Here is a 126,237-nt window from a genome sequence, read left to right as displayed (position 1 = left end):
ATAACTTTCCAGCATTCCTTCTATGAGAAGCTAGAAACATTTCAAACTCCCCTCATATAGTTTTTTCTTTATAATTTATAATTTATTTGTTAATATTTATTATGTCACGCATTCACAAACCATATGGCTGCTTTAATAAATAAAAAGAAAACTGTGACCAATTTCAAAAAAACTAAGTTTCTTGGAACCATATCTGATGTCATCTCTATGCAAGATGGCCATTATCTGGCTCTATTCATCGCAGAGATTTCAGAGTACAAAAGCTTGCTTCAGAACTTCCTGGATCTACAGGATTGCTGGTCCAGGTGTATCTGCTATAGGATTCATGGGTTTTTACAGACAAAGGAAATGCACCTGTTTATAGTTCCTTTCACCTCATATACAAAATATCTCGTATGAACTGGTAGTGACAGCATGTCAAATGGACAAAAAAATTCTTTCCCAATTTTACCTTAAATTTTTTTTTAATGATTAGCTTCAAGTTCTCTTCTACTTTCAATTAGCACAAAATAATTTGGCTCCCCATTAGTTTGATAACTGATTGCTTGTAAACTTGTGGCATCTCCTTTCCTAAAGTGGAAGAGAAATTATTGAAGTTAAACATAAGAAAGGCACCTGGGGTTGATGGGATTTATCCAGTTATATTAAAGGTGGCGGCAAAGGAAGTAAGCAAACCCTTAGCCATAATTATGAGAGCATCCTTGGACTCGGACTGGAGATGTGCAAATGTATCTCCAATTCACAATGGGGGGATCAGAGGGTGATACGAGTAAATAGACTTGTTAGTCTGACTTCTGTTCCAGGGAAAATAATGGATTCACTGGTTAAAGAAGCATTGCAGGTTCATCTGGAGAAGACAGTAGTAATAATTCAGACACAGCATGGGTTTGTTAAGGGGAAGTCTTTTCTGACCAATTTGATTGGATACTATGATGTGGTCACAAAGGAACTGGATGCAAAAAATAATTTTGATATCATATACTTGGATTTCAGGAAAGCTTTTGATACTGTTGCACATGGAAGACTACTGTACAAATTGGAGCAGTATAATTTTGGTTGAGTGGAAGAAGACAGAGAGTCGTAATCAACGGGTACTGCTCTATGTGGACCAATGTTATTAGTGGTGTCCCTCAGGGTTCGGTATTGGGCACATTGTTGTTTTGTATATTTATCAATGATATTGATGAAGGTATATCAAGCTTAATGTCAAAGTTTGCAGGGTTGTTAATACCAGTAATGACAGTATGCTGCTGCAACAGGATCTAGAAAAGTTGGATAGATGGGCTGAGAAGTGGCAATTAAAGGGTAGTGGAGAATGAAAGAGACCTGGGGGTAATTGTGCAGTCAGATATGAAGTTCTCTGAGCAGTGCAGACAGGTGGCCAGAGTAGGTCATGGGTCTTGCCAATAATATCCAGGAATTGTGCAAGCAGGGATAAGGAGGCGATCATCCCCTTGTATAAGGAAAATGTCAGGCCACACTTTGAATACATACTGCGTACAAATCTGGAAGCCTCATTTTAGGAAGGATGTAGAGTTGCTAAAACGAGTACAGAGAAGGGCAACAAGACTGGTGAACAAAGGGGTGCTCTTATGAAGAAAGACTTACATTCTTCAAATTGTAGCTTTTGGAGACTAGGTACCTGCGAGGTGATCTGATTGAGGTGTATAAGGGCTTGAATGGATTGAGTAGGCTCAATGCTGATGGGATTCTTCCTCTTGCTCAAATTACAAACCTGAGGGGGTATAGATTCAAACTGGATGAGGAAAAACAGGGTAGAATAGATGTGCAGAAGTTTGCCTTTAGCCAGCGGGTAGTTGATTGCTGGAACAAACTTCCATCTGTTGTTGTGGAAGTTGATAGCTTAAATAAATTCAAGGCAGAACTAGATAAACATTTGGAATGAACGGATCAGTGAAACTGGATTTTTTTTTTTTTTTTTTTTTTTTTGGCTGATGTATAAGTTTGCTTTCTTGCATCATATGCCTCTACTAATGCTAATGCCTCATGAAAACTTTCAACTCTAGTTATGTGAAACTACAGCTTTGGTTTTAGAATGGTATCTTATCATAGTTTATAGTTTTTTTTTTTTTGTTAGCTGTTAGTGTTGTTTCACTACATTTGCAACATATATGTGATCAAGTTACTGATAAAATCTCTTCACATAAGTATTGTGTCAATGAATAATTAATCTTTCACACAAGTTCCAAGATACTGTTGTTGATGGGGGTTTTAAGTGCAAGGGTTACTTAGGCCATATTGCACTTATGGAAGTGGTGAATACTGCCGGCTTTTGTTGATTTAGAAGCAGTTAAAAACGGCTATACAATCCTATTCATTTTAGGAAGGAGAAGAATTCTGTGTGATTTGATTTTTCGCCTATGATATGGCTAAGTGACAAAGGTTCCTTTAAATTTGAGAGAGAACTGAATGACACTAGTCAAGCATTATTATATAGAGGACATTCCGGAAGTATGTGTTTGACTGAGTGGTGTATGACAATGAATGCACTGAGGAGGGTCATTCCCTGACAAAAGGAACAGATGGGTTAAATGAGTATGGTTGATTCTGGCTCTGGCTAGAATTACTTCTTCTTGTTTGTTTGCAATGAGGCTGGAAGCCCATAATTTTGGTACAGGTTTAATTTGAAGTAGTTTATTATGGATCTGCACTTGCCATTGAAGAGTCAATTGTCCTTTATATATACTTTGTATATTCATTTTACAATCAGTGAACGGTACTAGGGAATTCAATGGGGCTGAGCTACAGGGATTTTTGGCCGCATCATCTGCAAATTACATTTCCTGGTATTCCGGTATGGCCTGGGATCCAGCAGAAGATAACCTTTTGCTGGTGCTTTCTGAGGCGTATCAACTGTGTTCTGTTGAGCTTTAATAACAAGTGAATAGGTTGGGAATTGTTTTGCAATGATAATACGGAACTTTGCGAGTCTGTGTATATTATGCTCTTTTGAACTGACATATGGAAAATATTTTCTAATGCAAGCTTTATGGCATATAATTCAGTCGCGTAACTACTACTCTGTTGGAAGAGTTAGTGAAATGTTGTTGTTACTTTGGTTTTTAGGAGCATTAACAACTAAGGCCATATTGCTCTGGGGTAACATGGTGGTCATTCCCCAACCTTTCCACATCCTCCATATTTGGTGGTCATGGGCTCAAATCCCAGTCTAATCAAGAAGTGTGTGCTACGCACTGCTGCTCCTGCCCACCTGGCTACGGAGGCGCCAGTTAGTGAAATGGTAGTATCAGGGAGTACCACTGCTACACCCGATCCACTCTCAGACTTCGATCCACCCGTATATATTTTAGCAAAGTCGGGATAATGTTGGGTATTCTCAATGTGTAGCTGTTGGATGTTAAAGTCTGATAGAGAGAGTTTTTCCCACTGGTGGAAATAATTGTCACAAGATGGCATGATGACAGACCATGGAGGGTTGGGGTCTATAGGATCTTGCAAGATTTTATTGAAGTGTATATCCCAATCTTCTGATAGTTGCTTTAGTCTAATACCAGCAGGCTGAACTGTCTGTGGTTTGTTATTATAAAAGGTCATATACTGCAGATCATAAAACATTGACCAATTAGGATGGGTCACCTGGCTTTGGATCTTGATTGCATAGTTCAACAGCAACATCTTTCTCCTGATATTTAGAGGAGGTTCATGGGCTTCGACATATAAACTTTGCACTGGAGATGTTCTGAACGCACCAAGTGCTGTTCTAAGAGCTGAATGTTGAATAGGGTTGAGGCGAGATAAAACTCTCCCCCTAGCAGAATCAAAAACAGGCGCGCCGTACTCCAGGCGTAATCTAATTATGGTTCTGTATAAGTGAACCAGACTGTAACGATCTGCTCCCCATGTTGTCGCTGATAACACTCTGAGTATGTTCAGTTTTTTTTGACAATTAGTCCGGAGATATTCAATGCGCTTTTGGAAGTTTAACTTACGGTCAATAAATAATCCTAGTAGACGAATACTAATAGCTATGGGAAGAGGATAGTTATTCAAGTGGAGTTCGGGTTCAAGATGCATATTACGTCTTGTACAGAAGTGAATGGCAGTAGATTTCTGGCTGGATAGTCTATAACCATTTTGTGTCATTCATGTCAGGATGCGATTAATTGATATTTGTAGTTGGCATTCAATGTAATGCATGTTTTGAGAATGACAGGATATTGAGAAATCGTCCGCGAAAAGGTACTCAACCCTCATCCACAGTTTTCGGAATGAGTTCAATTATATGGTTCATTCTCATTGCAAACAAAGCGGCACTGAGAACAGACCCTTGCAGAATTCCTTCTTCTTGACGGACCAATATGGCCTTAGTTGTTAATGCTCCTAAAAACCAAATAACAACAACAACAACAACCTTCTTCTTGGGTAAAAATTTTAGAGGGTTCCCAATAACAGACTTGAAAGGATCTCTGTTGAAGAAAATTTTGGATAAAGTATGGTAAATTATCTCTCAGGCCAAGAGAATGTAGATCTTTTAAGATGCCAAAACGCCATGTAGTGTCAAAGGTTTCTCAACGTCAAGACAGACCATGACGCGATGTTTCTTCTTGATGAAAGCATTTCTAATGCTTGTCTCTGTTTTGATCATGAGATCCAATGAAGATCGGTTTCTCCGGAATCCAAACTGGTTGTTAATCAAGTTTTGGGACTCCAGGAACCAACTGGGACGGCGATGTAACATTTTCTCGAGGGTTTTGCTGAGACAGCTGGTAAGGGATATTGGCCTGTAATTTTGTGTAATTTTGTGTGTACAGTAATACCCCGACTTACACGAACTCGGAATTAAGCGGTTCTTGAATTTTTCGTTTGGCAACACTGCCGCCCACTATCTTCGAGGTCGTTTTTAGTATGCTATCGATATACGGTGCATCGGCGGAGAGTGAGAGTGAAAGATGAACAAAATTCAACTTTGCTGCCGCATGAGCTGCACACATACACAAGAATTTGCATTCCAACTGTCATATTTATATGTGTGCGTTCGAATTCGTGCTCAACTTTTGTCAGAAATTACATCGCTTTCACGAAGAGAAAAACTTTCCAGGCTTTAAGGTTTCCAAAGACTGATTGACAGTGATGGTTGGCGGGAATGCAGCTGGTGACAGCAAGTTAAAACCTCTCTTAATTCATCACTCTGAAAACCCAAGCATTTTAAAAAATATATCTAAAATTAGCTTACCAGTGATTTGGAAGTCAAATCATAAAGCTTGGGTGACAGCTTCCGTTTTTGAGGACTGGTTTGGTCACCACTTCATACCCGAAGTTGAACGTTATTGCAAGTCTAAACAGATTCCATTTAAAGTGATGCTTCTTATTGACAATGCACCCGGTCACCCTCCTGCCATCCTAATTAATTTCGACACACATGTGAAAGTTGTGTTTTTGCCTCCAAACCAACCAGCTTGCTTCAACCGATGGACCAGGGAGTCATCAAAACATTCAAGGCCTACTACAAGAGGCGTTCATTTGCACGTCTGAATGAAGCTATGAGATATCTGTTAGACTTTTGGAAACAATTCAATGTTTTAGATGCCGTAAGAATCATTGAAGAATCTTGGGATGAAATTCACAAAAAAAAAAAAAAAAAACATTGAGTGGTGTCTGGAAGAAACTTTATCCATTTTTTTTTTCAAAAACGCCAGAAACTGATCATGTTGCTCATGTGATAGAAGTTGTTAATCTTGCCAGGCAATTAGATTTGGAAGTCAATGGTGATGATGTCAACGAGCTGTAGCTGTTGGATTCACGTAGTCAGAAGCTGACAATGAATGAGCTCATAGAGATGCGTGAGCAAAACGTCACCGAAGTATCCGACACTTCAGACCCAGTTCCACCAGAAAAGAATGACAATTGCAAACTTGACAGGTCTCAGCTCAATTGAAAAGGGCTTAAAAATTTTAGAAAACAGACTCCAACGAAGAACGCGTTATAGCTACAAAGCAAGGAATAAAAAAATTAGCTTGCTACGAAGAAATTCTGCGTGAAAAAAAGAACGCGCTGTGTTGTCAGACGAATTTGTTAGATTTTATGAAGCCATCGACATCAAAATAACTTTTTTATGTAACTCATTTATTTTTTTAATACATATTTTGTATTAATATCTATAAAGAATTACAATTTTATTAAATATTTTTCTTCTAAACTAGTGTTTTTGTTAGTCCTTGGTCCCAATTAAACAAAATTTATAGTATTTATGTGCAAAGTTGTACCCCGACTTACGCGAATTCGACTTAAGCGATTTTCGTCGGACCCACCTATCACGTAACTTCGGGGTATTACTGTACATAAGAACGACGGCAGGAACTTCGGAAAAAATTCAGTTGAAAAATATGAGCAGCAAGATCCAATTTTTGGAGCATTACATAGTATATCACATCAGGGCCAGCAGCACTGTTTCTTGAGTTAAGGGATTGCTGCAGTTCAAGCATGGTAAATGGTTTATTATAAGGTAAAGTGGAATTGTCATTGAAATTTAGTCTGGATTTCACTGCAACTCTTTTAAGTTTCTGAAATGTTTGATCATAGGCGATAGAAGAGACAACTGGAAAAATACGATCCCCAGTGCATTTGATATTTCTGAAGGAGTAGAAAGCTCCTGCCCATTCCAGTTCAGTAGTGGGGGTGGATAAAGAAGGAAATTTACTGTTTAAACATTTTATTTTTCTACAGATTAATCTGATATCGGTATTTTTATTTACTGATGAGATGAATTTAATCTAATTTTCTTTTTTTGCTTTACGTCTGATGTAACGAGCTTTTGCTCTAAGACATTTATAATTAAGATTGGAGGTGGTTGGATGTTTGGGGAAAAGCTTCCACACTTTGTTTTTCTTTTTTTGCATGTTGCAGTCTTCATTCCACCAGTTAATTTATTTTTCATCCATTTCTTACTTGATATTGAGGAATGGCAGTGGATGCAGCTGTCAGAATTTGATTAATGATGTGCTCAGAGACGCTGTTGATGGAACAAGACTGAATGATATAGTTGTCAAATGATATGTGCAATCTGTATTTTGTCCAGTCAGCTCTTGAAAATTTCCATTTAATTGGATAATGATCGATGCTATAAGGATCACTCAGAGATACCCAATCTATACTTGGAAAGAGGATTGGGGAACAAATGGAAAGGTCTATTGCAGATGTTGAACTTGTAGGGAGATGTACACAGGAGTGCCAGTATTTAGTTAAATTCTGCTTGTCGATCAACATTTCAATAAGCTTCCCTCATCTGTCTGAAATAGGGGAACCCCATAGTGAGTGGTGCGCATTAAAGTCTCCTAGTAAACAAAATGGAGATGGTAACTGGAAAACAAGATCTTTGATTTCTTGAATACTATGTTCACGATTTGGCGGCAGATAGATTGAAACCAGTGTCAGAGTTTTTTTTTTTTTTTGGTAGTTGTTAGCGCATAGGCTTCTGTGGCCATAATGCACCTCCCAAGGTTTTTGCAGTACTTTGATCCAAGCCCGAGGCGGAAATCGAACCCGCGACCATTGGGTTGCCAGGCAGGCACTTTACCCACCCGGCTAGCCCGGTCGACAATGTCAGAGTAATACTATTTACAACATGAGTGGCAACAGCTTCTAAGGTGGTTTGTAAAGGGATGTGTCTGGAGGGGAGGGGATGCCTGAATCCACGAGTATTGCTACTTCTCCATGGGTGCTGTTAATGCCAGCTGTCTTGTCTGAACGTAGTATAATTTTTTATTGTAATTGAGATCTGAGGTGTCAAATTCATTTCCTGCAAGCACATTGCAAGAGGTGTGGTGGTGAATTAATTCATGGATATCGTCGATGTTACTGCGATGGCCTCTACAGTTTCACTGAATGATATGTTCCATTATTTGGCTTTGTAAGAGGGAGATGAATCTAGCTGCTTTTTTTATAAGTGGTTTGCTTGTGATGATCTAGTTTAGATTTTACTTTTCTGGGGAAGTTTGGGCGTGTTGAATCATTATCTTCCATTTCACCAGCTGCATGTAATTCGAGAAGATCTTGGGTGATCATATCATCAGTATCCATCCTTGTTGAGGGGGGTTGATTAACCTCAACAGGATCTGATTTTTGCAGTTTTTGTTACTTTACTGTGGGTTATGTTTTGGGTTGGAACTGTGAGAGGTGTATTGTTACTTTGATCTACTGTCTTTGGCTGGGTCGATAGAACTGATCAAGCCCAGTCTGCTATTGATTTATCTGGAGTGATACTTCTGTTTGACATGCTACTGATTGGTGAGAGTGGATAGTAGAGGCATAAGAGCTTTTTGGCATGATTAGTTTAATTTGTTTCCTAGCTTCTTGATGAGACTTTATTTTCAGTCATATTTTTGTATTTTTTTGCCTATCTTCTAGAGATCACATTTTTTGAGTATGCTGGATGGTTGCCCCTGCAATTAGGACACTGCAGAGTTTGTGCCTTGCATTCTGACTGGGTATGAGTTGTAGAGCCACAGTTTGTACATGCTGAAACGCCACGGCATGCTGTCTGGGAGTGACCAAATTTCTGGCATTTGTAGCATCTTAGGAGATTTGGATAAAGGGTTGAACATGGCACTGCTTTGACTGAAGCTGGTAGATTCAGTGTACTGAAGGTTAGAATTATGTTACATGTTAGGACTAAGGTGCCATCTTTTTGTATCATGATTCTTTTTTGCTTGAGTTACATTTTCTTCCTTTAGTTCCTGTACTATTTCTTCTTAAGAAACGTTCAACAGATCCCACTCAGTGATCATTCCCTTGGATGAATTCAGGGTGTTATGTGAAGTGACTTGTATTGGAATTCCGCTTAAAGTAATGAGTTTTAATAATTGTTCAGTGTCTTGGGAGAAAAGTCTCTATTAGCAAGTCCCCAGATTGGAGACGTTTCACCATTTTTGGTGATGCTGTTGCATGTTCCAGGCATCGTTGTATGATGAAAGTTTGCTAACAGGCTGTGCCGACAGAGAATGGATAATCAGGAAGGCTGGTGATTCCCGTCTGCCTGTATCTTTTTTAATTCTCTTTGAGGTAGAGACGTCATGGTCCGTTTCATGGTTTTCATATTGAGCACTCTACTTTATGCTAATTGTAATTGTTAAAGAAATCATATGTATGAATTACTGATTGTAAAAGTAATTGATTTACATTAAATGCAATAGTTCAATTTTACCCTGCACCTGCATACACATGCTTGTGAATTTGTTAAATTAATTCAGCATTTATTTCTCTTATTGTTGACTTGTAATTCTTCTCTCTCATGAAACAGCACACTAGCTTATATAGGGAAAGAGAAACCAAAAGAACAAAGCAATTACAATGCTACATATGTATTAAAAAGAAAGAGTAAAATTCAAAAAAAGTGCAGCATTCAAAAGGTTATTTTTTCTCTCCCCATTGCTAAAGAACAATTGTTTCACGAGATTTTGCTTTAAGTTCTGAAAGATCATAACAAATATAAATTAGCATGGGTTTGGAAGATGAACTTACTTCCTGACCACTTACACTAAAACCATAACTTTGGATAATTTGTATTTAATTAAGATTAGCTTTAGCCAAAAGAGTAATAAGGTTGTCATTTGAAACTATTTGAAGTTTTACTTTGATAAGAACACATTGGAAAGTGTTCTTGTTATAGTTGCAGCTTGTAGCACCTACTGCTTATCAACTTTTTGCACATTCAAGGTTTTAGAATATACTGAAGCTGAAAAGTTTTGAAGCCTTTAGTTAATTCTGCATGTAGGAAGGCGAGAACTGTTAATGCATGTTCATTCTTAGTATTTACAAAGTGTTTGATAGTTTGAAGAATTAAAAAAAAAAAAAAAAGTGCTAGATGCTATTGATAGAAAGAAAACCTGCTGATGTTTGTATGATTGTAAAACTTGTCTAACTCCTTGTTATGAAGATGCATTGTGTATATCAATTTGAATGAGATTCAATCATACTAGCATTTAATGATTTCTTGATGTGCATCATTCATTCTGTTTGTTCTATTCAAAAATAAACTGTTGTGTGTGCAAGGATAACAATCTGAAGTGATACAAACTGAAACTTCAGGGAAAATAGCAGATTATAATTAAGAGAATAAGATATATATTTGTAACAGTTACATTGTTTATATATAAGTTAATGCTCTGTGAAATTATACTCAGCAAAAAAAGGACACAGATTGGTAATCGCTAAAACAAAATACAGACAGCACATAATTATTCTTAGCTTGCAATAAGGGTGATCAGCAGCATTGCTTTAAGTTCTGAAAGATTATAACAAATATAAATTAGCATGGTTTTGGAAGATGAAACTTACTTACTTCCTGACCACTTCTTAAAAGCATGAAGAGTGAGGAATTAAAATTAAGTCACATGGAAGAAATTAAAAACACTAAAACCATAACTTTGCATAATTCCCCATGTTGCATAATGAGTGCAGGTGTCAGAAATTTAATGTGATTTGACTGACATATGTTTGTGAGAAGTTGGCAGGTAATTAAGAACATTAGGAATTTTTAACCACAAGTTCTGCCAAAACCATTCAACTGCTATAGCTTCATATGTAAATAACTTGTGATTAGAATTCAATTTTACTAAAATGCTGGTAAAATAAATCAAAGGTCAGTGAGAAAAGTAACGTACATGTTGGCAAAATTCAGCAGAGCAATATATTAAGGGATATATGTATTAAGCACGGCCTCTGTAGCCAAGTGGTCAGGGGTGGGAGTGCAATAGCACATGCTCTTTGAGTAGAGAGGGGCTCAATCCCCTGACTGCTAAATATGGTTGATATACCAACATGCACTGGACCAGCACAGCAGATTATGGTTCATTCTCTCAACATGACTTGTTGAGGACTCCATCCTGCAGTGGAATGACAATGGCTACAGATTTATTTATTTTTGTTATTAAGCAGTTTCATAGTTTCCATGATGCATATTAAATGTGCGTGTTAAAAAATTTAACAAGTGCATTTAATGTGATTTTACTGCCGTATTTGTGCGAGATTGGTAGGTATAAAATTACCTTAAGAATGTATAAAATTAAATGCAAATTCTGCCAAAACGCTAAGCTACTATGGCTTCATATGTAAATAATTTGTAACTAGGATTCAGCTTTACTAAGTTGCTGTCAGAATCAATTCAAGGCTGATGAGAACAGGAATATGCATGTCAATTAAGTTTCATCTTCAAAAGCCATGGCAATTTATATATTTAGATTACAAAAATAACAACCAATACCATTTTTAAGATTTAATATGAGCTATCAAAGGGTACTATGGAAAGTGCACTAAAAACTACTGTTTTGAAAAATACAGTGGATTCCGGTTATTTGGGGCAAACCTTAAAAAAAAACAACAAAACCCAATCGAGAAAATAGCCAGGGTTTACTTCACTTAATTGGGACATGCCGCTTAATCAGGGCAGGAGACCGCAGCACTGGATATTACCCTATGATTGTCTCCGACCGTACCACGTGGTTTGGTTGGATTTCTGGCGGTCACAACCATAAAACAAAAAGAATTAGCAGTCACCTGTTTATTGGGCTTTTCTGTTAGTGCAATCTATCATAAACGGATAGTAAACTCGATCTTAAAGTATTATGCCTTGTGCATTTATTTATTTTAAATATTGACATCTACACCTATTGGCATCTCTCATATTGTGTGATTAACTTCACAACTGGGTCGTCATGTCTGCAATACCAGGGTACCTGCCCACCCACTGATGATTGGCCAATAGCCATGAAACAGTGCTGTCTGGGTGGTGGTACTCAACTGAGAATAAGTAACAATAGTCTTCTCTATCAGTGAAGCGTTACTTATTCGAGGTAGTGCAATATCATGGCAACTCGTCGTGAAGGCAGAGCACAATATGAGAAAGAGCAAATGATGCCACCAACAACTACTTTATAGTTTCTTAAGAGTTATCTATGGTGTATCTAAACACCGATATCATATATAGATACCAAACTCTTAAAGTATTATGCCTTGTGCATTTATTTATTTTAAAGTACAAATCTAAGTATGAAACATGAATGTAAAGAATTTCCATAGCATATCTATATGTTCATATTTCTACAGAACAAAATGCAAAATTGATAAATGTGAAATTCAAATCAGAATTTTACCCATTATGGCTTCATGAATATAATATCAACTTCCTAGACATAAGTTTAAAAAATTCTTGGGGAAAAAACTTGACACAGGTGGTTTTTCATCCAACTGAATTATAATACCACTTAATTTGAAGACCCCCCCACCTCCCAGAATTCTGGATAAAAAAAATCTGAGTTTTTCTTCAAGAAACTTGCATTGACAGCAACTAACTAGGGCACAGTGAGAAGTCCATAAGTCACTAACTACCCCAAGGATCATCATTAATTTGTTGCAAGACAATTCACTGTATGTGAGAGATTAGTGTACGAGACATTTTGCAGTAAGTGACAATTTAGTGAAAGACAATTGGTGGCTACGACAATTTGGCATAGCACACAGAGATGGGTAATTAACAAAATGAATGAAGTAAAAGGTTTAGGAAAAGAGAAGTTTCGGGTACTTTAAAAGGATTCACACTGATCCTTCTCATAGGCAGGTTGGAAACTGGCTGCATGACTATTTCAGCTTTTTTTGTAACACCTTTAATACAGATAAGATTATTTATTATTTTTTAACATGCCTACTCAGGTGAGTCTGCCAAGGGCCCTGATGAAGACACCTCATTGGGGCTGAGTGCTTTTCAATGTAGGGGACTCGGACTCCAATTTTGACCACTACACGATCTCCAGGGAAGTTTATCCGCCTACCCTTAACCCATCCACGATACTAGCCTACTACTAACTTCTTTCAATAAAAAATATAGCATGGATTGCAAACCAAACATCAGAAGATGCACTTTACCCAGCTGGCATACATTAATGATCTCTATTTTTGGTCTCTGGAAAAACTACCCCCCCATATGTATTTCCTAAAAAATGATGCAACTTACAGAAGTGAAAGTAAAGTGTGAACAAGGTTCTCTTGTGTCCCAATCTTCTGACCTGTCTGGCACATTTTTTAATAGGATCTACTAAAAAAAAGAGAGTAAAATGTGCATCAAAAAACAAGATGGATAGTATGCACCATAAAAAATATAAAATATCAAGAATGGGTATCATGATCACTAAATTCACCATTAACAACATGGCATGTTAAAAGTTTGCATTTTCCGTCTTGCTTTGCCATACACTGAATTCTCTTGAATACTTTACTGGTCATACTCACCGAATTGTTGAAGCCACCAACAGTCTTCCGCCAAATTGTTACATACAGTGAAATGTCATTCGCCAAACTGTCTCGTACACTGAACTGTCATGCACTGAATTATCAAATACAGTGAGCTGCTGTACAACAAATTGTCCTGCAACACACTGATGTGATCCCCTACCCCAACCTAGATGAAGGACAGAGACAGTAATCAGGTGAAAGTGCTAATAAGCCAAAACTCTGAAATAAAAAACTATAATGGTGAGTGTTAATAAATTCCTATTTTAATTAAAACATGATTTGATATGTAGTTTGCTTTATTGTGTGTAGATCTCTCCATTTTTCTCTCTCATGGTGGAGGGGGGGAGAAGAGAGAGAGATGAAACTAAAAAGCTTTAATTAGCATTAATAATATCTTTAATGGGATCAATATTAATTTTAAGAATCCAAAGAGTAGTACATTATCTAACAAGAAATGAAATTAACTTCAAATATCATTCACCAAACTAAACAAAAACACATATTACAATTGCTGAAACGGTGGATGATCCTAGAATTTCATTCGAATTAACAAATCTAAAATTATAAAAAGAAAATCCATTGAATATTTCTGGGTGTTTTGTTTACTGATATGGAGACTGTGGTAGGGTATGGAAACGATTACCAAACAAATTACAATTGGCTACTTTTATTAATTAACTGATTTTTTTCCCCCACGAAGAAACAGAATCTGAAATAAAAACTTTGCCGAGAAGACAATAACCTAGAAACAGAACACTGCTGTTGTGCAAAAGACATTTATAAAATTCTCTCATATTCTTTATTGCCTTTCTATGTTGCATAACATTTAACAAAAAATGCCATTTTATAGATTATGAACTGCATTTAATAATCATGATGCCTTCCAGCAGACAGCTACATGATTTGCAATCTATTTTCTCTTACTTCCTTCATTTTTTGCAATTCATCAACACAGTAATAACTAAAGAGCGGCAATTATTGATCACCACGGTGTTTTTCTGTATCTCCAGTTTCTTTATCACGATCTTTATCCTTTTTCCCCGAGCTCTTGGAGTCATAAAACGATGCAGCATCAGCTGGAGTTAAGTTATTCTGAGAATAGAATTAAAAAGTAAAATAAACAAATTTCAATCAAGAACAAAAGGATAAGTGTAACTTTTAAGTACGTATATTCATATTTTTGTAAGACTGACACCAATACAGAGTGGCATCAACTGCTTATATCTGCATATTTCAAAAATATTTGCATACTGCACTGAGGGATGTATGCAAGATAACTGGAAGCAATAATCCATTGCACAGCAAATGCATATGTTATCAGTGATTTTGCTTGTCTTTCCAAGTTCTGTAGGTAGCATGGGTCAAAATTATATTGTAAGGTTACATTATTGGTGTTGGTTTTATGGCACATTGGTACCTTAGGTCATAGTGCACCGCCATATTAAGGTGGTGCACTCAATCTGTATATTGCGAAGACTGCAAGAAGGGAAAACAAAAAAAACCTAGACTAACTCACAGGGAAAACCTACTGTCTTTACCTGGGATTGGCTAATTATAGTCTCAAATGAAGAAGCATTTAAAAGTTTTTTATTTTCTGAAAAGATTTCAACCAGACCTCTCCAATAAGTGCAACTACTATAATCTTTATTTCTTGATGTTGCAAGAATTTTTACTAGTTATAAGTAATGTGTCAGAGTATTTACAGACATACAGATTTCATGGATAATAATTGGGTGCATTGTATGCATTGTAACACATGAGAGAGAGAGAGAGGGGGGGGGGAGGTTAATTCTTTCCGAAAGTGCCAACAGAATTATTTTGAAAGCAACTGCATGTTTATAGCAAACACCGGTGAGATATACACTCTCAGAGGAAAGTGTTACTCTTTATTTTACATTGTCCTTGAGATTTTGCAACAGGAAGTTCTGAAATCAACAGACATATAAGCTTTTGCTATTTTAAATTGACTTATGGCCATGGTAAGTCTTCTGTTTACTCTAAGTTGTTTCATATGAAAAATTCATGGCATTCTGACAATTTTATTGTAATGCTATAAGGTGTAGAGAGTTTCAGTCCCATGGTCATTAGGCTTATATAACATTAAAATACATTGCAAGAAATGGCCAAAATATTATTACAGCAACTTTCAACAATCTGCATTTGATAGAAGCAAAGTGCAGTGGGATCAAGGAGTCAATAAAAAAAAAATAAATAAATAATCACCACATATGCAGCTATTTGGGATGTTTCAAGCACTTCCACACAGCCTTAAAATTTTAAAATTTGGAGTTTTATAGTCCAAAAGTCCTCTGTGACAGCTGTCAGCATCATCTACCACAAAGTTACCACTCATTTGGAGAAGTCTGGATTCAATTCCCATAGCTTATTTCAGGCAGAGATTGTTGTTATTGTGTGTTATTTGGTTTTTTTTAGGAGCATTAGCAACTAAGGCCATATTGCTCCGGGGATATGCGGTGGTCATTCCCTGACCTTTCTGTATTCTCCGCATTTGGTGGTCACGGGTTCGAACCCCGGTCTGCTACGCACTGCTGCTCCTGCCCACCTGGCTACGGAGGCACCTACAGGAGAGAGAGAGAGAGAGAGAGAGAGAGAGAGAGAGAGAGAGAGAGAGAGAGAGAGAGAGAGAGAGAGCAGGGTTACCTCCCATGATTTATTCTGGGAGGTAACCCCACAATTATTTTATTCATGCTCCCCCTTCCCTAGCATGACAAGCAAATTATGCTCCTGAACACAATTGGAGACTGTTAATAATAATAAAAATATTCCAAAGAGTGATGCTAAGGGAAGGGGGAGCATGAATAAAATAATTGTATATGTATGGATTCCATCAGTGTCGATCCACTGGTGATATTCTGGCTTATGTTACCCATTTATGGACTAATTCGATGGAGAGGTTCAGTGAAACACAAGTAGTTGCTCTTCTAAACAAGTAATTAGTTATCCAGTTTTCTCTCTGATCGCTCACTGAGGGTGATGGTAGATGGCTCTCTGTCTTCTAACTTCTCCACTAATGCCGGTGTCCCCCAAGGTTCAGTTCTTTCCCCCACTCTTTTCCTCTTCTATATTAATGACCTTCTTCCATTGACTGGAAATCCCATCCATAGTTTTGCCGATGACAGCACATTGCATTCCACTTTCCATTTTGAGAAACCTTGCCCTGCTTAATCAGCTTCAACTTCTCGTAAGTTGAAGCTGATTTTTGCCCCACTGGTAATTCTCCAGTGGGGCAAAAACAACTTAGTTGATTTCAACCCTTCTAAAACTCAGTCTTATCTTATATCTCGCAAAAAGGATTCTTCTGCTCCTATGCTTATCTTTAGTGACACTCCTATTTCTAGGCAAAATGATATATCTCTTTTGGGGATTACCCTGACTTCTAATCTCTCTTGGCACAAGCAATTACAAATATTGCTTCCTCTGCATCTAAAAAACTTGGTTCTCTCTTTCGCTCTCAGCATTACTTTTCTTCCAAACAGCTGCTCACTCTGTATAAATCGCAAATCCACCCTGCCATGGAATATTGTTCCCACATCTGGGGTGGTGCCCCCAAAACCTCTCTCAGGCTTCTTGATTCCATTCAGAACAGGGCAGTTAGGTTAATTAATGATTCATCTCTAACAGAGTCTCTCCACTCGCTTTCTCATAGACATACTGTTTCTGCTGCATGCCTCTTCTACAGTTACTTCCATGGGTACGTTTCTTTTGAATTGGCTTCTATAATTCCCGCTCTCTCTCTTTCAAAACAGTCCGAACACGTGCCGCCACCAGCCAACATCCATTTACTGTCCAACTTCAAACCCACAGAACCAACTTTTCATCTTCCTCATTTATTCATTCAACTGCCGTTTTCTGGAACAACCTTCCTTCATACGTATTTCCTGAAAATTAATTTACAGAAATTCAAGTCCAATGTGAACAAATATCTTCTTTCATCTTCTCAACTGCCAACCCAAGCACAGTACTATAGGTTCTAATACCTCTTGTGTTTGGGGTTTACATAAAAAAAAAATATATATATATGATTTTCTATATACGATTTTTTTATATTTTAATTACAAAACTGACCCTTCACTCTTATTATACCACTTGGATTATAAAATTACAGTGTTTCTATTCTGCTTACCCGTAGAAAATACAATAAATTGGAACTTTTGCACCACGTAAGTTCACAAATCAGAACTTTTGACACTACAGATTTGAATTAAACTCAAAGCCAATCTTAAAAAACTTTTGCTTAACAGCAGCAACCTCCACAATTATTTTTTGAAAGCAAAATGAATGGGTCCTTCCCACACAACCTCAAAATTTTACCATTTAACTATTTTTCAAACCTAATACTGTATGGTTCAGCTGGTAGTTAAATATGAAGTACAGTTCAATTAATTATGGCAATAGAAAGACTGTATAAAGTTCCAATGCAGAAAATTACCAATATTATTCTCTCTCATTCTGGGAACTTTCCTGAGCATCACATTCTAAACCTTAGTTAAAAGATATAAAAATAAAAGAAATAAATAATAATTAAACAAAAACTGTTGAACTGGCAGTTATATTAATGTGATTAATTGTAATAATAAGAATTAATATGTTTTACAAGTATGAAACTCTGCTATAGCTTCTCAAAACAGTATGTTCACATGGTGTCAATAAAATTTATGCTGTGATATGATGGGATAGTTTCCTAAAAACCAGAAGACTCATTTTAGTGAGATATAAGAAAGGGCTGAGTTTTAGAAGGTTCGAAATCAATCAAGTTTATCTTTGTCCCACTGGAGAATTAACCTCAGATTAGCAGTTAGGGAATTGGTAGTGGACGCTCAAGAAGTTCAGGCTATTTGTGCAAGGCACAAATAGGTTTCTCAAACTGGAAGGTGAAATACAATGTGCTATCATCAGCAAAACAATGAATAGGAGAAAGTCATTACCATACAAGGGCAAAAGAGTGGGAGAATGAACCAAACCTTGGTGAAAACCAGCATTAGTGGATAAATTAGAAGACAGAGAGCCGTCTACCATCTCCTACAGTGAGTGGTCAGAAAGAAAACTGGATACCCAATTACAAATGGAAGCTTATTTAAAAGACTTTATGCCAAACATGATCAAAAGTCTTTCAAATGTCAAGAGAAACTACTTGAGTTTCACCAAGCTTTTCCACTGAATTTGTTCACAGATGGGTAACATAAGCCAGTATATTTTCAGTGAACTGACACTGATGTAATCCATATTGATCAGATGGAAAGTTTCTAGATGGTTTAGGAGTTGGCAGTTAATAGATTTCTTCAGTACTTTTGAAAGAGTAGAAATAAGTGCAATGGGATAACCGGATGAGAGATTTGTCACCTTTTTAGGAACTGCCTTTAATATGAGCCAATTTCCAGGCAGAAGGAAAAACACCAGAAGGAATAAGAAAGTAAAAAAAGATGACACGAAATAGGGGCAAGTTCAGGAGCACAGCTTTTGAGAACAGTGAAGAAATATCATCAGGAAATAGCACTTTCCTGGCATCAAGACTGTTCAAAATCCTTCTATCTTTTGATTGAAGGACACACAGGATGGAGTGTATTGCAAATGGATGGAGGTGATTTACCACCTCCAACCATTCTAAGTTCATCAATACAGGAGTTAGAAAAAAGGAATATTATAGCAGATCAACTTTATCTTTAGTTGAGGTGGCAACAGAATCATTGGGTATTAACAGTGTTGGGAGAACAGATGAGCAAATGTTGCAACCAATAGCTTTGGCTAGAGACCAGAATGCTTTACTACCATTTGGGCAACAAGTAAGTTTTCTATTCTTAAATTGCTCAAAATCTAGTTTGGACTGTTTAATAGTTGCTTTACAATTGTATCAAACTTTGGTGTAGGCAGAAAATGAACCTGGAGATTTGGATGCAAGCCAATTTTAGATAAGCAATATTTTTTATCTTGATCAACCTTAACACATTTATTGAAAAACTAAAGCTTAGATAAAGGGCAAGATTTTAAGGCGGAGTGTGGAATAAAGGATTTCATTCCTACAAAACAATTTCAGGAATGAGCTGAGTAAACATTGACGTCAAAATATTAAAAACAGTAATCCAACCAAGGAAAAGAGGAATACAAATCTTGCAGATCATACCATTTTGTCTTCTTGTAATGCCAAACACGAGTTTGAGAATGGACACGAGAGAAGAGCTCCATTGGAAGACATCATCACTGAGGTGCCTAGAAGGCCACTCACCTCGAACATGTATTTGGACGGGTTATTTGTGAGAAAAAGATCAAACATGTTGGCTGCGTGCTTAGGATTGTCTGTTATTTTGGTAGGTAAATGAACAATCTGCAAAGAGGTCATTAGTAATTGCAAAAGCCTCAGCATCTCAATGAACTGGATCAAAGTGACTAGAAAAAGGAAGCAAGCTGGAGTTGGGAACATTAAAATTGCTAAGGAAAATGACCTCACTGTTAGTAAAGTTGGACTGGAGAAAATCTAGTTTCAAAGAAAGGAAGTCAAAGTGATTAGTGGAGTTTGGAGAATGATAGAGGTAACATATGAATTTGACAGAATGGGGTAGAGAGATTTTAAGCCAGAAGATTTAACAAGAAGAGATTCCAAATTATTAAGTCTCTGACAGGGAATATCAAATAGGACACATGCACAGATACCACCTTTGAAGCAACAGGAGTTGTACAGTAAATAATTAGGACAACTGAGATGAGCAGTGGTTGAATCAACATATACATGGGATTCTCTCACAGAAATTATATGGGGCTTGGCAGATTGTAAATGAAAATGGACATCATTGAGACTGGAACTGAGACCACATATATTTGTGAAATGAATGAGGAAGTGTTTCCTGTACCCCGCCGGGAGCTAGAGTGCAGAGCAAATGAAGTTCTAGAGGACTTGGATATCTGGCGTGAAACACATAAACTTCAAATCTCAACTAATAAAACAAAACAAATGTTGTTAAAAGGCTCTCTTGATGTGAATAGACCACCTGTTATTAAGTTGAATGGAGAAATGATTAGGAGTACTCGGCAGCATAAATACTTAGGAATTTATTTTGATGACCGTCTTAATTTTAATTACCATGCAAAATATATACTTCAGAAAATAAAAGCTTTGACCTATAAAATTATTAAGATTACCAGGAGTAATTTTGGTGTAAAGAAATCTTCCATTAAATTATACTACTCTTGTATATTTATACCAATTGTGTGTTATGCGGCTGGGGCCTGGGGATACAGAATCGGTAACTCCCTTGTTCAAAAATATCTTACCCAAGCACAAAGATTCTTTCTTCTCGCTGTAAGTAGAGCTTGTCGAACTGTCTCTACAGCTGCTCTCCAGGTCCTCAGTCATCAACTGCCAATCCAATATGAAGTAATGTTACACTATCTTTTATATTGTAGAAGAAAAAATGTTCCTGCGATTGTAAATGGTATAACATATAATACTGACTTGCAAGAAAATGTAGACATTAAAAGAATGAGAAATGAATGTTGTAGAGGTTGGCAAAATACCTGGTCTACCTCTACTTTGGGTAGGGAGACCTTTAAGTTTTTTCCCGAGGTTGATGATTACGACAAGAAAATAGACTGGTTCAATCCTGGTTTATATGTTACGTTTTTATTAGCATTAGTAGAGGCATTTGATGCAAGAAAGCAAGCTTATGCAGCATCAGCCAAAAAAAAAAAAAAAACCCACTTCCACTTCACCCCTCTGTTCGTTCAAAATACCTGTCCAGCTGAGCCTTAAACTTATTTAGGCTATCAACCTCCACCACAAGGGATGGAAGTCTGTTCCACCAACCAACCACCCGCTGGCTAAAGGCAAATTTCCGCACGTACCGGTCATGGAAGTCTTAACTTTAAATTGTTCTCACTAGGATTAAGTAACACTCCTCTCTGTAGTTGTGGTGCTCAAGAAACTGTTGAGCACCTCATCTTTCATTGTCCTCTGTACGATGAATTAAGACTGGACTTTCAACTTCTCACAAATGTATTTGACTGCTCCAAATTGCCAAGATTGGTTAACTGTTCTGAATATTATACTGCCTTCTCCACCTATGCAGAGAAATTGTTTAAACGGAGGAAAGAATTCTTACTCCTGAGGTTCAGTAAAATGCTAGACTGTTTATTTGGATTACTCTTACCTGATGTATTGATCAGCTTGCTGGACTCTGAAGTCCAGTATTTATTTATTTATCATCATTGTATATAGTCTTTTTATGTACCATCATTGTAAATAGTCTTTTATGTATAATCAATCATTGTACTTTTATGTACAATTAATCATTATAAATTGTACACGATGTATAGATTACTTTCAGCGGCGAATAAGGGAAACCCTGGAGCCCGCCAAAAAATAATAAAATACTTTGACTTGACTTTGTACCAAAGGCAAGAAATATGCTAAATTTCCAAGTCCACATTCAAAAATGAATACACAACAAAATTCAACTGATTTCTGGTATTACACTAAAGAAACAATAGGTAAACAATTGTACTTTCTAAGTACAGCTGGAACAACAGTAGCTACATATCAATTAGGAGCAACTTAAATGCCACATGACTATGCCTCAGACAGCTATTTGCAGAAAGCTGTGAGTGTCAAGGATTAGCATTGGCATATGATGCAAGAAAGCAAACTTATACAGCATCAGCAAAAAAAAAAAAAAAAAACAAAAAAAAACCACCTTTCCCATTTGTTCCTAAAGTTTGTCTAGTTCTTAGTTCTTCCCTGAACTGTTTAAGCTATCAAATTCCATAATGATCGATGGAAGTTTGTTCTAGCAATCAACCACGCTCAAGCTAAAGGCCAATTTCTGTAAATCTACCATACAACTGTCTCAATTTGAATTTAGGACCCCTCAGGTGCATAACCTGAGTGAGAGGAAGAATCCCATCAGCACTGAGGCTGCTCAAATCATTCAAAGCCTCACACACACCTTAATCAGGTTACCACGCAGGTGCCTAGCCTCCAGATGCTGCAATTTGCAGAATTTAAGCCTTTCTTAGAAAGAGCAATCTTTTGTTCCCCTCACCATTCTCATTGACCTTCACCACACTCATTCCAGCAGCTCTACATCCTTCCTAAAACAAGGCTTCCAGACCTGTATGCAGTACTCAAGGTGTGGCCAGACTATTGCCTTATACAAAGGAATAATCACTTTCTCCCCAATAGCAAAATTCCTGGATAACGTTGATAAGACCCCATGACCTGCTCTGGCACCTGTCTGCACTGTACAATTATCCCCCAGGTCTTTTTTATTTTCCAATACCATGGGTGTAGTAATGCATAGTTGGTATGTCACACTGGGATTGCTGCTACCCATATGCAATACTTTGTTTGTCAATGTTAAACTACACTGATATTTTATTGATTGATATTTATTAGTTAAAGCAATGTTAAACTACAGTTGCCATCATGTGTAACTGGCCCAACTTTTCTAGATTCTGTTGTAGTAGTGTACTGTCATTAACGTTATTAACAACCCTGCCAAACTCTATATCGTCTGCAAACTTGGACATTAAGCCTCATAAACTTTCATCAATATCATTCATAAATATAGAAAACAACAAACCCTGGAGGACTCCACTAATAACTTTGTTCCATGAAGGGCAGTGTCCATTGATTACCACTCTTCTCCCACTCAACCATCCCTATATCTATTGTAGCAATGTGCCCTTAATGCCATACTGCTCCAATTTGTACAGTAGTCTTCCATGTGCAACAGAATCAAATGTTTCCCTGAAATCCAAGTATATGATATCAAAATTATTTTTTGAATCCAGTTCCATTGTGACTGTATCAGTATCCAATAAAATCGGTCAGACAAGGCTTCCCCTTAACAAACCCATGCTTGTGTCTTAACTATAATTGCAGTCTTGTCTAAATGATCCCACAATGCTTCTTTAACCAGTGACTCCATTAATTTCCCCGGAACATAAGTTAAACTAACAGATCTGTAATTACTCGTGTCACCCTTTGATCCCCTTTTGTGAATTGGGAACACATTTGCATATCTCCAGTCTCCCCTGGAAGGTCCTCATGGAAGTCCAAGGAAGCTTTCATAATTATGGCTAAGGGTTTGCTTACTTTCTTTGCTGCTTCCTTTAATATAACTGGATAGATTCCATCCACCCCAGGTGCCTTTCTTATGTTTTACTTCAACAATTTCTCCTCCATTTTGCTCTCAGTTATTACAAAATCATTTTGCTCCCTGCCAGAGTTTGATAAACTCCTGGCTTCCCCTTCCCTACAAACTTCCTCATGTGTGAATGTAGAAATTACTCATTCAGTTTGTCAGCTACCTAAGCAGGTTCATCAGCAATCGAACCGTCAATGTCAAGTGGACCAATCTGATTCATCTCATTCCTTCTAGAATTTACATAAATAAAGAACTCTTTGCTGTTTTTCTTTGTATTCTTTGCCAAAGATTTTTTGTAATCTGTCTTTGCCTGCCTAACCTCTTTTGTAAGTTGATTACAGACTAGTTTATATCAGCGCCTCAGTAGCCAGGTGGGAAGGAGCAGCAGTGCGTAGCACACGCTTCTTGATTAGATCGGGGTTCGAGCCTGTCCCCACCAAATACAGAGGATGCGGAAAGGTCAGGGAATGACCACCGCATATCCCGGAGCAATATGGCCTTCGTTGCTAATGCTCCTAAAAACCAAATAACAAACAAACAAACTAGTTTACATCTGCCATAGGCTTCTGTGTTGCCTGATAATTTATATGCATCCCATAAATTTTTCTTTTCTTCCACGAGCCTAATTAATTCATCCGACATCAATTTAGGCCTGAACCATGAATAGTATTTTTAGTTGGTATGAAAAGCCTAGTAGCCTCCAAGATTAAGTCCCTGAAGGCTTCCCATTTAGAATTCACTGTTGGTGACGTCATCAGTTAATCCCACTGTATAGAATTTAAAAACTGTCAGACCACTGTAGCCACCTTTACGAAAACAAAAACCCTTTCCTTTACCCTCGATGGTAGTTACATCTAAGTAAATCTCACATCAGTACACTGTGATCACTGTCACCTAGTGGTTCCTTTATCTGCAAATTCTTAATGCATAAATAATCACTGCTGATAACCAGATCAAGAGTATTACTTGATTTGGCCTATAACACACTTCTAGCCTCATTTTTGCTTTCCCAGTTCTTATGTCACACCAAACTGACTGAACATTGCAATGTCCACCAATGTAAAAAGGATGCACTGCCTTAGATTTATGTGTTTCTGAACTATCAGCATAACACCTCCTCCCTTCCTATCCTTTCTGTACATATTGTACTCCCCAAATTCAATTCTGCACTCGTTATATCTGTGTGACACCACGTCTCTGATATCCCAACAAGATCTGCCTTTGATGTCTTGATCAGCACTTCAAATTCATCAAATTTATTTACTATATTCCTAGCATTGGGGTACATGCCAGTATACACACATCTATTCTAATTCTTAGTTACCCAAAAACAGCCCATGTATTTACTTGTTCCATGACACACTTCCAGCAGTTCTTGAAATCTCCAGCAACTTGCTTTCCAGGCTGCTGCTCATTCCAATTGAAGCAGTGCACGAATCACTTTCACCTCTACCCGTGGCTACAGTTAATCTATTAGTCTGTGAATCCCTCCCCAAGCTAGCAGTTTTCCGACCCACCTAACACTGCCTCGATAGCATCAGCAAATATTCTTGCACCCTTTCTATTTAAGTGTATGATATCCCTGTAGAAGCAGTCTCTCCCGTTAACAAGCACAGAGTTTGATTTACATCATGAAATACACACTACCTTAAGAAGTTAAGGTAACATGTCTTCAGATCACATAATTTACAATAATAGAACAACAGTACTCGATCAAACAAAATACTCCAGTAATTCATTCCAGGGGCTCACACTCATGAGTACGGGCTCGGCACGAAGAGGGTCCTGAGGTGGATATAATCATTATTCTCTTTCTTGGTGATTCCCTTCTACTGACACTCTCTCTCTCTCTCTCTCTCTCAGGGTAACTTGGAAATTTTTTTTTGGGTGGTGCAGCAAAAGCCTTATGCTTGCTTTCACCATATAGCTAATAATAGAAACAGTATTTGACATATATATAGTGAGTGCAAGGAAGCCACTGGCTTTTTTTGCACTGGCAAAAAAAAAAACCAAACAAGTAGATAAGAAAACACAAATTATATGCATATAAGTAATTTCTAGAATAGTATTTTCCTTTTAATAAAAATTTCATTAAGTGTTAGATTGTTATGGTTTCACTGTAATTATCATACAGTTACAGTACATCATTACTTAAAACCTGAAAATTTCAGAAAAGAATACAATACCAACTGAAATCTGATAACTTCAGTTCACACTACCACTGCTGGATTACCTAATTGTTATATGTATCCCCTTGTTTGGAAGTTAGCGGGCAATAGCATACTGGCTTGGGTGACTTCCAGATTTCTTTCTTGTCATGATCTTTGAAAAAGTTAAAATGAAATGCATATTTGTCATCAACAGTTGTCTCTTGTAGCACTAACCTCTCAACCCTTCATGAATAAAATGATTAACCTGTCTGAATCCCAAAGATGCCAAGTCGTTGGTGCATGTTTGGGGGATGGATAGATTAAATAAAACTGCTGATTTGTTTATTGTATCCAGAGCAACTGTATCGAAAGTGATGTCTACATTCAGCAAATATGGAAAAACAAAATCTGATATGACGAACTGTGGCAAAAAATAGAAGCTGATTGAAAGAGAACACTGGACACTGAAAAGGACTGTAGCCCAAAAACATAAAACAACTGCCTCAAAAATAACTGCAGAACTTAGTGTGATCTCAACAATCCAGTTTTTAGCAAACGGTTCGGCAAGGACTTCATAAAGCTGAAATTTATGGCAGAGCCACTATTGCCGAACCACTCGTTACTGATGGTAATGCCAGAAAGTGGATGCATTGGCACAAGGAGCACAAAATCTGGGCACTTGATAAATCAGGAAACATGCCATATTTTCAGAGGAACCTTTAATCACACTTTTTCCAACACCAGAAAGAGTTTATGTTGGTGAATACCAAAGGAAGTGCATGTGTCAACCATCAAACAAGGAGGAGGATCAACAATGGTTTGGGCAAAAATGATTACCTGGATATACTGAGTGATCAGGTTCATCCCATGATGCAAACACTGTTGCCCAAAAATGATGTCACGTTTCAAATCTTGGTTTGGGGAGCATGAAACCGAGGCAAAGCATCTCCCATGGCTTGCACCATGGGAGATGCTTTGCCATCACCAGACTTAAATGTTATTTAAGCTACTGTGGGTATATTTGAAGACGAGAGTGAGGAGCAGATTTTCGCCAAAGAATGTTCAATTTCTTCTTAAGATAGGTCAAGATTTATTCAAATATATTTCACATAGAATACAAGCTGTTTTAAGGGCAAAAGTTGACCCGACCCTATATTAGTTGCATACGTTTTAATAAAAGTTATAACTCTTATCATAAGTGTTTCCATTATTTTAACTTTTATTAAAAATGAAATTTATGGCAGAGCCACTATTGCTGAATGCTCTATCACAGTGTCGTGTGTGCAAAAGCACAAATATCACAGACACTGCTGCCCACCTAGACTGTTCATATACACACAACAATTGTCTAGTGTTCCAAGAATGGTCCAACAACCAAAAAATATCCTGTGGTGCCCAGAGATAGCTTATTGCAGTGAAAGGCAAAAACAAAAGAGTGAGAGGAATCTTGTGGTCTAATAGATGGGCTACAATTGGCATCACTGATTCTCCCCCCCCCCCCCAAAGCCTCCAAATAAAAGACGAATTCTTGTAAGACTTGGATGTACTATAATAACAATGTAAAGTCTGATCCAAAGAAAATATCCCTGCATGCACCTGTACAAAGGATACTAGGAAAGTTTTGCAATATGATGCAACAATGAATCACAGGAAGCTGCTTGTTGCTGCATTTGAGACATGTTCATACGTGCATAGTAGCTGCCGCGGCAAGTCGATGGGCTCAGTTATTCATTAGTAGTGAGAGAGTAAAGTGCTTGCGACGGCATCGTGGTCACCAAAATGAGATAAGGACAGTTTTGCGGTATAATTTTGTGCGTGGTTTAACCATAGACCAGTGCTTAGAAGAAATGACTCTTGCACTAGATGATGATTGTCCACATCGTACAACGATATTCAGGTGGTATAGAGAATTCCAAAGGGGAAATTTCACTCTGGAGGATTCTGAGAGGCCGGGAAGATCACGAACGTAACAATGAATCACAGGAAGCTGCTTGTTGCTGCATTTGAGACATGTTCATACGTGCATAGTAGCTGCCGCACCAAGTCGATGGGCTCAGTTATTCATTAGTAGTGAGAGTGTAAAGTGCTTGCGACGGCATCGTGGTCACCAAATGAGATAAGGACAGTTCTGCGGTATAATTTTGTGCGTGGTTTAACCATAGACCAGTGCTTAGAAGAAATGACTCTTGCACTAGATGATGATTGTCCACATCGTACAACGATATTCAGGTGGTACAGAGAATTCCAAAGGGGAAATTTCACTCTGGAGGATTCTGAGAGGCCGGGAAGGTCACGAACGTCAGTTACGGAGGAAAACGTTACTGCTGTGAGGAAAATGCCTGACGAAAACAGGCGAGTGACCTACCAACAGATAGAGGATACTTTGGGCCTAAATGCACCAGCAATTCGTTCGATTCTGCAAGATAATTTGCACGTGAAGAAACTTTGTTCTCTCTGGGTGCCGCATCAACTGACTGAAGAGCAGATGACACGACGTGTGACTTGGTGCCGGGAGATGTTAAAAAAGTTTGATAAGGGACAATCTCGGTATGTGAACAACATCGTGACAGGTGACGAGACTTGGCTGTACTATTACGATCTGCCGACCAAGGCTCAAAACAAAGTTTGGGTCTTTGATGATGACGACACACCCGTAATTGTCAGAAAATCCCGATCTGTAAAGAGGAAAATGATAGCTGTGTTGTTCAAATCGAGTGGAATTGTGGAACGTGTCGTTTTGGACATGCAGAAGACAGTCACAGCTAAGTGGTATACTGAACAATGCCTGCCTAAAGTCATTGGATCTATGAAGAACCTGCGGCCAAAGTCAAGAATGGACACCTGGTACCTCCATCACGATAATGCTGCAGCTCACCGCGCCAAAGCCTGCACCGAATATTTGACCACGACAGGACTGAAACTTCTCGAGCACCCTCCATACAGTCCAGACCTTGCTCCCTGCGACTTTGCACTGTTCCCGCATGTGAAAATGAAGCTAAAAGGGAGGCGGTTTCCCAGTGATGAGGACCTTCTACGGGCTTGAGACAATGAGTGTGCTTTACTCCCTAGTGAAACTTGGCAGAACTGGTTTAAAGATTGGTTTCGGAGGATGGAGAGGTGTATTGAATGTAGAGGAAATTACTTTGAAAAAATTAAATAAACAAAGCTGTATTGCAAAACTTTCCTAGTACCCTTTGTATATCCTCGATAGACTATAAGACATGATAATTTTAGGCAAAATTTTTCAGGGAAAAAAGTGACATCTTATGGTCTGGAGATGGGTAAAGCTTTTTAATCTTTTATTTTAAATGATATTTTTTAACTGTCATCTAATTACAGTTTACATTAAGAAAAAATTAATATAATTATTAAATAAAATCAATTAATATATTAGGAAAAAATTCCAATTAAACAGTGTAAAGAAACAGAGAATAAAGTGGTATTAATCTCTGGTTTTTACCTGCTTTTTTCTTTCTTTTAAGTCACAGTTTCCTGGATGCTTCTAGAACAGAACAGAAGACTAGAATAAAACTATTATTAACAAGTAAAGTGCAATTTAAATAGATGAAAACCAGAGATTAACACTCTGATGTTTAATAAAAAAAATATATATATATACACTAATTGAGTAGTAATGGCAATTCCACTAGCACAGGAGTATGGTAACCTTTCAGGAGCAGCATGCTTGATTTATTTTAGGGTGGGTCTTTGGTACCATGCCAAGCAGTTGAGCTATGTGGATTAGTAGTCTGGAAAATATGGTGTCTTCTGGATTCAAATTTCATTTCAGCACGTTTGAATAAATTTGGCATGGGATCCTGGGTACAAAACTGATTGGTGAATCTATACGTAAGAAAATTAACTGCTGCTATTTTGGTAAAATCCAATAGATTTAAAATGTAGAGGGCTACAACACATTGAAAATTAAACTGAAAGATGAACCCACACATTCTTTTAGAGAGTTGTCTGTTAATATCTTGTTGGAATTATCAAATGAAATTGTTTTGTGGTACCACTTGGGGGAATAATCTTGGAATCTGCCTTTTGCATCAGTCACATAGGCTGCCAACTCCTGCACTAATATCTACTACTTATATGTATATTTAGTATTTAAAGTGAGAATGGTCCATAAAAAAGAATGAAAAAACAAAAAAAAAATGTATCACTGTTATTAATAAAGATGTAAATATTCATTAATTGAATGTGTGGCATGAAACTACAGGATTCTATTTTAAGTACCTCATATGAATCCATTTTTGTTTATTATGTGCAGTATGTTAAAGAAAGAAATGGAATTGAAGTGCAGATGTGCAATCAGTTCAATTCGACAATGGAAAAGCTAGGATGAACTGCTAAATTTATGGTTGCACATCCAAGATATCCAGTGTATGTGTAAAAATAATACTTTATCTAAGCTATGCATCATTTTGCGAAATGACATCTATGAATTTGTAATTTAATTCTTTTTTTATAAACCTTCCTGCATAAACTAACCATTAACATAAATGTATAAATAAAAAGATCGGTAACATCCGGCAGGAAATATTGAAATAAGAATAATACACAAAATAAATAGTGTGGGTATTCAATGGAATAAGAAAAACAGTTAACGACACTGTCATTCAAATTAAACACGTGAATTTTTAATTTATTTCCTTTTTTATGGACCTTCCTGCATAAACTAAGCATTAAAGTAAATGCATAAATCAAAACAAAAAGTAACATCAAGTAGAAAAATTAAAGTAATGAAAATACAAAAAAATTAAATTCTGTACCAGGTACATAATGTATCCTTGCCGCTGGCATATTTAATGTGTTTTACATTTAAGAGTCATTGGCAGGCATTAAAAATGTCTTAATTTTCAGATATTAATAAAATTAATGGATAATAAAATAACAATTTTTTATTTTATTAATAATAATTACATATCGTTACTGAAAGTATTGGTCTGTGATGACTAAAGTAGGATATATAATTTTTACATTGAAGAGATTTTAATTTTAGTTCACGACTAAAATTCCATTCCATTACATGTAGTATTTATCAAAAGATCTGATAACATGTCCAAGTTGAAGAATGTTTTCATAAATGTGCAGAACTCTTTTCCAGCCTCAGAGTTTAATTGTAAAGAAAAAAATTACATTCAATCTGGAAAACACCAGGTGACTTGAAACCAGATGCATTTTCGAATTAATGCATTTCCCAGTTTCCAAAATTTTTTTTGTATCTTAAAACCTTAATATTTCTGTTTCTAAATTCCTTAATCACATGTTCATATTTTCCACTATCCTGAAAAAAAAAAAACTACTGCAATTTTCACAGGTTTGAAAGATTTCCCTCTAGTATAGAGCTAAGATGAAGCTCTGTAAAATTTCATTAAATTTGGTCCGGTAGAAAATAAATTAAACCGGAATAAATTTTCATAACGCTTCTTGCATTACCGTTTTTCGTTACAAAATTTTTGGAATAATGCCAGTAAAAACGTTTTTAACGTTAAAAAAACTCGAGGCAGGTACTCATTGGAATAAGAAAGGTAAACACTCTCATTAAAATTAAACTATTCATTGCAAAATAGTTTAAAACTTAAAATTAAACTATTTTTCTGTCATCAGAGAATTCACAGTTCCAATCTGAAGTTTTCAAGAATTTAATTACAGTCGAACTTGGTTATAATGAGCACGAAAATAGCGAGATCATGGCTGTAATGAGCAAAGAGCCATAATGATTTTAATTTACGTGTATTCCCATACAATCGCTCAATGTTATAACGAGCGTACTACATGGATATATTGAACAAATTTTGGTAACCATGCAAACACTTAATTGCTCGGATAGTCGGAAAAACCCAATTCTTGGAATAGACGAAAATGAAAAGGGCGACTTAGCTTTATGACCACCTGCATCAGATTACTGGCCAGTTTATGACCTTGTCCTCCAGGGACGGGGCTATACAATAGTGCATTGGCGTTCTGCTTGTTGCATTAAACTATTTACAGATTGTCTTGTATTCACTGAACCATAAATTTATTTCAGGACTTCTAGAAACGTTGTATGCATTTCGAGACTTCTAAGAACTTTGTATCCATTTTGGGCTTCTAAGAACTTTGTATCCATTTTGGGCTTCTAAAAATTTTGTATGCAGATCACTTTATCATAGGCCGTGCAAAAAAATGTTGAAATTTGTAAAAAGTTTTCTTTGTCCTCTTCAAGTGTAACGACAGGTCAATGCTGCGAGTTAGGGTTAAATTTGAAATTGGGATATAAGAAACGATAGGAGGGATTATATGATGAGCACCTTGTCAATCAATTCAGTCCTGGAGAGATTGTGCAAGGCTCATGAGGAGAATTTTTTTCAGTGCATGGTCTGTGCTTGCTAACAGGAGAGCCTGCTTCTAGAGAGATGGGATACACTTAAATAGAAAGAGTGCAAGAATATTTTCTGATGCTGTTGAGGTAGTGTTTGGTGGGTCAGAAAACTTCTAGATTGGGGAGATTCACAGACTAAAAGATTAATAATGGGTAGCCGCAGGCAGAGGCAAAAGTGATTCTTGCACTGCTTATTGGAGAATATTATGTTGTAGATTATTTCAAACTAATTGAATTTCAATACAAAAGAAGTCTACATGCAGATATATTATTATGGGTAAACAATTCACCTAATTGTTTAACCATAATATGCGAGATATAATACACAGTATTTACGTTGCAATGGTATAAAAGTGTATAGTACAAGAGACAGATATAGTGCGAGTTCGGTGAATCTAAAGTTAATAAACTTGTGCATTCTTGGTTTTTAGCTAATAAAATTACTAAGAACATCAGCTGGAAGCTTCATGCGACAGGTTGTCGACTCCCACATTTTTATGGACTTCCAAGATCCATAAACCTAATATTCCTTTTCGGCCCATTTTTTCTTATTGTCATACACCTACATATGAATGTTATTAGCACCCATTGTTGGGAAAACTGCTTACACTGTTTCCAGTAGTATGCATTTTCTGCGTATTATTAAAGATTTTACTATTTCTGAGAGCAAGGCTATAGTCTCCTTTGTTCTGTTCACTTCTGTTCCTGTACAACAGGCAATTGCCTGTGTGAGACGTCTTTTGAGCAGGGATGTCACATTGGGAGACAGAACCTTACTCTCTACAGAACCTATTCCTATCACTCTCTGGTGTCGTTACATTGATGATATCTTTGCAATTGTCCTCCGGGGATCGGAATCTCGACTGCTGCAATATCTCAATTCCCTGTCACCCATCATTCAATTTATGACTTAACTAGAGGTTGATAATATTCTTCCTTTTTTGGATGTGTTAGTTCAACGCATGGATTCACATTTAGTGACAGGTGACAGGCAACTGGAGATTTCTAAAATTAGGGCAGAGCTTTCCAATTGCAGCTATCCACCTCATGTTCTAGTTATATGTGAGCTTCAGGCTCACGAATTTGTTATGCAATCTAACCCTCCTCGCGTCAATGAATTTATCTAGGCCTACATCCCCTATTATCTGGACACATCAGAACATCTTGTTAGGATTTTGCGTCTCCACCGTATACAATGTGTGCAACTTTCGGGGAGGAAATTACAGTCTATTATTTTTAACTGTTATGTTGTTATTTGGAGCATTAGCAACTAAGGCCATATTGCTCCGAGGATATGCGATGGTCATTCCCTGACCTTTCCGCATCCTCTGTATTGGTGGGCATGGGCTCGAACCCGGTCTAATCAAGAAGCGTGTGCTACGCATTGCTGCTCCTGTCCACCTGGCTACGGAGGCGCCCTATTATTTCTAAGGTGAAAACACTTGTGCCTCCTTTCCTACGGAGTAGTTCCATATACTGCATTACGTATCTAGATTGTGGGGAGTGTTATGTAGGCGAGTCTGGTAGAAGATTGAAAGACTGGGTTTCTGAACATGAGGTGGCTCTGCAAACCACTAATTTTGAACGCTCCGCAGTCGCCGAGAATTATTGGGTTGAGCACCACAATCTTGATCCCTGATGGGATATTGAAATCGTCAACTATTCATGTGATTATCGCCAGCACTCATGGCTTGAAGCACTGCACATAGCTACCAATAATAGTACTATGAATCACACGAGGGGAGTGCACTTACACCCTATTATAGAATGTACTGTATTGTACTGTGATGAGCTCTGGCAGTTATCGCGTGTACGTAATTCTGTTCTACCGACACCAGACTCGTGATACATGATCACGCCCAGCTGACGTTTGCTATTTTAACCATCAATACATACTGAAGTACATCATTCACCGACTAGCTGATGAAGAGGCACTTCATCTTGAAGGCTTTATGTATTCTACCGCTTTTAACTTATTTTATCTCTGTTTTATCTTATGTATATATCATTTATTTATTTTAACCAGTTAGTCGGTCATCACAAGAAACTTGAATGATAAAATTATTACAAATATAAAAAAGAAATTAGTGAGATCTGCAAGGATCTCACCAAGCTAAGGGACAATAATATTATTGTCATTTTCTATTATAAATAAAGACTGTAGTTAATAAACCCCTTTTTTATTATTAAAATTCCTTATATTATAAAAAATAAATAAATAATACACGTTATAAATAAAAAGTGCAGTTGATACAGAGGTGAATGAAATTCAGAAGGGGCCACAAGAAAAATAAGATTGAGAACCACTGCATCAGAGTATACAGTAGAACCCGTTTTAAGACATGGTTAAGTTCCAGCAAAATTAAAATGAAAAGTCATAAAACAAGACCAAATTATAATGTAATTGAATGAGATAGGTTCCAAAATTCCCAAACCTTTCCAAGTATGCACTAATATTTCTATTCTTTATAAATAATTAAATATTTTAAACATGTAATGCACGTTTTATTTATACTTATACAGTCAGTCCCCGTAAAACACGTGTTTTACATTACACGAATTCGATCATACACGATTTATAAATAGGGGAACGATATCGTATATAACACGAACTGAATTTGCTTATGCACGATTCGCCTTTGTGTTTACAAGAAATGGCAGTCGAACGTGGAATCACCCCAACTGAACGCAACACGATAGGAATGAAGAGAAGATTCTGAAAATGTATTGTTTTTTATATCAGTGAAGGGGGGGGGAAACACATTTCACCATAATAATGTAAAAACCCACACAATTCTAGCTATTGATATTATCACAAATGCAATTAGATCGAGTTTACTACCAGTTTATAACAGATTCCCCTAGCAGAAACACAACTGGAAATTGTTTTTGTTTTATGGTAGTGTAACCCCCAGAAATATGCTTTAGTAAAATGTGAGCTAGTGAGGTGTTCATAGTGTGTCTCTGCCTTTACGGTGTTTTTTATTCAGTTGCTACACGTGCGCAGCTTTGTTTATGTGTATCAAAACATGCCTCCTCATTTTGTAATTGTGCTTTATTCCCTAAAAATGAGTAAAATACAGATTCAGAGAGAAAAAGAAAAGCAATATCGATAAACAGAGTCGGACTGGGTGAAAAATTCTTACCCGGGTAAATTTGTAGTGGCCTCATACTAGCGTTTATGGCCAAAATCACACCGGCCTCCAGTAAGGCTTATGGCCAGTCTGCCTCTGTCGATAGAGGAAAAAAATATGAAATTGTGAAACGCTTTGAGCGAAATGAAAAACCATGTGATATTGCACGTGCCACAGGCCTAAATGAGGCAACGCCGAGAATTACAAAGAATGCAGAGAAAATAAAAACAACTTTCATAGCAGGAACAACTCAAAGTGTAATTAAAATCCATTAGATTAAGACACAAAGAATTGGAAGAGATGGAACGGCTGTCATCTGTTTGGATAGAAAATCAAACAAAAAACAAGTTTGCTTACGATAGAAGCAAAGGCAGTAGCAATATTTTATTACGATTATTTATTGTGTTTGGTAATGTTTTGGTTACAAATGTGTGTTCAATCTTGGGTGGTCGGCCCCTAACCCTATTTTTCCTATAGGGCCTATTGTTTATATTGCACGAGGGTTTGCAGGAACACAACTATCGTGCTATACGAGGACTGACTGAATATAAAATAATTAATAAAATAAAATTTTACTTTGGTCCTTTGGAGTCATCACTTGAATACGTATTTACTCAAGTGATAACTCCACTACCCATTTCGTCCACATCAAAAACTAAATCAGGGTGGTAGATGCCTTCATTTATTAAGTGTTTAAATTCGAAAGGATACTCTACCACCACTGCAAAGTCAGCACTAGCAGCCTCACCACACTTTCACATTGTGAATTTTATGACAGTTTTTACACTGATGAAACCACCCTTTGCTGGCCATAAATGTTTCAGTGCTACCAGACTCCACATATTTCGTCAAATAATGACTTTGCCTTGTCCAGAATTACCACCTGTGTAACAGGAATGTTATTTTGGTTCATATCATCAACCCACAACACTAACAATTTCTCCATTTTTTCCATTGTCTCACTGCATGAATAAGTTGTTCTGGAGGATGACACACTTGTGTGTGTGTGTGTGCTTTATTTTATCAACATTGTTCATAATCATTGATACAGTAGAAGGTGCTAAACTTAACGCCTTACACACATCCGACCGATGCTCACCAGACTCCATGTGACGATCACATCCTATTTCTCCTCAATTGTCAGTGTTTTACACTTTTTGTCCCCCCCCAATGGTTCAGAGCTCATGGTTACACAAAAATTATTATTAATGAGAAATAACACTGTGTAACCCGTTAACAATTGAGGGAAAATTCACAATGAAACGAAGATGACACACTGAATGTAAACAAAGAACCCTGGGGTCATGAGCTAGATATCATCATTCTTCTCTTTCTTGGTGATTCCCTTCTACTTTTGACTCTCTCTCTCAGGGTAACTTGGGAATTTTTTTTTTTCTCTGGTGCAGCATAAGCCTCAGGCTTCCTTGCACCATATGGCTATTAATAATAACTCTCGGCATTATTATGGTGCATTGTGGGTAGCTATCATTCCACCCACAATGCACCACGAAAAACAAAAGAAACGCCTAGTGCGTGTTTGGACTTGCAGGTGTTGCTGCAACATGTTACTGAGTTGTGATTTTTTTGTTATTTTCAATCTTTTCAGGTAATATTTTGAAACAGTTGTTAATGTGAAAAGTCGTAAAATGGACAATAGTAAAACGGGACCTACATGTATATTGAGTATGAAGATGAAACCGTCAAATGAGCGTGGATGAAATTTCCCAAGAAAAACAAACCACCTTCAATCGTGACATAAATGAAAGACATCTATATTTCATGGTGCGTGCCTATTGTTAAACAGTCAATAATGATTCTGTTTAATAATGGACGACTGACGAGCAGATGCACTCAATTTCCTTTGGTGCCTGTGCTTTAACTACGCATAACCTCAAGGGGGAACCTTTGATGAAGTGGTATAAAATTATGAGAAAGATCACCAACAGTAACTTGTATATGTAGCGTGTAACTTCATTGGAGGGTTTATATATAACCAATCCATGTAATGATTTCGCATTCTACAGAAAGGGAACAAGTAATGTCAAACTCTCCATGGAAATAGATTGTTTAAAAAAGAATAAGCTAATGTTTCTACAAAGTGAATTACAAGATTTCTTTCATAACAGAAATTTCTAGATAACATAAATGAATGTACAAAGTTTATGTAGTCATGCACGAGTCACCGAAACTGACTCCACCCTACAACAGAGCAAAATATTAGTTTTGAGTGAAACTTGGGTCGATAATGAAAATCGTGTGCCATTACTGTCATTTTATCGTGTGACTCAATACAAAAGACCCAATATTTGTAGTGGTGTAGCTACATACCAACACGAAGATGACTATTATCAGCACATCACATGTCTTCGCACATGACAGTTAAAATCGACAAAATTTGTGGATTGGTGTGTAATTTCAATAATGAATCCATCTTCATGATTGCAATCTACATCACTCCCAGAACAGCAGTAACCAATCTCTGTAAATTCGTATATATAAAAATTTAATGCCTCATTCAATCGAAGGAGTGAAATTAATTGAACCACTAGATTGTTTGTTTACCTATTATACTTGCTAGTGATTTCAATATACAATTGAATTCCGAGACTGGAAAAGAATTTTGTTTGTAAGTTTATGAAAAAAAATCTTCAATTTCGATTTACTGTTGGTTATGTCAACAAATACTACATGTAATTGATCCATTATTGACAGTGTATTCAATTGTTAACTCAAATCTATTGAATCAAAATATTATTTATCTTATTTTAGTTATCACAGACCAATAATTTCTGTAGCTGTAATACAGTCTAATGAATAAACAATTGTTTCAAAAAAAAAAAATAAATAAATAAATATTTTGGCTACGATCCCGTCTTGATAACTAACATATTTTCTGTAAATTGTAACATCAGATTTAATGATATTGATCTGAGGTTAGAAAACATTTCCACCATATTTTCTCTTATCAATATAGTGAAAAGGATGGTGAAAGAAACAAAGGTTATGTAAATTTTACTACCAGAAAATTCAAGCCACTGAGAATCTGGTGTTGCTTTTAAATAACAAGACTGTTGCAACAAAATACATATAATGAAGTATTTCATCCCTTAAAAGTTATCTCCAAAATAATTTTGTGTGTGCAAGCCCAAGGCTTGCACACACTGTTCTGTACATTTCTTCCAAGCATAGAAACATTTCTGGAGGTCATCTTCTGTAAGCCCCTTTAACACTTCATTCATTTTTTCCTGAATGTTTCAATGGACTGAAAATGGGTTCCTGTTCCCTTAAGTAAATTTTCTGTTACGCACCAGGTGTATGCTGTTGTTGTTGTTATTTGGTTTTTTTAGGAGCATTAGCAATTAAAGCCATATTGCTCCGGGGATATGTGGTGGTCATTCCCTGACCTTTCCACATCCTCTGTATTTGGTGGTCACAGGCTCAAACCCCTCAAACCCCTCAAACCCTAATCAAGAAGCGTGTGCTGCGCACTGCTGCTCCTGCCCACCTGGCTACAGAGGTGCCCAGGTGTATGCATGTGTGTATTCATTGTTTTGCCAAAATAAACATAGATGTGGTTTTCTCAAACTTACTCTTAGATTATAATTCAGAACAACAAATGTGCATACTTTGTGAAACCCATTGGTTTTTTTCCCATTATTCAGGTTCTGGGTTATGTAAATAAACACACTTCTGAAAGACCATTCCATCAAAAGAATACAGAACAATTAATCCTAAAATGAGGAACTTTTCACAGATGACTTTAATATTTTATTTAGATTTTTATCTATTCATGTCAGGACAGTTAAAATAACATTATCACAGAAAGAACTTCTTAAAATTTGAAAAGGTTTACATTACAAATCAGCATAACCAACAGCTGGCCACTAAAGTATATAGGGGTTCAACAAGGATTAGTTCTCCAAGCAAAGAATTAGCAAAATTGCAGGAATTTTTAACAGTTATTGGTAAGAATTAAGGATTCTTCCACAGGCTGACCTAAGTCAGGTGCAACTCCCTTTTCTACCTTTATCTGAGCATTGAAGAACTCTTCTGTAGAACAGCAAAACATCAGAAAAATTTACATACTTTCTTTTTTTTTCTTCAATTTTTTGTCTTTTAAAACAAACTAAGTATGCTAAAAATGTTATAGATCAATACTTTATTGAATGCTAATAACACATCAGCCAAGTAATCATTACAATTCTCCCCTCCCCACTGTATTTTATAATTTCCTTACCAACTTGGCCAGATTTGCAAATTTTAAAATATGCAGGATGAGCACCCTGAAAGTGAAGGCACTGTGGTAAAAACTGCAGTATATTCAGATTGAGACTGGTCCTTAGAGCCGCAAAGCATGCTGTTTGAAAGCAATCATACTTCCGGCATTTAAATCATCCAATTGGATTTGCAATATATATGGTTGTATCTTACATGAGAGGTAGCCTGCTTTAACCAAGGTTGAGGGAATGGGAATACTAAATGCCAGACTGAAGTTTCTATTGCTGCCAACTTTTGACCCTCAAAAAACTGGCGATCACACGATTGTATGTAGGCAGTAACAAGATTTTCAAGCCAAACAGGCAAAAAAACTATATTAAAATACAGAAACAGGACTGTTTATATTATGCTTTCAAATATGAGCTTAACTAGAATTTTACTGTATGCAGATTTCTATCAGCCATCAACTGATTTTGACTGCTTCAAGAAAAATATTGTTGCAGATGTTGCCCTCTTCAGAAATGATGTCAAAATTTTGTTCATAACAACATACCTGCTGTCTAGACATGGCCATAAAGAGAATTTCCAAAGATTCACCAGGATCTGGAAATGCTGAATTCACATTTCTCACCTGGTTGGATATACTTTTATCCAACCAGGTGAGAAATGTGACCACTTTTGCAATGACCACTGCTATTTAAAATGCCAAGCCTAACTAATGATAAAATGTTATATTTCAAGCTTCTTTGTGCACTTGTCAATTTCCAAAACAAGGACCACACCATCAATTCTTTCTTCTTTTATAATATCACCTGGCAGGCACTGAAACTGAGAACTGATACTGCAAAAAAACATTTACTGCTTCGTTATTTCTTTACCATTTAATGATGCCAAAGGCAAATCTGGCTACTTACACATTACAGAACTAGTCACAAACAAGTCATGAATAGGCTGTTTGGAGAGTTTTGATGGAGCAGCAGCAGCTTAGGCCCTACTGCATCTAACAAATGTTATTGAAAATATCATAATTTCATTAGGTTTTTAGCAATGACTATTTTCTATTAAACTGACCTATTATTTTTAGAAACATGAACACTGTCAGAGCTGCATCTTCTCCTATTAGGCGTATTAAAGACTGTCAGGCAATTTGATAAAAGGAAAATCCCATAAGAAAGTGTCTGACATTAAGTTGGGTGTGGACAGTAGGGACACAAAGGAGGTTTGTATTTTGTACATGCATATGTGTTAAATGAATGTGTTCAATACATATTTTTCTAAGGACAACTTCCTTATGTCTGTTATGGTTACATAACAGACATAAGGAAGTCTTATGTCTACATGCTATTTACATGCTCATTTTATGGCAGATTTGTAGTCAAAATATGGGACCTGGCAGGACGAGGTATTCATGTTTGTTGAGTTTTTCACCACTCAATCAGTGCATTCTCATTGCCAGGGACGCTCATATGGCTTGGAATTCAGCAAAGACTGTTCCATGTGCTTTTCTTCTGAATTATTTTCAGCTGGTTTGAATTCTGTGTAGGAATGGGTGGCTAAGATTACATTTATTTATTTTACCTATGTGATTCAATGCAATCATTGTATCTTTTCCAAATACAATGCTGTATTTGGAAAAGATACTGAAGTGCCTATACGAATATCCATTTTAGAACCAACTGTGTGTATATCCATTCATACTGTGAATAGTGTACAGAGTGAGCCATGTGTATCTATATTACAGGTAAATAGGCAAGGACTTGTTACCATATGCTCACTAAAAAATTTAATTGAGTTCAGTTCCCAACATTATATTATATCCTGCATCATATGCCAGCTGGTTTATCCTAGGTTTGTTTTTGCATAGACAATCCCACTGTACATGGAAAAGATATTTCCAGACTAGATGATTTTAATGGCTTTGGATTTTTGCAGCATAGTTCACCAACAATATTTGTCTACAGAGATGAAGTGGAGGTTCATGAGCCAGCTGGTTGGGCAATGCTCTGTAAGCTCCCAAAGCAATAAGTAAAGCATTATGATGAACTGGATCGAGCCACTTCAGAGCACTTGGTCTCCCCAAGCCATATACCAGTTTAGGTCTAATCAGGGTTTGGTACAAATGTAGTACGTTATGACAGTCAGCACATTACTGCAGACAGCATTTTAAGCTAGTCCATAATAAAGATATTTATTATGGATTAGAAATCTAAGTTTCTTATCGAGAGTTAGTCCAAGATGGCAGATACTGGCTATAAGAAGTATCAGCATGAACAGGCAAAATTTAGCCCAGGAGGTCTTTGTGCCAATAAATCTCTAACACAACAACAACACATTACAAATTGGGTTAAATGAATATAATAATACGGTAAGATGAAACTTAGGTTTCATCTCACCATATTATATATACATTTAACCCAATTTGTAATATTACAGTTTATACCTAAGTAAGAAAGGAATATGAATTACATAATGAATTAAACGGATAAACTATTCTTACACATACTTCTTCTTCTTTTGATGCTGTCTCCTTATTGCAGGTTGACAATCACCACACTGAACTTCTGTCTTGGGCAAGATGAAAAAGATCCTCAGCTGATCTTCCAGTCCACTGGTGCTTTCCAGCCATGAAAGTTTCCTTCTCCCCACTCCTCTCTTTCCCTCTATTATTACTTGGAGCAATTTATATATTTCTCATTTCCAAGTATGTGTCTCAGGTAGGCAGTTTTCCTTCTCTTCACCAAACTCAACAATTCATGTTTCCTTCCTGCTCTTTTCAAGACTTCAATGTTAGTGATTTTGTCTAACCAAGATATTTTTTTAGCTTGCATCTGTAGATCAACATTTTGAAGGCCTCTATTTTGTTCCTGCTAGATGTTTTCCGAGTCCAAGTTTTAACTCCATATAATAGTATGGCCCACACATAGCACCTAATGAATTTCAGTCTGATTGACAGATCTAGAGCTTTGTTACACAACATTGTTCTGTATTTTGTAAAGGCATTTCTCACAACTTCTATTCTTGCCTTTATTTCTGCTTCTGGATAGATCAGCATTTACCCAACTACCAAGGTATTTAAAATGAGCCACTATCTATTGGAGCTTCTATCAATAATAGCTGGACTTGACTTACTGGAGTTTTACTCACGATCATGTATTTTGTCTTGTTGACATTGATTCTTAGATCCATATCATTACATTTGTTGCTAATACAGTCCAAAAGCAACTGAAGGTCTTCTATATTTTCTGTGAAAAAAGCAGTATCTTCAGTATATTGTATGTTCTTTAACAGCTGACCATTTATTTTTACTCCTTCTTTCCTTTCCCACAATGCATTTTGGAAAATAACTTCAGAATAGATGTTAAATAGTATGGGCGAGAGTATGCAACCCAGTGGCTGTTTGATTCCAGTAAATTTCTTTGATAAGTCTGATGTCCCATCCACCAAGATCTAGCTTTTTAAGTGCTCCTATAAGCTTTGCATGCTCTACCTGATTGAAAGCCTTTTCAGTGCCTATGAAGCAGATGAACACTGTCTTCTGGTGTTCTCTGCATTTTTGTAACAGCACATTCATACCTAGGAGAGCTTCTCTTGTGCCTAGTCCACTTCGGAATCCAAATTGGGTGTCAGAGATTACTGATTCACATTTTTTGTAAATTCTGTTTTGGATTATCCATAGCAACAGCTTCAACACATGGCTCATCAGACTAATAAGATGGAAATTGTTGCATGAGGCGATGATGTTGTTCTTCTTTGGAAGAGGGATAAATGTAGACCTCAACCAATTGTTAGGTAGTGTCCCATTTAGGTATATTTTATTGAACATTTTGGTTAGATCTTTCAGATTTTCTTCATCTACAAGTTTCACTATTTCAACTGGGATTTGATCCAGGCCGACTACCCTGCCAGTCTTTAACACTCCCAGAGCATATTTTACTTCAGCCTGCAAATTTCAAGGTCTTCCCCCACAGGTATTTCTACACTAATGTCCTGTCTGGCATCATCAAAAAAGTGTCTTGATGTAAGTTTCTCACATCTTCTTTCTGTCATCACCTCTTAAAATTAATTGATTCTGGGCATTCTTTATTGTGTATGGCATCCTTCTGTTTGTATTTCCTGTTTATTCTTTTAGCTTCTTGTGTAAATGGAAATTATCATGCCTTTGTTCTAATTCTTCTATCTCTGTTACTTTTTATACCAACTACTCTTCTTTTGCTTCCTTAATTTTCCTGTTTATTACTTTCTTGATCTGCTGGTATTTAGCTGGAGCACAATTTTTGAACTTCCTTCTCTCTATTAGGTTCAGGATCTCTTCTGTCATCCATTTCTTTTTTGCAGGTTGTTTGTTTTTCATCACTTAGAATTTCTTTTCCAGTACTGATAACGATTTTACCAAACTCCTTCCATTTGTAATTTACGTCTTCAGCTCTCTCACTGTTATTTAATTTTATGTTCAGCTCTTTCTTCATTTTTTCTTTCACAGTTGAGATGTTGAGTTTTTCGTAATTTAATCTGTTTGTCTTATTTCCTTTCCTAATGGTTTTCAGCCGTGTTTTATTGTACATATTAAGTGGCAAATTGCAAATACTAACTGGGATCAGTGCAAGAGGAAAAACAGTAAGAAGACCTCACTCACAGGACTCTATTGCTAAATGTTCAAAGTATATATAAAGTGATGAAAAACAAATGGATGCTTAATGGTAAAGGCATCAGTCTGAAGGTAAGAGGAGGGATTAGTGCTCAACTAAAAGAGAGCAGGATAAGTAAAACAGTGCATGTTTTAAGGAATCTAATGCAAAGGTATATCAGGCTAGGTAAAGGGGAGGAGGTTAGAATGTATTTGTCCAACACAGAGCAGGAAGAAGTGAAATATTGGCTCAGGAAAATGAGAACAATAACAAATTTAATTTTAGCAAGGAAGAAATATATGAAAAAAAAAAAAAAAACATGGGTATCCGAAATATGTATGGAAAAAATCTCACTCACTCACTCGCACGCACTTGCTTGCTTGCATTTAATGTGGAATGGATTCAAACAAATCTGGAACTGTCAAGAGGAATATTGGATTATTCTTCATAGAGGAATGTTTCAAGCTATTTGAATGATGAAGGTGAAGGAAATCTGATTCTCCAAATATGCTCACAATGGCTCAATAACATTTAAGTCTGGTGATGCAAGCCATGGAAGATGCTTAGCATTAGTTTCATGCTTCTCACACCAAGACTGGACACATCTGGCCGTGTGTATTGAAGCATTATCTTGAAATATGGCATCATTTGTAGGAAACTGTTTGCACCATAGGATAAACCTGGTCACTTGGAATATCAATGTAATCAGTAGCAGTAATTCATCTATTCAGGGTGATGATAGGACCTAAAAATTACCAAGACACTGCTGTCCAAACCACTGTTAATCTTCCTCCATGTTTGACAGCTGGCACAAGACAGGATGAAGCACTTCCGTTGGAGTTTTACAAATATAAACTCTCCCTGATGCTGGAAAAAGTGTGAATAATAATTTTTAAAAAAATATGACAAATTTCCCATCATCAAGCATACAGTCTTTGTGCTCCTTGCACCACAGCATCAACAACGAGTAGCTTAGCAACTCTGCAATAAATTTCAGCTTCATGAACTGCTTTGCTTAAAACTGGGTTGCTGAGACACATTAAGTTCTGCATTTAATTTTGATGCAGTAGTTTTATGTTTTCAGGGTACAATTCTTTTCACTGTCCAGTGGTCTCTTTCAGTCAGCTTAGATTTTCTACCATAATTCATCCTAACGGATTTTGTTTTCCCATACTTGGTGAACGAAGACATCAGCAGGTGGTAGATGACTCTCATCAACCGGTGCAATACCACCACTTTGCTTATTGGAGGCTTGAAGTGGAGAAACCCATGTTTAGTCTCTAGAGCAAAGTTTCCGACCCCCCCCATACTTCTCTTTCAACCCATGCACGGTACTAAGCACTATAGGTTTTGATACCTTTCGTGTTTGGGGTTTTCATAAAAAAAAAAAAAATTACGATACAGTTGTTCTTGATGCAGTAAACAAATTAGCACTTTTAGAAAATGACTTAGACAGGTCAGTTATTTTATTTTTGTACCCTTTTATTGTCGTCCCTTCATAGTGCGACCTACAAGAAACAAAAAAAAAAAAAAAATCACCACTGCATGTTCATAAAATATGTTATAGAGCCATTACAATAACTACTACTTTCATAGCAGGTGTTTCCAATATTTTATCTATCCATCCCCTGTATGTATGTTGAGTGTGTGTGTAATAAACAAGAAAGATTTAAGATAAATAAATGGATGGGGATAAATTGAAAAGATGCTCTTAAAAGTAATAAAAATACTGGAAAAACTGCACATCAAAATTCATTCTCTGCTTTCTATCGATAGTGAGGTTGCCAAAGAGTTTGATGAAGAATGCTTTGTTGAAGGATCTCTTCTTGTAATTCTGGTCAGTTGCAAATACATGTTTCTTTGAAATCCCATTGGTCCCCCACACTGAAATGAATGGAAGACTACATAAGATTTGTCAGATCTCTAAAACTTGAACATTCTTAATATGCTCATTCAGTCTCCATTGAAGCTTCCTGTATGAGTCACTGATTTAAATGCCCTATATAGGGCCTGTGGAATTTCTGTGAGGTTGATGTGGCCATTGTGTGAGCAATTTCAGCCAAAGATTTTGACAAATCCAAGAGCCAGAAGAACCCATCCAACACTTGGATTCCTTATGCCTTAGGCATCACAAATGACACTAGAAAACAAGGAGTGGCAATGTTTTTACAGTTCCTCCTCTCTCAAACAAAAACTTGGGAAGTCGGAAAAATTTTTTACAGCCTTTTATGCATTCTAGTACAGCAGGCCCCCGTTATAACGCCGTTCGCTTTACCATGATTCGCTATAACGCTGTTCTTATATTATAACGCTGTCACAGATCACTATAATGCTCTTTTACAGATTGCATTTTTGGCATATTTTTGGCCATCAAATGAAACGAAATCGTTTCATTTGATGGAGTCAATAGCTTGAAAATGAATAGCAAAACGGCATTAAAACATTTCCCATGCCGACTTGAGAAATTTTCCCATGCTCAATGAAATTTTCTCGCACGCTAATTTAATTGCAGTACAGTGACTTGTTACATAGTTCCGAGATCAACATTTTAAAAAATTATCAAGTATATTGCTTGTAATTGCGTTATATGCATTTATCCGAAGTATAGTCATCACTCAGTACCGTATTAGACATCGTGCAAACCGGACAGTTTACTTGAACTTTGTATCATAATTAATGTAACAAACGCAGTTACATTTTCGAAGAGTTAATAATGGCCGATAAGAATGAAAAAGCAACAACGTCTGAGTGCAGTACAAAGACTATAAATGTAAGAAAAAGACTGAATTTGAAAATCAAATTAGACGTTTTGAAGTGAATCGATTCCGGTCAAAGACAAGCGGATGTGTGCCATAATTTAGGACTTGCAAGTTTAACTGTAAGAACAATTATAAAAAAAAATAAATAAAGAATTAATTTTAGCAGGGGCAAAGATAGCTGTTCCACTGCAAGCAATTAGGGCTAGGCCAGCTATTAGGATTGAAATGGAAAGACTTTAACTAATTTTATTGAAGATAATATCCAATGCAGAATTCAGTTAAGTTAAATATTATTAAAGAGAGAGAGATTAGCTAATATTATGATCTGAAGAAAACTCACCTAAAAATAAAAAATAAAAAATGTGGAACCCTTTAAAACTAGTAAGGGCTGGTTGAATAGATTTAAAACCCAGGGAGAAGCCGCAAGTGCAGAAGGAGCTGAAACTTTCAAAAAAAGAACTTGTTAAAATTATTGAAGAGGGATATTATGCGTTATACTACTCAACAAGTTTTTAACATAGATGAAGCAGGACTTTTGTGGAAACGAATGCCTAAAAAAAAGTTTCATATTGAAAGAAGAAAAAAAAAAACACGCCATGTTTCAAAGCGGCGAAGGATCGATTGACTTTATTGTTGGGTGGTAACGCTGTAGGGATTAATACCCCTTTTATTTTATTTGGAAGAGGGCCAAAGTTCAACCCAAAATCGACACATTTTTCATGATTAAATTCATCAATTAAATTAAATCAATTTAGTTCATGATTTTAATTGGCATTTTAAGTTTAATTTTGATACGTAAGTAGTTACCACATAATTATATACGTATGTAATGCAGAATATTTTATATGTACAAATATTTGAATATTAAATATTTTGACTGACATTTGTGCATCTTTTCACTACTGTTTATTATTGATTAGTAAATATCCTATGGCACTGACCGCAACCGTATTGCACTAATGGACCAGTGTGGAAAAATTACAGTTTAAGGAAAGTGAACAGTATTTGACTGAAAAATATAAAGCTGGTGCTCGGGAGTGCGATTTCCATCCATGCTAGTAACGGTCCTGGACATATATATAAGAGAATTAACACAAAGGAAATAATGACTGGATGTGAACTTCACATGATATGATGCGACTGGACCAATACGACGCGATTAAACCGAATATGCCTGGTGTAAGCCAGAAAGTAAACAGATACTCGTGTATGATAGTGACCTCAGTGCCCAAAAATTGGGAAAAAATAATCTAGACAGGTGCCAAGTAAGTGCCGGCACTGTATTAGGTAAAATATCGCATTGAAAAGATGTTATACCTAAAAGATAGGGATAAAAAATAATAATAAGGTGAATCACAAAAGAAAATGAAAAATAAATAAATAATAAATAGTGGCCACCCAGTAGATAAAGTTAATGTTTTATACACATACAGACATCCTGTGAAAGTGATCACAGTTGGTGTTTTCCACTGTAAAAAACAGCAGCAACTAGGTATCAACATGCACACATATACATACCCAAACAAAAGGGAAACTGATGTGTTTTGATTAAGACTAAGCTGATTTGCAAATAGTTTTTTATGGTTGATAATACTGATGGCTTTATTAAAATGAAAGTGCAGGTAAGTTAGAGGAAATAGATTTTCAATCAATTTGCGATAGAATTTTCTGAAGTTGTTGTAGCTATTGCAAATGGTGGCAATTCAAAGATACCAAGAGAAAATAATGCTGGAGTGGACATTTTTTAGATATATTAGATTGCCAGTGGGTAAAATTAATGCCATTGAAGTTAAATGCATCCTGTTTATTATAAATGTCAATAGTAGTAGACTCATTATTCATATTTATATCAATGTCCCGTTGGCTGCAAAGTCAATTGAATTGGTTTTTTCTAACAACAGTTTTTGTTGGTAACGGCAACTACATTCATTGGGAAAATTAGGATCTGGATATGTATCTGGAAAATGTGATATCATTCAGAAAGGAATATTCATACCAACAGAGGTAAAGATTGGCTATAATAGAGGATGCAGGACTGCCCGTAGAAGTACCTTGGATTTGGTGATATACAGTATTTCCACATAAAAGACAAAGTTGTTAAAGATACATAATTTGATTATTCCAGTAGGAGGTATTACATTCCAACATATGTTTGTAATCTTGATAATGTTTTGAAGAACCTTATAATATGATAGGGTAATATGACAGCTTTTCAAGTTTTCTAATCTGAATCTAAGCAGGGAAGTTGAAATTATTGATATTTAATTTCAGACCTTTATTTAAAGCCAATATTTTTTTTTGGTAACTATATTTTGTGAATAAGCAATAGATTTATAGGTATCATTGGATTGCAGTTTTTTTTTTTTTTTTTTTTTTTAAATAGAGGCATAGAAAGCTTTACATATGAAGGCATAATTGTTGGATGCTTTATCTACTGTGGTGATAACAAAATACTTATGTAGATCTATCAATTGTTTTTTGATGTTGGCAAAGTTGTAAAATTTGAAGGATTTCTTGGTCCAAGGTTTGGAGTATCTATTAATCACATCATCGAAAACAGCACTGATCCACATTTGGTATGTTTCAATAGGGTTATTGTGTTTTGTTTGGAAGCTGAGCACATGTAGTAGTCTAAAAGGTCCTAATAGAGCTGTTTTTTGAAGGATGTATAGTTGACTTTAGGGTTAAATCTGAATTTAAAACCGTCTTTAAGATCAGAATGAGTAACAATACCTAAATCTCCAGTAATTATATGACCAAAGTTGTTATTTATGTAAAGTAATTGTTATGTTTGCTAATACAGTTATCTAGGTCATAGGTGTCCTCACATATTCCCCCTCCCCACAACCAATCAATATAAAAGGACTGAACATCAGTATTCACCACCACAACAAACAAAACTCAAACTGAGGTCCAGCAGCCAAGAAATAGTCATTATAATACTTAAAATGGTGAGAGCCATGAATATGCTGCCTACAACATATATACAAGGTATGAACAGAAAGTTCTAGGAATAGCCACAGTAAGATGTTGCTTTTATGACCAATGACAAAGTCACTAGTGAATGCTGCATTATGTTTCTTCATCTATCTTCACAGAATCTTAAGATTAATCTTCACTGCCACTCAGATACTAGTGGTGGTGGTCAGGAGAGAGAGTAAACACCATACATTGAACATCTGCAACCCATTTGGTTCAATTTAGCATTCTATTCCCATGTATTAAAAGTTCATTTTTAACTTAAAGTTGTTTCTGGAACTTTTTAGTTACCTTGTATGTAGGGATGTCATTCAAATCATTAATGAAAAGCATATATGATTTATAACGTGATAAATACAGATGCAATAAATATACATAATGCTGTAATAAATATATAGTATATGGTATAATGAAGCATAGATATACTGAGTACTATAAAAGAAATTTGGAAAGTAATGTAATGCATCACTTGCTGGAGTTAAAATCTGATGGATGGATGATATGAGGGGTTTCCGAAAAGTAAGGTAACACACCTTTTCTCTCAATAATGTTTAATAATACGAAGTTGAAATTATAACCAAGAAATAAGTGAACATGCACTACTTCTTCGCAAAGTCTCCAGTTTTATTGATGCACTTGTCCCAACGATGGATCAGTTTATCAATACCAGTACTGAAGAAGTCTGTGCCCACACGCAGTAACCAACATCGCACTGCCTGATGGACTTCCTCATCTGTGGTGAAATGCTTTCCTGAAAGGTGTATTTTCAGAGGGCCAAACAAATGTAAGTCTGAACTATAGGGGGGATGTGACAGAGTTTCTCAATGATTACGGTGCAACCATTCACGAGTGTTGTGGGCAGTGTGTGGAGTTGCATTGTCGTGCAACAAAATCGCACTGCTTGTCAGTTTTTTCAGTTTTCAGTTTTTCCAATGCTGCACAGTAAAGCTGTGCATTGATTGTTCCTCCCTTCGGCAAGAAATCCACGAACAGAATGCCTTGGTGATCCCAGAACACTGTGGCCATGACTTTTCGGACACTGGGAATAATTTTGAATTTTTTGTGCACAGGAGATTGTGGATATTTCAAGGTCATGGAGTCTTGTTTGCTCTCCAGGGAAAAGTGATGAACCCATGTTTCGTATGCTATGACTATGTGAGCAAGAAAATCCTCTCCTTCATTGCTGTATCGCAACAGGTTCTCATGTGTTTTGCTTTGTCCTCCTCTGAAAATTGTCGGGGCACCCAGCAGCAGCACACCTTTTGAAAGCCAAGGACATCATGAACGATTTTGTGAACAGTCGACGTACGTTCACCATTTGTGGAATTTCACTCGCCTGTTTTCAAGAATGATGCCCTTAATGTGCAAAATGTTGATCTTCAATGTCAACATGGCCACCTTTAAATTCATTGCACCAAAAACACACCTGCTTCTTTGTCATCATCTTTTTGACATACAGAGCAACCAGTTCATGGTGAATGTCACTTGGTAAAAACCCTTTTGCTTGCAAAAAGCGAATAACTTCAAGAACACCTGTTTTGGACCACACTTGCATGGTAGCCGCCATTTTGCAAATGGAATCTGCTGTGAGGAGACAGTACCGCAACACTGCACTGGCGGTCTTTTTGAATGTTATTAACGGATCTATCTGTCCACCACGTTTCATCTCATTCCCTTTCACCATCATTAAGAAAATAAATGTGTTACCTTACTTTTCGAAAACCCCTCGTACCAATGTATGTGTAAGGGTCTAGCCTTAGGTCTCATGCTCACAAACACTCACATGCAACTTGCTGGACAAAAATCTTACCATGAAATAACAAAGGCCAGGCATACGTGTGCGTGTTAATGGATTTAAAATTCAGTAATATATCTCAATGGTGCATTCAATTCTTACCTGTGTATGTTTCAAGTAACAAATAGCCAAATAAATCTTTGTGGTAAGAAATAAACCAACTTAGCTAGCTTCTTAGTGATAAAATAGAAATATAGTCTTGATATAATATTATCAAATGTTAACTAAGAATAATATGTATATTTACCTGGACTGCAAAACTAACAAGATCTCTTTTCATTGCAAATGCATCTTCTCCATCTGCATAATACTTAGGTTCAACTTCACTTATACTGTGAAAATAAGTATTCCATTAGGCAAATTAAAAGCTAACTAATTGAAGACAATTAAGTTAAATGTACACTGCCCATCATTAATACCCCTGGACACCTCCATATCTGCAAATAGCCTTTATTTACAGGAAAACTAATTGTGTGTGTGCGTGTGTGTGTGTGTGTGTGTGTGTGTGTGTGTTGAAACCTTTATGACAACCTCTAGTCTCAGTCGAGCAATCTCCACTAGTCTTTTGTCTATGTTCTCTGATAATTTTCTGTCATTCAGCCTTCAAAGTGGTGAACAGTTCAGCTTTTTTTCAATGCAAACAGTATGACTTGGAGCACTGTGTTAATACAGATATAGGCCTTTTCTGACATGCCACTATAATGTAGTGAGTGCATTATTGTCCAGAACATGTAGACAGACCTCATCATTCATGTTTCTGTCCGAAAACAACCAATGGTCCCAGGTAAAACCATGAAAACAGCCACACATCATCAAGCTGCCTCTGTCATACTTCACTATTGGGACAATACAGCCTTGCAGGTAGCTTTCTCCAGGTATCCACCACACCCTTAGACTGGTAGACTATGTACTGTGACTTGTAACTTCAAAGGACAACTTTCCATTGGTCTACAGTCCAAAAATGGTTGGTATTACACCAAACTATCTAGTTTGGTGTAATACCAGCATTTAGTCAGGGTGATTAGTGGCTTGTGGACAGCTGCACGACTGTGGTAACCCATATCATGCAATGTCCTGCACACTGCAGAAAAATTACAGATGCTGCTGAAATGTATCCCAATCGTCTCGCTGAGGGAGTGTGTGACCTGCAATGACTTGTGTTCCGAAGCAGATAATTCTTTGCAAGGCTCTTTTATCATATTCCATTAGCTTTGGTAATTTTCTGGGTCATTTTTTGACAGTTTCAGCACCAGTCGGCTTCCATCTGTGGATCACATCACCAATCATTGATCTAGGGCCCTTCAGTGCCACTGAAATGTCATGTACAGACTGACTGCTTATGTGGCACCCTATTTTCATTCCACACTGGAGGTCTTAACTTCATCTATTAAGATATCTTATATTCACAATCATACTACACTCTCTTCAAAGGATTACAAGCACATTTATAGTTGTCTGTGCTTGAGTGGGATGTGACCAGTTATTAATGGAGTGGGCTGTGCAGATATTAAAGGTAGAGCAGGGTGTATGACAATTGTCTTAAATCTTACATGTATTTTAATACATTCAAAGCTAGGCCTTTAGGAACATTTGGTGGTCCTGTGCTACCTTGCCTGTGTCCAAATATGGACACTGCCCATGTGAATCTGTTATTGTCTCTTAAACTTATGGCTTAGGAAATTTTCATGTATGTGAATACAACAAAGAAGAAAGCAAATTAGATTGGTGCTTTGTGCACTGGGTGTGGGGAAGTCTTAGACAACCCAGCTGATCTTGTGGATGAATTGAACAGGCACTTTGCACATGTCTTTACTGCCGAAAGACCTTTCATGCTGAGAAGAGGCTGTGCAAGTGAAGCTGAGCCATATGAAATTAATGATGTTGTAATACAGATGATTGTTTATTAGAAAAACTTTTTAGCATACAGGAGTGTACTGAACTATTGAGGTTAATTATGAAGGGCATCTTTGGGCTCAGGAGAGATTCCTCTGGATTGGAGAAGTGCCAATGTATCACCAACACATAAAAGAGGTTCTAAGGGTGAAGTTGGCAACTACAGACCAGTTAGTCTGACATCAGTGGTAGGAAAAAAATTTTAGAGGTAGCGATTAACAGTGCAATCCAGGGCCATTTAGATAGATATGGCATTCTGAAGGACACACAACATGGCTTTGTTAAGGATAAGTCATGCTTAACTAAATTAATAGGCTATTTTGACAGAGTTACTCATGTGCTAGATTTAGGGAATAATTTCGACATAGTTTATTTGGCTGTGTTTTCTTATCTATTTGTTTCCTTTTTTTTTTTTTTTTTTTTTTTTTCCGGTGCACCAAAAACCCCTGGCTTCCTTGCACTATATGGCAAATAATTACATATATCTGCACTAAGTAGTTTCATGTCTTTGGCACACTAAAATGTTATCCTTGAAACAACTACTGTGATTGTATGCTCCTCTGAACCATGCAATTGTCCTGGAACATAAGTAGAAAATTCATTTATGAGATTAAAAAGCTAACATGCCTTATAAATCCAAAGGTGAAACAAAAAAAGACTGTTTCAGCAGTCTCAAGTAGTAGTAGTAGTAGTAATCGTGGCATGTGATGCAAGAAAGCAAGCATATGAGTTCATGTAGCATCAGCCAAAAAAAAAAAAAATTCCCACAACCATTTCCTCTAAATGTTTGTACAGTTCCTCAAATTTATTTAACCTATCAACTTCCACAATGACAGATGAAATTTTGTTCCAGCAATTAACCACCCACTGGCTAAAGGCAAATTTCCACACATCTATTCTACAGCTGTTTTTCCTCAATTTGAATTTATGCCCCCTTAGGTTCGTAATCTGAACAAGTGGAAGAATTCCAACAGAATTCAGCATGCACAACCCATTCAAGGCATTATACATGTCAATCAGATCAACTCGCAGGTGCCTAGTCTCCAGCTGATGCAACTTGCAGAATACAAGTGCTTTTTTCGTAAGCGCACCCCTTCATTCCCCTCATCAATCTTGTTGGCCTTCTCTGTACATATTCAAGCATATCTACATCCTTCCTAAAATTAGGCCTCCAGACCTGTACACAGTACTCAAGGCATGGTCTGACTATTGCCTCATACAGAGTGACAATCACCTCCTTTTCCCAGCTAGCAAAATTCCTGTATATCATTGACAAAACCCCATGATCTGCTCTGGCAGCCTGTCTTTGGCACACTAAAATGTTTGACACACTAGCATTGCTCAGAAAACTTCATATCTGACTGCGCGATTACTCCCAGGTACTGCTGTTGTGGTTACTTATTCAGAGTTTTCATATTTTTGATCTAACAGAAACTTACAAGTTTTTTTTTTTACCACGTTGAAACAAGAAAAATTGAGGGTGTTCCTAGAATGGTGGGCCAAAAAATAAATGACATGTAATTACTTTTGAAGAGAAAATGTAAATAACAAGAAGAATTGAAAGTAGGGAGGATGGCATACCATCTATTGGCCATGAGTTAGGGTTAGCTCACTCAATACTAATGACAGTGAAGGGTAAAGAGTGAATTATGAAATATGAGAAGAGGATTTTGAGCAGTCAGTGCTTCTGTTTGTATAGTAGCATAATTAAATAAATGAAAATACACGAAAATATGGATTAACGAAAAATGTATCTTAGCTACTTATGTCAGTTTATATTGGAAATTAATATTTGGTTATAGTAGTAGCAGTGGCAAATGAAGCAAGAAAGCAGGCTTATATAGCATCAGCAAAAAAAAACCAAAAAAAAAAAAAAAAAAACCACACACATCATCCATCCTTACCCTCCAAGAATTTGTCTAGTTCTTCCTTGAATTTATTCAAACTACCCACTTCCACAACAACAGATGAAAGCTTGTTCCAACAATCAACCACATGCTGGCTGAAAGCAAGCTTCCGCATCTCTATCCTGCAACCATCTTTCCTCAGCTTGAATTTGTGTTCCCCCTATGTGTGTGTGTGTGTGTGTAGTCTCAAAAAGAGGAAAAATGCCATCAACACTTAGCTTAGTCAATCCATTCAAGGTTTAACACCCCAATAAGATCTCCCTGCAGGTGCTAGTCTCCAGATGCTGCAATTTGCAGACCTGAAGCCTTTCCCCTTTGGTAAGAGCACCCTTTTGTTATCCTATATTTGGTTAACATGTTTTTCCAAGAAAGCACCACATATGCTAACTGGGTGCCAGGTGTTTGTTTGTTTGTTTGTTTGTTATTTGGAGCATTAGCAACTAAGGCCATATTGCTCCGGGATATGCGGTGGTCATTCCCTAACCTTTCCGCACCCTCCGTAGTATTAATTTATATCTTTCTAACCTTAAGCACATGCCTTTAATTCAAGCTCAAGATTTTACACTTGGCATACATGCTAGAATATAGGGTAAAGCATTTTTTGGAGACATATGATTATTTATTTATTTAAATTTTTTTTTTTTTTAAATTCCATTATAGCAGAAAAGCTTGTCTCACATAAATACGGCTGATGGGAATGGGAAGTGTTCTGTGAAGACCATGTCACTTACTTGTTTATATTCATCCATTATTTTCTGCAAGAACAGAAACATTGCAAAGTCCCATGCCTTGTATCTTCAGCATTAGATGAAAGCTCAATAAGTTCATCCTTCATTTCTTTTGAAATTGCTGCTTGTCTGATTTGCAGTTTCAACCAAAAAAAATCTTATTACTAATTAAAGAAAATTTTCATTTTAAGTGTGTTAATATTAACGATATGGTACATGGAAGCCCTTGCTTTTGCCGCACAGCAGCAGCAGCAAAAAATCCTATCTATGAGATTCCCTCTTTGCGTACATACATATCTAGCTAACCTCTGAATTTCTGCAAGCTATGAGCCTCACAACTACCCATGAAATGAACACATTCCTGTAATTAACAATTATATTGCAATAACAGTGCAAATTTTTGCCCTCATTCATTTTACTTTCTACTATAAGAGCCTCTTGCACCTCAATTAGGTACCCTAAGTTACCAAGCGCAGTAGCCCACCTATACAAAATCTTTCCTCATATACCCTTTTCCCAAATGCAACAGATATGCTGATTGTCTCTTGACCCTTTAAAAAAGCTCAATGTCTTTTTTTTAGGTGCAGTTTCTATACAAGGACAAGGTATTCCAAGTGCTGCCTTACAAATGCATTACAGTACAGAGGGATTATGACCTCTTATGTCCACAAGCAAATGTTCAATACATCACTGATAAGGTGCTATGGGGACCCCCCTCATTCTATCTGTCTGCACTGCACAGAGAATTTCATGTTCACCTGCATTGTATATTTATTTTTGTAAATTCAACTAGTGAATCATAATTTCATAATCGATTATATGCAAATTATGTGATAAGAAGAAAAGAGAAGGGCACAACAGCAAAGGGATTTAATCAAATGTTATCAATATTAAAGTGCTGCTACCACTTGGCTAACAGTTATATTCTATCCAAAATTATATACATATAGTTTCAGGCTTAGTTCTGTTCAGTCACTATTGTTGCCAATTTCATAAGTAATTTGCATATAATTGAATAAGAAAATGCCAAAATCTATTATTGTAGATTTCACAATTGGCTAATTTGCATAAACTTGATTATTTCAATTACTGAACTAATTGATTATTAATCATATGATTATTCCCATCACTAAATTCAACCCCACCAAGTGTATAATTTACCCTGGGATTACTATTCCCCAAGAGAAAAACCTTGTATTTTGCTGTGTTAAAATATAACTGTCACCTTTTTTACAATCCCTCAAACCTATTTAAGTTACCCTGAAGAAGTGCTGTTTGGGAGTGTTGATTAACTGCAATTTTGACATTTTGCCCTGTATCTCTTCATTGATGTTATTTAAGAAAATCAGAAATAATAGTTTGGAGAGTAACTATTAATCACGATCCTCTGCCTTACAGCTACACTATAATACATCTTAGAATCTTACTCATAATCCCAACATGTTCCAGGTGCTGCAGTAGAATCTCGTTGATACAAAGTTCAAGGGACCTAAATTTTCACGTTTTGTAATAACGAGGTCCCCCAAAAGTGTCAAAATTTTACCTTTATTATTATTATTATTATTATTATTATTTTTTTTTTTTTGGCTTATACTATAATAGCTAAGAATAATAATAAAATAAAAAAATAATAAAAAAAAAGCCTTGTCTAACAATACAGTAGGATTAACACACTTTTTAAAGATTTTATTTTATTTGTAAGATAAACTAAGAGAAAAGCAATTAACAGAAATGAAAATATTGTACACTATATACAGTCGATTCCGGTTATTTGGGATACATCGGGACTAGTGAATTTTGGCCCAATTCAGCGGTTGCCCCAATTATCCGAAGTTTCACATAAATAGTTTAAAATACTATGGACTCCGCTTTACAACTGGTTCACTGTACAATCAAACCACGTTACGATGAACCCACCAGAGTAAAGTACTGTTCACTATACGATGTATAGTAAGGACCGGTCATTGTGATCACATTTGTGAATTGAATTTTAATTCTATTAAACAGCGATTCTAATTAGCAAAAACAGAAGGAATATTATCCGCAGGCTATAAAAGTAAAGATATATTAAGCACAAATTTACCCTTTATTACCTTACCAATTAAAAAATTAAATCATACGTGAAAATCGGAAGAATATGTGATAATCGGAATAATTAATACGTACTGTAATATGTACATACTAACTAGTTGACATTTGTGGGTGGGAGTTAAAATTTAAACCAGTAAAAAGATAAGCAATCAATAACAAAGAACACGGCACACATAAATTGCAAGTAACATGATACACGCAAGTGAGAATGGAGTAACAAATTATGAAGCTTTAAAAATAGGAATGAAGAGAAGATTCTGAAAATTAATTTTTTTTTATGATTGAAGATTGCATGGAAGTGTAAACACATTTCACTATAATAACCCACAGAATTCCAGCTGTCGGTATTATTGCAAATTCAATAACATCGAGTTTACTATCTGTTTATGATAGATTACACTAACAGAAAAGCCCAATAAACAGGTGACTGCTAATTGTTTTTATTGTGATCTCCAGAAATCTGACTGTACCACGTGGTTCGGTCGGAGACGATCGTAGGGTAATCTCCAGTGCTACAGTCTCCTGCACCGATTAAGCCCTATGTTGTCCCAATTAAGCGAAGCAAACCCTGGCTATTTTCTCGACTGGGTTCTGTTTTTTAAGATTTGCCCCAAATAAACAGCTGCACTGATTAACCGGAATCCACTGTATTTTGATATATTATTATTAGCTATATGAGAGAGAGAGAGAGAGAGAGAAGTAGAAAGGGAATCACAAAGAAAGAGAAAAATGATGATATCCAGCTCAGGAGACCTCGCCAAGCCCACAACTCACCACATGTGAGCCCCTGGGGTTTATACAATATTTTAGTATCACAATAAAAGAATTAATCTTAATATAAAAGGATATTTATATTAAGAATTAACCTTAATATACAATCCATTAACTTTTTGATAAATTAATCGAATTTAAAGAAAGAATCCAACGTTGTTTGCACAGTTTTTGTCCTATATGCATTTTTAACTACAGCACAGACATTAAAAAAAATCCAACAGTTATTTCTTTATCAATGTTACTGCAGGCCAACAAATTCTCTATTATGTATTTTGAGTATCTTTTTTAGGTGTATGTGTCTTCACTTTTGCTGTCGCCGGTAACAAATACACCACTGTTTTGCTTGGTGCTCAGCAGTTCTTCTGGTGTTGCGTTGCTATGGTAAAAACTACATGTACCTTCACAAACTCTTCAAATTCCCCCATTCCTCAATGTTGCTATCACATTCATTTGCTGGACCATGTTTTTTGATAATATTCTCTCCAAAGCCACTCTTTCTGAAGCAGTTGATTATTACACTTCATGCAATACTTTGCCAAGCAATAACAAGATTACGGATAGCATCCAAGACATTCCAATTTAGATGCAAATTGTTCCCTCCATCCTATGTTGAGGATCAAGTAACTTATCAGGCAGGCTCTATATGCTCCCTTGTGGTTATAAATAATGCCTTCATCCAGTAGCTGCATAAAACTGGTGTTAAAAAAAAAAAGAAAGAAAGAAAGAAAATGTAAACTACAGCCATTATCACACACTGCAGGATGTAAGCCTTCTCAACAATTAATGTTGAGGGAAATGGATCATAATCTGCCATACTGGTCCAGTGCGGGTTGGCAGATTGAACGTATTTACCAGTCAGGGGCTTGATCCTCAGTCTACTCAAAGAACATGTGCTACTGCCAGTGGCAGATTAAGGATAGTTGGGGGCCCCAGGCAAATTATATTTGCCCCCCCCAAATAATAATAATAAAAAAAAAAGAATAAAAAATAATTAAAAGTTAGGTGGCAAATAAATAAATTTTTGTACTTTTGAATTTTTTGCTTAAATTAATCAAGATTTTTATGATGTTTACTGAAAACATTAATCTATTTTAGAACACTATAGGAAAATGTCTTGGCTTGGAGGCCCCCAAAGCCTGGGGCCCCTAGGCACGTACCTCATTGCCTTAATGGGTAATCTGCCACTGGCTACTGCACTCCCACTCCAGACTACTCAGCTATGGATGGTAATGGGAGGTTAAAAACAACAGCTGTATATTTGTCGACTTAAGAGTCTTGGCAGAATGTATTGTACAACGATCTAGAATCATCAAAATGTTCCTTTTTTTCTGAAGCCATTCTTCTGTCCACTTTTGATAAAGAAGACTGAAAAATTTTGACCATAAGCCAAGCACTTCTATTGGCCACATAATCACGGGGAAGTTGTCTAACTTCTTTAAAACATCTTGGCTTGGAAAACTTACCAATCACCAGTGGGCATAGTTTTGTATTGCCATTTGAACTGCAGCATAACAGAATAGTGAGTCTTTGTTTACTTAATTTTTCACCATGACAAAACTCTCCTCGAACAACAAATGTTTTTTGTTTGGCAGAAAATTACAAAATAAACCTGACTCGTCAAGATTAAAAATATCCTTTGCCTCATTTTGTATTTGTTATTTGGTTTTTAGGAGCATTAGCAACTAAGGCCATATTGCTCCGGGGATATGCGGTGGTCATTCCCTGACCTTTCCGCATCCTCCGTATTTGGCAGGCACGGGCTCGAACCCCGGTCTAATCAAGAAGTGTGTGCTACGCACTGCTGCTCCTGCCCACCTGGCTACGGAGGCGCCCCTTTGCCTCATATTTTTCAAGAATGGACTGTACAGAACACAACCAGTCTGTAGCCTTTTCCTTGTCGACTAATCCAGACTCACCGCAAACATTTCACAAAACCAAGTTATTCCTGTCTTTAAATCTTTGGAGCCAGCCAATGCTGCATTTGAAGTTACTAAGCCAGATAATTTGCCTTTCCTTGCAAAATAGGACCTAATATTGGCAAATTATATGCACACATTTGTTGGTACCACTCAAAACGTTCTGTTTCAAGCTCCTCGTGTTTTGAATCAGGAATTTGTTTCCTGGTTTGTTTTTTTTTTAATCGCTGCTCCAATGTCACGCAGTTCTTCAATTTTTTTTCAGTTTTCCAGTATTGTAGAGGAAGGGATATTGGGATAAAAGGATGTTGTATTCCGTTGCAATGTCAGTTTTGCTAAGTTCAATCCTATCAGCCTCTTGTATAATTTCCAGGCTCAATTCAGTCAGTTTACTTTTTGTAACCATAACACTATTAGATGAGATTTAATATAAACAAACTTGAAATTAATTTAAAGACACAAGTTCCGAAAAAGGCTCAGATAAAATGGCATAAATATTGTATACTGTTGCAAAAGATTCTTTGAACTGACATAACAATTGCAACTGACCTTAATCTTGTGGAGAGCGAGGGAGTGTATGTAAACAACTTAGAAAAACTGTTTTTATTCATTTGTTAATTTAACATGATGTTTTTTAGAATGAACTTATGTTGTTGCTACTATAAACTGGTTTTGTTTACACTAAAATAATTTCTAACAAGTCAGTGCCATCCTTTGGGAAGCAGGGGACTGGGTGGCCAGAGGCAATAATCAGACAGCTATGCTAAGATTTATATTAAATGTACAAAATAACAATATTTATTGCTCACGGGGTGAAAATGAACTTTGTAATACATATTAACCGAATTATATAATACAAGAATATATTTACATAGAAAAGCCTATCCCTTCACAAGGGAATGCTATGTACTTCGTATAAATGAGTACCTTGCATAAACTGAGTCTGTATTAACGAGATTTTACCGTATAAGGTTATCAAATAGAGAGAGAGAGAAAGAATTTATAAAACACTTACGCAAATCCAAGAGTGTTTGTGTATAGATGAAGAGCTGCACGGTTACTCTTTCTCACATGAAGGGAAACATACTTAGCATTAAAGCACTCTACCATTGATCTTGATGATTGGTCCATCAACTTTTGGGCGACTCCTAGCCGACGATGAGAACGCTTTACAGCCTGTTTAATGGAATCTTAAATGTAATTGACACTATTAATGGTAAAAGGTAAAAACAAGAGTTAAACAATATATTCAAAATATATAGACAGTAACTTAGATCTATCTCTTAGTGGTAATGTTCCAAAACAAAACTGTGGGTTTTGCAGTTTTATGGAAGTAAATTTTGTCATTCTTTAGGTGTGGTAACCTTACATCCCTTCCCACTGCCTGGCAACCCAAAGGTCGCAGGTTCGAATCCCGCCCCGGACTTGGATATTACGATGGTGCCGTACTTTCCGGCTGGACCTCATGGCCACGATACACGAAGGAAGCAGGAAAAAAACTGGTACCTTGTATTGCTCACATCATACAATAAAAAAAAATCCCTTCCCACTCAATTGATCAAGAATCAATCACGAACAGCCTATTCTGTACATAATTTTTTAAACACTATACACATTTGTCCAGAACTGTGTTCTAGTGTAAACACACCCAAGGATGTCATCACCAGAATAATAAAAAATGCATAAAAATGACCATAATAAAAAAACAAACAAACAAAAATAAAAAAAAAGTCCTTTCTGTACTGTTATTGAACATTGAACATTCCCATGTGTGTAGAATTTTGTCCTCTACACAGAGGTTTGCTCTCCTGGAGATCACAAAGGCATGCAGGACTGTGGCCACGGATGCCTTGTGCGTCCTAACTGGGAAGATGCCAGCTGAGTTAGTGGTGGCACAATATGCACTGTGATATGCCTTTAAGCAAGGGATTACCAGGATGATTTTTGGCGTCAGGTCATGCCCAGTGGGACGGGCGCCTGTCCTGTTGATTTGACATGGAACGAGGGCGATCAATGATGAACTGGGAGCCATCTGGCAATGGTAGTGGACCAATTCTGAGAAAGGTCGACATTTGTACACCTTTATGCCCTCAGTCCATTTAGTGAGTAGGGAACAATGTTCCTGGCTCTAATTTGGGCCTGCGGCTGGTGCTGTTCTCACTGGACATGGCCTAAGGTCAAGGTTGTTCCGGCTGGGGCTGGCTCCGACAGAGCTTTGTGAATGTGGAGAACCCGAGACTGGCCGCCACATTCTGCTTGATTGTCCTTTTTATAAGGATTTAAGAGAGAGAGAGAGAGAGAGAGAGAGAGAGAGAGAGAGAGAGAGAGAGAGAGAGAGAGAGAAAGAGAGACTGGAGCGAGGACGCCCTCTTTCAGAAAATAACTTGGTTGAATTGTTTAATAATTTTAACAATTTTAGTTATTTTGTTAATTTTACAAAAAACGCTTTTCAGAGATGTAGGGCAATGCCCGGCTAGTAGTAGTCGACCTACCTCCTCGTGGTAGGGACATTAACTTGTGGTGGGGGTGTGATGGCCCATCCCCACCGCAAGGCCAAATGGTCAATAAATTTAAAGCCTTGTGATTTGAGTTGAAGAGTTGGTCTTATATTTTATTTGAAATTAAAACCGACTGACTGTAGGAGAAATAAAATATGAATGAGAACCGAGTCGCATATGGGTGAGAACCCAGGTGGCAACTTGGGATGGAAACTCACTCAAATGACAAATGTACTATGTTATTACATGCACTAATTGATCAATTACTCAAGCTGGCTCGGTGATAATAGAGCCAGCTTAGCAAATGCTTGTGACAATGCCAATGTTCTTGTGGATTGGGTTAGGAGCTAAATAGTAACTTTTTTTTTGTTAATTTAATTACTGTAATATTTTGTAAAGTACATTTGTAATAATTTATATCTTTATTTCACACCTTAATAATGGTTTCTACAAGATCCACTTTGAATGCTTTGTCAGTTTATTATGACTCAAATGAGAATGGCTGCAGGTGATTCCCCTATAAGTCATGAGTTCAATCTAATAGATAATCTCAGCTCAACTGATGATTCTTTCCTATGTTCTTGATGCAAGGGTAGTATTGACATTGTTAGGTAAATATATAGAAATAAAGAGGAATTACCTCAATGCTTTGCTGTAGAATGCTTCACTACAACACCCTCCTAAATTCAACCAGACATAAAATTATTTCTCAATGGCTTCCTCCCCTCACAGACATGAATGGTCCGACATATCCGCGTCTCATTCATGTCTGTGAGGCAAGGAAGCCATCGAGAAATAATTTTACGTCTGAATGAATTAGGAGGGTGTTGTAGTGAAGCATTCTACCAATATAAATGTAGAACTCATTGAGCATTATAGCTCTGTTTTATTTATCATAATTGTTAGGTAAAACCGAGTCAATGGAGAAACAATTAGGGGACTCAGAGACTCGAGAATCAAATGACCTGCAAAGAGATCCCCCCCCACTTCAAATCAGGCCTAGAAAAGAAGGGTCAAGGACATACTGCACTGGTGTGAAAGTTCAGTTTTACTGTCAAGGAAATGGGTAACATTATTTGCAGTGAACATAGGTGGCCTAGAACTTAGGTATTCAGGGGAAAAAAGTAATGACGTAACAAACAGACAGATTGTCAGTTTTTAAGGGATATAAAGAGAGCATTATTCATGTGGGAACAAACATTAATTGTACATCTAAAAACTGACAATTTATTGGATAAACAGATAACCATGTTGAAAAAAAATGCTGCAAACTCAAATCAGAATATATATATAGTAGAATCCAGATAAGAAATTTTCCTCTGTGCTAGGTTTAGTTTCTTAATTCCCAATTTCAATTCTATACGTTGTAATGTGTAAAAAGTAATATACATGTATTATTTTCTCATGTAAAAATTTTTCTGGGTAAAAAATTCATGATAAAGAATACACAGTGTATTGTTATAATGTTTTCCCATTTAATACATTTTTTAAATATAGAAATTCTTTATTTTTATATTAAAAAAATATAAAACAACATAAACATCTTGGTAATTGAACAAGTTAGTGCCAGGAATCATTTTAGTTCGTAGTAAATCAACGAAGTAGATGAAATGGCATTGTTTTTGTTAACACCTCATATTGTGAATGGAATGCCTTCACAACAAGTTGCCCTGTTATTGAACTACCTCGAATAAGGTAGTTCAATATCGCTTCGACAGTGGATTCTTAGATAGCACCACCCCTGGGTGGTGATAGATATCTGCCGAGAATCCACTGGTGAAATGTTACATACTCGAGAATCCACTGTTGAAGAGATATTGAACTACCTTATTAAAAGTAGTTCAATATCAGGACAACTCGTTGTGAAGGCATTCACAATATGAGATATAACACAAACGATGCCATTTTACCTACTTTGGTCCCTGATTTATTATGAAATAAAATGATGCTTGGCACTAACTTGTTCGATTAATGAATTTTCAATAGTCGCAGGCTTTCAGTGCTAATACCTTTTTAGTATAAACATTTTAATATAATGGAGGTGACATATTGCAATTGATTTCATTGATATCCATAATTGAATAGCGCCGACCACGTGAAGCATTTGCTGTTAAGTTCTGATGGTTGTGAACAGTTCTGAACTGGATTGTTCAGACTCACAAATTCCAGTCAATATCTGGGAAATTAAAATCCTCCATTATAAGACACTGATTTACAGGCCCACTATTTCTCTGTACAGTTGTTTATTATACTCATCAGAGCTATTAGGCCTATAACATATTCCTACTCTCAAATTTTGCTTTCCCAGTGTTTATGTCACCAAACTGACTCAACACTGTACTGTCCAGCCATGTCGATTGGCTGTACTTCCTTGGATTTTATGTAAGTAAAGTTATAACTAATAGAATAACCTCTCCTCCCTTCCTATCCTGTCTATCCTTCCTGTACACATTATACTCCCCAAATTCAATTTCTGCATTCCTTATATCTGTGTGACACCACATCTGATATCCCAACAATATCTGCCTTTTAGGTTTTGACTGTCACCTCAAATTCATCAAATTTATTTACCAAACTCCTAGCACTGGTATACACACAAGTATACATGCACCTGTTCCTATTCTTAGTTACTCTAACACAGCCCATGTATTGTTCTTGTTCTGCAATAACTCCCAGCAGTCTCTGAAATTCCCTGCACCTTGCTCTCCAGGCGGCTGCTGCTTGTTCCAATAGAAGCAGTGCAAGAATCACCTTCACCTCTGTCTGTGGCTACCGTTAATCTATTAGTCCGTGAATCCCCCCACAAGCTAGCAGTTTTCCAACCCACCTAACACTGCCTCGATAGCATCAGCAAATATTCTTGCACTCTTTCTATTTAAGTGTATCCCATCCCTATAGAAACAATCTCTCCTGTTAACAAGCATACACCACGCTGAGAAAAATTCTACCTCATGTACTGTGTATCACAACACACATTACATCGAACTGGCTAGTTGTGCCACAGTTGCCCTTCTGTTGCCACGTACCATCTGGGAGAGCCTTTGCTCACCTCGAGCATCGATGAGCCATGGTCATCCAACACCTTGCCGGCGGTTTGTGGGTTTTCCCTCCTTGGACCACTTTCAGTAGATACTAAACATGGCTAACCATGAGCACCCCACCAGCCATGCCGTTTTCAAACTCGCTTAAGTCCGTGGCCTTTCTCATCTGACGATCAAGAGTAACACTGACTAATGAAGCCTAGTATCAGGTGTTTTTTATACCGTGTCTCGACCCGTGCACGTGCTGTAGTTCACCTGCAGTTGCTTCGATTTGCATAACAATTCACTGGTCATAATGTTTTGGCTCATCGGTGTATGTATTAATTTATAATGTTATGTTTTTAAAATCTAGATCGTTATATGTATTTAGTTAAAATAGTACAATGAAGTTAATTGACAATGAAATTTAATAAGATTAATATATTTTACTGATTAATTGATAATACTATACTATATTAAGATTTCTAATACAGTGCTACGTGTTTCACTATCCAGTTTTATGTTAAACCTCACACTATCTAGTTCAGGATATATGTTGTATCTTATAACAATGGCGGCAAGTAACGAACGGTAAATCTACAAACACTAAGTATTAATTAACTTTCAAAATCACTATCTAAATTCAAAATAAACCAAGGAGCTTGACTAGGTCTATAAGCTACTTACAGAAAATAATTTAATATAACAATTAAGTCAATAACACGGCTAAACATAATTAAAAACTTAGCGTTCGCCAGAGCTGTAAAATCTTGTCAGGTGAAAACAGGTGAATTAGATACCCTTACTGATACTAAGTAATAACCTACAAAATCTCTAAGTTCAAATTAAACTAAATATCGTAACTAAGAATATAAAGCTACTTCTAGAAAATAAATTAATATGCCAACTTAAGTCAATAAAACAGCAAAAATTTAAGAAAAACTTCTCTATTAGCTGTAGCCGTAAAAACTTTGCTCGCACAGAGCTACTCTCATTCCCCAATATCACAAAAGTTGAGAGAGGTGAAATATACAGTGAACTTTTATTATGCAAAATCTACAATAAATCTGTTTCAAAATTAAAAGTCAAATGTGATCATCTGTGTCATCAAAATTTTATTTTTAATTTTGAAGAAAAAGAAATGAATCATCCTGTGAAATCTAATCAAGATGCATAGAATATGCCAGTGGGCCCCACAAGGTATTTTTTACATGCATACTTTGTTTTAGACCAGACTTGTCCAGCCTGCGGCCCAACAAAAAATTGTAAACTTACAAACTTTATGAGATTGCAACTAAAAATACCATTAATAATACTACAAATACAATTTTAACATGCTAGTAATTTATAAGCGATGAATTTTTGAATTTAACATGTTCTTTAGCAATGAGAGATTCATAAAATTATTCTCAAATAATTGTATTTATTCAAAATTGCCGCCCACGTGAGTAGTTACTTCTCGACATAATAAATGGTGCGCTAGTGCTCTTGCTTCCTACTTTTACCACGCAATAGATGTCTCTCTATGTGCGCCACGGGTACGCTGGTACGGCTTTCAATGTGCAATTGTAAACAGTCGAGTTGACACCGAAGAAAGGTGCAGACGTTATGTGTGTTTGTGGCGATTTGGCAAGTAAAATGTAGTGATTATTGATAATATTTCTTCCTACCTACCTACCTTTGGTAAAAGACATACATTTTTGGTTATTTAGAAGACATGTAAGTATTTTTATTTGATTATTAAACCTTGCTTTCTAATTTTCAATCTATTTTTTTTTTTAAATTCCAGCATGGTTTCCACAGCGTCTCAAAAGAAAACCGAACCAAAAAAAAAAAAAAAAATATAGAAGGAAGATTGTTCAATGAAAAGTGGACAGATGACTACATTTTTGTCGAGGCAAATACTAAGGCAATCTGCTTAATTTGTAGGGATTTTGTGCCAGTTTTCAAAGACTACAATTTGAAAAGGCATTACACACAAAAACATGCTGTGAAATTTAGTGCGTATCAAGGAATGTGTCGTAAAGACAAAATAACGGAACTGAAAAAAAAAAGTCTATCATCTCAACAAAGTTTTTAAAAAAAATAACTCAAATGGATTCTATTGTAAAAGCTAGTTATGTGGTTGCAAACCTGATAGCAAAAAAAACTAAACCATATGCTGATGGTGAGTTGATTAAGCAATGTATGGAAAGCATGGCAGATATAATTTGCACTGATAAAAAAAGGGGATTTTTCTAAAATCAGTTTGTCTCACCAGACAATAGCGAGGTGAATTGATTAAAGAGGAAAATCTATCGAAAAAGGTTTGGAGAGTAGAGCTGCTAATTTTAAATTTTATGCTTTGGCAACAGACGAAAGTATTGATGCTACTAATACAGCTCATTTGGCAATTTTTATTAGAGGTATTGATGACGAATATAATATCACTGAAGAAATGATATTATATTTCTTCAGTGATATTATATTCCATTGTGCCATTAAAAGACACAACTAAATCAAGAGATTTATACGAAGCAGTGAAAAATACGTTAAAGCAATTTTCTTTGTCCATTGTGAACATATCTGGTATAGCTACTGATGGTGTCCCGGCGATGATAGGTAAAAGAGATGGACTTGTAAAATTAATAGAAGAAGATGCAATTGCCTCCCAAAATTTACGTATGATGAAATATCGCTGCATAGCACACCAAGAAAATTTATGCGCAAAAGCTTTAAAGATGGAAAGCGTCATGCAGATTGTCATCAAGGCTGTAAATTTCATAAAGGCCAAGGGATTGAATTTCCATAAATTTATGGATGCTGACTATTGGGACATCATTTACCTTTCGGAAGTAAGATGGTTAAGCCAAGGTAAAATTTTGAAACGATTTTATGATTTGTGAAATGAAATCAAGTCATTTATGGAATCAAAAACAAAATTTGTGCCATAATTTGATGATGAAAACTGGCTCACAGATTTGGCATTTTTAGTAGACTTGACTGCTCATTTAAATGAGTTAAACATGCGTCTTCAAGGTGAAAACCAACTGAATAATACAATGTTTCGAACTATAACAGTGTTCGAAATGAAACTGAAACTATGGCAATCTCAAATTAAGGCAAACAATTTATGCATTTCGACACTTTGGCTAAACACGGTCCTGTGAACAACACGAAATATGCAGCCTTGCTTTTCAATTTGATACAGGAATTTGAGAACAGGTTTCAAGATTTCCGGAAAAATCATCAATCTTTTGGTATATTTGCGACTCCATTTTCAGTCGACATAAACATATTACCTACCAATTTTCAAATGGAATGCATAGAGCTACAATCTGACATTCAACTTAAAGAAAAATTTGATCATGTCTCTTTGCTGGACTTCTATAAGATATATCTTCCCAAAGAAAAATATCCCTCGCCTTCACAATCATGCCTTATTCATGTCATCGCTATTTATAAGCACCTACATTTGTGAGCAGCTATTTTCAAGCACACAAAGAATAAAACTAGAACCAAAATATCTGATGAGCACCTTGAGAACTCACTAAGAATTGCGACTACTTCCATCGAACCAAATATCAAAGCATTAGTGTCTCAAAAACAATGTCAAACATCTCACTAATTTCATGTTGCTGTCTTGTCTTTTACTTTTATAATAAAAAAAATCATGAATTAATGAAGTTTAAATTACTTAAATACGTTAACTACATATTCTACGTTTTTTGCTCATCAGCTATCATTAGTGTTAGTGTATTTTATGTGTGGCCCAGGGAAGCTAAAAGGTTGGACACCCCTGTTTTAAACCTTCTGTCCAAGAAATAAAATGTGCAAGGATTTAATGATATTCAGTGTTGACATTTCAATGCTATAATTCTGAAAGCATCATCTTACAAGGCTACTAATACACAATACACAGTTTTCTGTATTTTATCATAAGATGTTACAATCATTCATTTTTCAAATGTTGTACAATTCCAACAGATATATCAGGCACTATGGTATTCAAAACAGTGGTTGCTTTTGTCCTGCCAGAACCCTAATTCTTTGTCACTTCCAAATTCAGAAACATTTTCCTAAGCAAGAGACCAGCATGACTGATTTTTATTTTAGGCTCAGTTCAAACAACCAGTAAGTTTGTGTCAACAAAGCAACATTTTATGTGATTTATGTTTGCTTTAAATTACTATTAAGTTTAAGTTTCCTTTAAAACTGTTGTTTTGAAGGAAATCAATTCATGCAGCTAACTGCAAATTTATTTATTTTAGTGTGTACATTATCAATAAGCACAATCATACTGCTTGTGATTTCAGTACTAGAAAGCCATAACAAATGCACATCTGAAAAAAATATAATAAAGTTTGCTGATCAGTCAACTTTATTTTTTGTGTTGTGTATAGTTCATTCATTCATAAAAAAAAAAAAACCTTATAAAAGACATTTTTCATAAATATTAAAACAAAATATTTACAAATTGACAGGTTGACAATAAAGGATACTGGATAGCAATATATTTTTTAATAGTTATGCTTCATAAATTTAGCTTTCTTGTATCACTTTGAATATACTACTACTAAATGAGATTTTAGTGCCAGTAAGAAGTTTCATAATCATACCAGTGATGTGATGTGTCCATGTGGATCATCATCCGAATCTTCTTCCCTGAAAATAACATAAAATAAGGCACTTCTCATTATTTTCAATGAGTTTCAGGAACAAATTCAATATTTATATATATCAAAATATTTATGTTGATGAATAAACACTGAATTGTGTAACTGAAAAATACAAGTTTGCAATTAATAATACTCCACAAATTTAGAATTAACATGCTTTATGCTATAAGTTGGCCATCAGCTTTTTTACACACTGGTCAAGTTTCTTCTAGGCACAGCAGAGTCACATGCATTGTACACACATGGCATCGAATGGGCTACACTCATTCTGATCCTACTGGTGTACCCTAGACTTCTCTGGACCCTGCAGCTAAGCAGACAAAGGAACAACATACCCCAACACTGCACCATGCAGATTACATAATAACTCACACTTATCTCTGGTCTTCACAGTTTGCACTGTGAGTAAACTACGCGAAGTTAGGGCGGGCCTCCGGAGCCACATGACAATAAACACTATTGTCATGTCGCTCCGACAATATCTACCATGGACAAAAATCTATCATGAATTTTAACAAAGATGCATTTAAGAGCCGAAATGCTGTGGCAGAAAGAGTTTGCTTTACATCTTAAACTTCAATTTCTTATTTTTATTTATTTTATATATATATATTTTTTGCATTTTATTTATTTACTCAAGAAAAGACTATAAAATATCATTTGTATCTATAAAAATATAAATTGATTAATTCTATAAAACAGTTAATAAATAATTGTTTCATTGAATTAATCAATACTAATACTACTAATAATAACAAGGCAGGGAGAGAAAGACACTGGAGCAAGTGGCATTGTCCTCCATATGGCTACCACAAGGAGGGGCAACCAGCCCAACCAACTGGAAGTGCTTCCTGCACAACTGCAATAGTGACCACCCAGAAAAGAATAAAATGCCAACACATGAAGTGGAACATTGAAATGAATATGTTTAAAGACAAACATACTACAAAATAACCAAGCTAGACTGATATGACAATGTACAAGACAAGACTATGTACCAAGTGGTTGGAACAATTCCTGCATGCTCAGGTCACCAAACAGTGAATAGCAAACAGGAGAAAGACCATCGTCACAAAGAACCCAACAGCACCTACAATCTTGGAAAAAAATCAAGCAGGATATGAGCGACCATTTACAAAGAACAAAAAATATGAAGAACATAGAACCAGACAAAGAAGAGCAAGAAAAAATACAACCCACTGAAATAGAAACAGATGAGGTCGTGATATCCAGAATAGAAGACGAGGAGAAGAAGCCCCTAACAGAATTCAAGGGAATGGACCCCCACAAAGACCCATACCATACCGAAGCAGAGAACTAACATAATCCTGTGGCAAGTCACGGACCACCTCAATCAGCAAACAATACTACATTACCTTGATAACAATGGTGCAACACTGGAGGCCATTCATACAGCTTTAACAGCCACTAGGATCAACAGAAGAGAAATGAGCCCAGAAGAAATGAAACCACCTACTTGGGAAAGGCTTCAGCAGAAGATGAAAGAATTAAGCATCAAGATAGGCTAAATGACCCACTATCAATAGGGTAATAGAAGTAAAAAGTTGAATGGAAAAGTGAAGAGCATCCTTAAGAGACAACGTTCACAGCAAACATGAGACAAAAATCAGAGAATAGGAGAATACCTATATGCACTAAAGCAGAACCTCCTCGCACTTGGCAAAAGACTATGCTGATACCAAGTGATCTCCCAGAGGAAAATAAACAGTCTTTGATGAAAACCAAAGAGCCTTCTACAGGAGTATCAGACAAGACAGGAAAGACGGCAATGGACCACTCGAGAAGACAATCGAGGAGTTCTGGGACAACATATGGAGCAAAAGTAAGACATAACAGCCAAGCTGTTGTTGTTGTTGTTTGAGGGGTTTTAAGACACAAGGGCATCAAAGGCCAAGATGTGTCTTTCTAGGTCTGTTAATGTAAATCATATTTTGTTAGATTCATTTATCTAACAAAATAGATATATGAATAGATTTGTTGAATGAAATTAAACAGATTATCTAGTTTCGCATGGTTATCTAATAATCTAATACCTGTTGAAGGTAAGTGGATTCTGATTATTACATAAACTCTAGAATATCAAAGGAATCTGGAATTTCTGAACTGAGGGAATACGAGAAGAATGTGTCTTACTGAAAGTGTAACTTGGCATTGAACACAGAGAGGGGATTTTCATTAGTTAATAGATGGTAATGCATAAGATATGTGTGGCCAATTCGCAGTCTGGAAAGCATTACTTCTTCTCTATGACGTTTTTCTGATACTGGAGTGCCATATTTGTGAATTAAGTTTTATTTCCTGTAATTTATTGTTGATTTGATTTTTCACATCTGGGCCCATTCATCTTCACTTGTTCTACTAATAATGGGTCTAAAATCAGTGTATGGAACTATCATTGTTTTGTTTAGTAGTTCTGATGCTGACTTTGCTGCAATATCCACTTTGTTGCTGCCTTTTATTCGGCGTGTCCTCAGATCCAGCAAACAGTTATTTCAGAGTGTTTTTTTGACAAAGGTTGATTAGAAAGCCAATTTCTTGTAGGAAAGTATGATGAGAATGAGGTTTAGCCAGATGGGCTCAGATAGTCCTGAGTGAATCAGAATATATTAGCACAGAAAGTGAAGACTGCTGACATACAGGCGGGCCTCGATTAACGTGATTAATTCGTCCCGCGAGCGCATCGCGCAAAACGGAAACGCGTTAATCGAATATCATAACCAATAGGAAAAATTATAATTGGTACTTGACCTTCTGGAATGTCCATAAAGAATTTTAAATAACTTTTAAATAATACCTTTTAAATAACTTTTTAACTGCATGCCATGTAAAAGATAATAAAAATTATAGAATTAAATGTTTATTGTTCAAAATATATAATGGAGAAACTAACTATTTGCTACAGAAATATTTGAACACAGTCGTTTGAACAGTTTTGGCTTTCGTTTTTTCATCATACAATTTCCAATAGCCGACAACAAGCTTCTCTAGGCCCTGGCGAAATAACATGCTTCTTTCGATGTTAGAATCAACATCCATTACTTTTTGTTTAAGGTTCTCTGCGATACGAAAGATTTCGCCTAGTTCTTTTACCGTTATCTCCTTTGAGGTAACATTTTCATCTGGCTCACACTCTTTTTCTTCAGCTTCTTCGTGCGCACGCTGTTGCTCTATTTGAAGGAGATCATTGTCACTTAGCTGTTCTAAATGCGAATTCAGTGATTCTCGAACGTTAGCCGCATCCAAGCCTTTGAAACCAAGTTCATTACCAATATTAGTTATGTCTTCAATAACTTTTTGAACTGCATCTTTGAAGCAAGTAAAATCGTTTGCGTGGGGTAAAAGATGCTTCCAAACTGCTCTCATATTGCTGGCTGTCACTTCTTCCCATGCTGCATGAATGTTTTCAATGGCCAATCGTATGTTATATTTTTTCCAAAATTCTGGTACAGAAATTGCATTATCTCCTGTTATAGCTTCAAGTGCCTGTGCAAAGGTTCTGCGGAGATAGTAAGCCTTGAAAGTTGCAATCGTCCCCTGGTCCATGGGTTGCAATAACGAAGTCGTATTCGCCGGTAAAAAAACAACTTTCACATTTTCATTTAAGTCACCAAGTGCAGAAGGATGTCCAGGTGCATTATCTAAAAGCAACAGAGCTTTAAAAGTAAGATTATTTTTCTTGCAATAGGCTTCAACTGTTGGACAGAAATAAGACATAAACCAGTCTTCAAATAGGGCTTTGGTCATCCATGTTTTTTGAACGAAAAATGACTGGAAGAGTGCGATGGCTGTATCCTTTTAAAGCCCTAGGATTTTGTGCACGGTACACAAGCATGGGGTTCAATTTAAAATCACCTTCAGCGTTACCTCCTAATAAAAGTGTTAGTCGATCTTTTGAGACTATACCCAGGTTGTGATGCTTCATTTGCAGCCAAATAAGTTTTAGTTGGCATCAGTTTCCAAAATACGCCCGTTTCGTCTACATTAAATATTTGCCGATCGTCGTATTCAGCATCCTGAATGATTTTTTGCAATTCTGCAGGAAATTTGGCTGCAGCATCTTCATCAGCACTAGCAGCTTCCCCTGTTACTTTAACATTATGCAGTCGTGCTCGATTTTAGAAACGTCCAAACCACCCTGAACTAGCAACAAACATTTCAGTCTCCCCTTGATATTTTGTTTCTTTGAGCTTAGTAAAAAGGTTAATAGCTTTGCTCTGAATATTGTCCTTAGATAATGGAATTCTTTTTTGATTGCAATCTTCTATCCAAATTGATAAAAGACTTTCCATTTCAATCATTATTAGAGTTCTGTTTCTGGTATTTTGTAAGACAAAAGAAGATGATGAAACTTTACCTTTCTCTTTATATTCGTTCTTACGGCTCAAGATAGTTCGTACGGTAGACTCACTGTATCCTAGATCTCTTACGATTTTCGCATGGTTTGCACCACGTTCATGTTTTTTAATAACTTCAAGTTTATCAGCTAAAATAATAACTTTTCGTTTTTTTTTTTATTACAATCACGTTGTTTTTCACTCTTTCTTTTATCCATAATTAACAGGGGTAGAAAATTAGAATTTTTAAATACGTCTGCACGTGACTTTATTAGGTGGAGACAAACAAGTAACACGTCTACTTAGTTGATGGAACACACTGAGGCGGGAAGCAGACAAACGCTTGTTTATTGGCAGTCAGACATTTAGTGCGCGATTCGAATCTTTTTCAACTATCAGAAATAAAAGATTGCGTTAACTGGAAATTTGAATCGCATAAAGTAAAAAGTGGTATCATTTTTTCCAATCGCGGTAACTGAAAACCGTGTTAATCGAACTCGCGTTAAGCGAGGCCTGCCTGTATTTCACTTAATAAGTTGGATAACATATAATTCTGCATAAAGTATGCTGTAATCAACTGTAAGAGATTTTGAGACTGACTACATGCAATGGGAATACAGCTGCTGAACCTACACAAGAGTGGGACTTAGAACCATCCACACAGATTAGGTTTGTTGTTATTTGTTATTTGGTTTTTAGGAGCATTAGCAACTAAGGCCATATTGCTCCAGGGATATGCGGTGGTCATTCCCTGACCTTTCCGCATCCTCCGTATTTGGTGGTCACAGGCTCGAACCCCGGTCTAAATCAAGAAGCGTGTGCTACTCATTTACGGAGGCACCACACACGCACAGATTAGGAGTTTCCGAGTGTGTTCTTATGTATAACTGGCATATAGCTGTTGGATGTTAAGTGATGGATGGTGTTTTTTTACAACTGAGTGAAGTATAGATCGACGTCTGTATCATGTCTACCCTGCAGAGGTAAATGCATATTTGTATTTTCCTCAATTTTGTTGAGATAAATATGCCATTTCTGCATTATTTCTTGAAGGCATATCCCAGCAGGCCTGGGTTCATACAGCGTTGGCCAAAGAGGATGGATGAGGTATACCTAACGTGACCATTTATTTTTTTGCTCAAAACAGAACATCTACTAATTTTTAGGTAATAGTATGTGTATTCAAGAAAACGCACATTTCTTCATAGTTTTTATTTATTAATGAAAAGAACAGTAATGAAGACGTGAAAATAAATAATTTATGTGGTCTTATATTTTTCTGTAGAACAAATTTGTTTGAGTATATTTGGTATTGATTTCAAATAATGAAATTCTTGGCAGGATTTCTTAAAATTTACTTTGGTAATTAACATTGCTTATGAACTGCGACTTGCAGCTGTGTTTTTTCGCTCGTCCATAACTTATTCATAAGAGAAAAGACCCTTTCTACTGGTGCATTAGTGCCGGACATACATAAAATATATTCAATAATTATACGAAAGTTTGTATGATTCAAATTATTGGTGTGAAAGTGTTTGAACAATTCCACCCAACGACTTTTGGTTGAAACATTCCCAGTGTTCCATTCTGTCACTTTTTGCGGTGTAATATAGTTAGAAATAATTGATTACTCATCAAATACTTCTGTATCTTGGTTACAATTAATAAATCCCTTTTCAATCAATACATCCATTATACTTTGAATTTCTTCCCACGTAGGTAATTTGGTTAAATTCGCCCATTCAAATATTTCTAATTCTTCAAAGAACAAAGTCCACTGCTCCAAATATTCTTTGCTTATTTTATAGAACTCAGCAGCTGTAGTTTTCATATATTCTTTGTCAACACCACTGCAGCCACTTTCTTGCAATTCTGCCATTAAAATATGAACAGATTGGGGAAGAAACAGAGTACTTTGTTTCAAGGCCAAATTGTCTTTAAGTTAATTTATTTCCTTCGTGACTTCAATTACAGAAATACTCTGACCCTCGATCTTTAACACAGCTTGATGGAACGTTGCTGACTGTGCATGCATAAAAAAAAGCCATAAATCAGAGTTAGGGTTTTCAAAAAAGGTTCTCAATATGTTTGGACATTTATCAATACTCAAAAGTAGTTTTTTAATGGCTTGTACAGTTTCAAAACTCTTTCAATAGCAGGTATAAGCACAAGCCACCTAGTTTTACCATAGCCTAGCAATTTGTGATACTCTGTGGCAACTTCATTACTAAATTCTTTCAGAGCTACCACGCAAACACTATAGATATAAAAATGTGAATATATTTTCACAATAATGCATTCAAAGTCTACAGGTAGACAATCTGCGGCAGTTTTAATCGTGTTGTGAATTGTGAGCTCCACACCCGATTCTTATCAATGTTCTTCCGAGAGATAAATTTAGTTTTGCATAAACATTGTTGACGCCTCGTCTTTTCAATCTGCCAAAATTGCAGTTAGTATTATCTCCACAAAATGCCACAATTTTTGAAGTCAAATTATTTTCTGTCAATACTTTCATTAGATAATTGACAATAATGTCTGATGTTTCGCCCAGTTGGTCTTGAAATTCTAAAAGTTTGACTTGTGTGCCTTCGTATGGTAAAAAGAAGTGAACTAAAACATCGAATATTTTCTTGGACCCGTGGTTAGAAGCATCAGTTAATATAGTAACACAGCTGCATTCGCTGAGGCGATCTTTTAATTCACCTATTACTATTGGCGCTAACACATTTACAACAATAGCTTCTGTTTTTGTACGAGCACATCTAAATTTCTGTTCAAAACATGTTTGAATTAACTTAGAAGCACAATCGTTTGAGCGAAAACTGTGGTTCTCTTGCACCGTATGATAAGCCCAGGCGCCTTCCGTCGCAGCAACTTCCAGATCTTTCAAAGTTAGTGAATCCATTTTCTTAAAAAAATTAAGCATTGAAGAACTCGAAGCGACAGCAAGATCGGAATTTTTATGTTTTTCTGATCTTAAATGTTAGTTAATATCGCTGGCACCTCCATGGGCTATGCTAAATTCTATACGACACTTTTCACATCTGACGTCCGATGGAGTACTTCTTTGCTTTATAAACGGGTACTTAGTTTCTAAGTTAACATTAAAAGTGCACTTGTGTTTATGCATTGTTAAAATGAAGGGTTCACGTATAAGAAATTTAAATTGACTACAATAACACATGTCGATAAAAAAACAATCAATCTTCAAGAAAGATGCGCGAGCAGTCTATGCGTACTCACAACCGAGGAGTGAGCGAGCTACTAGGCTCCTGACCGACTTACGTATGTGTGAGACGTATTGCCATGCCGTCATCGCCGCACTACTAGGCGCTACCATCGGATGATTTTTTGATTTTGTTACTGTGGGTTGCCCTCTTTCTGAAAACGGGACATTTCGGCATCCCCAAGCTGTGCAACAAGATAGGCTACCTAAAACGGGATGGTCCTGTTCAAAATGTGATGCATGGTCACCTTAGGTATACCAAACAAGGATGGCATGGAGAGCTTTTTATTTTGGCAGCATACTAGTAGTAGAGTAAGCTTTGTCTTCTAATATCAAGAAAGAGATCATGTGCTTCTATGTAAAAGCTCTGAATTGGTGAGGTTCTGTAAGCACCTAGTACAGATTGGAGGGGGACTGTGTTGGAAGGTGCTGAGAGATTTTAAGATGGTTTTTAGCTGAGGCATATACTATAGCACGATAATTTGATAGTATGAACCAGAGCTATAATGCTCAATACGTTCTACGTTGATATTAATATTTGTAAAAGAATAAGAGAACTTTACCACAATATGATACGTAGAACACTTCCGTATGATACTTTCCAGAAATTAAAACAATTAAAAAATCGAAAATCTTACATTACAGTAAGAAATAATTAACAATAATTAAAAATCAAATGAACACAATTAGAAATCAATTTAATGCAATTAAAAAATTAATTTAACGAAAAAAAATTGCAGACGATTTTCCTTCCCGAAGCTGACAGTGCTTTTCGACTGTATATGTCGTGATCACAGGAATGAAAATTACTGAATAGGGGTGAGCATGGAATTTAAATAGGGATTATTTGTCTTTGCACATGCACGTAAAGGACTATGAGTCGGAGATTAGATATGGCCAGCGAACATTAACAGAATTCTCATGTAACTTATTTCGACGGTTTCTGCAATTAATAGTCTCGTATAATTACGTTCGACACTAAGTATTTTGGCATCGTTAAATAAAAAAGTATTTTTTTTTCATTAACGGGATGAAAGGCTAATTCTGACGCTGCTGAATGAGAAGCACGAACTGAGGCCGCGTGTTGCTTAACACAAAAATTCAGAGGAAACTGCGTAGAACCCTGATAAGATGAGTCACAGTCACTGCAAGAAATGTTGTATACTAGGTCATTTATTTGTGTTGCGAACAAGGAAAGAACTGAGCGATTGTTCAGTATAGTGTGTAATTTCCGTATTGGCCTGGCTACAATTTTAAATTCGGTATCTTTAAAGAATCTGTTGTTTGTGCCACTGTTCAACATATGGGACAGAAATAAAGTATTTTTTGATATTACTATTGTTGGTGTCTTTTTTTTTTTTTTTTTGTATTCTATCCTTAGCTTGTACCCTAATTCTGTCTACTGTAGCAAGTGGGTAACCCCTGTTTAAGGATCTGCTGAGCCCAAAGCAGATTCCATCGTTGAATATTTATAAGCATTGAGAAACTGATTAAAGATAATCGATCTTTTGTAGGTGAATGGGCAACAGCCGTTATAATGCAGAAGCATACTGGTGTTTGTAGGTTTACGATATATGGTAAATTGGATTTTATTTGTGCCACAAGTAAGCGTGAAATTTAGAAAATTTAATGACTTAGTATCCGTATTCTCCCTTTCCAACGTAAACTTGAGTCTAGAATGAATATTATTAAACAAATGTAAAATGTCTTGGATAGTGCTACTATTGGTAATGACTAGAATATCGTCTAAATACCTCCCATAGTATATGATACAGGGTAGAAAAGGCGTCAAATGTATACATTCAATTGTTGAGAGATAGATCTCCGATATTAGGCTGCTTAGGCTTAATCCTATTGGCAAACCAAAAATTTGTTTGTATACTTTGTCTCAAAAGGTGATATAGTTGGCTTCAACTAACAGTTTAATTAAGTGAAAAATTTCCTTAATAGGAAGCTTCATATAATTAATCGGCATAGAGTTATTATTTAACATAGCCCAAAGAATATCTATATGTGTATTCAACCTTTATATTTATATATAATGAGGTAACATCTAGTGAGGATAAATTATCATTACCGCCACGTCTACAGTCCTTGAGGTTATTAAATAGTGTTATCGTAGTTCTTAATCCCAAATTGCATCGTCTGTCTAAAGGGTTTTATAATGCTATATACAAGTGTGGCCAAGGATGAAAATGCCGTGTTTCTGTAGAAAACAATAAGCCAAATAGGGAATCCGGTCTTATGTAATTTTACCTACATAAGACCGGACTATGGCTCAGTTAGAGGAATTGAAGGCCAGAACGTACAATATTCCTGCACTTTTCGGTCAGGTAATATTGCATTGTCCGCTTCAGGAAGGAAAATCATTTTTAATTTTTTTCATTAAATTAATATTTTACTTAATTTTTAATTGCGTTAAATTGATTTCTAATTGTGTTCATTTGATTTTTAATTATTGTTAATTATTTCTTACTGTAATGTAAGATTTTCGATTTTTTAATTGTTTTCATTTTAATTTCTGGAGAGTATCATACGGAAGTGTTATACATATCATATTGGGGCAAACTTCTCTTATTCTTTTACAAATAGCTCCATAATATAATTGTGACCAGATTAGAGCACAATATAAATTCAGCAATGACTGCCTGTGAGCACTCCAAGATGTTGAGGATACTGCACAAAGGATGTTTAATTTCTGGAGGCATGTAGGTTATATATGTTTATGAAAATTTAGTCTGGTTTCTAAAATCAAACCCAAGTCTTATGGAATTTATCACAGGTATTTCTCTGACTTTTGGTTTTAATACAGGTTACAGAAGTGATTGCAGTTTACAAAAGTGTATTGTTGCAATTTTTGCCCTCGCTTAATTGACAGCCGTTTCATTTTGTCCAACTTTCAATTTTAGTTATTTCTAATTGTAGTTGTCTTTCAATGGTAGCCAAGTTCAATGATTGACAGGAAATAGCATAATAGTCTGCATACATATGTTTCCACCGTAGCTGGGATGTCTCGAATAATGCCACTGGTACATAATGCAAAAAGGTTGCACTTAAAATCAAACCTCGATGTACTGCTTTTTCTTGTGTGTGAATCATGGACAGCTCATTCTGGAATTGTACTTGAAAGGTCCTGAGATGGAGAAAATTCTGAACGAATCAAGGCAGGTTATCACTCAGTACAAGGTCACATAAGTTTGTGTCAAATGCTTCAATATCACATAAGTCTTGGAGGATTCCATATCTCCAGTTTGTGTCAAATGCTTTAATATCAAATAAGTTATCATTACCATGTGATGTTTTTTAACAAAAGTGTTTTGAGTGTGAGCTTTGACTTTGATGTGGACACCAGTTGCAGACCTGTTATGACAAAAACCAAATTGGTGGTATGTTATAGCGTCTTGATCTTCAATAATCCAGATGAGTCTCCTGTGAATCATCTTTTCTAGGATTTTCCCTAACCAGCTGGTCAGAGATATAGGACGATAATTGTTGGGGCATCTTTCCCCAGTTGTTTTGCTACGGATACCATTACTGACTGATGCCACATATCAGGGTTAACATTTGCTTTAAAAATTCTGTTATAATATTTCAGAACTGTAGATTTCGAGTTGGAGTTAAGGTAGCAGAGAATTATGTAGTAAAATGTCATCAGGTCCAGCAGAACTATTTTTAGAGAAATTTGGATAGCTTCGGTGAGTTCAGTAATAGTGAACAGAAAGTTATAGCAATGACTGATTTGCATCAAAGTTAATTTTACAGTTTTCCACAGACATCTTTGTGCATCTAAATGAGTTTTCATAAGATTGAGAGAATGAGGTGGCAGCAAATGTTTCAGCTAATGCCCCTGCAATATCAATAGGAGAAGAAATATCCATTCCGTTCCAAGACAGGATTGGGGCTGAAGTTTGATGTTTGGAGAATCTTGATATTCTCCAGATTATTCTGGGGTCAGTGTTTCAGCACATGGCAGAAGTGAATGTAATCCATGCATCCTGTTTTGCTTTCCTAAAAATTCAGCATACTTCAGTTTTCAGTTGTTTAAAGTCTATAAGGGTTTCCAATGTAGCATTTAGGTAAAAAAAAAAGTTCCAAGCTTTATTTTGCTTTCTTCTGGCAAGAAAGCAATCCTTTGTCCACCAACTACATTGTTGTTTGGTAGTATTTGATTTTGTTATCGCCCTGGCAGCAGCTCCAAGTAGTTCTTCAACCATATGCTTAGTGGCATTATTAACAGACATAGTAAGGATCAAGTGGCTATCACACTGGATTGTATTAGAAAACTGTTCCTGGTTTGCTCGGTTAAATTTCCACACGATTTGTTGTTTGGAAGCATAGTTTGTATCCATCTGTATTTTGCAAATTATAGGAAAGTGATCACTGTTGTGAAGGTTGGTTAATACAAAGGGTACTAGGAAAGTTTTGCAATACAGCTTTGTTTATTTAATTTTTTCAAAGTAATTTCCTCTACATTCAATACACCTCTCCATCCTCCGAAACCAATCTTTAAACCAGTTCTGCCAAGTTTCACTAGGGAGTAAAGCACACTCGTTGTCCCAAGCCCGTAGAAGGTCCTCATCACTGGAAAACCGCCTCCCTTTTAGCTTCATTTTCACATGCGGGAACAGTGCAAAGTCGCAGGGAGCAAGGTCTGGACTGTAGGGAGGGTGCTCGAGAAGTTTCAGTCCTGTCGTGGTCAAATATTCGGTACAGGCTTTGGCGCGGTCAGCTGGAGCATTATCGTGATGGAGGTACCAGGTGTCCATTCTTGACTTTGGCCGCAGGTTCTTCATAGATCCAATGACTTTAGGCAGGCATTGTTCAGTATACCACTTAGCTGTGACTGTCTTCTGCGTGTCCAAAACGACACGTTCCACAATTACACTCGATTTGAAAAATACAGCTATCATTTTCTTCTTTACAGATCGGGATTTTCTGACAATTACGGGTGTCTCGTCATCATCAAAGACCCAAACTTTGTTTTGAGCCTTGGTCGGCAGATCGTAATAGTACAGCCAAGTCCCGTCACCTGTCACGATGTTGTTCACATACCGAGATTGTCCCTTATCAAACTTTTTTAACATCTCCCGGCACCAAGTCACACGTCGTGTCATCTGCTCTTCAGTCAGTTGATGCGGCACCCAGAGAGAACAAAGTTTCTTCACGTACAAATGATCTTGCAGAATCGAACGAATTGCTGGTGCATTTAGGCCTAAAGTATCCTCTATCTGTTGGTAGGTCACTCGCCTGTTTTCGTCAAGCATTTTCCTCACAGCAGTAACGTTTTCCTCCGTAACTGACGTTCGTGGCCTTCCCGGCCTCTCAGAATCCTCCAGAGTGAAATTTCCCCTTTGGAATTCTCTATACCACCTGAATATCGTTGTACGATGTGGACAATCATCATCTAGTGCAAGAGTCATTTCTTCTAAGCACTGGTCTATGGTTAAACCACGCACGAAATTATACCGCAAAACTGTCCTTATCTCATTTCGTGGCCAGGATGCCATCGCAAGCACTTTACACTCTCACTACTAATGAATAACTGAGCCCATCGACTTGGCGCGGCGGCTACTATGCACGTATGAACATGTCTCAACATGCAGCAACAAGCAGCTTCCTGTGATTCATTGTTGCGTCATATTGCAAAACTTTCCTAGTACCCTTTGTACTGTCCACTTAATGCTAGGATAAATGGATGAGGAACATAAGGACAGGTCCAGAATAGAGCTAGATACTGTGGGCAGGTAGATACACATGTGTACATCAGTATTCAGCAATGTTAAGTGATGGTTGTCAAGTACAGTTTCGATAATCTGCACTCCATGATCCGTGTTCAGAGAACCTACAAAGTGTAATGAGCACTGAGATCACCTACAAGACATACAGGGAGGGGCAGTTGATTTAGTAAACTTAAGTTCTGCAGTGGAACATGACACATTTGGTGGAATATAAACGGAGACAAGAGTGAGAGTAATGCCTAGTATTAGTATTGGCCACATGGTGCAAGAAAGCCTATGGCTTATGCTGCACCAGCTAAAAAAAAAAAAAAAAAAAAAAAAAAAATCTGAACAAAACAATGATAAAAACAAAAAAATAAAAAAAATAAAAAAATAATAATAATTAATAAAAAAAAATGACATTAAACCTATCATCCTATGCGCTTCCCTTACCCGAAAGTACTATCCAGATGACCTTTGAATTTCCCCAAACTGTCGGCCTCTACCACCTTAAGGCAACTTATTCCAGTAATTTATAACTCGCTGGCTAAAATAAAACTTCCCGCAGTCCAATCTAAACATTACCCCCCGTAACTTGAATTTATGTCCCCTAGTTCTAGCATCATTTATAATCTTCAAAATTTCGTCCTCATTCATTTTACTGATGCCTCTCAGAGCCTTAAACACCTCAATCAAATCTCCTCTACGGTGTCTAGTTTCCAAACTCTGCAACCCACATATTCGAAGTCTTTCTTCATAAGGACGCCCTTTTGCCAATCTCACTAGGCAAGTTACCCGTCTTTGCACCCTTTCAAGAAGCTCGATGTCTTTCTTTAGGTGCGGTCTCCATACTCGAACAGAGTATTCCAAGTGTGGTCTAACAAAAGTCTTATATAATGGGATTATCACGTCCCTATCTCTACTTGCAAAAGTTCGATAGATCATCGATAGGACACCATGGGCTTTCTTTGCAACCTGTTTACAATGCTCAGAGAATTTCATGTCTGACCGCATCGTAACACCCAAGTCCCTTTGTTCCAGTACTGGGTTTAGTTGAACTCCACCAAGCGAATAAGTTATTTTGGGATTACTGCCCTACCACGGAATACTGTCCCCACATTTGAGGCAGTGCCCCCAAAATCTCTCTCAGGCTTCTAGATTCAATTCAGAATATTCAGGTTAATTAATGACTCCTCTCTAACACAGTGTCTCTCCACTTGCTGTCTCATACACATACTGTTTCTGCTACATGCCTTTTCTACAGATACTTCCATGGGCACTGTTCTTCTGAATTGGCTTCTATAATTCCCACTCTCCCTTTCAAAATGGTCCAAACATGTGCCGCCACCAGCAAAAACAGTACTTCAAACAGTAGTCCAACTTCAAACTCACAGAACTAACTTTTCATCTTCCTCGTTTATTCATTCAACTGCCATTTTCTGGAACAACCTTCCTTCACACATATTTCCTGAAAATTACAGTCTACAGAAGTTCAAGTCCAATGTAAAAAAATATCTTCTTTCGCCTTCTCAACCTCCAACCCAAACACGGTACTATACTAAGTACTATAGGTTCTAATACCTTTCATGTTTGGGGTTTCCATGAAAAAAAAAAAAAAAAAGCGACAGCGAGTAGATTTCTTTCCACACTCAAGAATACTGGTTCTGCTGATAGAAAAAAAGAAACCGCATGCAAATGAGTCTACGCCAAAACAGAACCGCATTTTGAAGATATGCCTTGAAAACCATAAAGCTTCTTTGTCTGAGCTGAAAAGATAATGGGAAGAACATACAGGAGAGGTGGCAAGTGCAGTAACAGTCAGAAAACACCTCTTCAAAAATGGACTTTTGGCCCATAGTCCTATGAAGAAGCCCCCCCCCACACAAAAAATGAAAAAGGTCCAGTTAATTTCGTGTAAGGAGCATGTCAAATGGACCCCCGAGCAGTGGAAATCAGTTATTTTCTTGGATGAGAAGAAATTCAACCTGCATGGCTCTGATGGGAGATAACCACGCTGCAGATGGTGAAGAATACCATCCAAACTGTATGGTGAAATTTGGCTGGTAGAAAATTTCACTGTAGTGAAATTCCCTACCAGCCAAATTATATGAGGGTGCATTTCGTATCGCGGAGTAGGTCACCTGCAGTTTATAAAAGATTCCATAAATGCCAATGGATACCTGGCTATACTGGAAGGCAAATTGCTGCCAACCATTAGAGACCATTTCAACCTGCCAAGTAACTGCATCTTTCAGAACAACTCTGCTCCTTGTCATCGGGCGAAAAGTGTAAGTAGGCACTCTGTAGTTACTTTAGCTTCATTTCTGCACTAGAGGTTTGACAGTAAGGTGTTTGCATTTGTTACAGGTGAAAAAAATGGTTGGAAGAATGATCCATTACAACTCTTAGCTGGCCAGGAAACAGCCCAGACCTGAATTCCATAGAGAACTGTTGGCGTTGTGTGGAATCTGCAGTTCCCAGAAAGAAACCAAAGACCCTTAGTGAACTTCAGGAAGCCATAATTCGTGTTTGGAACCACTAACTATCAGTTGATTATCTTCAGAAATTGATCTTTTCAATGCCTCGAAGGTGTGCTGCTGTCATCAAGGCCAGAGGCGGTTCAATTAAGTATTAGTTTGCACCTGATAAACTTTTCATTTTGTTTTCCATTTAAAATGATAAACTGAAGCAAACTGAGGGTTTCTGATAACCTTTCAGCCATAATTGTCGTGTTTACCAAAACTGTTGTATAAAGGTTGCAAATGCTCATTTTGGAATATTTTGAGAGCACCTGTCAAATATTACTTAGCTTTGCCTTAACTATTAATAAATATCTTTTGTTTATATTTCTATGTGTGATGCTAGTCATTAATGTAATGCACCATCGCGAAAAAGAGTTAGAAATGTGAAATTCCTAGGTGATGCACTTTCTTTGAACACCAGTGTACTGTCCTCACCATGTCCATCCTGCCAAATCCACATGTAATAACTTGACCCCTAGTGGATTTTCACAAAATTTTATATTAGGTTCTTTTAGAAAGATCTGCTAACCACCCCAAATGTCATTAAAAATGGACTAATAGAAATCTGGCAATCATTATTTCTTTTTCCATCTGTCTGCATGTTAAGCCCAACTGCCAGTCGATGAATTATTTGTGAAATTTTATATTCAACTCTTATAAGAATTATTTATAGAGCTTTTTCAAATTTAATTAAAACTGGACCAATAGAAATCCAGAAGGTTCTATTTTTTTTTTTCCTTTTTTTTTCCATACATATTTTATAGGCTAACCATATATTGTAATTGAAGCACGGTATATTATATTTGTTGTCATGCAATGATTGGAGGAATGAATGGACAATATGGTGGAAGCCGAAAAACAAAATGTTCTTGTGTTCCTGTATAAAAATCACATGCAAACTGAAAAACCTGAAATGGCATGAATTAACACAGACATAATTTTAGTGACACTTAGCACCTGCACTACATGAGGTGTTTAGACCAAATCAGACCAGAATCAACTACTTTCAGTGACTTGTGATGCTCATGTAGAATCATATATAGTCCACAGGAAACTTTCAGATTCTGTCCATCTGTAGGTCCCAACAATAAAAAATATCAGTTTTGCTTTCTAAGAATTTTTAAAACATTTACTTCTTTCTGAATCATTTCATATAAGATAATTATCAACTTTTCATTAAACTGCCATTATCACTCTCTCATAACATCAATAAAAATCACCCTCAACAAAATCAATTCTGATAACCTTAATTTTTAAACTTATCAAAAGGGGAAAAATTTTTTCTCAAAGCTGAACTTTATTTATATATATACTTACATTTTGGCTAATACATATCCAACAATTTTTCCCTTTTCATCTTCAGCAACAAATGACAGCTGAAATGCAATCAGATAAACTGTAGTTCAGCTTTCAAATTTATTTTTTATTAAAGTTTAATAAAACTCCTGAAAGAATGTACTGTTTGTAATTTTTTTCATGTCAAGTTGAATCTTTTCTGACCTGATCGACTTAAAAAAAAAAAAAAAAAAGACATTTTTCAGTATCATTTTTAAAGTTATAATATCCTATTAATAATGAAAAGATTATAACAATACAGTTTTGTGATATTTATCACTTCTGCTGTCTGGTACTGGTAACTAAATTTAGTAGAGGATACATAATAGAAAAAAGAAATACCATTGACAAGAATCCCCAGGGGCTCACATCTGGTGAGCATGGCCTGGGCACACCCAGGGTCCTGAGCTGGATATCACCATTCTTCTCTTTCTTGGTGATTCCCTTCTAGTTCTCTCTCTCTCTCGGTAAATCAAAAATTTTTTTTTGGCTTGTGTAGTATAAGTCTCAGGCTTCCTTGCACCATACGGCCTAATAATAATAATAATAATAAGCAGAAAGCAGAGGAAAAGATGCAAGCAGAGAAGCAAAGGATGCAAGGAGCAATTAACCATAGATGCTGCAGTTATGGGGCAAGCCTACAAGAAGCACCGCAACCTATACATGGCCTAAATCGAGTACCGCAAGCCCTTCACTCTGTACCTCATAGCTGGCTAATAGAGACCCTGAAGATTTACAAGGTCAATCTGACAGTGACAAACTTCTTAGGAGCAACAATGGTGAAATGGAGTACCACCATTAAGGTCGAGAACATCACAACCAGGCCAATCCCCATTAGAAGAGGAATCTTTCAGAGAGATGCCCTGAGTCCACTGTGGTTCTGTCTAGCACTCAACCCGCTATCCACCATGCTTAATGGCAGCATGTATATCTAAATCTACTAAATCTAAAAATAAACTAATGAACATGATTAGGACTGTAAAGCTATTCACAGAATGATTTAACATGTTAACTAGGTCAATAAAATGGCAAAATTTTTCAATAACTTATCCATTCCCAGGACTAGTAAATGGATATGCTTGAACCATCATTTGTAGTACAGGCAAAACTCTGTATAGCGACCCTCTTTTTAACATCCCAACATGTTAAAATGTCCTATGTGGTTGGTCTCGGCCAAGTTCTCAATAGCCCAATGCTATTTTACATTCAGTAAAACAATCTTGAAAATAAAAGGATTTCTCTATAACAACCATAAATTTCCACCTCTTAATCTGAAATTTTTCCTTTTTTAATTACAATATTTGCATTTAAAAATGACAGAACACTTCAAATATATTGAAGTAATTGTAGCCTGACCGTGAGAAATCATTTGGTACTCCAGGCCCATTCGTTACCATATCCCACACTCTTTTCTTGCACTGCTGTAATTAAATGAACATCGGCTTGAAGTTCATTACATAGTGTATGTTTATTTATCCAAGAAAGCTGATAGCTTTGCCAATTGCAGATAAAATAAGGATTTTGCAAGCTGTAGATAATGGTGCACATTCTAAGAATGACATCACCAAACAGTTCAGCATTCCTAAGAATACTCTGTTCACTATTCTAAAAGATCGAAAAAAAGATTAAAAGTTTAGATAAATCTGCTGCACTGGGTAGGATTTGAGCATGAAAGGCGAAGTATCCTGATCTTGGAAAGGTACTTTTGGAATGGCTAATGATGATAAGCTAAGGCTGAATCGTTTGTGCATTGAATGGATATTGAAGAATTTAAAAGTTCAGATGGATGGTTCCAGAAATTTAAGACTCGTCATGGCCTGTCTTTCAAAAAAGTGTGTGGCAAAAGTGCAGCCATGGATATTGACGCTACAAAGCAATGGAAGGAAAATAATTTTAAATTTTTTATTGACATACCACCACAACAACATCTTCAATGCTGATGAAACTGGACTCTTCTTTAAATTGCTACTGGATAAAACTTATATTTAAAGACAAGAAATGTAGTGGCAGAAAAAAGGCCAAACAATGGATTACCGTTCTCCCAGCAGCAAACATGTCTCGCACAGAGAAGCCGCCTCTTTTAATTAATCATTGGTGTTTTGGCATGGGATGAAGTTGATGAAAAAGTGATTGCCAACTGCTTAAAACATGCTGAATTAGCCACGTTGAATGATGCAATGTGAAGTTTTGCCGCATATTCCTCTATTAATTGCGATGAACAGTCTGATAATAGGGAAGAAATATTTGAGCATGTGCATCATCACCTAAAATTACAGGAAAACTTAAGTTTAAAAGATTATGCAAAATTGGAAGTGGACATTAGGATTAGAACTTGTACATTGATTTTATCAAGTGCAGCCTAACTACGAAAGTGAAATAACTGCTATTGCGCACCTTCATAATTCTCTTTTAAAACATGCTCTACCATTGAAACAGCGTGTTTTGACATATTATTTTAAAGTATGAAACAATATTCTTGTTAGGTCATGACAGGTATGTAGCCTATGTAGTGAAATTTACACATTATTTGTAAGTTTACTGCACTCTACACTCATAATTTTCTTGTTTAATATTGTAGTACATATTATAAATAAGATTATTTATACTATATTGTATTAGTAGCAGTAAATTTAAAATTTCAAGCTTTTATTTGTTTCATTGCTGATTTTATGAATGATCAATATAACGTCCTTCCAACATAACAGCCGTTGTTTTTCCCTGACATCGTCGTTATATAGAACTTCGACTGTATTTATAATGGTCCGAAACTTTTGAATCACCCTGTAAGTGGAGAAACCAATCTGCAGATTACAAAACCTGGTATACCAAATCAAGGAAAAACCCTAATACTTAGAAATCTTAATCTTAAGCAGGCCAGATAACTAGTTTTGGAACTGTTAAAAATAAATAAATTTATTTTTTTAAATTAATAATTTAATAATTATTAATTTTAAATAAATTAAAAAATTTATGGAACAATGAAAGCAAAATACTTCAAATAACATTTTTGTACTACGACATTTCCAACTGATAAGATTCATGCTATAACCTAACTGCTGCCAAGAGTTTGGTATGCATAATTTTAGTATAAGCCATAAGATGCTAAATAGCTAGGCTTTGCTGCATGCTATACGACCCATATCTCTTTACCACAACGAAACAGTAAAGTAGTTTATTCTGTTCAATAAGAAATTGGTCAAACAAACTTCCTGAAACCAGTCTTCGTTTCCCTAATGATCCCTCAGTTTTATGCCCCATTACATGAATGGGGAATAATGTGGAAATTCTACCATCACCCAGTTTTTTCCCTCCTCTAAATGTGTTACACCTTTGAGAAGGTGATTATCCCTTTGTATAAGGCAATGGTTAGGCCATGACTTGAGTACTGCGTACAGGTCTGGAGGCCTCATTGTAGGAAGAATGTTGAGTTGCTTGAGCGTGTATAGAGAAGGGCAACAAGATTGGCGAGGGAAACGAAGTGCTCCTCTTATCAAGAAAGGCTTAAGTTCTGCAAATTTCAGCGGCTGGACACTAGGCACCTGCAAGGTGAGCTGATTGAGGTGTATAAGGCCTTGAATGGGAGGAGAACCCTGAATTCTGATGGAATTCTTCTGATTACTCATGTTACGAACCTGAGGGGGCATAAGTCCAAATTGAGGAAAGACAGTTGTAGAATAGATGTATGGAAATTTGCCTTTAGCCGTAAGTGGTTAATTGCTGGAACAAACTTTTAGAGGAAATGGATGTGTAAAATTTTTTTTTTTTTTTTTGGCTGATACTACATAAGCTCATACGCTTGCTTTCTTGCATCACATGCCTCTATTACTACTACTACTACTTCAATCAGATCACTGCTAAGATGCCTTGTATCCCCAGTTCCATAACACATGCCTCTGCAATCACTCCTCTCTGTAGATACCCTTTTGCTATTCTCAGCTACACAAATTGCCCATCTTCTTTTATCTCTTTCAAGGGGCTCAATGGCTTTTCTCAAATGCATCCTCCAAAAATGAGGAGTATTCCAAATGAAGTCTCACCAAAGATTTGTATAATGGAATCATTATCTCCTTTTCCCTAGACACAAAAGTACAATAAATTACTGATAAAGCGCCATACATCTTCCTGACCTCTCGTTTAGACTGCATGCTAACCTTCATGTATTGTAAGAAGCCTCATTTATGACAACGGCTATATCCCACCTAATGCATAAGTTACTCTCGGATTACTGTTTTCCAAATGTAGGACCTTAAATTTGTCAGAACTGAAACAAACGTATTTCTCTGACCCTCTGTCAATTTGAAGATCAGTCTTATTTGCATTGTTAACCACCCTTCTAACCATATCCCTATTCCCTTGCTTACATTGATCAAGAAAATCAAAAATAAGGGTAGCATAGCATTAAACTCTGAAGGACCTGCTTGCAATCAGAACAGATTTCCTTGCCTCTGAAGAATGACCATTTATAATACGTCTAAGCCTTCTGTCCTTCAACCATCCCTTGATCCACCTCAGGATTGTGCCAGAAACCAACAGAATCCAACAGGTACAGCAATCTCCATGAAATTGTTTTAGGCACTATGGTGATCTGGTGTCAGGAATTTGTCAAACACTGCTATAGAAATGACAAGTTCAAACTTCTGTTTTGTCTTTTACTGCAAAAAAAACTAAGTTCATTTACTATTATAAAAATTCTTACCTGTGGCCAAGACAAGCCATGATAAAAATAGTATTTCATTTGATAGTTTTCTGGCAAACAAAGAAGATTACAGTGCTGCATATTCATTAAATCTTCTGGCTGAAAATGTAAAAAAAATTTTTTAAATTTAATAAATTACTATTAATTGACTGTTCTTGGCATTAGAAAAGTAATGTTATGAAAAGCCCAATATTTATTTTGATTTTAACTTACTACTAAAGAACTCAGTAAAGAATTTAATGTTTCTACTTTAAAAATATATACAGGGCATTTCAAAAATATTGGTACAAACGTTTAGGGGAGGTAGGTAACATCTAAAGGAATGTGAATGGCATAGGAACCCATAACCGGAAACGTCACGTGAAAGTAGTAGCAGAGGCACAAGAAGAAGAAATGACACAAGACAGTAATTAGTGGCAAACATTTATTTGACATAATATTAACAATGGAGTACGAGATGGATGCATTTCATGATGTTACAACAGATGCTCAAAGGTCCCACCATGAGATGCAATGCATGCGTGACACCGACGCAGCATGGATTGGCGGACACGGTCGAACATACTTGGAGTTTCTTTGACAATAGCAGCAGTGCAGAGAGTCTCGCCACGAGATCCATTTCTGTATCCACGTGCGATTCATACACAATAGATTTGAGGCCCCCCCCACAGAAAGAAATCAAGGCTCGATAAATCAGGTGAGCGTGGGGGCCAGGCAACGGGTCCACCACGGCCAACCCATCGACGCCCAAAACGCCTGTTCAAATGGTCATGAACACACCTTCCATAATGGGCAGGTGCCCCATCATGTTGAAACCAAATGTTGCGTCTCACATTTTCTGGAACATCGTCAAATAACCCTGGTAGAACTTGTTCAAGAAAGATCCGATATTTAGCGGAGTTCATGCGGGATGGTAACAGGTATGGACCAACTAAGCAGTCACCGACCATACCTGCCCACACATTTATTGCGAAGCGATGTTGTGCCGCATGGGCCCTCTGCTAATCCATACACTAGGTGCATGTCTGCCAGCTCACAGTTCGTATATCGATGCATGCTCTTCGTGCAGTGACTACTGCTTGAACAAGTAAACCAGAAATTTTCCCTCTCGTGAACTGATGAACAGCGCTGTGTACCGACTTACGGTTACGTTTCCGGTTATGAGTTCCTTTGCGATTCACATTCCTTTAGATGTTACCTACTTCCCCTAAACGTTTGTACCAATATTTTTGAGACACCCTGTATATATTTTTTTGGTAAGTTCTGTTTCCACATAGTGTTCCAATAAAAAATGCATACCCACTTTACTCATTTATTTTATTATTAGTAAAGGACACATCTGAAGTTAATTGTACTGTTAATCTTCAAGTCACAAAATGTTCAGCTTCCACAATGATTATCAACACTTCAACAAACATGTAAATAAAACTACAGCCTTAGCTGTAGTTTTATTTACATGTTTGTTGAAGTTTCCCTTCTCAGAAAACCATACTCCCAAATCTGAAACCTCATGTATTCTCAATAGCTGATGATTATTAGCTTTATAGGGATAATTAATCTTGTGTTTCTTGTGATAGTCTGCGACAGACACGGTGCAGCATTTGTTTAAGTTTAGTGTTAGACCATTGTTTGTGATCCATCGGGTGATGGTGTCTAGTCCATTTTCCAGTGATTCACAGTCTTGTGTTGTTTTGATGGTTTTGTAAATTTTCAAGTCATCTGCATATGAGAGCACTTTGATGTCAACATGTTGCATACCATCTTGTATGTCATTAATATATACAGCAAAGAGTAGTGGCCCCAGAGGAGAACCCTGTGGGACTCCCCTTTGTATATGGAAAGTGAAAGAAAATTTTCCTTCAAAATATACTCTGCTTTTCCTATTTTCAAGAAAGTTAGACATGAGTGATAAGGCATTACTTGATAAACCTATGTGCTTTAATTTGAGGCAAAGCAACTTGTGTGGTACTGAATCAAAGGCTTTCTGTAGGTCCAGGTATATAATGTCTATCTGATTGTTATTGTCAAGGTTAAGTTTTATGTCATGTTCTATGGAGAGTAGGTTAGTCACTGTTGATCTGCCCATTAGGAAGCCATGATGAATGTGGCTGAATTTATTTTTCATGAAGGAGCAGAGTTGAGAGTAAAGGAGGTTCTCAATAATCTTGCTTAGGGGGTTAGATTTGTGTATGGGTCGAAATGAGGAAGGTGTGTCTTTAGCCCCTTTTTAAAAAAGAGGGGTGACAGTGGTTTCCTTTAATATTCCGGGGAGTGACCCCTTATTGAAAATGGCTTTGATCAGATGTATAAGATGTTGTTGCAATACAACAAAGCAGTGTTTCCAGAGTGCCATGGGGAAACTGCCGGTGTTTGTGTCATAACTTGATTTAAATTTGTTGAGGGTATTCAATAAAATCTCTGCATTGACTTCAAATTGTGTCAGGGTAACACTGAAATCCGTGGAGAGAGTGGTGTTATCACGCTTACTACTGTGATCAGCTTTTTCAGTATATAGTTCACTGTAGAAATTTGCAAATTCATCTGATTGAATGGTCTCCATTTTGTTCATGTTTTTGTGTTTTTTATAACCCATTTTCCAATGCTTCCAGAATGGACCCATATCATGCCTGTTTAGCATTGCGTTCTGTAGGTTAGCTAAGTGATTTTGATAGGCCAAATTGATATTGTTTTTTATTTGCCTTCTTAGAATGGAGAACTGAATGTAAATGTCATGTCTCTGTGTTTTTTTGAAATTGATGAACATCTGTTGTTTTTTCTTGAGTAATTGAATGATTTCTTTTGTGAACCACATAGGAAATTTATTAGTGTTTGCCTTTGCATGGCTCTTAGGTGTATAGTTTTTGATAATTAGGTCTAAGTTGTTGTACAGCATATCCAGAATTATATCTGGGTCTTGACTCCTAAATAACGGTTGCCAGTTGACATTTAAGATTTCATTTCTTATTTTGTCCCAGGGTGCTCTCCTAAAATTGAAGGAGCATTCCCTGACTACATTGCTGATATATTTGGTCTTGATATCAAAGTCAAGAAATAAGGCTAGATGATCCGAGTGGAAGTAATTGGTAGTATAGTTAATATTTATGTTAAAATTTGTGAAGACCAGGTCAAGAAGTTTCTCTTTTCTGGTGGGGAGTTTGCATATTTGCTTCAGGTTGAGTCTGAGAAACATATCCTTCAGAAACTGCAATAGGTGGCTATTTTTATTGTAATGGTCTTCCTTGCCCAATCCATGCTCAAAATGAGTGTTGAAGTCACCTAATACTATAGTTCTGACATCACTCCTGGAGGAGATAAGAATGGGTTCAAGTACCCTCTCAAGTTCTTTTAAGGTGTTCATTTTAACAGGTGGTGGTAGGTAGATTCCTACCAATTGCACCGTTATGTTACCAATGAAACTCTCTTGAACATTTAACATTATGATTAACACTACAACAGGCTTACAAATGAGTTGTTCACTAAGAGAAAAATAAGCAAGTTTATGAAGTGTGTATACATTTTTTTGGGGGCATATTGCATTAAAAGAAAATTGAAACTTGGTAAGAACTGAATGATTATACAGCCAACCCCTTGCCACTGGCAGTAGCCTTGAGATAACATAAAAACACTGGCTTAAGCCTATGTGTAACCACAAAAAAGCTTGGTACACTATTAACCATTGCACTGGTATACTGACTGCAATAAAACATTTATGAAGTTGTAAACCTCTGTGGCCATAACAGCTGCACTGAGTACAAATAGAAACTTATTTTGCAGGGTCAATAAAAGTTCAATTAAAATTTTATTGTAAAACTGCTTGCTGCACTTAATAAAGCAAAGAATTTCTTATCACACAACAGCACTTCAGTAAACCTCCATATAGGCACCTTTGGTAGCACATAGAATGTCAAGATGGTAGCTGATTTCATTCCAAGTGTTTTGAAGCATCTCTTGAGAAATGGAAGTCATTGCCTGTTCAATTCAGTCTTTTAACTCTGTAACGTTAACTTTTTTTTTTGCATACACCATGTCCTATACATGGCCCCATACAATGAAATCCATTGGTGTGATATCCGAGGAACAAAGAGGGCATAGAATGGGACCATCCTAGCCAATTCATCAGTCAGGAAATTTTTTATTCAGGAAATTGTACACATGCAAATTCCAGCATGGTGGTGGTGGTGCCCCATATATATGTATACAGCACATGTGGTTGCATATGTGGCTGCATACAATTCGAGCATATCAGGATAATTTGTGGAGTTCACAGTGTTTTCTGTGAACTCCACAAATTACCCTGATATGCTCGAAGTGTTTTCTGTGAACTCTGTAAAGAAAAATTGTCCAATCACTTGGCTGAAGGACAATGCACACCACATGTTTACTTTGGGACTATTACATTCATGTTCACAAAATGAGTAGGGATTTTCAGACCCCACACACAACTGTGTCTGTTAACTTGACTAGACAGGTGGAATGTCACTTCATCACCGAAAACAACATTTTCTAAATTTTCAGAAAGTGCACATCTTTGTCAATATAATTGAGAATGTCACCGGCAAATTCTTCTCATTGTGGTCTGTTGAGAGGCCTAATTTCCTCACAATTTGCACTTAGTAAGCATAAACTTTGGACAATTTGCAAACCACCCTGTGCAATGTTGTGGATGGTTGCAGCTATAAGCTTGCCTGGCAGCAGATAGATTTTGTAGGACCTTGGGTGAACACTTCCTGAATTTTCAAAACTTTATCTGCAGATACACTAGGCTCATCTGCTCCTTTCTGTGGCAGCACAATGCCAGTTTCTTCAAACTGTTTCAACCACCATCACCTTATTGATTGTTCCATAGGTGGATCTTTCTTACAGAAAAATCTGCCTACGAAAAATGTTGAAAATGCCTCTTTAGTCACTGGAGATCTTGGTATCGAACAGCCACAACACACATTGCATTCTCTTGCATTGCTACCATTTTAATGCTGTATTGTTGTATTGCTTACTGGAATCAAGGCTGCCCATTGCATGAGAAAAAATTCATCGGATTGCTTTGATAACTGAAACCACTAATTGTTCATGTCACCCTTCAATCAACCTTTGTGAACAGGAGATCCATTTACATCTCCAGTCCATTCCCTAAATCCAAGGATTATATTATAATTAAGGCTAACGATTTCCTGACCTCTTTTGCATCCTTCCTTAATATAATTGGATAGAGACCATCTTCACCCCAAGTGCCTTTTTTATATTTAGCATTAACACTTCCTCTTCCTTCTCAGTTATCACAAAATCATTTAGCTCCCTATCTGTATTTGATACACTTCTGGCATCCCATTCCCTAAAATATTCCTGTATAGATGTAGATGCAAAACACCTATTCAGTTTGTCAGCAACCTGAGCAGGTTCATCAATGGTTAATCATTCATATCTAGTTGACCAGAACGGCCTTTGTAGCCGAGTGGTCAGGAGTGGGAATGCAGTAGTTTTTGCCTTATATTATGTCTATTAAAGCTGTGCTTCTCAAACTATCTGTGGTGAATGACAAGTTTATTTTATTTCCAATCTGCCACAGACTGATACTTTCGTAAAATTCAAGAAAAATGAATTACAGGAATACCTCACATAGTGCGGGTTTCGCTATAGTGCGGTTTACAAATTGAAAAAAAAATAATAAAATAAAATAAAATAAATAATAATAAATAACTGCGTTACGCACCAATACATTTGATATGGTATATATGTATGTATTATAATGCCAGCACGTAGGCCAATGAGTTATGGATTCAAGGCCATTCTGACTGTTGTCGAAACTCCCATTATATACGGACTCTGCTAGCATTCGTACATTAGTAAACACTCTAGATTCCGAGCAAGCTGTATAAATATTTTCGCTGTGTATTTTTATTAAAGATTATTTTTTAAAAAGGTTACACCTTTATACGCAAATATGAGGGGAAAGAAGAAATGTCATGGCGCTGAGTGTTCTTTTAGATCCAAACATCGAACGAGGTATGAAAGTAAGGCAGGCGTTGCAAAAATGACATTCGATGTTATAAAGAGATGTATGCAGATAAAAAGAAGGGAAAAAACTGTGCAAACTAAGCTGATCAGTTATTTTTCAAAATAAAACTACAGTACATACTTCACTTCTACTGTATTTACTAGTATTTTTCATTTTTATTATTTTAGTTTCTTTTTTTGCAAGAACTTCATGTGCATCAATTTATAGTACACAAACACCTATATATTTTTGCAACTCGACCCATATAATAAAATTATCGGAAAGCATTACATTAAAATACATACTAATAATACCTCGATCAGTGAGGTATTTTTGTAATCACTGTACTGAAGTGGGATTTACTTAAAGACATAACTACCATCAGGGGTAAAGGGAAGGGTTTTTGCTTTCATAAAGGTGACTACAGTGGTCTCAGACAGTTTTTAAATTCTATACAGCAGGACCAACTGATGATGTTACCAACACCAAACCCTAAATGGGAAGTATTTTTTTGGCACAAATTAAACGCGCTATGCGAGGTATTCCTGTACTATAAAAATGAAATGAAAAAAAAAAAAAATATATATATATATATATACACACACACACACACACACACACACACAAAATATAAGCCTAAATTTTTTATTATTAGATTTAACAGACATAAAATTACATTTCAATAAATATAACCAGAACAAACATAACATAGGAAAAAAGAACAGAAATGCAAAAACCATATACGTTGTTCATTCAAAGTATGCGTATAGGCGAATAATATAGAGAATCACCAGTCCACTCAACCTTTCGTCATTCCACAATCATAACTAAACAAAAAGCTGAGTGAAATAGCGATTCCCCATATTAAACACCTATTAGACTTTTGTGGATTTATTGGATGATTGTTCTCTACAGCAGCATGTTCAAGAGGCAACCAGAGGGAGTAATACTTTTGATCTGATTATCAGTGCATTAAGAATTTGCAGATAAAAGAACCACTTGGTAGCAGTGATCAGTGTGCTGAAGTGGGATTTACTTAAAGACGTAACTACCATCAGGGGTAAAGAGAAGGGTTTTTGCTTACATAAAGGTGACTACAGTGGTCTCAGACAGTTTTTAAATTCTATACAGCAGGACCAACTGATGATGTTACCAACAGCAAATCCTAAATGGGAAGCATTCAAGGAATTAACTTGGAAGCTATTACGCTTTTCATACCAACTAAGAAATAGTTCAAGGTTTAAGCTTAAATGGATGTGAGATTAACTAATGAGACACGTGGCAGAGAAGAAAAATGCATGGGATGCAAATTATCAGGTGACACAGAAGACTAAGGTAGATATAAGCTAGTCTGTAATCAAGTCACAAAGGAGGTTAGGCAGATTATCAGGCGACACAGAAGACTATGATAGATAGAAAGAAGTTAGTCTGTAATCAAGTTACAAACGAGGTTAGGCAAATTATGAAACATCTTTGGCAAAGGATGCAAAGAAAAACAGCATAGACTTCGTTACTTATATAAACTCTAGAAGGAAGGGGATGAATCAGGTTGGTGCACTTGATATCGATGGTTGATGATCTTGCTCAGATAGCTGACAAACTGAACGAGCATATTGCATCTACATTATTACAGAAGCATATTAAACTTGAACAGGGAGGTTAATGATTTTGTAATAACTGTGAGCAAAGTGGAGGAGAAATTTTAAACATAAAAAAGGCACCCGTGGTGGATGGGATCTACCCAGTTATATTAAAGGAGATGGTAAAGGAAGTAAGCAAACTCTTAGCCATAATTATGGGAGCATCCTTGGATTCACGGGAGATTCCCATGAACTGGATATGTGAAAATGTATCTCCAATTCAAAAAGGGGGATCAAAGGGTGACACAAGTAAGTACAGACCTGTTAGTTTAACTTCTGTTCCGGAAAATAATTTCGATATCATATGCTTGGATTTCAGGAAAGCTATTGATACTGTTGTGCATGGAAGACTACTGTACAAATTGGAGCAGTATGGCATTAAGGACACATTGCTACAATGGATATAGGATGGTTGAGTGGGAGAAGACAGAGTAGTAATCATAGTGGAGTCCCTCAGGGTTCGGTGTTGGATTCATTGTTTTGTACATTTATCAATGATATTGATGATAATACATCAGGCTTAAAGTTCAAGTTTGCAGATGATACAAAGGTTGGTAGAGTTGTTAATGACAGTATGCTACTGCAAATGGATCTAGAAAAATTGGGCAGATAGGCTGAGAAGTGGCAACTGAAGTTTAACACTGACAAATGCAAAGTACTGCATATGGCTAGAAGTAACCCCAGAGAAACAAACCAACTGTGTGGTACTACACTCAGGGTGGTAGAGAATAAAAAAGACTGGGAGTAATTGAGTCAGATTTGAAGCTTTCTGAGTAGTGTAGACAGGCTGCCAGAGCAGGTCATGTGGCCTTGTCAATGATATATACAGGAATTTTTCCTGTAGGGTTAAGGAGGTCATTATCCATTTGTATAAGGCAATGTTCAGGCCATGCCTTAAGTATTGCATACATATCTGGAGGCCTCATTTTAGGAAGGATGTAGAGTTGCTAGAACAAGTACAGAGAACGGCAACGAGGGGTTCCTCTTACCAAGAAAGGTTTAAGCTATGCAAATTGCAACATCTGGAGACCAGGCACCCGTGAGGTGACATGATTGAGGTGTATAAGGCCCTAATTCAACTCAAATTCAGGAAAGACAGTTGTAGAATAGATGTGCAGAAATTTGCCTTTAGCCGGCAGATAGTTGATTGCTGGAACAAACTTGCACCTGTCATTGTGAAAGTTGATAGCTTAAATAAATTCAAGGAGCAACTGGACAAACTTTCAGAGCGAATGGATGTATGAAATGGGATTTTTCTTTTTTTCTTTTTTTTTTGGCTGATACTGTATAAGCTTGCTTTCTTGCATCATATGCCTTTACTAATGCTAATGCTTATATGCACACTTTGAATGAACATGCTGTATATCAATATGTAAAGTTTTTAATGTGACAAATGAGCTTGCTTCTTGCTTGTTAACTTATCTAATCTAGGCTGGATTGATTACATCACTACTCGCAAAGGATAACGTATATCTAAACTGTTTCTATGCTTTGTTTTAATAACACTCGTAGAAGAGAAACTAGTCTCACAGAGGTATGTTGATGGGAATGGAAGAGGAGATTTTAAAGCAATTTCAGCAAGCTCAGGATATTCATTAACATTTAGCCAAAATGAGGTGAGTGATGCTGTATTTTCAAAGTTCATCTTCAATCCTTCTTCAGTAGCCAGTTCCAACAATTTATCCTGTAAAGTTATAGTTAAATTTAAATTATATTTCAATGAACATATCATAACAAGCAAGAAAAAATGGACAGTTTTGAACAAACTATTACCGGGAAGGAAACTGAAATCACGAAGCTATGTTGGAGATGTAGTTGAAAACGAAGTACTCATTTCAGATGACGAGCTAAAAGCTACTGCCTTCTGCAACCACTTCAATTCAAGTGTGAATAACCTCTTTCAAGACGAACTTGACTTCAGAGACAATGAAATGAGAGAATCTGCCAAGTACTCAGTCAGAAGCTCTTTTTTTCTCATTCCTCTCTCCGATCAAGAGATTTTAGAAGCAGGGAATCAATTGAAAGAAAAGGGAGTCCCTGGCTTTGATAAAAGATCTCCGTCTCTGCTGAAAAAGGTCCTTAGCTCAATTCTTATGACAGTGAAGTATATATTCAATCTCTCCTTTCAATCTGGTAAATTCCCTTCTCGATTCAAAAAAGCAATAATCATTCCTGTTCCAAAGGGAAACCGTTGTAACTCCATCAACAACTTTCGACCAATAGCTCTACTCTCAGTTTTTGCAAAATTACTCGAAAAAATTCTTCATAGCAGTCTCATGGGTTTTCTTGAAGAAAATCAGCTCATCCATCAACAACAGTATGCTTATCGCTCTAAAAGATCCACTGATCTTGCAATTGTTGACTTCTGCTCAAGGATCATTGATAGTCTTGAAAAGGGTCACTATGCTATAGCACTGTTTCTTGACTTATCTAAAGCTTTTGATTGCATAAACCATACTATTCTATTTAAACTCAATAACCTTGGCTTGAGAGGGAAAATTAACCTTCTCCTTGAAAACTACCTTACCGATCGGCCATTTGTTGTAAGAACAAATCAATCATCCTCTGACATCTGTTATTTCTCCAGGGGAGTACCTCAAGGCTCACTTCTTGGATCTATCCTATTTGTTCTTTACATCGATGAATTTCTCTCTCTTCTTCCATCTTCTCACCGATGATATTTCCATCATAATCACAGATAAAGACCCTAATGAGCTCCAACTCAAAATCTCTGCCTTGCTTTCTGTGATGCATAATTGGCTTCAAAAGAATCAGCTTATACTGAATCCAGAAAAATCAAAATATATGGTGTTTAGAACGAAAAACAAACCACTAAATATTACTAAATATTAATTTAGACGTAACATACAAAGAAAAACAACTTGAAAGGGTGAATGAAACCAAGTTTCTCGGAATTTGGCTAGATGATAAGCTAAGTTGGGAAAACAAATGATAACCCTATGAAAGAAAACTTCGTCACTAGCGGGAATACTCGCCAGGGCCTCTGCCTGGTATCTCCTCCTCTTCTCAGACAAGTATTCCTCTCTTTAATTCAGTCGCACCTCACCTATGGAATCATCTCATGGGGCACCACCAGCCAAGAAAACCTCGCGAGAATCAACTCCATTCTCAATCGATGCGTTCGTTCAATTTTGGGCCTTCCCTGGTACGCATCGGTTAGTTCGAGATACAAGGAAGTGAGGCTCCTAAGCAGCCGAGGCGATCCTACAATGCTATGAAGACAGCAGACTTTCCCCCTCTCTTCAGATCCTTTTTCATAACCACAGATGAAGAAGAAATATCATACAATCTAAGAAATTAAGCGAACCTGAAGATTCCGCTTTTCAGAAAAGCCATTGGTCAGAAAAGTATAAAATACAGAGGTGCTAAAACCTGGAACAAACTTCATGCAAAAATCAAAAATGTCACTTCACTAAATCAATTCAAGAAACTACTAATTGAACACATCACCAGGGATGTCTGATTCAAATCATCTTCCACTCAACTCCTGGATTTTAAAAACATCAACATGGAAATAATGTACAAATGTTAAAGGAAGCAGCTGGCAAATAGTTTGTAAATTTCTGTGCATGTTTCTCATCATTTTTTCTTTTCTCTCCTCATTTAATTGTAAAAATGTTCACAATAATGTTATAAGTAGCGATGCTTTTCGAAGTCTTCTGTAAAGAAATGTACAAAAAAAAACTCCAATTTATTTATGTCTTTCCTGTTGAACATCCTGTACAATTTCAGAACTGTACATTTTTCAATTGTATATTTGTATATTCTTAATTTTTTTAAGGGAACACCCCATAAAAAGCCATTGGCTTATGTGTTCTCCCTCCCCTTTTGCTGTTATCTCCCAAAAGTGTAACATAAAATAGGGATAAATAAATTATTATTATTATTATGAAAGAAATGGATTCTGGATCCATGAATTTCCTGTGTAGATCTTCTTTTGATGGAAAATAAAATTCAAAACTTCCTTCAAATTTGTAAGGTGTTCGGTGACAAATTTTTGCAACTGTACATTATCAAGATCATCACCTACTATATTAATAATTGTTATTAAATTATAGAACATGTCATAACAAACTGTAGAAACTCTGTTCTTCCAAATTTCTAACTTTCGTCTTTGCCCTTTGGTCTTATCTGCCATTGAAAAACATGTTGCATTCCTTCCTTGTATGGAAGTATTAAGATCATTAAAAATACCAAAGATATCAGATAAATGCTATAAATATTATAAAATATTATTATAAATGCTAAATGATATCAGATAAATCAGATAATGCTAAATAAGCAAGTCTAGCTGTCTAATTTACATCTTTAAAAAGTTGTGACCAAATTGGTTTCTTATCTTGTAGAAACACAGGGTCTATTCTGTAGTTCAAACATTCTCAATAGAACTTTTACCCCTCGATAACCATCGTACCTCAGCATGCGATAACAGTTGTTTATGATCAGTTTCCATATTATCACATAATAAAGAGAATAATCTCAAATTTAACGCATTAACTTTTACATAATTCACAATTTTACTATGTCACTAAGCACACTGTTTAGTTCAGCTGACAGTCTTTTCGTAGCAAGACTTTCTCAATGAAGGAAGCAGTGCGTTGATTTACATTCTGGTGCAAGCTCCTTAATCTGGGTAACTACTCCAGAATGTTTTCCTGTCATTGCAGCTGCACCATCAGAACATACTCCTACACAAAACTTCAAACCACATTTGTTGACAATGTAATCTTTCATATTTTTATACAGCTCAGAGCATCTGTCAGCAATGAACTAAAAAAAGAAATTCTTCTTTCATATCACCACCTGTTCAAATTGCACATATACTAAAAGAATTGCCATGTTAGCAATACCAGTGCATCTGTCAAGTAGCAATGAAAAATACTTTACTAGCTTTATTTGTTCTATGAGTTGGTCTTCCATATCATTAGCCAGTTCCTGAATATGTCAAGTTATGATGTCATTGGAAACTGGTACTTCAGCTACCTTCTTTGCCATAGATTCATCCAACATTTCTGAGCAAACATCTTCGATGCAGTATTTCACTAATGTCTCAGCAACTGTATATGGTTTTTTAGTCTTAGCAACCCGAAGTGCTACTTTATAAGAAGCCCGCAAAGCCCTAATGTTTACGTGTGAAATGCTGAACATCTGCCTCTGTCGGTTTTTTAATTAAATGCTCTTCCTTTCCAAAAATTCTTTTGGTTTTGAACTTGTTTCTTTATGTTTTGTATGAAAATGCCATTTAAGTTTTTATTGTTTCATTAGCCAGTACATCTTCCCAAATAACACACTGTGGTTTTAACACTTTGCCATCAATTATGGCTACAAAACCAAACTCAATATACGAGGGATCATACTTCCGAGCAAAACTTGTACAAACTCTCTTGGTCTTCATTTCCATTATCATCATTACCACTACTGTCCTTTCAGAATAGGTGTCTTTTCTTGACAAAAAAGTCCAGCGAACCTTGTTTCACCATCTGTAAATCAGGGTTAAAAATAAATAATACAAATTTTACTTCCCTAATTTAGCTACTAATGTTAAACTATAAATTACGAAACAGATTTGATTAAAAATTAAAGTGACTGTAAAAATAACAAGTTATAAAATAAGAAATGCTTCCATTTTCTAAGATTTTTATACTTTTGGGTTACAGTTGACAAACTAACCTTAAAATATCACGTTGTAACGTGGTCTACTGCAGATGACTTATACACAGCCCATGCTATATGCAACTCACCACACAAGTTCGGCAATACCCGAACTGGTCTATACCCTATATAACGAGATGAGTCCACTGATCATGAGCTTGGGTGTTGCAGCAATGTCAGACTGCTATAAAAGTTTCTAAACACTTACTCTCGATTTCTGTACTTATCTTGTCACGAACCGGTAACAAACAGTTCGTGGACCACACTTTGTAGCACTGTATTAAAGCATAATTGTGACTGATCTGCATGCTGAACAACATAAAAATCCCAAAATAACTCATACTGAGGAGGGAGATCCGACTCCCTTCGGTAAACTTCATCATTCTGAATGACAAGACCTTCAAAGAATAAAGTTCCAAGGTGATAAAACAAATCATTACCATTTCCCAAAAAGCTTGGCCATAGAGGTCATCATAAAACTTCCTCCAGTCCAGTAGAATTCAAATACAGGCCGTTTTGGAAGAACCCTCCTAACGAGACCCTAAATTAAATGACAAAGCTTGCAATATCTACACATTGTTTATTATTGCATTTAAGGGAGTCCAGATTTTTTTTTTTTTTTTCTGTTCTGAAGTTTTTTTTCTGTTAACTAGGCTTTCCTGTTTTTGTTATCATTTTTATAACAGTGCACTAGTGCATACATTTTTTGCAACTGCTCAATAACATGAGTCATCAAATGGATGAAACAAAATATGAAAACTAATGATGTATAGAATTCTGTGATTGGGAGGTTAGTTAAAAGTACTGAACGCACAAAAATATTTCTAGGAAGGCCTTTTAATTCAAAAATACATAGCCAGGTCACCTATGGCCTATTATGACCCTCCATGGCATACTTTGTACCAACTTCTGATAGGTATTGCTGAAATTCATCTCCATTCCACCTGCAAAGCAGCTGCCTGAGCTGGTTCTGAAAAAGACAGTTTTGGTAACAATCTAATCTGGCATTCCAATTCATCCTACAAGTGTTCAATGACATTGAATCATTAGTCTAGCAGTCCAATTTTTCAACATCTTCCATAATCCACCCCCCCCAGGGGCTCACATCTGGTGAGTATATCCAGCTCAGGACCCTGAGCTGGATATCATTCTCTTTCTTGATGATTTCCCCCCCCCCTCTCTCTCTCTCAGGGTAACTCAGAATTTTTTTTTTTTGCCTGGTGCAGCCAAAGCCTCAGGCTTGCTTGCACCACATGGCTAATAATGATATATACCAGTTCTAAGTAACCTCTCTGTACGACATGGATGGCTGCACAGGCTCACTCCTGCAGTACTGCTTCAGCACAGAAAGCACATAACTGTCCAAAATGTCCAAGCAGGTCAGACTTTTTTCTGTGCCCAGTTTATGTCCATTGGTGCCCAAAACCAGTTTTTTTTTATTTTTTTTGGTTTTTAAGAGCATTAGCAACTAAGGCCATATTGCTCTGGGAATATGCAGTGGTCATTCCCTGACCTTTCCGCATCCTCCGTATTGGTGGTGACGGGCTCGAACCCCGGTCTAATCAAGAAGCGTGTGCTACGCACTGCTGCTGCTCCTTTCCACCTGGCTATGGAGGCGCCCGCCCAAAACTGCTTGGTCTTCAAGCAATTCTCAACATGGTTTTGGTCACTAACACAAATGGATCAAGTGTGAAATAGCTCCATACCATTAGAATGATACACAAAGGAAGCATTCTCTCTGCACCTAGCTTAATAACAAATCACCCTTTCATCTTCCACCTTGCTTCATACATGGTTTCTTTTAGATTACTATTAAGCATTGACAATTCTAATTTTTCTACTTCTGTTGTTTAAATATTGAATTTTGGCATTTTTCAACTCACCTGGAAGTAACCCCCCCACCTTTTCCATTAAACATTTCTGTTCAGGAGGATTTGTCAGTCCCTACCATCTATGCCCGGGAAGCAATCCTATAATTTATATATGAAAAAAAAAAAAAAAAAAACAACAGTTGGGACCGAGTCAAGAAATTTCCAGGCTTCAGTGATATTACTAATCTCTATGCCTCTGGCATAGAGATTGTTTCTCAGGTATTACTTAACGTGTCCTGCCACTTTGCTATCATTATATTCAATTACAGCCAGCATTAGCCTAGTCCCTATTACTTTGTCTTCAGCTTAGCTGTTATTAGGCCAGAATATTTTGATCTAATAACAGCTTTAAATACTTCATCTGCTGAAACTTTGACACACTATAAACGGCTTCAGTTTGTTAGTTTAGTTCATTTTCAGTTGATGCAGTTTTCAAAATTGACAAATCTGAATTTTTTTTTTTTTTTTTTTTAATTACAGTTCTGTTTAGTATGTTCAAAATGAGACACCATGTTATAACACATGTTGTAGTAGTAGTGGCATGTGATGCAAGAAAGCAAGTGTATGAGCTTATGCAGCATCAGCCAAAATACACCTGCTTTAATGTACATTAAAACAGGTGCATGGCTTTCAAATAATGATATGCTCACAAGAAACATGCACGCATACTTCTTCACTTTCAAGTTTTACACTTTAGGCGCACAGTGCCATGAAAATGTAAGTATGAGGTGTGTAAGTGGTAGAAATCTCATAATGCACAATTCAGCGGGTTTCAAGAACAAAAGAACATTTCAAAAGCGGGTTACTTTACTTGCACGCAACAATAAATTAAATAAACTACAACTTCATATCAAACATATGAAAATAATATTTTTCTACAGTGGCTGGAATAAAACAACCTCAAATCAAGTTAGGTTAATAATCAAAATCAAAATTACCTTTGCGCAACGAATATTCATTTTTATCTTGTATTATGAATTTCATGTAATATACACAAAAAAGTACTTCTGTCGATTGGAAAACTAAATGCAAACAATTCAATCAGGATACATCAACTTCCATTATACACAAACAACATCCGTAAACATTACACTCACAGATAAAAGACCATGCGTTCTCGAATAGGTTTAATTAACAACATGACCGCAATACGGCATTGCTGCTCCTTAAAAAAATTTGTCGAATTTATGGATTAATGCACAAACAATATCTCTAAGGATCATAATTTTCCAGAATTGCTATTTAGTCTGATTATCAAACTTATATGTAAAAACATAACTTCACTATTTTCTTAGTAATTTATTTCATTATAACAAAGTTTTCGAAATGAAGGCGCTGCAAACAGGTGCAGCCTAGACAAAAGTTCAGCAATAGTAGCTCTAGACCAGTGTTTCCCAACCGGGTTCCATAGAAGCTTTGAGGGGGTCCACAAGAAAAAAAATTGTATTTTGGGGGTCTAAAATATGAGCTAAGGGGTTCACGATAAAATATTATAAATAAAATAATTTGTTAAATAAAAATAATAATAATAAAATAAACTAATGTCATAGAAAAGTCCAGAAATTCGCAGTTAGAAGATACTCGTATTTTCTGGAACCTTCTTTAGTAGACGCAAAAAAAAATTTCTTTCCATAGAAAATTCTCAAAGAAGAAAACGTTATTTAAGCACCGACTAATCTAGAAAGAGTCAGTCAGTAAGAGGCAGTCATTTCATTGTATAGTGCATTGTAATCGGCATCGTCGTGGTGAAATCTATTGTTTGTGTTATTGAACGTTATTGTTCTAGTGAACTATATTTTCATTAGTACCTACAAGCATTTCCAACATTAAATATTTGAGGTTAACAATATTATTATTGTTTTCAGATTACCCATGGCTCATGCAAAGAAGAAAACAAGACAATATTTGATTGAATGTCTGTCATATGGTTTTATTGAATCACCAGAGAATATCACAAAACCAATGTGTCTTATATGTATGACTGTGCTGTCTAATGATAGCATGAAGCCAAGTAAGCTTCGTCACCATTTGGACACAAGGCATAGCGAAAATAAAAATAAATCAGTGGAGTATTTCCGAAAACTATGAGACAATTTTCAAGGAAGAAACAAACTGGATCAGATTTTTAGTAAACAAGCAACAATAAAGATAGAGGTTTATTAGCATCATATGAAATCAGAAATAATAGCAAAATCTGGAGAGCCACATAGCATTTGTGAAACTGTCATCTTGCCTTCGATATCAGTTGTAATTTCAACAATGTTAAACAAAAATGCACGTGAAATTACCGATAACCCTCCTTTGAGCAATAACACATAATCCAGACGCATTGATGAAATGTCTGAAGATGTAGAAAATCAACTTATTGCTCAATTACGAGTGACACAGTTTGCAATGCAACTCGATGAATCAACTTTGATGGGCAATGAAGCACTTCTATTGGCATATGGAGGATAATTAACTCAAAGAGGAAATGCTTTTTGCAAGATTCCTCAAAACAGATACTAAAGGTGAAATAATATTTAAGGAAGTCCAGTCTTATTTTAGAGAAAAAATATTCCACTCGAAAATTTAATGGCTTGTGCTACTGATGGCGCTCCTTCCATGGTCGGTAGGTATAGAGGGTTCATCACTCATTTAAAAAATGCATTGCCAAAAGAATTTTGATTCACTGCCAACATCTGGTGGCGAAGAGATTGAGTGGACGTCTTCATGAAGCCTTAACTCTTGTAATAAAAGCTGTCAACCTCATTAAGGCTAATGCTCTTCAAGATCGTCTCTTTCGCAAAATTTGTGATGAAAATGAAGGATTTGACCATCTTGTACTGCATGCAGAGGTGCGATGGTTGTCTAAAGGCAATTGTCTTCGTCAGTGGCGGATTTCCGCACAGGCGCACGAGGCGCGCCCGGGGCCTCTTAAATAGAGGGCGCCTCAAATATCAGGCCTAAAAAAAAATAAAATTGTTTCATTTTTAATTTTTACACTCATCTTTATTACCGTTACTGAATAAAACGATAATTTAATACGAGAAGTTAGTAAACTCTTATGCGAATATCCCTACATATTATATGAAATATCTATGCGAACTAAGTGAAGCTGAAGTAGAATACGTATTATCATTAATGCTTAGTGTGCCATTTTTTTCATTTAAACATTAGTTAAAATATGTATGAAAGAATTGCGCAACCAAAATGATTAAAACCGCAACACCAAATCTAGAGCGCGTGCTATAGTAAAAACGTGCACGTAGAATGCACACTGCAGTGGGACCGACAATATTTAGAGGGGAGGGGGCTCAAAATTTAATTGCGCCTGGGGCCTCTCAAGTGCTAAATCCGCCACTGGTCTTCGTCACTTCGTCGTTCTTTTTTGGGACAGTATTGTATCATTTCTAAACGAAAAGGAGATTGGAAAACAGTTGGTTGCCATGAAAACAAACAGACATTTTACCTCTCAGATGTGTTTGAAATACTGAATTCTCTTAATGAGCTGCAGCAAGGACATAATTGTGATTTAATATCTAGCAAAGAAGCCATTAATGCATTTCTAGGAAAACTTAAATTGTACAGTCTTAATATCTCACGCCGTGCGTTTGACCAGTTTCCAGACCTTGCTTCACAGTTAGCAGTGATTTAAAAGATGATGGTTGTGTTGTGTATGTTGATCATTTAAAAAAAATTATGAAGACATGCAAGTTCGGTTCAAGGACCTACTAGAACCGAACATCCCAGACTGGGTGCAGATTCCATTTGAGGTAAATATTGCTGATGTTGAAATTGATTTACAAGAGGAACTTGTTGAATTGCGCTCTGATGACAGTCCGAAGTCTATTCAAAAAAGGAAAGCGTGATGTATGGAAGAATAGTGACATTGCATGTAAATATTCGCTTTTATGGGAGAAAGCTAAAATGTATGTCACTGTTTTCCCATCATCTTATCTTGGGGAATCTGACTTTAGTCGCGTAACACAGTTGTTAACAAAAAATCGTAATCGCCAAGATATAGTAAAAAGAGGTGATCTTCGTCTGACTCTCACAAAATTGGAGCTAGATTTTAAAATGCTAATATCAAAACATCAGCCACAAGGATCTCATTAGTAGAGCCTATTTAATGGGATCCTATTTAATAGCCTTAGGAATAAATTTATATGTGTTGTTTGAAATAGTATTTTTTTTTAATTTTTTTTTACTAATTCTGTCATTACAAGTAAAAATATGTTTCAGTTTTATCAATTAAAATTTTCAAAATTTGTAATTTACATTTTTTATATTATATTGAATGCTTTAATTATTAGCTTTTACTAACCTACAAATAAATATTTCATTTAGGAATATTACATATGCGTATATGGGTGTCCACATACGTAAAGTTAGGACTCAGGGGGTCCACAAGCAAAAAAATGTTGGGAACCCTTGCTCTAGACCATTGGTTCTCACGAGTTTTATTTCTGGTGGCCGCAAATGGCCATGAGATTTAGCTGATCGCTGCACAAAACGTAATAAATGTAGCACGTTTAAACGCCGGTATTCTGGATGAACAATCATGTCTCATACCGTTGAATATCGCTTTTATAAAAGTCCATATGATATTTTATTGTATACAGAATAATTTTTTTAATGTTGAATTTTCAAAAAAATATATAAATATCAAAATAAAAAAATTTGATATTTATGAAAATTGCCTGGTGGCCGCACAGAAATGCTTTGGTAGCTGCACTTCAGAACCACTGCCTTAGACGAACGAGGAAATCGGTCTCGTAAGCTAACATTGCTTCTATATGAGGCGCGTCAGGTATTCTTACACCACAGTTCTGTAAGAATACCACATTCGTTCACATTTATGGACAGGGTCCCACTCCCCCAAAGCAACCACTCTAATGGAATACAACTAAAAAAAAAACCAAACTAATATATATAGGCCACCAGAATAATTAAATTCATCTGCCGTGATGTGTGTCTTATGTCTGTTAATTGTTGGGTTCCATGGTCGATTTATTAGTTTTGCTGGACGATAAACCCCAGTTTCTGGGGGAAACCCCTTGCTATCTACGCCTCAGACCGACTAACTCAGCTACGGGGTGAAAAAAAAAAAACGAATAAAACTGTGTGACGTGACCTAGGGACACCACATATCGACTAAATGGTATGTGGTGCCCTTAGGTCACATTCACTGATGGCGAGCACATCCGGCCAATGCAAAGATAACAATTTTTTAGAACATGAAAGTTCAACAATAAACACATGAGTAATAGTAGTAGTAGTAGTAGTAGTGGTGGCATGTGATGCAAGAAAGCAAGTGTATGGGCTTATGCAGCATCAGCCAAAAAAAGAGAAGAAAATCACACAATTTCCTCGAAATGCCTGTCCAGTTCCTCCTTAAATTTATTTAACCTATCAACTTCCACAACGACAGATGGAAGTTTGTTCCAGAAATTAACCACCCGCTGGCTAAAGGCAAATTTCCACACATCAATTCTACATCTATCTTTTCTTAATTTGAATATATGCCCACTTAGGTTCATAATCTGAACAAGTGGAAGAATTCCATCAGAATTCAGCGTGCTCAACCCTTTCAAGGCCTTATACACCTCAATCAGATCTCCGCGCAGGTGCCTAGTTTCCAGCCACTGCAATTTGCAGAAATTAAGCCTCTCTTGGTAAGACGATCCCTTCATTCCCCTCACCAATCTTGTTGCCCTTCTCTGTACACGCTCAAGCAAATCTACATCCTTCCTAAAATGAGGCCTCCAGACCTGTACTCAGTACTCAAGGCGAGGCCTGACCATTGCCTTATACAGAGGGACAATCACCTCATTTTCCCTGCCAGCAAAATTCCTATAAATCATTGACAAAACGGCACGACCTGCCCTGGCAGCCTGTCTGCATTGCTCAGAAAACTTCAAATCTGACTGCACAATTACTCCCAGGTCTTTTTCATTTTCTACCACCTTAAGTGTAGTACCACACAGTTGGTACGTTTCTCTGGGGTTAATTCTTCCCATATGCAGTACTTTGCATTTGTCAAGGTTAAACTTCAGTTGCCACTTCTTAGCCCATCTGTCAAAATTATCTAGATCCTGTTCCAGTAGCACACTGCCATTACTGTCATTACCAACCCTGCCAACCTTTGTATCATCTGCAAACTTCGACACTAAGCCTGATATATCTTCATAAATATCATTGATAAATATACAAAACAACACAGGACCCAACACCGAACCCTGTGGGACTCCACTAATAACATTAGTCCACGAAGAGCAGCACCCATTAATTACCACCCCCTGTCTTCTCGCACTTAACCATCCTTTTATCCATTGTAGCAACTTACCCTTAATACCATTCTGCTCCAATTCGTACAATAGTCTTTCATGCTCAACAGTGTCAAAAGCTTTCCTGAAATCCAAATATATGATATCAAAATTATTTTTTGCATTCAGTTCCTTTGTAAATACATCATGATATCCTGTAAAATTGGTCAGACAAGACTTTCCCTTAACAAACCCATGCTGCAGTCTTGTCTAGATGATCCTGCAATGGATCTTTAACCAGTGACTCCATTATTTTACCCGGAACAGAAGTTAAACTAACTGGTATGTAATTACTCGTGTCAATCTTCGATCCCCCATTGTGAATTGGGGATACACTTGCACATCTCGGGTCCGTGGGAACCTCCTTTGAGTCAAAGGATGCTCTCATAATTATGGCTAAGGGTTTGTTTAGTTCCTTTGCTGCCTCATTTAATATAACTGGATAGATCCCATCCACCCCAGGTGCCTTTCTTAAGTTTAACTTCAACAATTTCTTCTCCACTTTACTCTCAGTTATTACAAAATCATTAAGCACCCTACTACAATTTGATAACCTTCTGCCATTTTCAAACCTTAATAACTCCTCATGTGTGAATGTAGATGCAAAATACTCATTCAGTTTGTTTTCTTTTTCTGAGCAGGATCATCAACAGTCGAACCATCGATATCAAGTGAACCAATTAGATTCATCCCCTTCCTTTTAGAGTTTATATAAATAAAGAAATCCTTGCTGTTTTTCTTAGCATCCTTTGCCAAAGATTTCTCGTAATCTGCATTCGCCTGCCTAACCTCCTTTATGACCTGATTACAGACTAGCTTATATCTACCATAGGCTCCTGAGTCGCTTGATAATTTATATGCATCCCATGCATTTTCTTCTCTGTCACGAGTCTCATTAGTTCATTTGATAACCATTTAGGCCTAAACCCTGAATAATATTTCTTAATAGGTATGAAACTTTTAGCAGCTTCCACAATTAATTCCTTGAATGCTTTTCACTTAGAATTTACTGTTGGTAACATCGTCAGTTGATACCACTGTACAGAATTTAAAAAATTGTGTGAGACCACTCTACTCACATTTACGGAAGCAAAAACCTTTTCCTTTTCCTAGCCCAAATATAAGCTAGTCCGCAATCAAGTCCAAAGGAGGATAGGCAGGAAACGGCAGATTATGAAAAATCTTTGGCAAAGAATGCAAAGAATTAGAGCAAAAAGTTCTTTACTTATGTAAGCTCCAGAAGGAAGGAAGGGGATGAATCAGATTGGCCCACTTGATATCAATGGTTCAACTGTTTGTGATCCTGCTCAGGGAGCTAACAAATTAAATGATCATATTGCATCTACATTCACACATGAGTTATATTCTGGGAGGGCAATACCAGAAGTTTATCAAACTCTAACAGGAAACTAAGTGATTTTTTAATAGCTGATAACAAAATGGAGGAGAAATTGTTTAAGTTAAACCTAAGGAACATACCTAGGATGAATGGGATCTATCCAATTATATTAAAGGAAGCAGCAAAGGAAATAAGCAAACCATTAACTATAATTATGGGAACATTATTGGATTCATTCTTGGAAGGTCCCCATGGATTGGATGTGTGCATGTGTATCTTCCAATTCACAAAGAGAGTTCAATAGGTGACACAAGTAACTATAGATCTGTTAGATAAATTTGTGTTCCGGAGAAAATAAAGGAGTCAGTGCTCAAAGACGCATTTCAGGATCATCTATACAAGACTGCAGTAATAATTCAGACACAGCATGGTTTGTTAACAGAAGGTCTTGTCTGACAAATTTGATTGGATGCTATAATGTGGTCACAAAAGAACCGGATGCAAAAAATTATTTTGATATCATATACTTGGATTTCGGGAAAGCTTTTGATACAATTGTACATGGAAAACTGCTTTACCATTTGGAGCAGTGTCGCATTCAGGGCAAATTCCAACATGGACAAAGGGATGGTTGAATGGGAGACGACAGAGTCTGGAAATGAATGGACACTGTTCTTCGTGGACTAATGTTATTAGAGGAGTTCCCAAGGGTTCGGTGCTAGGCCCATTATTGATTTGTGTATTCATAAATGATATTGATGAACGTATATCAGGTTTAATTTCCAACTTTGCAGATGATACAAAGGTCGGCAGCATTGTTAACGACAGTATAGACAGAAGCTACGGCAACAGAATCTAGATAAGTTGGGCAAATGGGCTGAGAATTTGCAACTGAGGTTAAACATTGACAAATGTGTATGGGTAGCAGTAATACAAGCGAAACGTACCAAATGTGTGGTAGTACACTCAGGGAAGTGGAGAATGAAAGAGACCCGGGGGTAATTGCACAGCCAGATATGAAGTTCGCTGAGCAGTGCAGACGGGCTGCCAAGGCAGGTCATGGAGTCATATCAATGATATATAGGAATTTTGCTAGCAGGGACAAGGAAGTGATTATCGCTTTGTACAAGACAATGGTCAGGCCAAACCTTGAGTACTGGGTACTGATCTGGAGGCCTCATTTTAGGAAGGATGTTGAGTTGCTAGTACGAGTACAAATTAAGGCAAGAAGTTTGGTGAGGGAAACAAAGGGGTGTTCTTACCAAGAAACGCTTAAATTCTGAAAACTGCAGCGCTTGGAGACTAGGCACCTGCGGGATGATCAGAATAAAGTGTATAAGGCCTTGTACGGGTTGAACATGCTCAGTGGTGGTGGGATTCTTTCTCTTGCTCAGATTACAAACTTGAGGGGGCATAGGTTCAAATTGAGGAAAGATGGTTGTAGAATAGATGTACAGAAATTTGCCTTTAGCCAGCGGGTAATTGATTGCTATAACAGTCGTCCATCCCTTGTTGTGGAAGTTGATTGCAGGAACAATTTTTAGGCTTAGCTAGAAAGGCATTTGGAGTGAATGGATGGGTGAAATGGAAGGGTTTTTTGTTTTTTATTTTGGTTGATGCTACATTAGCTTGCTTTCTTGCATCGCATACCTCAGCCAATGCTAATCACTGCGTATATTAATTAACTTGTTGTAATATCATTTACTGTAAAAGCAGAACAATACCAGACAATGAAAGTAGTAACGGCATAATTTGTTCTGTGAGCATTAAGACAATTCCTTTACCTGAACAGTTATATTATTATTATTGTTATTGCTCTTATATTATTTCTTCCTGATTGGGGGATTCCACTCCGTGACGGGTACTGTTGCCAAGTACACAGGGTGGTTGTAATGGATGGTCTGGTATTACTGTTGGTCGAGAAAATCTCTGACTATCCTACAGGTGTTCAGGATTGCGACTTTCTGGAGTTCCTTGTAGGCGTACTCTGGGAGACCTATTGCTGCTAGGCTGCTATGTAGAGTCTTTGGTACCATACCGGTGGTTGACACGATGATCGGGATGGTCCATACTTCTTGCATATGCCACATCTCCTTGACCTCATGTCTCAGGTTCATGTACTTCCTATTTTTTTCCTCATTAGTTTTCTGGACATTGCTAGTGTTGGGGACCGCTATGTCAATAAGGTAGGTAGCCTTTTCCATCATGTCCACAAGGGTTATGTCCGGTCTGTTGTGAGGGATGGTCTTATCCATGATTATGGCACGATACCAGTACAGCTTGTGGGTCCGAGTCTCTAATACTGCCTGGGATTCGTAATTGTAATATGGTACACTTTCTTTGGTCAACTGGTATTTTCTCGCTAGTTTCTGATGTATTATCCTGGCTACCTTGTCGTGTCTATGAGTGTACTCAATCTGGGTGATCACCTTACACCCCGCATTGATGTTTTGTATCGTTTTTGAGGCCAGGTGGCATCGTGTCATGTGTCATCTGATATTCCGGGCTCCTTTGCGATGTATTTTCTATAGTTTCTTCTATAGATTACCTGTTCTTGGATGGCAGCATGAATCCTTCAGTCTCGGGGAAGAGCGTCCCGCTTGGGAGCCATGCATTGAAAGCAGTTTTATTGATATGATCTTGGTGGATATCATTGTAGTGTCGCCATGGAGTGTCTTCTTTGCCCATCTTTCTAACTTAGTTTCTTGTGCCGTCTAGGCCGGAGGGGGTTCCTCGCTTAGGTTGAGTGGGATGTACCACTTATCTAACTTCCTTGTGGCCTGGTGGAGTGGTGCTGTGTTGTTCTCGAAGTAATCCTTCAGTTAACTATCGCTGTTTGTTTTCTTTTGCTCTATCAGATCTATCAGGGCCCCCTTCCTCCCTCTTTCCGAGCTATTGTTAGTCTTTCCACTGCTGACTTCGGGTGGTGTTGGCGGTTCTTGGTCATCATTGTCCTTCCCTTTCGCATGATATCTTCTAGCTCGGTGTTAGTCCCATCTATGACCCCGAAGGTTAGTACTGGATCTGCATAGGTGTTTATGGCTTTAATTGTGTTCCCTCCGTTCAATTTTGCTTTCAGCAGGCTTCTGAGTCCCTGGTGATATTTTTCGGTCAGGCACTTCTTGATTTCCGTGTACTCCAACTGCTGAGCCTCCATCATCCCTAGGTATTTGTAGGTGTCTCCTTCTGTCATAGCTTTGATCTCTTTATCAATCAGCAGATGGTAGTTTCGGCCAACTAATTTTCCCGGTGCAGTATGTGGGTCTTGCATTCGTCTAGACCAAATTCCATCATGATGTCCTTGCTGAATTCTTCGGTGATCCGGAATAGTTGCTGGAGTTGTTTCTCGATTGCCGCATAGAGCTCGATGTTATCCATGTACATCAGGTGGGTGAGGGGGTACAGGTTCTTTCTTTCTTCCTTCTTTGAGATTATATCCATACTTGCTGCCGTTAAGCATGGTGGATAGCGGGTTGGGTGCTAGATAAAACCACAGTGGACTCAGGGCATCTCCCTGAAAGATTCCTCTTCTAAAGGGGACTGGCCTGGATGTGATGTTCTCGACCTTAATGGTGGTACTCCATTTCGCCATTGTTGCTCCTAGGAAGTTTGTCACTATCAGATTGACCTTGTAGATCTTCAGGGTATCTATTAGCCAGCTATGAGGTACGGAGTCGAAGGCCTTGCGCGGTAATCGATGTAAGCCCTGTGTAGGTTGTGGTGCTTCTTGTAAGCTTGCTACAGAATTGCGGCATCTATTGTTAATTGCTCCTTGCATCCTTTGCTCCTCCGCTTGCATCCTTTCGGCTGTTCGGACATTATGTTCTGACTCTCTAAGTGGTCTGATGTCTTCTTTGTTATGGAGCTGGTCAGGATCTTGTACATCGTTGGGAGGCAGGTTATTGGCCTGTATTTCGTTGGGTTTCTTGTATCTTCGTCTTTAGGCTTCAGATATGTGACTCCTTCAGTGAGAAACTTCGGGATTGTCTCCGGGTTCCTCATCATTCGAGTGAACTGCTCGGTGTTTGGGTGTCCAGGTGAGCTTCTTGTACCAGTAGTTGTGGATGTTATCAGTTCCTGGGGTTCGCCAGTTGTGGGGGTTCCTGATCGAGTGTTTTACTTCTTCTCGAATCTCCCACTCTCTCATCTGTTGTATGTCCTTGGTTTTCTTCCGTTTTACTTCAATCCAGTGTGCTCTGCTGTTATGTCTTACTTCACTGCTCCAGATATTTTCCCAGAGTTTCTCGACCGGCTTCTTCTCGGGTGGTCCGTTTTCTGCTTTCTCATCTTCACCCGGTTTCCGAGGTGAAATATAAAATCGAAGATTCGGTTGTTTATTTTCCTCTGGGAACTCTCTTTATATCGGTGTAGTCTCTTGCTGAGTGCGAGGAGGTTCTGCTTCAGTGTGTCCACGTATTCTCCTATTCTCTGATTTCTGGTTTCATGTTTGCTGTGGATGCTGTCTCTCTTGAAGATGCTCTGAACCTCTCCAATCAATTTCTTACTTCTATTACCTAGTGGGTTCTGGGAGAACTGACATTATTATTATTATTATTTTTATTATTGTAGACAACTTGTTGGCAAGTGTAGATTTCAGGCTGAGTAGAAGTTATTCTAGCTCCAAATTAAAATTCTCATTAAGAAAATATTTGATACTCAATGATACCATAGATTAGAATTGCTATTCAGATAAATTGGTATCTCTGCTTGCAGTGTGGAATGTACTATGTGGTGTGATTGCATTATCTTTTATTTTAGATAACAAATTTGTATGCAAAAACTGTTCTAAATGAAGATTTACAACTTGTTGTCAAGAAATTTACTTTTCTTAACAAGTTCATTTATTGTAAACAAATTCTCTTGACGAAAATAAATTGTATTGTATTATTTTTATTATTAATATTATTATTATTAGTAGTAGTAGCCATATAGCGCAAGGAATCCTGAGGCTTTTGCTGCACCAGCCAAAAAAAAAAAAAAAAAAAAAATTATCCAGCTCAGGACCCTGTTTGTCCCTTTAAAGGTGATATCTGCTCTGCAAGGTCATCAACTTTTGCGTCAGGTAGGCATTCCATCTATCGTTCATAGACACTTTCAAATTGTGTGTACATAGTAATAGTGGCATGTGATGCAAGAAAGCAAGCGTATTATTATGGAGCATCAACCAAAAATAAAAAATAAAATAAAAAAATCACACAACCATTCTCTCTAAATGTTTGTGCAATTCCTGCTTAAATTTATTTAACCTATCAACTTCCACAACGACAGATGGAAGTTTGTTCCAGCAATTAACCACCCACTGGCTAAAGGTAAATGTCCGCACATCTATTCTACAGCCATCTTTCCTCAATTTGAATTTATGTTCCCTTACAAGTGTAAGAATCCCATCAGAATTCTGCGTGCTCAACCCATTCAAGGCCTTATATAACCTCAATCAGATCACTTCGCAGGTGCCTAGTCTCCAGCCGCTGGAATTTGCAGCACTTAAGCCTCTCTTGGTAAGAGGATCCCTTCATTCCCCTCACCAATCTTGTTGCCCTTCTCTGTACACGCTCAATCTTTCCTATAATGTGGCCTCTAGACCTGTATGCAATACTCAAGGCTTGGCCTGACCATTGCCTTATATAGAGGGACAATCATCTCTTTTTCCATGTTAGCAAAATTCTTCTATATCATTGACAAATCGCATGATCTGCTCTTATAGCCTGTCTACATTGTTCAGAAAACTTCATATCTGACTGCACAATTACTCCCAGGTCTTTTTCATTTTCTACAACCCTAAGTGTAGCACCATGCATTTGGTACGTTCCTCTGGGGTTACTTCTACCTATATGCCGTACTTTGCATTCGTCAATATTAAACTTCAGTTGCCGTTTCTCAGCCCATCTTCCCAAATTTTCTAGATCCTGTTGCAGTGGCACAGTGACATTCCTCTGATTAACAACCCTGCCATCCAACAACCATCCCAACCTTGTATCATCTGCAAACTTCGACACTAAGCCTGATGTATCTTCGTCAATATCATTGATAAATATAGAAAACAACGGTGGACCCAACACGGAACCCTGTGGGACTCCACTAATAACATTAGTCCACGATGAGAAGCGCCCATTGATTACCACCCTCTGTCTTCTCCCACTCAACCATCATTTTATCCACTGTAGCAACTTACCCTTAATACCATTCTGCTCCAATTTGTACAATAGTCTTCCATGTGCAAGGGTGTTCAAAGCTTTCCTGAAATCCAAGTATATGATATCACAATTGGTTTTTGCATCCAGTTCCGTTGTAACCACATCATAATATCCAATGAAATTTGTCGCACAAGACTTTCCCTTAAGAAACCCATTCTGTGTCTGAATTATTGTGCACCCTTCAATCTCCCTTTGTGAATTGGGATACATTTGCACATCTGCAGTCCGTGGGGACCTCCCCTGAGTCCAAGGATGCTGTTATTTTGGGTTTTAGGAGCATTAGCAACTAAGGCCATATTGCTCCGAGGATATGGGTTGGTCATTCCCTGACCTTTCCGGATCCTTCGTATTTGGTGGTCAAGGGTTCGAACCACGGACTAATCAAGAAGCGTGTGCTACGCACTGCTGCTCCTGCCCACCTGGCTACCGAAGCGCCTCCAAGGATGCTCTCATAATTATGGCTAAGGGTTTGCTTAGTTGCTTTGCCGCCTCATTTAATATAACTGGATAGATCCCATCCACCCCAGGTGGCTTTCTTAAGTTTAACTTCAACAATTTCTCCTCCACTCTGCTTGCAGTTATTACAAAATCATTAATCACCCTGGTACAATTTGATAACACACTATATAGGCACAAAGGAGAACAAATTATGTTGTGTTCCAAAAATACTTTTGAGAAACATGAACATGGTTATCGAAAGCTTTTATTTCTGAGATATTAAATAGTATTAATAAATTTCAAAAACCATAAAAGGAATTGAAATTAACTTCTGAAAGGAAAACATTTAAAGCAGTGGTCAAAGGAATTTCCATTTTTTTCATTGGGGTATTTAGCTCAATGAACAAAATTGCATCAAGTCGCGACGTGCGGTGTGCTTGTTTTTCACTACAGAAAGGAGTCTAATCAGGGGAAGAAGTACAAGAATTTTAATAGAATGAAATTTTAAATAATAGAAAAAGTATATAGATTAGTTATTCATGTTTGTGTTTGCACGTTAAAAACGTTACTAAAATGTTACCAGCTGCCCAATATGCTATCAACAAAACATGTTTTCAGCTATAAATTAAAAAAAAAAAAACAAAAAAAAAAACAGAATGGCAATTATTCTGATTATAGGCTTTTTTTTTTTTTTTTTTGTTGTGAAGTGTTAGAACATAGTTACAATTTTTTTTTTTCAATTCTAAAATTTATTTTCTTGTGGTGATTGATAATTATATTAATAAAAATATTTTTTTGTTGGGGGCGCGATGAGACTTTGCATAAAAGCGTGTCATTGCAGGCGGCTTTCTTCCTGTTATATCGCTGAGTGCTATTATTTATTGGTTTAGTGAAAATTTTAGTACTTTTAGTAAAGTTTTGTTGTGGATTTTTCGGATTACCAAGATCAATCGATTTATTGGATATGACATCCGTTAATTCAAAGTTAGGTGAGTGCTGTGTTAAAATTTCATGTTCTTTGGAAAAGTGGTTGATAATTTATTATTGAATTTGTATTCTGATATCAGTCTACTGACCAACCATTACTTATTAATGGCTGTTGATGAAGTAGCAAAAAAATCAAAATTTTTTAATTGACAAAATTATATTTACTTCACCTTTTGGCTTAGTTAAAACAAATAACTAATATCATTTTCCCAATATATAGGGTGCAGGCTTACTGATAAATATGTTTTTTATAGAATTGTGCAGTCTCTGACGACTTGCAGACGGAAATTGAAGGCATTACTTTTTTAGACGTTTTAGATATATTTCATATTCCTGCCATTGCTTCCCATAAAATCAACAGCTTTGGCGGTAAATGTGGAGGGAAAATACTACGGCGTTGCTAGTCGCCATTATTGGAGAACTGCTAATGCTGACACATGGTGGCGAAAATATATAAGTCATAAAATTTTCACGCAACCATTTCCTTTTAGGAACAATTTATATACGGTAGTTTATTTCGAATGTGTTCATGAAATTTTACATAATTCTGACCGATTGTCACCCATAAATTTTGGAGGGGAAACATTCGGGTCACTCCCATTTACTTCATTTATGTGGATCTTAGCAAGCTGGCTTGAAAAATAAATGTACACAGTTAACTAAAATCTTAGGGGTGGAGAGGTGCCGCAGTTTATTTTCAGAGTTTAGAGTTATACCTGTTTACTTCTTAATATTTATTTCAATTAATTTCAGATAACATTTATTGAAATAAATACTGCATTAAGAAGTAAATAAGTTGTTTTTAATATATTAATATTTAGTTGAACCGAGTGATGTGAAATCGAGAGATTACACATCACTAGATAATAATAATTAGTAATCGAGAGATTTCAATTATCGAATCATTAGTAGTTACCAACTACTAATTATTCGAATAATATAATAACCGAATGATTTTCCATAATCGAATGAATCATTCGAATGGTTTGTTTTAATCAAAATCATCTGGTTGCAAGATGTGCGGAAATTTGTCTTCGGCCAGTAGGGTTGATTGATGGCACAAACTGCCGTCTGATGTTGTAGAAGGGAGTAGATTGAATAAATTCAAGGAAGAACTAGCAAACTATTAGGAAGGACAGGTGACATGGGAAATGTTAGTTTTTCTATTCTTTATTTTATTTTACGTTAAACTTCAGTTTATGGTGCTTACACATGGATCTGTACTACAAAGAGGATGGGCACGTGTAGCTCTACCTACTGCTCGCAAATTGGTAGATGTACTACACTGAGTGGACAGAAATCATGAGATACCTACCTAGTAGCGGGTAGTCCCCCCCTTACGCCCGGTCCATGCTTGCTGAACCGTTGTCCATAATTCCACCGCATTTCTGGGTGGAGGATCCAAAGCTCTATTGGACCTTTCCACAGCATCCCAAAGATGCTCCATAGGCTTCATGTCCAGTGAACGGGGAGACCATTCCATGATGGTAAAATCTGCGGAATGCCCTTCGAACCATGTTCTAGTCACTCTGGTTCTCTGGGGAGGTGCATTATCCTGCTGGAAGTCCATTGCTCTGTGTGTGCACAACTTTGAAGGGATGAAGATGGTCTGCATTGATGGCCACGTAACCTAGACCGTTCAGAGATACGTCTAGACGTACGAGAGGTCCCAACGTGTGCCTGTTGAACATTTCCCAGACGACTACCGACCGCCCACCTGCCTGAGCAGTTGGCGCATTATAGCCTTAGTTGCTAATGCGCCAATAAAATCCAAACCAAGCCTGAACAGTTCCTTGTTGACATGATGGATGCATAACTTCGTGCTGTTTCCACCAGATATGCACCCTCCTATCTGCTCGAAATAACTGGGGCGCATTATAGCCTTAGTTGCTAATGCGCTAATAAAACCCAACAATCAACCAACCGAAATAACTGGAAAAGGGCCTCATTGGACCAGAACACCTATATCCAATCATCCAAGGCCCAGTGCCAATGTGATATCGCCCAGCTGAAGCATAGAGTGCTGTTTGTGGTGCTAGCAATGGGACTCTGGTGGGTCGGCAGATCCCGTAACCCATTGCGGCTAATGATCGCCTGATGATCTTGGTGGAGATGGTTCTGGTACCTCCATCGTTGAACTCAGTCAAGTGTTTAGTGTCTAACGCACCAGGGGTTTCCCCTATCACCGTGTTGTGTGCTGTTTTTGTGTCACAAAGTGTTAAGGCCAGCGAGTTTTCAAAAAGTATAGGGTTATTGTTCTGTTGAGCAATGTCGTGGTATGTTGTTTCTCTGACGTTTTGGCTGTTGTCCCCCCCCCCCGTTGCCCATACTTTGCCACGAGGAAGCATGTTAGGCATCCAGTAGAAGTTTATATTAGTACTCTGGCAGGCCCTGCCACCTAGTTTCCGTTTCCGAAGATTTTGGTGGCTAGGGTCTAACCTAAAAAAAAAAAAAAAATCAGTTGGGGCTAGAAGATTAGAATAAGGCGGAATGACATTGAAACGCAGGTGAAGTTGAGTTTGAACACTAGTGGAATTTAGCTGGTTAAATTAGGGGCTTGCTCTGCCAGAATAGTTAGTGTCGGGGTAGAATGAAGGCTGGGGGAGAAAAATAGAAATATGGGGGCAATAGGGAAAGTGGCCGCAGAGAGGACAGTGGGGACCGTCCCCCACCTGGAGAAAGAGGGCGAATGGAGGAGAGGGGAGAACACCGTCCCCTCCCCTCCCCTCCCCACCTAGGAAAGTGGTGTGAGGAGAACTGAGTGCGAGGGCCCAGTTCGGATCGCCAGAGAATGATAGAACAGTGACGAGAGCAGAGAGTCCAGTTCTAAGAAATCAAGCCGGACAGGGTATTCATAGGACATGGGCCGGCCCATGGTGAGCAGTCTAGAGTGCTAAGTCGTGCTGTCTTGTTATTCCTGGGTCAGGGTCCCAACCATGACGATTTGCCACACAGGTTTGATGGTATCAAGCTGTGGGAATATTTTTTAAAAGATGTCAAATTCTGGCT

General features: G+C 36.9%; 1 protein-coding gene across 2 annotated transcripts; it reads right to left on the bottom strand.

The window, feature by feature from the left end:
• Positions 1-13,838: 13,838 nt before the first annotated feature.
• On the bottom strand, positions 13,839-109,105 carry vnc (GNAT family N-acetyltransferase vnc). Of its 2 annotated transcripts, XM_090382847.1 has the most exons (8): positions 108,901-109,102; positions 92,787-92,885; positions 88,073-88,131; positions 70,873-70,918; positions 61,772-61,932; positions 51,695-51,779; positions 29,031-29,072; positions 13,841-14,355 (listed from the first exon to the last, which is right to left on the bottom strand). In XM_090382847.1, the coding sequence occupies exons 1-8, from the start codon at positions 108,919-108,921 to the stop codon at positions 14,239-14,241; spliced, it is 630 nt and encodes a 209-aa protein (XP_090238973.1). In that variant the 5' UTR covers positions 108,922-109,102; the 3' UTR covers positions 13,841-14,238. The 2 variants fall into 2 exon arrangements, with proteins under 2 accessions (XP_090238981.1, XP_090238973.1); XM_090382855.1 differs by lacking the exon at positions 29,031-29,072 and having other exon boundaries at positions 13,839-14,355; positions 108,901-109,105.
• Between the last annotated feature and the right edge of the window lie 17,132 nt (positions 109,106-126,237).

Source organism: Mastigoproctus giganteus, chromosome 1 (assembly GCF_048544385.1).
Source record: "Mastigoproctus giganteus isolate SK-2022 chromosome 1, ASM4854438v1, whole genome shotgun sequence".
Classification (NCBI taxonomy): Eukaryota; Metazoa; Arthropoda; class Arachnida; order Uropygi; family Thelyphonidae; genus Mastigoproctus; species Mastigoproctus giganteus.
Note: the sequence above shows the minus strand (reverse complement) of the source record. Positions and strands in the feature narration are given on the sequence as shown.

What these genes read in the sequence shown, in the direction of transcription:
- vnc (XM_090382847.1), bottom strand. Translation starts at nt 108,921, where the DNA reads ATGAATATTCGTTGCGCAAAG. An exon ending in GGATATGTATTAGCCAAAAT is followed by an intron (nt 70,919 to 88,072) that starts GTAAGTATATAT and finishes TGTTATTTTCAG; the next exon opens with GGAAGAAGATTCGGATGATG. An exon ending in ACAAACACTCTTGGATTTGC is followed by an intron (nt 51,780 to 61,771) that starts GTAAGTGTTTTA and finishes TTATTTTCACAG; the next exon opens with TATAAGTGAAGTTGAACCTA.